We start from the raw sequence: 104,600 nt of genomic DNA, 5'->3' as shown, positions 1-104,600 counted from the left end.
AATTGAGTATAGATTGAAAATGATGTCAAATAAAAAGCTGTAGAGGTTTACTCAGGTAAGTTGTGCAATATTTGCAGAGTATTAGATTTAAGGAATTTGGCAGTTTGCTTGCTTTACCAGTGTACATAATTACACTTATCTTTAATTTATACTAATGAATAGATCAAACTAATGAAACGAGCAAAGATGTCCCCAAGCATCAGAATGTCTTATTCCACTCCACTTTTCTTCCAAAACAAATAGCTGGCATGTTATGTTCTGTTGACAGTTAACACTCACTCGAGTCGTTTGTATAAGCAGATGAAATGTGTCACCAAATCTGCGATTTGAGGTTTAGCGTTACACGTCGAAGTTTACATTAAATCTTAGATTTGACAAGCGTTGCTATAAAATATTATCTTATTTTGTTTCGTGAATGGAGAAATAGGCAATGAACTAAGCTTATGTAATACACATAATATGTTAAGAATTCTAATGGTGTTGTGCGTGTTTGGTGCTGTGAAATAAATTCAGTTCAGTTCCAGTTTGTTTACACTCACTGGCCGTTGCATTGTGGGAGACATGATTGACACGGGCGCCATTTTGCTCCCCGCGCTTCCATTGTGTGAGAGATAGTAAATATCTGACACTGCAACCACACGCTCGAGTCGCTGCGAGGAAACGCCGCTTAAATTACCCTCGGTGAGTCATATTCAGTGATATTTTCATACAAGGATGCTCGCTCCATGTTGCGTGTGAAATTTGTCAGTTTCATGTGTTACTGTGTGTTAGAAATATCGTTTAATTTCGACGTTTACGATGAAGTGGAAAAACAGTTTCCCCCGAGTACAAGTGAGGAAACGGTTCAGTCGCTTCTAAACGCTGATGGTGTTCTTTTCATCGGCGATTTTAATCCAGCTGCTTTACTTCAGCAGCCACTCCACGTGATTTAATTGGCACTTACACTTGTTTTTTACGTTTTAGTGATAGTCTTGGTTACAGTGAATCGCTGTAAAAGTCGTGCGTCCGGCTCGATGTGAATAGTGTTTTACGTTGCATATGCGGCCATAAACCCTGCGGTGAAGAGGCGAGCGGTAATTCAGTGTCCCCGCCTCCAACGACAGCAACATGACAGCTTATTGGTTCTTTTGCAGGTAAAAGCCGACTGTGATTGGTGGGATCCAAAAAAGCGTCACAGTGCATTGGCCAGTTCTCGGAATAAACAGTTGGTGCTGGATTAGTTTGTCATAAAAGAACGTTTAAAGAATGACGAATGGTAAAAATAACCACAATCTGAGAGCGGCTAAGTTTTGAAAAGTGACGGTTTTTAAAACATGGCGCCTTAATTATGACAAAGAAACATTTCCAGATACACACAAAAGAGCACACGGATGGGACCCTCACAGCATGACGTCACCGACATGAAAGAGTCTGTAATCCAAACGTTATTTCCGGGTGCATTAAACGTTGTCACATTAAACTATCATATTTGGTATCTCCTACTGAGATGGTTGTGTGTGGCGTCATACCAACTAGTGTTAAATTATGTATTCCTGTAGCACCACCTTGTCATCTAGACTAGCAAGTGTAGTTCAAAGTTGAGGGTTTGAGGTTGAGGTTTTATTGCCTGATTTCAAGTTTAATCAATTTTTGTTTTGTTTTTTCCCCAAACTTTATTAATGTTAATGTGGAGGTTTGCTCAAATAATTGATATTATTTCAACAAAATAACATTTGAGACAAATTCAGTATGAAGTCATATTTGTCACTGCACTGTGTATCTATATCAAATCTCATATTTAGTCTTAACATAAATGTTTGATACCTCTTCCAGGTTGATACTTTGTGGTTATGGCTCGTACCAAGCAAACCGCCCGTAAGTCCACAGGAGGAAAAGCTCCTCGTAAGCAGCTGGCCACCAAGGCTGCTCGCAAGAGCGCTCCCTCAACCGGTGGTGTCAAAAAGCCCCATCGTTACAGGTAACCTGTGCAATTAATTCTTCTTGATGACACGCACAATTCAGTTGGATGTTAGAAGGTTTTTGTAGGGCTTTGTGGGTTCTATTTTTTGTTTTTGTTTTAAGAGTTCAAGTGGGTATTTACAGAAAGCTTGGTATTGTTCTTCAGGCCTGGTACCGTGGCTCTGAGAGAGATTCGTCGGTACCAGAAGTCCACGGAGCTTCTGATCCGTAAGCTGCCTTTCCAGCGTCTGGTTAGAGAGATTGCGCAGGACTTCAAGACTGACTTGCGTTTTCAGAGTGCTGCCATTGGTGCACTGCAGGTGCGTTTGTGTGCGCCCCAGTATTATAATAGTTTTGGTTATGCCATTATTATTTTTTTTTTAATTAATTTTATTTGAATTCGTTTTATAGAGGGTTTGTTAGCTTTTGATTTTTCTGATCGTGCTTCGTTTTAGTATTTGTTTTAGTTTCATTGAATGCACATAAAAAGCTAAGTCACAAGTGTTGTGTAGTAAAATAAACTAGAAAAATTCCCGCGGAAATTTTGAATGGGCCTGCTAACTCTTGCAACTCTTTTCAAGGAGCTGAACAGTTTAAAATTTCAACCATTGAAATCGCTCAAGAAATGTAAAAGTTAACCATAATCAACAGTATGTTACTGCCCCTTTAAGAAACATGCACATTCACGCACACACATTTGATTTTAAGTAACATTTCAATGAGCTGAACAGTTTAAAATTTAAACCATTGAAATCGCTCAAGAAATGTGCAAGTTAACCATAATCAAGATCAAATAAAGTATCTTACTGTCCCTTTAAGAAACATGCACATTCACGCACACACATTTGATTTTAACCAACATTTCAATGAGCTGAACAGTTTAAAATTCAAACCATTGAAATCGCTCAAGAAATGTAAAAGCTAACCATAATCAACAGTATGTTACTGCCCCTTTAAGAAACATGCACATTCACGCACACACATTTGATTTTAAGTAACATTTCAATGAGCTGAACAGTTTAAAATTTAAACCATTGAAATCGGTCAAGAAATGTGGAAGTTCACCATAATCAACATCAACTAAAAGTATCTTCCTGCCCCTTTACAAAACATGCACATTCACGCATACACATTTGATTTTAAGTTGTTAGGAGACGTCACGCACCAACATTCCATTGATTTGTATAGGATTACGCTCACCTCAAACAAAAGCCTCTCGCGACTTAACGGTTGAAGATGCAGATTCCAGAAATGGCTCGTTAGAACGGCAAGGGTTTGGGGAACGCGAGCATGTTCTCAGTTTTTTAATCGGATGAAAAATGACCAAATGAGAGCAGGTTGAAAACTTATGATTGATCGAAAATGAAGAGGGAAAAACGGCGAAATATACATGGAGGAGATAGGCGCCAAAGTCCGACTTCTCCTCGCTTAAAGTGAAAATAAAGGTACTAAATGACACCTTAGCCAAATAAAACTTAGTTTTTCAGAAAGCAGAGGCTTGTGGCTACAAAATGTGCGAATTTGATGTCTAGTGAACAAAGATTGTGGCCATGGTGACGAGTTGAAGTGAAACTTTTGGAAATATATTTTTTGGTTCCCGTCACTGAAGCCTTAATTAGTCACACTCTAAATAGGCGACTTTCACCCCTTTGCTCACTGTCTTTGAACCCGCACAGGGGGGAGAGCTTTCATTCCTTAATTTTTTTTTTGACACAGAGCTAAAGATGACAAAAATTCCAACAAAATGAGCTAAAATTCATATCGGTCGGTCAACGTATGCGCGCGCAGCGTGTCTTGGAAAAAGGTGCTTGATTGGAGTTGATGTCTTTCGGATTCCCATTCATTCCTATGGAAGTTTTATTGGGAGTTTTTTGGGAATAGCGTCGCCATGGTAACTGGGAATTCTTATAAAAATAATAGCGCAGCGAGTCAGATCGAGCCGCATCGTTTGATACCTCATTTGTCCCGGTGCGATCTACGGTTCGGGCCGCATTTTTGCGGAAAAGTCGGAAGATAATATATGGAAGAAAAACTAGAAAAATTCCCGCGGAAATTTTGAATGGGCCTGCTAACTCTTTTCAATGAGCTGAACAGTTTAAAATTTCAACCATTGAAATCGGTCAAGAAATGTGGAAGTTAACCATAATCAAGATCAAATAAAGTATCTTACTGTCCCTTTAAGAAATATGCACATTCACGCACACACATTTGATTTTAACCAACATTTCAATGAGCTGAACAGTTTAAAATTTAAACCATTGAAATCGGTCAAGAAATGTGGAAGTTAACCATAATCAACAGTATGTTACTGCCCCTTTAAGAAACATGCACATTCACGCACACACATTTGATTTTAAGTAACATTTCAATGAGCTGAACAGTTTAAAATTCAAACCATTGAAATCGGTCAAGAAATGTGGAATCTACCATAATTAAGAGTATCTCACTGCCCCTTTACAAAACATGCACATTCACGCACACACATTTGATTTTAAGTAACATTTCAATGAGCTGAACAGTTTAAACTTTCAACCATTGAAATGGGTCAAGAAATGTGGAAGTTAACCATAATCACACATTTGATTTTAAGTAACATTTCAATGAGCTGAACAGTTTAAAATTCAAACCATTGAAATCGGTCAAGAAATGTGGAATCTACCATAATTAACAGTATCTCACTGCCCCTTTACAAAACATGCACATTCACGCACACACATTTGATTTTAAGTTGTGAGGAGACGTCACGCACCAACACTCCATTGATTTGTATAGGATTACGCTCACCTCAAACAAAAGCCTCTCGCGACTTAACGGTTGAAGATGCAGATTCCAGAAATGGCTCGTTAGAACGGCAAGGGTTTGGGGAACGCGAGCATGTTCTCAGTTTTTTAATCGGATGAAAAATGACCAAATGAGAGCAGGTTGAAAACTTATGATTGATCGAAAATGAAGAGGCAAAAACGGCGAAAATTACATTGAAAAGAGATCAAAAATGTGCGACTTCTCCTCGCTTAAAGTGAAAATAAAGGTACTAAATGACACCTTAGCCAAATAAAACTTAGTTCTTCAGAAAGCAGAGGCTTGTGGCTACAAAATGTGCGAATTTGATGTCTAGTGAGCAAAGATTGTGGCCATGGTGACGAGTTGAAGTGAAACTTTTGGAAATATATTTTTTGGTTCCCAGCACTCAGACCTTAATTGGGTATCAGAGTGGCGATTACACTCACTGTCTTTGAACCCGCACAGGGGGAAGAGCTTTCATTCCTTAATTTTTTTTTTGACACTGAGCTAAAGATGGGAAAAATTCCAACAAAATGAGCTAAAATTCATATCAATCGGTTAATGTATGCGCGCGCAGCGTCTCTTTGAAAAAGGTGCTTGATGTGTGATTTTGTCTTTCCTTTTCCCATTCATTCCTATGGGACTTTTATTTGGGAGTTTTTTGGGAATAGCGTCGCCATGGTAACTGGGAATTCTTATAAAAATAATAGCGCACCGAGTCAGATCGAGCCGCATCGTTTGATACCTCATTTGTCCCGGTGCGATCTACGGTACGGGCCGCATTTTAGCAGAAAAAACGCGGAAGATTAAAAAATAAGAAGAAAAAAAATAAACCCTTTTTCTAGGATAGTAATATGTGCCTGCTTGCTCCGCAAGCAGCAGCTTCGCTGCTGCTTGCTCCGCTTAGCAGGCCCATAACTAGAAAAATTCCCGCGGAAATTTTGAATGGGCCTGCTAACTCTTGCAACTCTTTTCAATGAGCTGAACAGTTTAAAATTTCAACCGTTGAAATCGCTCAAGAAATGTGGAAGTTATAATCAACTAAAAGTATTACTGCCCCTTTAAGAAACATGCACATTCACGCACACACATTTGATTTTAACTAACATTTCAATGAGCTGAACAGTTTAAAATTTCAACCATTGAAATCGCTCAAGAAATGTAAAAGTTAACCATAATCAAGATCAAATAAAGTATCTTACTGTCCCTTTAAGAAACATGCACATTCACGCACACACATTTGATTTCAACCAACATTTCAATGAGCTGAACAGTTTAAAATTTAAACCATTGAAATCGCTCAAGAAATGTAAAAGTTAACCATAATCAACAATATGTTACTGCCCCTTTAAGAAACATGCACATTCACGCACACACATTTGATTTTAAGTAACATTTCAATGAGCTGAACAGTTTAAACTTTCAACCATTGAAATCGCTCAAGAAATGTGGAAGTTAACCAAAATCAACAGTATGTTACTGCCCCTTTAAGAAACATGCACATTCACGCACACACATTTGATTTTAACTAACATTTCAATGAGCTGAACAGTTTAAAATTCAAACCATTGAAATCGGTCAAGAAATGTGGAATCTACCATAATTAACAGTATCTCACTGCCCCTTTACAAAACATGCACATTCACGCACACACATTTGATTTTAAGTTGTGAGGAGACGTCACGCACCAACACTCCATTGATTTGTATAGGATTACGCTCACCTCAAACAAAAGCCTCTCGCGACTTAACGGTTGAAGATGCAGATTCCAGAAATGGCTCGTTAGAACGGCAAGGGTTTGGGGAACGCGAGCATGTTCTCAGTTTTTTAATCGGATGAAAAATGACCAAATGAGAGCAGGTTGAAAACTTATGATTGATCGAAAATGAAGAGGCAAAAACGGCGAAAATTACATTGAAAAGAGATCAAAAATGTGCGACTTCTCCTCGCTTAAAGTGAAAATAAAGGTACTAAATGACACCTTAGCCAAATAAAACTTAGTTCTTCAGAAAGCAGAGGCTTGTGGCTACAAAATGTGCGAATTTGATGTCTAGTGAGCAAAGATTGTGGCCATGGTGACGAGTTGAAGTGAAACTTTTGGAAATATATTTTTTGGTTCCCAGCACTCAGACCTTAATTAGTCACGCTCTAACTGATGCAAGAAAGGCGACTTTCACCCCTTTGCTCACTGTCTTTGAACCCGCACAGGGGGGAGAGCTTTCATTCCTTAATTTTTTTTTTGACACTGAGCTAAAGATGACAAAAATTCCAACAAAATGAGCTAATTTTCATATAGGTCGGTCAACGTATGCGCGCGCAGCGTGTCTTTGAAAAAGGTGCTTGATTGGAGTTGATCTCTTTCGGATTCCCATTCATTCCTATGGGACTTTATTTGGGAGTTTTTTGGGAATAGCGTCGCCATGGTAACTGGGAATTCTTATAAAAATAATAGCGCAGCGAGTCAGAGCGAGCCGCATCGTTTGATACCTCATTTGTCCCGGTGCGATCTACGGTTCGGGCCGCATTTTTGCGGAAAAGTCGCTGGAAGAAAATAGGAAAACTAGAAAAATTCCCGCGGAAATTTTGAATGGGCCTGCTAACTCTTGCAACTCTTTTCAATGAGCTGAACAGTTTAAAATTTCAACCGTTGAAATCGCTCAAGAAATGTGGAAGTTATAATCAACTAAAAGTATTACTGCCCCTTTAAGAAACATGCACATTCACGCACACACATTTGATTTTAACAAACATTTCAATGAGCTGAACAGTTTAAAATTTCAACCATTGAAATCGCTCAAGAAATGTAAAAGTTAACCATAATCAAGATCAAATAAAGTATCTTACTGTCCCTTTAAGAAATATGCACATTCACGCACACACAATTTATTTTAACCAACATTTCAATGAGCTGAACAGTTTAAAATTTCAACCATTGAAATCGCTCAAGAAATGTAAAAGTTAACCATAATCAACAGTATGTTACTGCCCCTTTAAGAAACATGCACATTCACGCACACACATTTGATTTTAAGTAACATTTCAATGAGCTGAACAGTTTAAAATTCAAACCAGTGAAATCGGTCAAGAAATGTGGAATCTACCATAATTAACAGTATCTCACTGCCCCTTTACAAAACATGCACATTCACGCACACACATTTGATTTTAAGTTGTGAGGAGACGTCACGCACCAACACTCCATTGATTTGTATAGGATTACGCTCACCTCAAACAAAAGCCTCTCGCGACTTAACGGTTGAAGATGCAGATTCCAGACATGGCTCGTTAGAACGGCAAGGGTTTGGGGAACGCGAGCATGTTCTCAGTTTTTTAATCGGATGAAAAATGACCAAATGAGAGCAGGTTGAAAACTTATGATTGATCGAAAATGAAGAGGGAAAAACGGCGAAAATTACATTGAAAAGAGATCAAAATAGTGCGACTTCTCCTCGCTTAAAGTGAAAATAAAGGTACTAAATGACACCTTAGCCAAATAAAACTTAGTTCTTCAGAAAGCAGAGGCTTGTGGCTACAAAATGTGCGAATTTGATGTCTAGTGAGCAAAGATTGTGGCCATGGTGACGAGTTGAAGTGAAACTTTTGGAAATATATTTTTTGGTTCCCAGCACTCAGACCTTAATTAGTCACGCTCTAACTGATGCAAGAAAGGCGACTTTCACCCCTTTGCTCACTGTCTTTGAACCCGCACAGGGGGGAGAGCTTTCATTCCTTAATTTTTTTTTTGACACTGAGCTAAAGATGACAAAAATTCCAACAAAATGAGCTAAAATTCATATCGGTCGGTTAACGTATGCGCGCGCAGCGTGTCTTGGAAAAAGGTGCTTGATTTGATGTGATCATTTTCGGATTCCCATTCATTCCTATGGGACTTTTTGGGGGACATTTTGGGGAATTGTGTCGCCATGGTAACTGGGAATTCTGAGGAAAATAATAGCGCAGCGAGTCAAATCGAGCCGCATCGTTTGATACCTTATTTGTCGCGGTGCGATCTACGGTACGGCCCCTATTCTTGCGGAAAAGTCGCTGGAAGATAATATAAAAATAAAAAAAATAAACCCCTTTTCTAGGATAGTAATATGTGCCTGCTTGCTCCGCAAGCAGCAGCTTCGCTGCTGCTTGCTCCGCTTAGCAGGCCCATAACTAGAAAAATTCCCGCGGAAATTTTGAATGGGCCTGCTAACTCTTTTCAATGAGCTGAACAGTTTAAACTTTCAACCATTGAAATCGGTCAAGAAATGTGGAAGTTATAATCAACTAAAAGTATTACTGGCCCTTTAAGAAACATGCACATTCACGCACATACATTTGATTTTAACTAACATTTCAATGAGCTGAACAGTTTAAAATTTCAACCATTGAAATCGCTCAAGAAATGTAAAAGTTAACCATAATCAAGATCAAATAAAGTATCTTACTGTCCCTTTAAGAAATATGCACATTCACGCACACACATTAGATTTTAACTAACATTTCAATGAGCTGAACAGTTTAAAATTTAAACCGTTGAAATCGCTCAAGAAATGTGCAAGTTAACCATAATCAAGATCAAATAAAGTATCTTACTGCCCCTTTAAGAAACATGCACATTCACGCACACACATTTGATTTTAAGTAACATTTCAATGAGCTGAACAGTTTAAAATTCAAACCATTGAAATCGGTCAAGAAATGTGGAATCTACCATAATTAACAGTATCTCACTGCCCCTTTACAAAACATGCACATTCACGCACACACATTTGATTTTAAGTTGTGAGGAGACGTCACGCACCAACACTCCATTGATTTGTATAGGATTACGCTCACCTCAAACAAAAGCCTCTCGCGACTTAACGGTTGAAGATGCAGATTCCAGAAATGGCTTGTTAGAACGGCAAGGGTTTGGGGAACGCGAGCATGTTCTCAGTTTTTTAATCGGATGAAAAATGACCAAATGAGAGCAGGTTGAAAACTTATGATTGATCGAAAATGAAGAGGCAAAAACGGCGAAAATTACATTGAAAAGAGATCAAAATTGTGCGACTTCTCCTCGCTTAAAGTGAAAATAAAGGTACTAAATGACACCTTAGCCAAATAAAACTTAGTTTTTCAGAAAGCAGAGGCTTGTGGCTACAAAATGTGCGAATTTGATGTCTAGTGAGCAAAGATTGTGGCCATGGTGACGAGTTGAAGTGAAACTTGAAATCAATTTTTTTCTCTGTCTTCACTCTGTTTCTTAATTGGTCCGCTCTAGCTCATGCAATACACACACATGGGATAAAGGATATTTCACTCACTGTCTTTGAACCCGCACAGGGGGGAGAGCTTTCATTCCTTAAATTTTTTTTGGACACTGAGCTAAAGATGACAAAAATTCCAACAAAATGAGCTAATTTTCATATCGGTCGGTTAACGTATGCGCGCGCAGCGTGTCTTTGAAAAAGGGGCTTGATTGGAGTTGATCTCTTTCGGATTCCCATTCATTCCTATGGGACTTTATTTGGGAGTTTTTTGGGAATAGCGTCGCCATGGTAACTGGGAATTCTTATAAAAATAATAGCGCAGCGAGTCAGAGCGAGCCGCATCGTTTGATACCTCATTTGTCCCGGTGCGATCTACGGTTCGGGCCGCATTTTTGCGGAAAAGTCGCTGGAAGAAAATAGGAAAATAACTAGAAAAATTCCCGCGGAAATTTTGAATGGGCCTGCTAACTCTTTTCAATGAGCTGAACAGTTTAAAATTTAAACCATTGAAATCGGTCAAGAAATGTGCAAGTTAACCAAAATCAACAGTATGTTACTGCCCCTTTAAGAAACATGCACATTCACGCACACACATTTGATTTTAAGTAACATTTCAATGAGCTGAACAGTTTAAAATTCAAACCATTGAAATCGGTCAAGAAATGTAGAATCTACCATAATTAACAGTATCTCACTGCCCCTTTACAAAACATGCACATTCACGCACACACATTTGATTTTAAGTTGTGAGGAGACGTCACGCACCAACACTCCATTGATTTGTATAGGATTACGCTCACCTCAAACAAAAGCCTCTCGCGACTTAACGGTTGAAGATGCAGATTCCAGACATGGCTCGTTAGAACGGCAAGGGTTTGGGGAACGCGAGCATGTTCTCAGTTTTTTAATCGGATGAAAAATGACCAAATGAGAGCAGGTTGAAAACTTATGATTGATCGAAAATGAAGAGGCAAAAACGGCGAAAATTACATTGAAAAGAGATCAAAAATGTGCGACTTCTCCTCGCTTAAAGTGAAAATAAAGGTACTAAATGACACCGTAGCCAAATAAAACTTAGTTCTTCAGAAAGCAGAGGCTTGTGGCTACAAAATGTGCGAATTTGATGTCTAGTGAGCAAAGATTGTGGCCATGGTGACGAGTTGAAGTGAAACTTTTGGAAATAGATTTTTTGGTTCCCGTCACTGAAGCCTTAATTGGGTATCAGAGTGGCGATTACACTCACTGTCTTTGAACCCGCACAGGGGGAAGAGCTTTCATTCCTTAATTTTTTTTTTGACACTGAGTTAAAGATGACAAAAATTCCAACAAAATGAGCTAATTTTCATATCAATCGGTTAACGTATGCGCGCGCAGCGTCTCTTTGAAAAAGGTGCTTGATGTGTGATTTTGTCTTTCCTTTTCCCATTCATTCCTATGGGACTTTTATTTGGGAGTTTTTTGGGAATAGCGTCGCCATGGTAACTGGGAATTCTTATAAAAATAATAGCGCACCGAGTCAGATCGAGCCGCATCGTTTGATACCTCATTTGTCCCGGTGCGATCTACGGTACGGGCCGCATTTTAGCAGAAAAAAACGCGGAAGATTAAAAAATAAGAAAAAAAATAAACCCTTTTTCTAGGATAGTAATATGTGCCTGCTTGCTCCGCAAGCAGCAGCTTCGCTGCTGCTTGCTCCGCTTAGCAGGCCCATAATAAACCCTTTTTTCTAGGATAGTAATATGTGCCTGCTTGCTCCGCTTAGCAGGCCCATAATAAACCCCTTTTCTAGGATAGTAATATGTGCCTGCTTGCTCCGCTTAGCAGGCCCATAATAAACCCCTTTTCTAGGATAGTAATATGTGCCTGCTTGCTCCGCAAGCAGCAGCTTCGCTGCTGCTTGCTCCGCTTAGCAGGCCCATAATAAGAATAAAAAAAATAAACCCCTTTTCTAGGATAGTAATATGTGCCTGCTTGCTCCGCTTAGCAGGCCCATAATAATAAACCCTTTTTTCTAGGATAGTAATATGTGCCTGCTTGCTCCGCTTAGCAGGCCCATAATAAACCCCTTTTCTAGGATAGTAATATGTGCCTGCTTGCTCCGCTTAGCAGGCCCATAATAATAAAATTAAACCCTTTTCTAGGGTGGATAGTAATATGTGCCTGCTTGCTCCGCTTAGCAGGCCCATAACTACTGATTTCCAAACAGCTATTTGGCTTTTCTTCTGCACTGTAAAAAGAAAAAAGTAATATTTACTTGAAAAAAACTAACGTTTTTTTACTCAGATATTCTCAGTAACTTTTACAAGGAGTTTTGAGTACATTTTACAAGCTAATTTAAGGAAGAAAAAAAGCTACGTAAGCATTGAGGAATGAACCCATGACCTTTAGCATGGGTGACAGCCACTCTACCACCTGAGCCATGCAACTCCTTCTGTATGTTAGTATATTGCTCAAAACGCTCCTTGTAAAATTTACTTTGAATTTCTGAGTGAAAAAAATTGGGTTTTTTTTTTTCAAATAAATATTGCTCCCCATTTGTTAGTGTGTACAGCCAAACTGTAATACAGAAATAAATACATTTGAATTAAACCCTGAAAGCTCGTATAAAATCAACAAAGATGAAAACGAAGGATATTTTTGTTTTCTAAACATAAAATGGACTTTCAGTTTATTGGTGTTAGTTGTTTTTCTTCTTCTTCACATTTGGTAGAATTTTTTTATTTTATTTAGTATAATAACTGGTGTGCGCACGTTAATGTTTTTCAAAATGTGTCCCGTGATCTTTTCTCTGTGCGTGTGTTTGTAGGAGGCCAGTGAGGCATACCTGGTGGGACTATTTGAGGACACCAACCTGTGTGCCATCCACGCCAAGAGGGTCACCATCATGCCCAAGGACATCCAGCTGGCCCGCCGAATTCGCGGAGAGCGTGCTTAGAAAGCACCTTTGACCTGTGTTCTTTTTTTTTTCCTATACCTTTGGTCCCCCCCGGTAGATTTTTAAGAGGTAGAATCATGTTGATGTCTGGTCTCTGAGGTTACTTCGTCTTCACCAAATGTTTTCGAGTACCTTTTTTGTGCACGTGTTGCAGATTAGATGAACATTGGCACGCACTTTCGATAGACCATGCTGGCTTTGAGGGGGCATATGCAGACAGCAGTGCCACCTTTTGGGTTGCAGATGGGGTGAGCAGAGGGGCTAGTCTGCTTAAGGGGAGCTGCAACTTCCACAGCAGGGTGCTATTAAAACTAGTCCCGACACATCTGCCCTGTCTTACTTGACACCCACCTAGTCTATCGTTAGCCCCCTTTCATTGCGCACCAGCACCGTGATGCCTCGCGCTACCTTCTCAAAGCACATCTCTGCCTCTGGAATGTGTGCAGGCAGTCAGTTTGTGTGCATGTGTGAACTCTGATCTTTTCAACCATCGTCGACAAGCAAAAAATCGTATAATGATTATTGTGCATATGGTGTCTATTTTTGTTGTACTCATTACAAATTATCCCATCCTTTATCACTTCCAGACTCAAAGCATGAGAAAGCAAACATGGTGAAGGCTTTTCTTTCTTGGTTCTTTTTTTTTTTAACAATAATGTGATTTGAAGAAGTAACAAAATCAGAAAGAGCTTCTGTTCAACTTCTGAGTTGCATTTTTAAATGCAGCCACTAAGGGGCGGTGTTTTACCAGCAGCCTTGGCCGTTTGGTCAAACCTTTTTCCTTTGGTTTTTAGATTTTTTCTTTTCTTTTTTGAGACAACACAATTTGGCAGGACATACAATTGAAGTTCTCATTTCTCACTTCTCTGCAGTTCTGTCCTTTTCTCCAAATTTGTAATACACACTATAACCTCATTGCTTTCTTTTATATTTTTGGTAAATGCTCAAAGTTTTCAAATGTATGAATAAGCTGATCTTTGTATTTTCCAAATTTCTCATATTATGGTAGCATTAAATAGATGTTAAAAAAAAAAAAATTGGTGTGTTGCTCTTTTTTTTTTTTTTTTTTTCAAGGTGGCACTAAAATATGGTTTTCTAACCATCATACAAAAACGAGTGTTCTTGCTTTTATTTTTATTTGCTGTGTGTCGCTTGACACAACAACTGACGACATGGGTGTACACACAGTGGTTTTAAGCCACAGCAAGTAGTGATAGTACGGGGAATCCTCAGTAGGGCGGCTGTTCCATATAACAGTCACACTAGAATATATTTTTAAATCTTCAAAATATAAAATGCTGTCAAAGTTAAAGCGTTAACTCATCGAGTAATCACAATAATCATGTATTAATGCGGAATCACACAATTAGACAGCGGATGGTTACGTTAAAGGTAGCACAGGTTGTGTTGAGTAATAAATACATGCATTAACGTACGTAACATTTAATGTTTGCATATGACATTCGGAATATTTGTTCTAATCAAAATATTGGGATCTCTTGCTTCATTTTCTATTACCTGAATAGAAAAAAAATGAGAGCGTGCAGTGGATCAAAACATGTGAAAGACATCCTTATAACATTAAATGGCGGGAGAATTAACAAACAGATGCTTTTCAAATTTTGCGGGCCAAAAATGTTGACAAAAAGCCTATTAAATTAAGTGATTAATCAAAATTCCTAAGATATGATTAATTAAAATTTTAATCGTTTGACAACTAATAAATTTTTGTTTTTTGTTAATTTTTCCTTTCGGACAATCAGAGAGACAATTTACATCATTCACTTTTTACATACAATTATACCCGAAAAGAAAAAGGGCTGACAGGATGAAGCCGAAGCTTATTAATTCCCGTTCCCAGAATGTGTGCAATACTAAAGTGTATCATGATATATTTTGCGTTTGAACTAAGAAATTTTACATAACTTGATAAGGTTGATATAATGTAATGTGTTTCACGTACGTGATAAGATTTAGCGATTAAGTTAACACATAACATGATTGTATCTTAAATCAAAGTTCTTAGCAACCTAGCTATACTGCTCTTCAATTATACTAAAGAAAGAAAGAAAACATAATTACATCGACCTCTGCCAGTGACCTGAATCGGAAAGATTTGAATGCGGAAGCCACGTGGCTTTAACAACAGACATGGTCATGCCTCATTGGTTTTAGTGTTTTAATTGTTGAAATTCTGTTTCACATAAGCGCTTAGGAAAATGGATGGACGACAGAAATACCAGCAGGTGGCAGTGTAACCTCAAGTTAGATGCGAAAAAGGATACGAGTCGTGTGTTGGGGGGATAGTGTCAAATAAGAACTGAATGAAAATGAAGTAATGAAAATCTGATAATGCTTTTGAATTGTAATACAAGACAGTTATTTAAAAAAAAAAAAAAAAAAATCATGAAACAAGGCTGGACAAAAATAATTGGAAACCACATAGCTTAAATATATATATATTTTACAACAACCTTTTTAGACAGTTACTGCAATTCAATGATTTTTGTAACTTTCAATGAGACCTGCGCACCTCTAAAATATTTTGGCCCACTGTTGACAAATTAAGTAGCAAACTGCCCCAGTTGTCTAGGATTTAAAGGGTACTTTGTCCACATCGCATGTTTCAGCACATTCCACAAATGTACAGAATCAGAATGCTTTTATTGTCATCATACGCATACGCACGACGAAATTACACTTCAATAGGAATTAGATCAGGGCTTCAGAGAAGGTCACTTAAGAATAGGGCCATGTTTTGCTTTTAGCCATTCTTAGGTGTTTTTAGCTGTATTTTAGATCATTATCCTGTTGCAGGCATGTCACCCCCAACCTGGACAAGGCACTCCACTCTTTTCTGACCATCGTCTCGGATTTATTTTCATCCCAACCGCTGCTTACTTGGCTGTGAACCGCTCCAGTAAGTTTGAGATCGCGGCTTAATGAAGCCAACAGTACGACATCATCTTCAAAAAGAAGAGACGTGATACCGAGGCTTCCAAAATGGACTCCCTCAATGCCTTGGCTGTTCCTCGAAATCCTGTTCATGAAGGTTATGATCAGAATAAGGGAGGCACCATGGCTGAGAAACATGTGCTGTTTTAAGTCTTGTCAATTACTTTTCACTGCTGCCACCTGAAGGCAGTTAACTGCAATTGCCTTTGGTGGTACAAGTGGCTATTATTTGAAATAGTGATGCCACCTTCGATATTGAAGTTAAAATATTCTATGTAGTACTCTTTTGTGATATTTAAAAAACTGTAGACTGATTACTTGACTGGGAAAAAAGGTAATGCGTTGGTTCAGGTTATATTTAGATTATGATAAACTGATGGCTCACAGAGGGGCTCTTTTGTTTCTTACTTTCTGTGTTGCCTGTTTCTTGTATTTGTTATAAACTTTATTTCCGTGGCCATGTTCAGAGAGGTTGGCTATAGTCCCGTTGACAGAGAGTGGAAAAAAGTACTCACTCAAATAATTACTCAAGTAAAGGTAAGAGAGTACAGGTTGTGAAATGTACTTAATGAATGAAAGTAAAAACTATTTTCACTGGATGTGTGTCATATGCCAAGCATGGATGTGTGTTACGTTTTTCCGGTAGGGTTGAGGAAAGGTGGACCCAAATGCAGGGAATCAAGGCAACAAGGCAGGGGTGAAGTCCAAATATGTGTAAATTAAACAAAAACGAAGGGTGAACATTAACCTTGCTCTCGCAAGATGTATTCTCGCGGTATTTGTGAGTTCACAAACTCCCGAGAATCTATCTTGTACCGCTCCCATTGATTTCCACCGATACAAACCACTGGTGGTTCGGACCAATCACAAAGCGACATTGTATTTGGGGGCGGAATATGTTGTGACGAAAACAAGAAGCGCTGAAGCCGTGGGAAGAAACAAACCAAACATGGCGACACCGGTAGACGAATGCGTGGACGCTGCAATTAATTCTGTTCTCGCTGAATTAAGTCTCTTGTATCCGCATATCAACATTGCAAAACCGACAACATAAACTCAAGGCCATGATATCAGCTAGTTACAACAGTCGCATGTCGGTGACGACATTTTCATCCTTTGCCGTAATTGGTCAAAACAAAAGTTAGGTAGACGTGCACACGATTCTACTTCCTCCAATCAGCTCGAAGTGTTGTACAGCATGCCCCGCCTTTCCCGAGCAAATCAACGCGGAGCAGTCCCAAAATGATATTGTGGAGAACTCCCTCGAGTGAAGCACAAATCAATCTGGCTATTGCCAGATTGAACATGGCACTGGCAAGTTGACACAAAAACAACAAAGTCCATAATCTAAGTGATAAACTAATCAAGAGACGTGATGAGGTGGCAGCAGGACATGGGAAATGGGAAATGACAGTCGACCAGCACAAACTGAATGAAAACAAAAAACTGAGGCCCCGACCACACGAAAGCTTGTATCAATGTATCCGATGAAGTTTCTTATCGTTTGGGCAGTTCGACCACACGGCGCCGCCGTTTTGGAGCTTGAAACTGATCATTTTTGGAACCAGGCTCCAGAGTGGAAAGATTTCAAATCGTGCCCAGTACATTCCAATGTGGACAGCATATTTGGGCAAAGCAATGGTAGTTATTACAAAAAAGCAACCAGCAGGTGGCAGCAGAGTATACGAGATCAACCAGGCCATGTTGCAACAAGTCTTTTCCCCAGGTTTGTGAATAATGATGAAACTTAGCTATGTTCTAATGCTAATTGCTGCAAAACGGAAACAGATACAAATATACTTTTTTTCCTGATGAAAGAAGAGACTCCAATCTTTCGTTTGGTAGGTTCCATGTTTTTATAGCACAGAACACAATATTCAGTGGACCTTGCAAAATCAGTCAAAATCCAGTCAAACAGCTGGGAGTGAAGGGGGTTGCTTCAGTGAAAATGGCTGGGAGTGAATGAGTTAAAATAGTTGTCCAAGTCATTTTTTGTGCATTTTTTTTGTGTCTAAATCATCTCCTCATGATACAAATGACATTTTTTTGTGTTTCCTGAAAAATCTGAAAAAATGCCTTTTGATTTTTAAGAAGGCGTCGATACATGTAACTATATATGACCAATTCAACTGTAAGAGCAGTGACTTTGCAAGCCTTTTGTTGCGTCTCTCCTCACATTTAAGACCTTATTTCTCTTCCTCAACCAAATGACATCCATTATTGCTGGACTGGTTTTGTGTCCATTCAATAGTGTACAGTAGTTGCAGGGGCAAAGCAGACGGAGGTGAGGCCTGGCGAGCTGTTGCCCCATATTGTGACAGTTCAGAGGTGACAGTGTGCTACACCCCCACTTCTCCTAATACCACCTGCTAATCCATCTGCAGGATTACTGTCCATTGTAATCACTCATCCTCCGCACTGACACACCTCAGCTCACACTGCAACTCTTGACTCATTACACTCACACACACACACGCACACATATGTAAGTAAATAAAATATAGCTAGCACAGGGATGGGCAACTCAAATACTGGAGGGGGTAGAATTTGTCATCAGTACTACTGGGTGGCCACATAGGAACACACATTGTATAACTAGATTTATGACAACTTTAGATATGGACAAAATACGATCATATGTGCAAAATGCGTGCTCCTATTAATATATGTCAATTTTTATAATACATTTTTCAATGTTTAAAAGATCCACTATCCTAACCCAACAACGAAGGTTTGAATCAAACAACCACATAGTTTTGATTGAAGCCTACTCAGTTGGTGTATGGGCAGTACAAGACTCAGTATAAATGCAATTAAGCCATGCCTGCCATCTACTGGTGATTGGTAATATTACAACATAAAAACACTACATTTTTGCAGTTCAGCATCCATAGATTTGCATATTTTTCCCTTTATTTTTATTTCACAATTTTTCGAATTGTGGATTTCCCCCTGTTTTTCCAGGTTTCTTTTCCTTCCATTTGTCATGGAAAATGTCAATTGAATGTTCATCAGCAGTTTTTGAAGATTTTTTTGTTCTTTCTAGTCAAGGCGCGACTCATGAGTACAGCCGCCAGTTGCCCATCCTTAAGATAGCATAACATATTTAGGCTGTAGCTCAGTTCAAAATGTGAATAAGGTCTTGCACCAAACAATTATATTTCCTAACAAGTGTTACGATGAGTTACAGCATCATAACTTTATTGTCATAGTCACCTTATCTAAATGTGGTCAGATTAGCAAGAGAAATTTAAGATCTAACTACATCAGAAGTTTATATACAAACTTGTCATTAAATATTTGATTATTCTTTAACCAACCAATTATGCTGGCAAACATAATGATCTGTCATGGATGGCAATGTTTTCTGTTTATTAAAATATCTGAAGTATTGACATTTCTTCCATTTCCTGTCGCCCTGCCGTGGCCACATCAGGGTGCACTGTTGCCAGGTACAATTCTGCCGACGGCCTGCGACATTTCAAAGGAGGAAAGCTGTTTTCCATATCAAATTAAAGGAGAACAGAGAGCCTATCATTTTTACATATTACATATTTTTAAAATGTAAATTAGAAAACATATGAAATGAATAAAATAAAATAAAAAAGCACCGGATCAACAATCCTTTTCTCTCCGTTTCTTTCTCTCTCTCTTTTTTCTTCCCCTGATGCTCTTAATATTTTTGCAAATCTCTTATCCTTTTATTTATTATTGTTGTTTATTATTATTGATTTTATTATTGTCGTTATTATTATCACTACTATTATTATTATAAATATTATTATTATTAATATTGTGTTGTTGGTTATTCTTACTTCCATTATCATCATATTATTTTCTCTTTTTCTTTCTCCATCACTTTGTCTTCTGTATATGACATACATGTTTGATCTTGAAATCTGGTGTTTTACGTTAATGTTGTTGTGATCTGCTTTGTTATGATTACTGTTTGACTATCTTTCTTTCTTTCTATTCTGTTCTGTTTTGTTTTTTGTTCGTTTATTGTGGGGGTTTTTCTCTGTGTGTCTTCTTGTTGTTGCTGTTGTATATATATATATATATATTCACATTACATTACGATTCATGTGTGTTGTGCTACATACTGCACACAACAGAGTGTGAATTGAAATTCACCCTTATATATACTGTACATGTGTTTTGGAATGTGGACGTGAAAAGAACATACAAACTCCATACAGAAAAGCTGCATCTGAGATTCAAGTCCACAACCTCCAAACTGTGAGGCAGACGTAACTGCTAGGCTATGGCGCTGCCCTAAAATTCATTTATACTTAGCCTACTTTTATTTTTATTTATTTTTTTACATATTAGGCATAGATTTGGATTTAAGTTTTAAGTTTATGCATATAACCCTTAATCACAAACGAGTCTCAAAGGGTTGACAAATATTAACTTTTCATTGTGTCTGTCAACCAATCTGTGATTTGTGAAACTGATTGAAAATGTTGGGAATATTGTGACATGTTGCAATTATTCAAGCTTTATTAGGATTCACGCAGGTTGGTTGTAACCACGAGGGCTGAACAATGAAATGAAAATCAACATTGCAATGTCGTGAATGCAATTTTCAAAACGCAAAAGGCTTTTTGTTTACATCATTATAATCAGACTTATGACACTTGTTTGGTAGAACTTTTCAAAGTTGTCATAATGGAAGCTTGAAAGACTGCAAGTAAACGGTTTTTTTAAGTTAGCTGCAATAATTGATTTTAATTGATTAATTAATTAATTAATAAAAAAAATATGTTATTCAGGATTAATCTGACCTAATTTTAGCGTAAGATAAACTATAAAAAGAAAGCATTCTTATAAATGTGATATTTTTTACTTTATTACAGATCAATTTATTGTTTGTGTTTGTTCAAGAGCCAGCGTGTATGATTCAGTGCCATCTAGTAGTGAACTAATAGAATGCAACGATGTTGACGCACATGCACTACAGTGCCTGAGAGAGACCACACATCGTTAGCCTACCACCAATTACTAACAATTATTATTATTAGCGAGCAAGCAGCCTGGCGAGCAGGAGCTGGCGGGAGCGGCGAGCCAGGGTGGCTAGCAAGCAGAAATGGCAAATCCAGGTTCAGAAAGTAAAAACCCTGCCACAGTTTGGCTTTAGCTCCAGGTGCTAGCAAGCTAGCTAGCTCCCATGGTGCTTGTTTACCTGATAGCTAGCATGATAACGGAAACAATTCGCGGTAAGGGCTAAAGGGCTAAAGCCAAACTGGCAGGGTTTTTACTTTCTGGACCTGGATTTGCCACCTCTGCTAGCAAGAACCAGATGGAGCAGCTAACAAGATGACTATCCGGAGAAGCTAGCAAAAGCTAGCGAGAGCAAAGCAGAGGAAGGCGGGAGCTCGATTCTCGACCACCTGTAGGCCCCAGTTTTGTTCTTCTCCTTTGTGTATCCGTAGCAGAAAGATGGCAGCAAAACATGTCAGCCTCCTGCAAGGCATGGCTCAACTTATGTAATATAATTACCAATTACAAGACCGAAAATTATATATATATAAAAATAATAATAATAATAATCGCATACTAAATCACAAACGCAAAATTGAGGACAAAAATTGCAATGAGAAAATTGTTCTCAATTGAGCGCTTCTAACAACTCACTCCCACCTTGAGGTAATATTTTCATCTTTCCATCTCTCCTGTGGAAGGTTTGCAAACCGTTCGCCTACATGATATAATAAAAAAATATTCTAGTGCGCATTTGTTCATGTGGACTAGAAAGGGGGGTTGGGCAGCTGACCGGTATCAGTCTATGCTGAGCTGCTGGTGGCACCTGGCTTGCACAGAGGAGATTAACGGAGTGTGCGTGTGCCGAGTGAGTGATTGGAACTGACAGCGGCCTCTGTATTGCTGGCTGGCCTGCAGATTTAGCCGACCTGCTTTAGACACTCTAATCTGGATTAACTGCAGCAGTGTGTCAGTGGGGACGAGAAGCGGGATCCTACCCCATCTTATTTCTGCCCCTTCACCTGCTTCTTCCTCACCCCTCCTTTTGCCTATACCTGTTGCCCTTCCTTTCTTCATCTACACTCGTTACACTGGCTGTTTTTCGTACATTACCTTCCAGAGGTATAAATAAATAAGCAAGTAAAGCCCTTGTGTTGCTTTTAGTCCATCTTTAGGGGAGGGCGTAGTCCAACGAGGATTAGAGCAGATCAGTCTTCTTCCGCATTTGTCTGTTTGTAGTTGTAGCTGATAAATACGCTGTTCCACTTGTGCTTGGTGGTGGTCATATGTAGAAATTAAATTAGACATAAACACAGAATATTGATGATTAGAAGTTAGAATGTCAACAAAATCTACATAGCCTGATGAAGATGACAAACATAGGTGGCAAATTCAGGTCCAGAAAGTAAAAACCCTGCCACAGTTTGGCTTTAGCCATTGAGCTAGCTCCCTAACAGGTAAACAAGCACCATGGGAGCTAGCTAGGGAGCTAGCTAGCTAGCACCTGGAGCGAAAGCCAAACCGTGGCAGGGTTTTTACTTTCTGGACCTGAGTTTTTTACCACCTCTGATATTGACAAATTTCCATTTTAAAATCATGTTGCCATCATTCAGCATGATTATGATTAAAAGTAAAAAAATAAAAATAAAAAAAAAATAAAAAATTGAATCCACACAATACATTCACATGTCTCAAACAAATTATTGAGCCTGTTTCCCTTAGCAAAGCTTACAAAACTGCAACAATCCAATGTTTTTCATCTTCCATTCCTCTGTTGAGATCAAATTATCCATCTGCATGGTCCTCTCTTTCCTTTCTTCTTCTTCCATCTTGTCTTTCACAGCATTTTCTTGTCCCTCACTTAAAAGTCACTCACGGCAATAGTTCCTTTCAGCCCTTGTCCCGACTTCACCACTGAACGGATTGCTCTGTCTTTCCTCCCTTTATCTGGCGATCAGAGACCTTTCAGATAAAGCATATTATGATAAATCAAATGAGCTTTGTCGGTTTTGTGCAGCCGGGTGTTTGTGGATGTGAGTGACGGAGAGAGAGAACATGAACACAGCTGTTGGGTGTAAATAATAATCTGATGTATTTTATTGCACTATGGATCAAAATATACAGTATCATATTTTTCTGGGTTTTGCATATAGTGGCATCTAGGACTTTAAAAAATTCAGTATCGATACTTTACTGTAATCAACATATATAGTACATATGTATTAACACCAAACATAAACAAAAATACTGTATCTTAGTTCCCCCAAAATGTATGTATGCTTGACAGTGATTAAAGTACCTTACAACTTTCTTTTTTTAAACTCTGACAATTAAAAGATGTTTGTGAAAAGCTAAATCGAGACCTTGTTTGTTCTCTAAGTAAAATATAACAGACTGTTATATTTATTTTTTATCATTAGGCAGTGATAAAGTGGTAGTGGAAAAAGGATGTAGATATTTTGTGCAAATTACTATATTTGGTAACTTAAAACAAAATGGACATCACAAAGTAAGTCTGTAGATTCATGTGATTTGCCACAGCCAATAAGCAATGAAAGCTAATGATAATGTTTCATTATTCTATCATAAACCTTTCAATTATTTAAAAAATGTTACTGAAGTGAAAAATGTAAATGTCCCTGTGCAAATGTTCAAGGCTCTTTGATAGTGGCAGTTAAAATTGAACCCAAAATATTCACACCCTGACACATTTAGAGTTTTTTGTTTTTGTTTTTGTTTTTGTTTTTGTTTTTGTTTTTGTTTTTGTTTTTGTTTTTGTTTTTGTTTTTGTTTTTGTTTTTGTTTTTTTTGTTTTGTTTTTGAAGATCATCACAGAGCAGGTGCATTTATACTGAGACTAGATAACACACTGATGGACTTTATCATCAACGGCCATTTAGGTCAACATTGGATCATTCAGAAATTGTCAGGGAACTTATAGTCACTTGGCTGCACTGAGAGAAAGGGGGTGAGTAATTCACACAACATACTTTTCAGTTATTTGTTTAAAAAAAATAACTTCAACTTCACACTTGAGTACCACTCTGTGTTGATTCTTCACCATGGAAAAATCAATTATATATTTTTATGTTTGAAGCCTGAAATGTGGCAAAATATTTTCATGGGGCACTGTAGATAAAGATGACTATGCAGTAGATAAAGAAATATAATGTAGATAGAAATCTCTATACAGATCTAGATAGAAGAAAAATAATGTGTGACTTTAACTATTAAAGTTTAATTTAACTCAGTTTCAGATATTTTGTCCCACTCAAAAGTAAGAGTAACATTTCTCAGCTTTTTAGAGTTAATTAATTGAACTCAAAATCATCAATGAAATGTGTAAATCTATTTCTTATAGTTTTGTTCACATTTTTCAAAATGGTTGCACTTTACTCTAAGGTTAGTAAGTAAACACAAAAATATTTACAAAAAATATTTACAACTTGTTTTTTTCTGGTCACATCATGTGCTTGAAAAGTTGCCGTACAGGAAAAAATTCTCGTGTGCTATTAGATTATTATTAGATTACTATTATTACATCTGACACAATCTGTTAAAAAAAAGGCATTTCAGATTAAATTTTGCCACAGATAACCAAATGTGAGTGGTAAACAAAACCATTGTGTTTAGGCCAATTCACTTTTGTTAACTTGAACGTTACCAAGCAGTTGAAATGACATTGCAATTTTCGGACCTCCTTTGACCATTTCTGATGACACAATTTTTCCTGGACCAATATCTAGTTGACTAAAAGTTGTTGAAGATCTTCAAATGTATGCCATATGATTCTGCTGTTTTTCGCAAGCGTGTTAAACTACTAAAAACAATGACTCACGTCTCACAGATGACAATTGTGGGTGAAAATGAACGTGACATTGACAGTTGTTGTGCTGACACTGTAAACTGATGTTCAGGCGCAAAAAATCACATTTGCCAGGCAAGGTATATACAATATTCTAATTGGCTATTATTTTGCATTGTGAAGTGAAATGGTGCTCTTTAATTCAAATTGACAGCTGATTGCATGGTCAGAACACAGATAAAGACAAAAAAAAATTGGGGGGGGGGGGGGGGGGTGGGGGTCAGATATATAATTCTAATTTGGTTTTAATGTCATGACTATGAGGCATGCGTCGTTTCAGAGTTAAAAATGTTTCTATTATTACATGCAGAATTTAAATTGTGAGTTCTTTGTAACAGTTCACTGATTTTATAAGTGCAACACACTACAGTGTTTTAAATATTCTTATAGATTTAAAAAAATATATATATATATCATGCAGTTTTATCCTCGCTTTTGGACGGTCGGACAGACGGACAGACAGATAGATAGATGGATAGATACTTTTATTGTCATTGCATAAAATATACAACCGAAGTGCACGTAAACAACCCCCCCCCCCCCAATGGTTGAAATGGCTCTGAGTATAATTTTCAAGTCATCAAATTTGAGCATTTTTACACTAACCTACAATGATTTAAAAAAAAATAAAAAAAAAATAAAAAATAATAATAATAATAATAAAATGTACTGTTCAAAATAAAATAACTCATAATTTGAAGGCATTTTATAGGTTGTAAAGAAATGAAAACAGTAGCCATTTTAGGAGGTAATATTTCCTGAAATCAAATCAAAAACATCTCAAACGATCAAGGTACATTTTAACTTTGGACTATTTGATTGCAGCTTCTCACATCCATTTTACTTGAGAGTTTTTGCACAATTTCTGCTTGAATTTCTTGACAGAACTTTGCAATTCTCCTATTTCCTACGCTATATAAAGTGCTTAAAGGGGAAGACAAGTCCAAAATGTTCTTAACAATAATTTGGTCTATACACTCTAGCCCAGGGGTGCTCAAGTTCGGTCCTTTAGAGCCCCTATCCGACCTGTTACCATGTTTCCCTCCTGCAGCACAGCTGAATCTATAATGATCAGCTAATCAGATCAGCTGATCATGAATCAGGTGTGTTAGCGGAGAGAAACATGGAAAACAGGCTGGATAGGGGGTCTCGAGGACCGAACTTGAGCATCCCTGCTCGAGCGTATAAACAACTTTCGAACATCACATGACCAAACCCAGAAAACCGGTGTCAAGTCAATTTGCTTCCGCAAGTCGGCTGCATTTCATTCCATAACAGCGCACAGTGATGCAAACACCCCATTTCACCCAATTCTATCTGTGCAAAGTCTAAGAAAATACCAAAAGAAAGAAAACTGCACCATTGCGCAGTTACTGAACTTAGTTTGCGCTATAGACTTGTGCTGGGAATGAAAATAAGGCCCTTTCTTCATTTTGGGCCATTTCTTTCTTTTAAATTTTATGATAAGTGTATCCATCGGAAACTACATTTTCCATTGAGTTTGGGACACAAGCGTGCCTGTAACCTGTTGCGTCTGCGCGTGCGTGCGGGGGGCGTGGTTAGTCGAAACCAACTTGCGCCCTCTAATTAGCAGCCTGTGCGGGCGAACATAGTCAGTCCAGCATCCTCTGCTCTCACATCAAGGCAAACCCGAGGCAACTACACCTGTGCGACAACTCGAGGGAAAAAAAGAAGAAGAGTTCGGATGATGTTTCCTCCAAACTGAACGCTACAAAGTTAATTTTTTTCCCTCTAAAAAAGCGCAGGTTTGGAATCACGGCGATTCAGTGACTCGTGGCCTCAGCTGAGGTCCTCAGCTGTTGCGTTGCGTCCATCCTACACACAAACAAGAGCGTCGGGATTTAAGAGGCTGCAGTCAAGATGATGTCCTATATAAAACAACCTCATTACACCATGAACGGGTTAAATTTGCCCGGCCCGGGGATGGACGTGCTGCACACAACCGTCGCTTATCCGTGTAAGTAAAAAACAAACAAACATGTTTTTAGATCATTTTAATTGTGCTTATTAGCTTTTCATCAGCTGTGGAGGACGTAAATAACCACAAGCGCATATTTTAATAGTTTGATGCTGAAAGCTGCAAAGTGATAATAATTATTGACTTGGATTCATATACTTGTAATTTCATATTGTAGCCTATTTAGTGATTATATTTTGTTGTTAAACTAACAAAATAGTACTATTGTGCAGAACGTTTTTAATTTTTATTTTTATTTTTTTTTACATATGCCTAATTGGTCAAAAGTTATTATTATTATTATTATTGTTGTTGTTGTCCCTCCCGTTACTTGTTTCTGGAAGAAAAAAAAATTCACGGGGCGAAATGACCTGCTGCGTGTTATCCATAAAAAAAAAGTTTAAACAATTAAATAACGTAAAAAACAACAAAAAAAAAACATGTGTACCGTTTTAAAATTTTACGTGGGTCGCATAGAAGGTGAAATTGAAACTTGCCATTTGCTTGAGACAAACATTCAGGCTAATATTGAAAATGAAAAGCAGATTCGATATCGTGCGTCAAAACTGTAAATCAGATGAGGTTTAACGCGCTTCTATTTTTATTTCTATTTGCCCCTGCAGTCACTTTTCCCGGAGTATGCATTCAGTTAAATGTCGCTTGGCATGCGACTGAGACACTCATCGAGGCCAAAACCTTCTCACGTCTTCCTCACTTGACTCGTTCTGAAACAAATACTCTGAGGCGTTTGGCCGTGGCACCCCGGAGGACAAATAATTGGGGACATTGACTGCGCAAACTAAACTCGAACGAGTAAAGTTTTTTCTCCCTCTCAGGGGGAAACTGACACCATGAACTTGAATATTTCAGTATAATGAGCAAATAGTCGCGAAACGCTCCCCACAGCAAAGTCAAGATCACTGGAGGAGATTTCCAACTGTCTGCCTGTTTGTTGTCACGCCGATATGCTTAAGAAAAACAATGGAAGGGGAGTGTGTGTGGGGGGGGGGGGGGGGGGTGATAGCGAGCATGTCACGTGACCTTCAAGACGCACATCTGTGGCCTGACTAACACGTCTCGTTTTATACTTTCATCTGCAGCCACGCCCAGGAAGCAGCGAAGAGAGCGGACCACCTTCACTAGAACGCAACTGGACATCCTGGAGGCCCTGTTCTCTAAAACCCGCTACCCAGACATCTTCATGAGGGAGGAAGTGGCACTCAAGATCAATCTGCCTGAGTCACGTGTGCAGGTAGAGACGGAGGCCGGACATTAACACTTTTACCACTTAAATACATTGAATAATTCCGAATAGTCTGTACCAGTGACAGAATTCTAGTAATAACATTGTAATTGCAGGTTAATAAAAATGTAATTTTAAAGAGGGGTCATTGTTATAGGAGCGATCATAATAAAATTATTTAGATATTTAACACCTAAATACATTGAATAATTCCAAATAGTCTGTATGAGTGACAACATTTTTGTATTAACATTGTAGTTGAAGGTTAATAAAAATGTAATTTTAAAGAGGGGTCATTGTTATAGGAGCAATCCTAATTAAATTATTTATATATTTAACATTTAAATACATTGAATAATTTCAAATAGTCTGTACAGTGACAGAATTCTCGTAATAACTTTGTAATTACATGTTGATAAAAATATTTTAAAGGAGTCATTTTTATAGTAGTATCATAATTAAATGATTTATACATTTGTGTGGTTGACTCATTGTCCATATCTATGTGTGTCCTGGTTGGCAACCAGTCTCAGGTCTGAAAATGGAATGAAAGTGGAATTTTGAGGTGCTTAGGTTTTCCTATTTGTACTCTCATATGGTTTTTACATCTTACTGTTTAAGAACGGCAGTCTGTCATGGGTCATAGGGTCTCTAAGGATTGACATTTGATCAATGTCACATACAAAAATTATGAGACTTGCTTTGGATCACTTGCTCTTTTTTCTTCTTCTTTTTACATTTTTTATTTGTTTTTTTTGTCTTTGTTTTTTTTAATTTGTTTTTGTTTTTTTTCTAGTTTTTTGTTGTTTTGTTTTTGCTTTGTATCACTTCCCTAACACGTGGTGGATCAAAAAAGACTAATAGTGGATCAAGCAGGCCGGAAGGGCTTCCATGATGAACACTCTCCTTGTGTGTGTCCAGGTATGGTTCAAGAACCGGCGTGCCAAGTGCCGTCAACAGCAGCAGCAGAGCAGCGGCCAGTCCAAACCACGCCCTCCCAAGAAGAAGGCCTCCCCAGTGCAGGAGGCCAGCATCCCTGATCCCGTTCCAAACCCATCTGGCTCCTTCAGCCCCTCGTCGACCCAGTCAGGCCCCGGTCTGATCCAGAGCTCTGGCACAGGAAACGCTGCCGTGTCCATCTGGAGCCCGGCCATCTCACCCCTCCCTGACCCCCTGGCCTCCTCCACAGCCCCCTGCATGCAGAGGCCATCACCATACCCGATGAGCTATGGCCAGCCGTCGGCCTACACCCAAGGTTATGCCAGCACCACCTCTTACTTCACAGGCTTGGACTGCAGCGCCTACTTGTCCCCCATGCACTCGCAGCTATCGGGCACTGGGGGCGCTCTTAGCCCCATCACCGTGCCCTCCATGGGGGGCTCCCTAAGCCAGTCGCCCGCCTCGCTGTCCTCACAGGGCTACAGCACCGCCTCCTCCCTGGGCTTCACCTCGGTGGACTGCCTAGACTACAAGGACCAGCAGGCCTGGAAACTGGGATTCACTACAATGGACTGTCTGGACCATAAGGACCAAAACTCCTGGAAGTTCCAGGTCCTCTAAAATGCACCACAGCGTGGAGTCCAGTTTTCTGGTGTGAAGCGTGCAAAGTAAATTCTGTAGAGCAAATTTTACTCTAAACAAAATTTATTTGGTCCCACTCTAAACAGAGTAAAATCTACACTAAAAAAAGAGTAAAATATTCAGGGTGAATTTCCCTCCAATTATTTTTAGTGTGTGAGAGAATTTGCCTATCCCATGAAAAAATCCTATTAACTCATTCAAACCCCAAAACGTATAAATACATTTTTTCATGTTTTTTTAAATGCTAAAGCATACAGAAGGCTTTGATACAGCTTATGACAGGAAGAGGTCGCTTAAAGAAATGGTAGTTATTACAAAAAAGCGGCCAGCAGGTGGCAGCAGAGTATAAGAGATCAACCAGGGCCATGTTGCATCAAGCTCTTTTTGCCAGTGTTTTCAACAGGTTTGCCAATAATAATGAATCTTAGCTATATTCTAATGCTAATTGCTACCAAACGGAAACATATACAACTGTACTTTTTTCTTGATGAAAGAAGAGACTCAAATCTTTCTTTTGGTAGGTTCCATGTTTTTATAGCAATAGAACACAATATTCTAAAACAGCCGGGAGCGAAAGAGGTTGCTTCAGTAAAAATGGCTGGGAGAGAATGAGTCAATTTTGCAAGGAGAGATTTTGACTATATTTTACTAGTTTATTATTATTATTTGTTTTAATTACACACGGTTGAGGAACAAACTCATAACCTTCATCTTGGGAGACTGCAACTCTCCCCCTGAGCTATGCCACTCCTACTCATACACACAGTAACACTAAAAATACTTTGAGTACTTGAAATTTACTCTGAATATTTTACTCTCTTCCAAGTGTAAATTTTACTCTGTTTAGAGTGGGGCCAAATATACACTGTTTAGAGTAAAATTTACTCTACAGGATTTATGGTGTGCTGCTGATTTTTCTTTTGTATGTTTGACTTTACAGATTAGTGTTTTAGGGAACAGGCACGTGCATAAATATTTTTGGGGGAAGGTGCTCAAAAAAAAAGAAAAAAGGGCACTCATCGTCAAAATTACTCAAACAAATAAAAACAAAAAAACTGTTGTATATTTATGTATTTATTCGTATTAACTAGGGGTGACAAAATTAGTGCGTTAATTTTGAGTTAATTTAAAGTTCCTTTAACACCACTATTTATTTATTTTTACGCGCGATTAATGACCATCCCTTAATTGGAAAGCCTGTACTAGGGGAATTCCAGTTGCAACGCAGCAGACACGTCCGAACAAAGTTTAAAGTAATACATTTAATAATAATGCTTATTTTTGTGGAGAGTGCGGGTCAAGTTATATTTTACAATTTTAAAAATGTGCAGAATTTCACAAGCTACGTCATATTAAAGATTAGATAGCTCTTAATATGAAAAGAAAAATGCACTGAGCTGTCGCCAACGTCTTACAAATGCAATTATGCCATCTAGTGGTAGAATAATGACCTCAAGACAAATCAATATCTCATTAATTTTTTACAGTACATTTTAATAATTTTAACAAAATTTTATGAATTATTGTGAAATTACTGTATCAATGTCTAAAAGATGCAGCCATATTTCTATTAGTTTAACATTTTTTCCCCACTTTTATGTTAACAAGAGTATGGAAAATTAAGAAAAAATATTTTACTGTACATTTAGAACAGATCTAAAATTTGCGATTAATCGTATGCTAACTATTGAAGTCATGCGATTAATTAAGATTAAACATTTTATCGCCTGACACCCCTTAGTATTAACACAGTTAATAATAAAACCATTAACAAAGGAGGTGGAGTGGATATAAAAAGTCTACACACCCCTGTTCAACTGCCAAGTTTTTCTGATGTACAAAAATGACACCAACATGTCTTGACTGAGGGGGGAGGGATACGTTATGGGGCAAGGCGGGAGCATTTATTCACCGCAGATCTCAAAAAGGACTCAAAAAATGTCCTTATGACATCAAAGCACTTGTGGCAGCTGATGATAGAAATGCTTGTTATTGAAAATATTGATGAATGAATGGGAAAAAAGGACTGAAGGGTCTATCTGTGCACGTGCCTGGTAGGGAAGCTTTTCACCTGAATGCATTTGGACAGCAGATGTTGCCAGACTACAAACATATTTTTGAACCAACAGATCAAAAAGCCTTTATCAGTTTGTAGGAGGCCTGCACATGAAAACACACTATCTCCTTTAATAATGCGACTGACTGGGCTAGGTAAGGAGAGCTGCGGGTGTCTGGACTTTCAATGTATTTTGGATTTATTTCTTTCATTCTATGTAATTTGTTTGCATTCTATATATTCTTGAACGTTTGTGTTCTATTCTACAGTGTTTGCGTTTAGCGTCATTGTCCGAATTCGTTTGATGAATGACATTTAGGACTTGCTGTTTTTAGTTGTGAGTCATATTAAAGTGGTCTACTCTGTACACATTTGTGCACTGATAATCATTTTTCAGGATTCGACTATACGCTTTGAGATGAATTGTTCCAGTTAAGATAGAGGTCATAATGAACACGTCATGTTCCGGGTCAGGTCCAAAGCGTCATGTTCGTCATTTCCTTGGTCTGTCTTGGTTATTTTAGCTGATCTGGTTCTGGAAGTGTCCCAATCCTCTTAGCCTCCCTTCAGCAATGCCCTAAGTGAATTACTTGGGATTATTGCCCTATCCTCCTCCCTTTCTGTCTCTGTCACCTCGTCTCCTTCTTTTCCCAGCTCTTTTGCTTTTTCCCTTACCTCCTTCTGTTTCTTTCCGTTTGCTATCCTTTCTTGTGTTTGCATGCCTTCTATGAGTTTATTGAGTCTGTAAAACTAAATTGTATTTGACAGTGGCTCAAACACGAGCACATATGAATCTCAGAAGTCCCCCTTCTTTTGACCCTTGCCACACTCCTCCTCTGACAATTTGGTAATCCCAACATGACCTGATTACTACCACGCACACGTCCAATATATACAACAATATGTTTATGTCACAAACGCCATCCGTCCAATCCTTAAATATCTGGATATTTTGTTAAATTTGTTAAAAATTCGAAATCTTGATTGGTTTCTATTTTATTTTATTATATAGATGTGTAGAAGGGTTAATTTATTTGTTGATTTGAAAAACAAAACAAAACACTAAATGACGTGGATGGATCACGCCAAAGAAATGTTGGATGTAATCTTCGTATGAATAATAAAACCATATTCTATTTGTTGCTTTGTATGTTGTGTGACTATTTTTGAACATTTTCATGATAATTTGCAAGAAGAGAAATGGATGACTAGCTCTTCAAAGCATTTTTTTTTTGCACTCCACACTGACTTAATCCCACTCTGTGCACGATGTAATCTCTTCCGAACTCCCTCCCTCCCTGTGTGGTGTGATTGGTTAATCCCTGCATCTGTGCACCCTCATTGGTTAACCTCTCAGAGAGGGCACATTACATTTGTGCTGCCCCCCCCTCTCTACACACTGAGGGACAGACAGACATTTGTACTGTAATCCCGAGCAGGAGCAGATGTGATGGGGGAGGGACGCACAGTGCAGAGCAAAACGCTAAATTTCGGTGCACGTGCAAAATATATTGCAAAACAACAGGCAGGTATTCAACAATGAAAGACAACAACTACAATCTGACAAAATTAATAACGAAAATGTCATGAAAATTAACCAATGAAAATCAAATATTGCTTTTGAATTGTGAATTGTGGTCCAATATAATTATTATATAAAAAATAAAAAAACAGCCATGAAACACAGAGAAAACATAATGAAAATAATTTGAGCGTATGGGACATGTTCAACCAAGATGTTTCCTCCAATTAGCATCACAGATATCTTCAAATTGCAATCAGTCAGTCGGTCTATTTAAAGGTCGCCAAGAAGTCGCTGTGCTGTTTGCTGGCATGGTGTGTACCACACTAAACATGGACCAGAGGAAGCCAAGGAGCGAGTTATCTCAGAAGACTGGAAAGAAAATTATGGACAAGAATGTGACATGTGAAGGCTATGAGACCATCTCCAAGCATCTTGATGCTCCTGTGACTGTGATATTATATTATTCAGAAATGTGAGCTCAACGGGCAGAGATGGGAAGAAACAAAGTACAAATAATTTGGTACTGTACTTGAGAAGTTTTTTTCAGTATTTTGTACTTTCCCGTTACATTTTAACATGAGTGTATGTACTTTTTACTTGATACATTTTCAAAACAATGTCGTTACTTTTGTTCTACATGCATGAAAATGCTGAAAATAATAGACTTGGAAGAAAAAGTAGCGTCAATGTCTCCTGGCTCCGCCTATCATATGAAGCGTTATATCACACATTGCAAACTGCAGTCCTGTAGATTGTAGAGGTTACTTGAACTGCATCTGATTCCAATTAACAGGATCGTTATCAGGTCTATGCGGAGCTTGCTGATGAGCTGATCATGAATCAGCTGTTTTGAAGAAGGGAAATATTCAAGACCTGCAGGACACCGGCCCTCGAGGACCGGATCTTGTCATCCCTGCATTATACCTTACATCCCAGCTTGTGATTGACTCTACGTCAAGCTATGACATGATGTGCAATTGGCTGGAATAGGAGGACACATGATGTGGGATGCTGATTATCACATCTGACTTGGGAATGGCAGACTACAGCCTGGACTTGAGGACCAAATAGACACAGAAAACCAATTACGTTGACATTTACAATGTTACCAAGTGGGAATTGAACCCATGTTGCCTGCAACATAGTCAATCAAGTGAACATCGTCAGTGATTCAACTGGTTTGGATGTTATGACCAGAGGTGGCAAATCCAGGTCCAGAAAGTAAAAACCTTGCCACATTTTGGCTTTAGCCCCAGGTGCTAGCTAGCTAGCTCTCTAGCTAGCTCCAAGGGTGCTTGTTTACCTGCTAGGGAGCTAGCTAGCTAGCACCTGCGGCTAAAGCCAAACTGTGGCAGGGTTTTTACTTTCTGGACCTGGATTTGCCATCTCTGGTTATGACAAATTCTAGTCTGGTGTTCCAATGCATGAATGTTACTATAGGTATTGATACCATATTTAAAAAATCTGACAATGATACCTCTTACCTTGTGTGGAATTTTGTTTGGGTTTTTACTCTGACTTCCTCCCACATTCCAAAAACACTAATGTTGTCCATACACTCTAAAAAGAGAATGGAGTAGATGCCACGGACTTCCGGGTTTCACACGTCAGCGTCGTTTCCGGCCACTGATGGCAGCGTTCTAACACTCGCACCCCCACCCCCTGTGCCCCCCAACCGCGCACTCCCGCCCATTGGCGTCTCAACTCTCTGAAATGCTTCGGACAACTGAGACACACTACACACTCGCACTCGTCGACGGGAACGCGCAACTGAGGGGCACAAAGGCGGAAGCGCAAGGACTGGGTCGCGGCCCACACGTCGCAAACAAGAAACGGAAACTAAGCTGATGTGGAAAAACCAGGAAGTCAAAAGTGCCGTCTCCTCCGTGGCATTGTTAAACAACTTAATTGAATTGTTTCAAGTGGTAACACACGACTGAATAAATTAATCCAAAATTAATATATTAAGTTTAATGAACTCAAGTGATTAAACTTAATTACCTCATAAATAATTAAACTTAACAACCCAGTGTGTAGTCCTTAGCGCCATCTAGTGGTCAAATAATAGCATTAGAAGCACAACAGGACCGCGCACACTACGGTGGCTCAGCAAAATCACACTCCACATTCCTAGCACCAATTCTTATTTTGCGTGAGCAAACGAGCATCTTGGTGAGCGACATGACTTGGCAGCTGTGTGAAGCCCGTGCTAGCCGTTGAAGACACAGGGCGGCCATCTTGCTCCTTCCATCTCGCGAGCAAACTATTGTATAAACTATACGGTATACGTACAGAAAAGACATATACAGCTCGTAGGCAGTTAGTATAAGGCCGGGGGCGGGGTGGGGGGTTTGCGGCGGGGTGGTCACTATTTTTAACAAGTAAAATTTTTTATTAACAAGTAAATATTATGTGCTGCTTTGAAGACCCCTTTTTCTTTTTCTTTTATCGCTCAGTTCCTTAGACCCCAATATTAGATTTGGCAGAGGCATCTTTGGTTGAATTACAGTTATATTCTTTAATAAAAAAAATATACAGGTTTCTTCCTGTAAAAATCATTAAGCATATAATTTATACATGTATTTAAGGCAAGTTGTAAAATCTCTGAAGTCCTCTTGTTTATGTTTAACAAATTTAAAACATCATAAATCATGCTGTTTCTACTAAGTATTGTCTCAAATGTTCCCCAATTCCGATACTGTAAATATATAGGATTGTATGTCGAGAAACCTTTCTTGGAAGGAGCAATATGGCAGCCTCGCAACTTCAAAAGTCTTGGCCTATCGGCTATCCTGTCAAACATTCAGATCAGTGGAACTAGCGTCGTTCTTCCGTCCGTCAGCAATAAATGTCTGTGCGGAAACACGAAATATTGGTTCCGGCTCTTCCAGGTCGCACAAATATGCTTTTTAAAATTACTGTACAAAGTATTTTGATGTAAATATCAACTTTAACGGTGAAATCCGACTTAAGTCAAAATTTGGGTTACATCTCCACTATTCGCCAGCATAGGAACGGAACGGAACTCCGCCGTAACTTGAGGACTCCCTGTAAAAAAGTGTTCTATCATCACATCACTGCACATAAAAAAAATATATATATATATAGTACTGTCAGGCGATTACATTTTTTACAAATTAATTACATGATTAGTTGTTAATTAATATAATTCATCAATTTTAATCTCATATATGCAAAGGTCTCAAATAAATAATTTGAATTGTAAGACATTACGGAAAAAGATTTTTTACACAAGGTACAAATCATTGTTCTTGTTAACTCATTCACTACTATAGATGTCAAAAATTAATTTGAACTATTTCTATTAGTTTACATTTTTTTCCACTTTTGTTAACAAGAGTATGAAAACTAGATTTTTATTGTATATTTAGAACAGATATATAATCGTGAGTTAACTTTTTTAAATTGTTTATTGCCTGACGGCCCTCATTTTTTATATATTTTTTCTTTTTTTAATCTTTTTTTTTTAAAGGAAAGATTATTAAAAAATTTGAGGCATCAGGTGATCATTTTTTTAAATGGTAATTAATCGCATTACTTCACTAGTTAACTCACAAATAACACATTTTATATCTTCTAAATGTGCAATAACATTTTTTTCTAGGTTTTCATACCTTTGTTAACAAAAGTGGAAAAAATGTTAAACTAATAGAAATCGTTAAAATAATTTTTTGACATCTTAAGGCGTCAATGGCATTTAATGAGTTAATAGTCCCGTTTTTGTCCTTATAAATAAACTTGCCGTTCTAATGTCCACCAAGTAAGCTTGCCTCACTCTCCTGTGTCGCACTCGCTTCATGTCTGTTGTTATTGCAAAATACTGACATTTATCAATAAATTGTAATATTTAAAATAAAATGATTAAATACAGAGGATAAAGGGTTGAGGTTAAAATACCTGTAGCGGCTTAAATATCCATTCGCAGTAAAAATGTTTTGTTTTCATTTTATTATGATAGTAAGAGTACAGATGCTTAAATATAATGTTAGTCAAATACAAGTAGCTGAGTACTGTCCACTTTTGGTTATAGGTTTAGGTTATCTTGTAAAACATTCAATAGGGTTCTGTAGCTCTCTAGTAGTTTTCACATCTAAGCACGAAGCAGCAGTTTTTTTTTTTTTTTACAGGTACAAGCTATTGATCGTATGTTTACACTGGTAGGCTTCAAATCTTGAAAAACAAATCGTGACTTCAATGTGTTCAGTTTTCGTGACAACAACATGAGATGAGCTAGCTAGCTAGCACCGGATTACGAGCTATGTTCGTACAATAAATCTTACCTTCAGACTCCGACATTTGTCTCCAGTGTTTACAAAACACTACAGACACTTATTTTCATGCTTTATGGTTATGTACTCCGGTTATGTGTTTCTGGACTAAAGTCTTAGAAAAACTTTCCGCTGTCTTGGACTTTAGGATACCGTTCTCTCCAAACTTGTGTTTGCTAGGTGACTTAACAACAATTGACTTACCACATAAACAATTTCAATCTATACTTGTAGCCCTTACTATCGCAAAAAAAACAATTCTTGTTAACTGGAAAAATAAACAAACTTTGAATATCGACCAATGGTCTAACCTCCTCATAAATCATATTTTAATGGAAAAAATATCTGCCTCAAATAAAAACCAAATGTCAAAATTTAAAGAAGCATGGTCTACGTATATAGAATTTTTTAACCTAAACTTGGATTTTAATTCTGCCTGTTAGCGAGAGCCACAGCAGCGTTATAACTTGCATTGATGTTTCTGTATTAGGCAATTTGTAACTAATGGTTGTGTTTCTATAGTCAGGAACCCGGCTGCTGCCAGCGGGATCGAGCGGATTCACCTCCGATGGGCACCAGGGGTTGATATTCGGATTCACGGCATGCCAGTGGGTTAATTCTGTGGGTGCTGTCCCCCCTGGCGGGGAGTGGGCGGGTCTGCCCCTCTGTTGGCTGCTGGGTGGCGGCTGCGTCTTGGCCGTTCCCTGGGTCCCTTGGGGGGTGCTGCGTTGCGGGGCTTTCCCTGGTGTCGGGGGCGGCGCCGTTCCGGCGCGGTCCGTCGCTCTGGGCCCGGCGACGCGGTTCGGGGCCTGTGGGCCGCCGGGGTGCCCGGTGGTTCCCTCTCCCCTCCCCCTTCCTCCCCCTTGCTGCCTCTCCCTCCTCGCCTCTCCCCGCCCGTCCTCCGCCTCCCTGTCCCCTCTCCCTCGTCACCCTTCCTCCTCCTCTCCCCCTCTCCTTGCGTCCCTGCCGCTGCCCCCTGCCCTTCTTGTCGTCCCCTTCCCTCCTCCCTTCCCCCTCCCCGGTACGCCTTCCTTCCCCTCCCCTGGGCCGGGGGCTCCATCCATGGCCCGGGTCTCGGTGCTATGAAGGCCGGCGGGGGTGGCTGGGGTTTTGTGTCGTGCCCGCCCCGCTCCGGTGGGCGTCCTGACACCTCGGGCGGGACCCAGTATCCGGGGGGCGAGCCCTATTGCCCCGCCGGACGGGTCCCATATGCCCGCCGGGGTCCTGGTGGGGTGGGTGGGGGCTTGGTGGGCCGGTGCGCCTCCTGCCCCCGCCCGGTTGGGGAGGGCCCCGCTGGTCACTCCTCTTAACTCACTACACTAGGTTTGCACAATACACTTTTATAGACATATAGGGCACATAACACACTTTGGGGGGTGGGGTAGGGTGGAAACACCGTCTTCACCCTACAACTCCCCTCCAATTTTAATACACCACACAACTTGTGGGTGGGGGGGGGTCTTGTGGGGGTGCCATCGGTTGGGGGCCGCAGTATAGAGCAGTGCTGCGGTCCCCTGTCCGTGTCGCCACCCCCCCCCCCCCCCGCCCTATCTATTTTTTTTAATGCACCACATACACTCAGCAACATGCTTGGGTGGCGGGTGGATCGGAGCGTGGGAATATCATTTCCATCGGCTCCGGTTCACCTGCTCCTAATTTTAATGCACCACACACACACACTTGTATATACACTGGGTGGGGTCACATTCACGGTTTAGGGGTAGAGTTCGCCAGTCCGCGAGCTGGCGGACTCAGTAACAGGGGTTAATTTTCACAAAATTGGGGTTGGGGGCCGGTGGGGTGCCTGGTGGGCCTGCAGTGCCCCGTCCTGCTGCGTTGGGCCGGTGGCGCGGGCCGTGTCGGGGCGGGGGGCGCTCCTGCTCCTGGGTTTGCTCTCCGGCCGGTGGCCCTGGCGGGGCCCGGGGGTCGTCCTTTGGCGCTGCCGCGGCCTGGGGGGCCCTGAGGTGTTGCGCTTGCTCTGTTCCGGCGGGGGTCGACGGCTCCCCTCTTTGGTGGAGATTTTCATGCATGCCAGATCCACCACACCAGCATCTACCGAAACTCAGACACAATCTGTTTCCTCCTCAGGTTATTGAATCGGTGGAGGCTGGTGTCTGCGGATCTCACGCGGCTTCGTCTGTCCTTCCTTCCTTTTCTCGGTCTCTCCTTTGGTCTCTTGAGGCCTCCCTGATTTTATGTTTTTTGGATTTGTTGGGGTCTGGATGTTTCTTGGGCTGGGGAGGAGTTCTGGTGGGGGGTGTCTGGTCGGTGCTGGATTTCACCTTCCTTGGTTTTCTTCGGTCCCCTCGGGTCTCCTGGTGTTCGGTTTAGGTGAACGGTATGAGATTTTTTCTAATAGGTTTTCTGGTGAGCTAACAAATACACGCACGCACGCACGCACGCACGCACATACACATACTCACCCACACACACACACACAAAAATAAAATAAAAATGTATATATATATATATATATATATATTAAAAAAAAAAAAGAAAAAAAAAAAAAGAGCAATGATGATGACATTTCCGAATGAACAATACTGAGCTCTAAAAAGAAAAAAAAAGAAAAAAAAATCTTACCTTCATACTAAAACTTCTTTCTTTCTGCCCACTTGGAGTGCTCTGTGTTGGAAATCATTTCTTTGATTTCTGCGTGTTCAAATAAAATTCAAAGTTGAAGTCTTGTGGAGAAGTTTGCTAGCTTTATTTCAGAGTCTGAAAGACATCTCTAGAACCTGGTTTAAACAGCTCTGGTCCAAGAAAATGTAACCATCTCAAAGTACACGCATACATTTATACAAAAACAGTTCCCTCCCCCTTCATTGACAAAGAAGTACCTTTTGCCCCTCCAGACAGAGCAACCCATGTGGCACTTTCTGTCAAGACAAGAGTCTTCAAGTCTAGACACCCCCCTGTCATCTTGTTCTGTCAGCAGAGTGAAATACACTACTTGATAATCTTACTTCAGTTCCTATCTTAATCCACTCAAGATGTGGGTAAACAATTGGCCCCCGGTGCCTTCTCGCACAAGGGATTTTTGTGGACCGACCTGTGATTGCATTTTACAGACATCCCCTCATTTAGATTAAATCAGAAACCTTACTTCCCCAGGGAAGAGAACAAAGACTATAGATTAACTAACATATGGGGAACAGTTGTAACATATCTAACTAAAATCAAAAACACTTTGAAAAATATAAATTGAAACAGAAAAACAATGTTAATAATCTAACATCTGCATGTCAACCATCGTTTAAGCTGTTCCACACGGTGTTCGTATATTGAACCATGTTGAAATTTTCACGCCTGGGACGTCCTCTTCTTCTAAAATGACGCGTAAACTGGTGTGGCTACTCTGTTTGTTCGGAATTGCGGACTTGTGCATGGCCGTCATTTGAGTTCAACCCACGGTCGTTCGCTCAACCAATGAGGTTGAGCTTTAGCCCGCCCAAATCCTCCAGAGCCCGCCCTCTTCTTCTACGAGTACAAATCACCGCGCTCTACAAGTACGAATCAGTTTTGCACCTTTTGTAGCGGGATATATGGTGCAAAACTCACATGACTGGACAGCAGCAGAAAAAACACTTGTGACTCCTAGTGGCGACTTCTTTGACTACAAGTTGTCATTTCTACTGGTACAAATCACAACTTTTACAGATACAAATGTACACTTTTTGTACAGGTACAAACATTTTTTTGTACAGGTACAAATCATGACTTTTACAGGTACAAATTTGTTTTTACAGATTCAAATTTGTTTTACACATACACATTTTTTTTTTACAGGTACAAATTTTTTTCACAGATACTATTTTTTTTTGCAGGTACACATTTTTTTTACAGGTACAAATCACGACTTTTACAGATACAAATGTAGACTTTTTTCTACAGGTAAATTTTTTTTTTACAAGTTGGTTTTGCACCATATTTACCTCCATAGACGCTCCCTCATTATTCTCTAATGAATGCCGTGCTACTCGGGATAGTCTTGTTCTGGATGGTTGGTGGATAGACACCCGTCATAAAAAGGCTGCATACTCAGCAAAGGGTTGCTCGGACTGATGTATTTGGCAGTGAGTGAAACGATATACGTTATGTGTGATTATAGTGAAAGATAGTGACAAATGAGAGTTTTTGTTTCTTCTCCTGCCTTGCCACCAAGTGAATATGTTTGATCGGTCTAAACGAGAAATTGATTACGTGATACGATGATAATGTGTGGCCAAAATGACTTAGGGGTGCAAGATGTTCTTCTCTAAAGAGATTGCATCTGGCTCTAAAATCTGTGTAGTCGAGGATTATTTGACAGGAGCATATGGTTCTACATTCAGGTCGCTTTTAATTCAATTGGATGGTTTTCAGGTACAAATGTAAGCTCTGAGGCGTTTAAAAGCAAACACACAAACAGTGGATGTGCGGTTAGCCCCCCACCTCTCTTGCGTTACAGAGGAGCCACTGCCCTGCGCATGCCAAACTTTTAACGAGAGTAGTTAGTGCGTCACTAAAACATACAATGATGAATGAAGCAAATGTACTCATCATTACCTATATCGTATTTATCCTGTTCAATATTTATTTGGACTAGAAGTCATAAAAAAATTATTATTATATAAAATATATATGTGGTATAATATAACATATACAAATAATGTAATGTAATAATGTAAAATAAATAAAATATCCTCGGTTGAAATAAAGGTCTCCAACTGATCCTCCAACCTTCCTTTGTGTGAACACACTGTAAGTGCTACAATACAAATAAACAAAAATTGCCATTACAAAATTAAACGGTATGTTTTGTGTATCCTTTTACTTAAGTCGAAATTTGGGTTACATCACCATGATTTGCCAGCGTAGGAACGGAACTCCGTCGTAACTTGAGGACTCCCTGTAAAAAAGTGTTCCATCATCACATCACTGCACATTTTAAAAAAAATTGTATATAGTGCTGTCAGGCGATTAAAAAAAATCTAATTAATTACATGATTAGTAATTAATTAATGTAATTCATTGATTTTAATCTCATATATGCTAAAGGTCCCCAAATAAAGAATTTGAATTGTAAGACATTTAGGCCATATACTAGAGTAACCATATTCTCATTTCCATAAAAAGAGGACACTTGCCTTGAAATTGGGGTACGCAATTACACAGTGTACTTCACCTCCTATTAGTCACGCAATGCTAACCGGACATTTTCATGAATTTATAAAACCCACGGACGCCCCAACAGGATGTAAGAACATGGCGTGTCCTCCCAAAAGAGGACACATTTGTTCACCCTACCATATACTATAAATGAATTGCCTTAAATTATTACTTTTTATAGCCTTGACAATCTCTTGAGTATAATTTATATTGTAAATAAACATTTTAACCTTGCCTGTTGCCTTTATAAATACCTTAAAACAAAAATAAGCCATACAGAAATACAGATTCTTAGTCAATAGAACTGAATCTTGAGCAATAGTATTGCTAAATATTTACCAAGGACTGTTAGCACACTCCAGTGGACACAAACGGTAACGTTTTACTATGCAGTAAATCACCCAATGAACATGAAATATATAGCAACATTCGTTAAACAATGAAACATTTCTCCAATACGAACCTTGTGCCCTTCTCAGCCAGGTGCTAAAGAATCGTTCACTGAATTATTTGTAAACGTCAGTTTTCTCTGATTTCCTGTGGCACGCACACATCTTCTCTGCACTTGGAAGATGGCGCTACTAAGTACGTCGGTTACTTACATCAGTTCCTACCGGTTTATGAGACATTTTCCTGTATCCTTCAAAATAAAAGTATCAACTATAGTATAATAGCACAATAAAACAACGCAATTCTGCAATACCATCCATCCATCTATCATTTACTGCTTATCCGGGGTCAGGCCGTGGGGGCAGCAGCTTTAGCAGGGAAGCCCAGACTTCCCTCTCCCCAGCCACTTCAACCAGCTCCTCCGACGGGATCCCAAGGCGTTCCCAGGCCAGCTGAGAGACATAGTCTCTCCAGCGTGTCCTGGGTCGTCCCCGGGGCCTCCCACCGGTGGGACATGCCCGGAACACCTCTCCAGGGAGACCTCCAGGAGGCATCCGAACCAGATGCCCGAGCCACCTCAACTGGTTCCTCTCAACGCGGAGGAGTAGCGGCTCGACAATGAGTCCTTCCCGGATGACTGAGCTTCTCACCCTATCTCTAAGGGAAAGCCCGGACACCCTGCGGAGGAAACTAATTTGGGCCGCTTGTATCCGGGATCTTGTTCTTTCGGTCACGACCCACAGCTCTTGACCGTAGGTGAGGGTAGGAACATAGCTCGACCGTTTAATCGAGAGCTTTGTTTTTCGGCTCAGCTCCTTCTTTACCACAACGGGCCGATACAGAGTCCGCATCACTGCAGACGCTGCACCGTCCAACCTACCCTCACTCGTGAACAAGACCCCAAGATACTTGAACTCCTCCACTTGGGGCAGGATCTCTTCCCCGACCCGGAGAGGGCGCTCCACCCTTTTCCGACTGAGGATAATGGTCTCAGATTTGGAGGTGCTGATTTTCATCCCAACCGCTTCACACTCAGCTGCGAACCGCTCCAGCGAGAGTTGGAGATCACAGCTTGAAGAAGCCAACAGCAACACATAATCTGCAAAAAGCAGAGATGCAATGTTGATGCCACCAAACAGGACCCCCTCAATGCCTCGGCTGCGCCTAGAAATTCTGTCCATAAAAGTTATGAACAGAATTGGTGACAAAGGGCAACCTTGGCGGAGTCCAACCCTCACTGGAAACAAATTTGACTTACTACAGGCAATGCGGACCAAACTCTGACATCGGTCGTACAGAGAACGAACAGCCTGTATTAGGGGGCTCGGTACCCCGTACTCCTGAGGCACCCCCCACAGGACTCCTCGAGGGACACGGTCAAACGCCTTCTCCAAGTCCACAAAGCACATGTGGACTGGTTGGGCGAACTCCCATGCACCCTCGAGGATCCTGCCGAGGGTGTAGAGCCTCATAAAATCGGTTGAAAAATGAGCAGGTTATGACTTAATTTCGACGTCAATGAGACGTCTTTTTTTCATATAACTTTATTAAACAATTTCAAACAGAATACAAAAACTAATTGTGAACACTACACAAACACGTTATTAAAACAGGAAAAACAAACAAACAAAGAAAAAAAGCCAGGGAAATATTTAAATGAAAACATTAAAAAAAGAGCATAAAGCCAAAGTTCTCATCGCTTTCTTGTAATGTGACTGTCTTTAATGGAAAGGTTGTCCCTGGTAACATGGCCGCCACGTAGACACGTCGGTTAGCCGATCTGATACAGCGAAGAAGAAGAAGAAGAAGAAGAAGAAGAAGAAGAAGAAGAAGAAGAAGAAGAAGAAGAAGAAGAAGAAGAAGAAGAAGAAGAAGATTTAAAAAAAAATTATACACAAGGTATGTTGTTGTTTTTAAGAGCACTGTGGGACAGGAGTAGCTATTAAACTGGTGACGGTTACTACTGGGCAGCTTGTTGACGTCTTACATCATGTTCGGAGAGTTGTATCCTTTCGCAGAGGACAGTTTTAGTCGCTTCTCCTCTCAGAGTAACATTTATGGACTGTGTCAGGCCGGGGAACAGGAGCTGCTCGCGGCTACACTCAAAGGGAAGGTGGTCAGCTTCACATATCAGGAACTGCAGCAGAAAATAAGACCCGTGGCCAAAGAAGTTCAGTTCACCTACATACCAGGTAGACCCGAACGACTTAGTCCAATATGTGGAAAATATACATCAAAACCATTTCAACGAGATATATTTGTGTGTGTTTTTGGCAACTACATTAAATTAAATATCAATCTGTGGTTTACCTTGACATGAACTAATCAGGAGTGAACTTCCCTCCCAGCATTAATAAAATAAACCCTTTTAACAGTATTAGTACACCCCTTGACTTTTGTATATTACTTACTATGTGTGATTTATTTAAATAAATATTCTTCCTGTCTAATTAGTTGATGCAGAGATTGTATCAATCGATGCGTTCAACAAGTCTTCACCCAAAAGAGGCCTTGTGGTGGGCATCACATTCATAAAGGTAAATATAGCATAAGACACCATTATTTTTGCTTGAGTGGACAATTTAAATCAGTGTGATCTTCTAACAGGACTCTGGTGACAAAGCTACCCCCTTCCTGAATATCTACTGCGACTATGAGCCTGGCTCAGAGTTCAACCTAGAGTCAATTGCACGTGAGTCATCCTGTGCCCACTTAAACTCAATCTCCCTCTCAAATGAAATTATGCTTCATAAATTTATGTTAATCTGACTGTCTGGACAGAAAGTTGCCTAAATCTGGAGTTGCAATTCACGCCCTTCCAGCTGTACCACACTGAGTAAGTTACAAAATATTGTTTTGAAGATGAGTGTTTTCTCTCAAAAAAATGCTAATAAAATAATACTAGCAAAGCACTTTAGAGCCACATCTATTGTAATGAGTTACACTACTTATTACAGATATTTTTTTGCCATAACTAATATATTTGTTTATCCTCTTTATTAGAGTTCAGAGTGATGATGGAGGGAGAGAGACGGTGTTTCTGCTGAGTGGTCATGACCAGAGGATACACCTGTACAAGGAGGTCTGCGCGTGTGTGCGTGCGTGTGTTTTGGGCTCTTTCAATGATAGTGATCCCATATTTGGACAAGATGTTTGACGTAACGGGTTAGATAAGTGTATTAGCACAACTTATTTCTTCTTTGCTGATTTGTAACATTAATTTATCAATAAAATGTTCTATAAAGTATTGTTTGGTCCCATTATAATTTTTTAATGTACATTTGTCTTTCTTTTTGTTTTCAACAGAATGCTTCACTCCACCAGTTTGAAGAGCAGCCCGTGGAGAGACTCTTTCCAGAGCTACAGCAGTTGCCCAGCAAGTTAGTCTAACTTTTTTTGAGGGGCTTCTGTGTGTCCACACGTATGGTTTAGTTTTGCAACAATTATCAATAGAATATACTAAGTTTCATCATTATTCACAAACCTGTTGAAAACACTGAGGAAAAGAGCTTGTTGCAACATGGCTGATCTCTTATACTCTGCTGCCACCTGCTGGTCGGTTTTTTGTAATAACTACCATTGTTTTAAGCGACCTATTCACATTAGAGGCTGCATAAATGCCTTCTGTATGCTCTAGCATTAAAAAAAACCCCATATAAATATGTTTTTGGGACCATGGCAATATTTAAAATGGAACGTTTGTATACGTTTTTGGGAGCGAATGAGTTAAAATGTATCATGGCCACTGGCTAAACATCTTATGAGAACAAGGATGCAATTTGTTAAAGAATAGATGGTGGTTTTGGTTTCTTCCTTACAACAAAGTTCACATTTAGTTTTTTCTTGACTGTTGTGTCTCCTCCCTCCTCAAAGTGTGCTATGGATGGACATGTTGTGCATACCTGGTGGCCGAAGACTGTCTGCATTTGGCTGCCGGAACGGCTGTGTTGGACTGGCTCTGGTCAAACAGCATGGACCAGGTGAGGCAACACCAATAAATGAAATTTAGTCTCTGATTTGCCCTGGTTCAACTACTCACAATATTTGGATTGAGATATTTAGTGGAGTGGTTTCTATGTAAATCAGCTCTACTGTTTCCGAAAAGGGGCATAGAGAACGAGCCCTGCGATGGGAATTTGTGAGCTGTTGATACAAATCTATTGTAATGGTGAAGTTGCCTGAAAATGGCAGCCTCAACATCATACGGGACAATATACCCAGAATGAGCGATTTAAGTGTTTAGGATTGGTGGACCACACCAGACATTAGCATTGGCATCAGACATTTTTTCTAGTGATGCACCAAATATTTGGCCCCCTAAAATCTTTGGGCAAAAATGTGCATTTTCAGCCGAAATAAAATTCTAATTCAAGAATATGGCCGTAAGAGGATGTTGTGGTGACGCAAACAACAGGGATGTGATTTTTCCGCTAATTCGCGGAATTCCGCTTTTTTTATCTCCAAAAATAAAATGTTACAATTTTTAAAGTGGTAAAAAATCCGATTTCGTCTCAACAGCATTCCATTTTAGTGTTTCCGTAACTGAAATGAAACTGATCTTGCGATTGGCTGAAGTCTCCGTGTTGACCAATAAACGCGCTTGTTATAAAGGCATAGGCGTATGCCAGTGTTTGTTGACCAATAAACGCGCTTGTTATAAAGGCATAGGAGTATGCCATTGTTCATTTCTCAGACGTTTTTGCCGGGTGTTTAAAGAAAGATGTCCGTGATCGAACGCAAAGATGCTCTGCGAGTTAAGGAAATTGACAAGATCGTAAAAAACAAGTTTTGATGGGACTGGTTAGAGAAGGATATATCTACAAATGTTGGAAAGAAGACTGTGACGAATTTGTTCAGTGACTTTATTCGGAAGATCGATCGTGCCGGGAAAGCGACTATGGTGGGAGAGGTTTCAAAGCTCTTGAAAGTCACGCAAAGAGCAAAAAACACGTGAAAGAACTCCAGTCAAGAACAACAAATTATTCCATCGCTGGAAGTTTCGGTGCCCCAACGAAAACTCCAAAACTTTACGGTCTCCATCCCTTATTGACATCACAATCGGAAGCGGTAATAGAGAGACGTGATCCACCCCAACAACCTGTACCAGTTGTTGATAGAGTCGTGAATTTTGAGGTCGGTGGTAAACTTTTCAAATTAATCGAAATCAAATTTTCGAAAATATTATAACGTAATAAAAATGGCCATAAATATTTAACATGGTTAATCATTGACACAAACTCAAATGAATGCTGCATGTTTGCACTTTTCAGGTTTCAATATGTTGACTGTCTTGATGTATGCAGTTACAGAGATGATCTTAGTCAATCATGCATTCGACAAATGCATGATTGTGTTTTTACCAGAGCTTGCTGCATGAGGTATTTTATGTTTTTGTTATGCATTATGTATTAAATTAAGAATGATTGATTTATTGCATGGTAAATATATATGATGATATTCTCAGTGATAGTTTTTAAAAGCAAAGGCAGTCCAATGTTTTTGAATGTGACTGATTTTGAGTTGACTAAAACTGCAATTTTATATGGGATAGTTATACATTGAAAATTTATGCTGTTGTTTTGTCTATTTCTTTGTCATCTGAGTGCATTGAAAGTACTTAAAAACACGGAAAACCCATGAGCTCTGGACCTAGATGAGTGCCCGCGGGCCCCCAGACCCCCGGCTAAATTTTCAGATAATTTCACTTTGGTCAAATCACATCCCTGAAACAAAAACAAAAACCCAGCTGCAAGCGTCTGCTTAAATTAAACACCAAACACGGGAGTTGAGTGTCCGCCTTGCTGCTCGCTGGCGTTTAAGTACCGGCAGCTTCATTGTGCACACCGGAGAAGGAGAGGGTCGCTTGGTAAACTATGTCGAAAAAGAGAGCGCTGCAGAGTACTGCACTACAGGTGAACCATTCTTTCTCCCGCAGCGCCTTCCTTTTCTTTTCTTTTTTTTGATGAGATTTCCTCGAGCGCTTCCATTTTTTCACTTGCATTCTGGTGGCCGTGCTAAATACTTTAGCTAATGTTAGCACTATTGCTATCAACAGTTTTAAACAAGTAAACACTTACCACTGTCTCCGGGTGACTACAGAACTGTACAGGACACCGTGTGTGACTTTGCAGTCCGTTCCCAAAGCCGATTGCGAAGAAATGTATTTATTTTTAAACGTTGGTGAATATGTGAATGTGCCGATTTTAAGTGCACCGCGCCGTGTCCCGCTCCAAATAGCCTACAAATGCGTCATTCGCACCGCACACATCCGTGCTCGCCGGTGCGAAGTACTGTACATTGACTATAAACTGCAATGGGCTGTTTGCACAAATCCAATACTTCCTGAACTCGATACCACTCCTTCATTTTCTGTCTTTCATGATTGGACAAACTGGTGTTTGTGGCCAGGTGTGTCTGGCCATTGTCGTCGTGATTACTGAGGTCAGGCACACCTGGATTAATCAGTTTGTCCAATCATGAAAGATAGAAAATTAAGGAGTGGTACTGAGTTCAGGAAGTAGTGGATTTGAGCAAAGAGCCCATTGCACCGCCAGAAAATGCTCCGTTGCTCAACCCGCGTTTGGTGTGTAATGTACCATTCGCCAACATGTCTCTGATGTCTGTGGTGTGGACACATTTCAATTTATATTGTGCTTTGTTAAAATGGCCGTGCTAAATAGGCCTAAATATTTTATAATAATTCTATAATTATTTATAATAAATGCAATGATAACACAAAATGGGCATAATTTTTTTTTCGCCGTTTCGGTTTTCGGCCAAGCATTTCTCATTTTCAGTTTTTGGTTTCGTCCCAAAAGTTTCATTTCGGTGCATCCCTAATTTTTTCTTGTGTTTTTCTTACTGTCTAATTCTGAATGCCTGCAAATTCTCAAAAGGCAATTTACACGCTGTTGTGGGGATGCTCAGGGTACAACCAACGATTCTTCTCTTTGTGTTAGTTAAAGAGTACACATGTTTTTAGTAAATTGATACATTGTGTTTTGAACAGAGGTTCTGCAGAGCTGGCGTGTTGAGTTCGACAGTCCAATCTCTATTGTGCTGCTTTTCCCTCTCATCGGCCAAACAGAGTCGGAGCTGCCCAGTGGAGAAAAAAGTATCTAATTTAAACATTTGTCACAACCTTTGTGTCTTTAGTCCTTTCCATTTCAATGAGCAATCAAATAAAAAATACAAAAAGAAAAATTTAACATACTGAATTTAAATGTAATATTGAATTGGTCAGATTTACGCAACCGGTAGGTTTGGTAACGATCATTAATATAGACACTGTAATGTGTTAGCTTTTTAGCCACCACAATCAGTTGGAAACACAACTTGGATTTATCAAATGATCCTTCAGCCATATTATATCAAGGACGAACGTGTTATTGTATTTTGCGTCATTTATTACATTTGATACAAATGATAGGCTGTTAGCGTCCGTCCACTTGCATTGTTTTCAACTCACTGATGTAGTAAACTTGGGTAAATCACTACAACAATGTTATTTTCATTCTTCATTCAAACATTGTACAAAGATGTACGAGGAACTTTGTGACGTGAAGTATACAAGGTATAAATTCATGTGTCAATAATAAAACCATTCTTACTTGTTTGCAACTGCTGCACTGTATATGGTTAGAGTAGATATTTGAAGGAAAAACACTCCCAAAGTCGATGCTTAACTTCCGGTTAGCAGTTGACTGGGATCCTCCCTTCGCTATTAGCGCTAGACAAGCAATGTTTTTAAAACAAAGCATGTTTTGTATTTAAAAACACAGTGGATGTTATTCTTATTGTCGTGTGTTTAGTTTTACAGTTAACTGCTTAAAGGACGCTTGGAAGACAACGGAATAACCAGAATAACATACGCTACACACTTGCTAGTTGCTAATGCTACGCAAGCAAAATGGTGAATTTAGGATACTTTCACAGCATGGGAAATTTCTATTTTATTCCATTATAACATTAGAAGGGGAAAATAATCGGCCATTTGGCCCAATCGGCCGATTGTTTTGGCCGATAATTGAAGGGGACTCATCGGCCAATTTTTAGCGTTGCGTGCCATGCTTCAAAACAACGTCCTGCAACGTGGAGAAATGTTGCATTCACGGTATCAAACACTGTAGGAATTTATGAAATCTGGCAAACCAGGATGGCCACTGCATCTTTTTTTTTAAATTAACAAATTAATCAGGGAAATTAAAAGGGAAAGAACTAATGATACACAGATGTGTTCACTACCACTAAAACTGATACTAATATTGAAAAGTCTTTATTTCTTTTCAGGTTTCGGAGTGGAAGGCTACAATCTTTTAGTAACTAGCACAATAGAGATGGCAGTTGTCTACAGGTGATGATCTCATCTCATTTGTCATGTTTTGGTCATGAATGAAAAAGTACCACTGTACACCAGGGCCCCTCCCAAATGCATCATAGTTTTGTGTGTCCCAGAAATGTCCATGAGAGAGGCTTGTCCCAGTCGCTATGCCTCACTGACAGTGACCAGTGGGATGCGGTGCTTTGTGCTCTGGTTATCGACCTGGATTTTGATGGGCAGAAGGAGGTGCTGCTGGGAACATATGGACAGGTCAGAAAGTTAACACAAGTCTCCACATTTGTTTTTGTCAAAAAATGTACTGTAGTATTGTGTGATTGACTGGTGACCGGTCCAGAGTACTAGGATAAGCTTCAGCTCACCTTTGACCCAAATGAGGTCACACAGTGTAAAAAATGGATGTTTGAGAGAAGGTAGATGAATCTGTTTTCCATCCACCTGTGTAGGAACTTCTCTGTTATAAATTCCATCATGGGGCAGCAGGAGAAGAAGAACGCTTTGAGTTGTTGTGGCGACGAAGCTTCAAGAGTCCTTTGCTGTCAATCATCTACTTAGACTTGACGGGGGACGGTTTGAGAGAGCTGGCTGTCCTCACGCTGAAGGGACTGCATATCTTACAGGTACGTACGTGGCACAAACCACTCAAGAGATTTATGATTGTAATAAAAGCCACAGTGATGCCGGTGTTCGTTCTGTGTCGTCGAATTTCTCACCGACTCAGTGCAAAAGTGTATTGCTGCCCTAAATGGTTACCTGGAGAATAATATCCAATATGGTGCTTCTAAAGTTGAGGACAGTCCGTTCCAGAAAGTTGTGTAATCTCCAAATGGTGTCTATTCCTTAATAAAGAATGTAATGTTTTCTGTAAATTGTCAACATCATAACAATTTGAAACTGTACAGGCAATATTTTAAGTCACATTTTAATCTTAACTCACAATTTTAAAATACCATAATATTCACTAATTGAAATTGTTATATAAACACATGGTCTGGTCGCAGTAAATAGAATGTGTCTTAAATTTACTTGAACACATTCATCTTGTCAATGTTTATATCAGTGTAATATATTAAGTATATGGTTCAGTTTTTTTTAGTCATCAAACAACAGACCAAATGGCTAATTTTCTTACTTTGCCTTAAATGCGAGGGACATGCATTCACAAAATTGTTGACAACAATCTGTTGTAAAGGGTTGGGTGTGCTGGAGCTATGTGTACATTTAAAAAAAGAAGAGTGGTTGCCTTATTGTAAATTCATTGGAGACCTATAGTGCTATATTGCACTGAGCAACCAGGGCAGACACTGTATGGCAATTGGCAAATAGCAATAAGCTCCCCAGGCAATCGCAGCGCACATTTAGACAACAAATCCCATTCACACATATGGGCAATTTAAAGTCTTAGACCTAATGTGCATGTTTTTGGAATGTGGCAGGAAGCCAGCTCCAACAGACCAGTTAACAAGGCCACCTTACATTGAACACACTTTCCAAATATATTTCTTGGAGAACAGATGATGGTCACGTAACTCGGGATGGAACTGTGTGTTCTCTGTTTCATTGTAGCATAGTCTGACCAGCACTGCTGATCTGGTCCTGGAGCGTCTTGCCAGGAGGGTGGCAGCCCTGTCTATTGAATCCAAACTAAAGTCAACCGACGTTCAACATACCCATGAAAAGGATATACCCAAGGAGGACTTCACACGACATACGTCTTCAAATTAATAAACTGTGTTTTGGTGTTAAACCGTCACAATTTTACAAAAGCTGTATCAATATTTTTGCCATTATATTATATGCTTACAAATGTATATAATAATAATAATCTGACCCCCCAATTTTTTAAAATTCAAATATGACTTTTAATGTGCTTTGACCAGCTCACAGAAAATAGATTTTTAGTGAAGCAGCAAATTCTATTATATTGAAAAATATCTTGGTAAAGTTTGGAGAAGACTGCACAAGATTGTGTAAGTGCATGTGATGGCTAGCAAATGGACTCCAAGGTGCAATGTACAAGCTGTATATTTGTTCAATTGGATGTAAAAGCGTTGAGACCAGACATGTACTCTACCACTACATGTTTTATAGCCTTTTCATGGGCCTTCTAGTGATTGTTTTTGTTGTCAGAACAAGTCACAGTTTATTTGGCAAACGAAAAGTAATCACGAACCGCTCCACTAGGTGGTGTCAGTACGCTACAATGGTACCTTTACTTACGAGTTAATCGAGTTACTTGGCTTTTTTTTTTGCTTTGTATTGCATTACAAGCACAAACGTGACACGAGTGAGCACACACCACAGTCACTGTCCATTGAATTTAAGCATATAAAGTCGTGATACAAAAGCTGTTTAATTCTGTCCATTCATTTTAATTATGTTTTTACAGTCGTATGTTTTTAAAATTCTGTGCAGTCAGGTTTGCTTCTGGATTCCAATCTTGGTATGAGCCTTACTCTGTTTATCCATAGCCCCCCCCCCCCACACACACACACACACACTTCCTCCTACAAAAAAGTATTGTGACATCTTGCAAGAATGCCACCAGCAAACGTTATTTGGTATTTCACCCTTTTATTTATCTTGAGCAAGCTGCTACGTTTGGCCGAAGCCGTAACAGAAAACAAATCACGAGCGGCGAGCAAAAAACACACGCAACCAACCCGAACGTAACGTCCATAGCGAGACATGTGTTGCGTTTACTAACACTCGGACATAAGAGCGCTAAACAGAAATGGGCAACACCGGAACACATAACACACCTAATTCGTTACAGTATAAATATTGCTAGTCCAACCAGGTGGCTGGTTCTTAGGGTTGGGGAATCCAGGTTCAGAAAGCAGAAAGTACAAACTAGGCTTTATCCTCAAGTGCTTCTACTCAACAGGTGGAGACAAGCTCGTTACCTTTGACTTTAGATTGATAAATAATTTGTTTATAAAAAATAAAAATAAAAAAAGACACCCATAACTGACCAAAAATGGTATATTTAAAAAAACAAGCAAACAAATTTTGACGTATGAGGTTTCGGCCCGACAGCGAAATACACTAATAAGATGGGCCAACATTCTCACTCACCATTCTCCAAGACTGCTCCTTTTTGACTCAGTCCCAGTATTGGAAGCGCGTTGTGTAGCTCTCTGAGTACTCACGGACTGCAATGATTATCTTGTCTTGCATTGTTTCTCCATGCTACCTGCACATGACACAAGTTGTTGTTGCCTCTCTTTTAATGAAAGAAAACCCCTCAACTGATATTTATTGAACATGACTTTTCATATTTTGTTGCACAATCTTTCGAGACAATCACTGCAATTAAACGGTTTGTGTTACTGTCATAGAGACTTGCTTGTGCGCCTGTCAACAGGTATTTTGGCCCAAACTGCTTCAGTTGTCTTGGTTTTGAAGGGTGTGTTACCCAAATCATTTGGGTGTTTTTGGTTGTGTGTCAGGTCATTAACCTGTTGGAAGACCCATGACTTGCGACTGAGATCAAGCTTTCTGACACTAGGCAGCACATTTCTTTCCAGAATGCCTTGACAGTCTTCACATTCCATTGTATCTTGCACATATTCCCTGAAGTAATCCCTGTAATTGTTGTGTGTTTTTATTTTGAGTGTCTGAAAAACACAAAATATAATTCATTTAATGGTTCACATACCCGGCTGTCTCCACAGTGCGTGTGACTCTTCTTCGCTTTAGAATGCGAAGCTCCCCCACGTCCATGTACAAAAAAACAGTGAACGCTGCCTTCTGCTGGTCGGCGTTAGTAGTTACAATTAATAGAATACCAAATTGTTCTCCTTTTCCTCAAGTATTAAACAATAGCACAAGACGGCCGCCCTCTGAAACATTAACTTAAAGTTAATTATTATAAATTAACATAAATTACCTGTGGGAACAATATAATTCTAAATATAATTCTTAATTTTCATTCATTTTCTTGGTAAGCAAATCATAGAAAAGCGAGACCGGGATTTGCGGAAATGCGTATTGACAAGCCAGAAAGCTTCTGTACTTTGTTTTTATAGCTCAACACTGCAAATGGTGAGATGCCTATACAGTAGTATAACTGTTGTCTCTCAAATCAAAATATTTGGTTCATGCCTGAGGAAAATTGGTTTAAGCAATTGTAAATGGTAACTTAATAATCACTATTTAATTGTTATTAATAATAAAAAAAAGGTTTTAGTTTTTGGTGTCTTGCAAATACTTCTGCTGTGTCATTAGCCTAAATAAAATCCTTAAAAAGTGACACTAATTTTTTTGGGAGAGAATCTGCTATAACTTTAACAATACAAACAACATTACAATCTAGGTATACTGTACCTGCTTGTTTTATATTAAAATAAATACATAAATAAAACAACCACAGATGGAGTGAGTGAGTGAATAGAAACATTTACACACGGACAAAGTTGTGGGTACCACTCTTTTAATGAAAGAATAACTCACAGCTGGTTACAAAAATAACAAACAATAAATTCACCTTTATTGAAAATTAACCAATGAAAATCAAACCTTGCTTTTTAGTTGTGTTTTAACAGAATTATTAAAAAAAAAAAAAAACTCGTGAAGCAGGTCTGGCCAAAAATGATGGTACTTCTAGAAAAGGTTGAAAATCATTGACCACATAGACATGTTCAACCATGTGTCCTCTAATTAGCATCACAGGTTTCTTCAGTCTGTATATTTAAATGGTGATGAATAGTCACTGTGATGTTTGGTGTCATGAATGTGTACCGCATCAAAACATGGACCAGAGTAAACGAAGAGGACAGTTGTTTTAGGAGATTAGAAAGAAAATTAAAACCAAGTCGGTTAAAGGTAAAGGCTCCATCTCCAAGCAACTTGATGTTCCAACCTCCCTGGACGTGGCCACAGATATAATACCAAAAAAAGCAGAGGCCCCAGAATTGAACCCTGTGGAACACTATCTGTTCCGTTGCATGTGGATTCATCAGAGGTGGGCACGTCAATGAATTTTGAGCGTCTGTCATTTGGCAATCGTCAACAGTCGGGACACCCTTCCGTCAATGTCAATCCGTCAATATTTCAAGCTGAACCGTCAACCCGTCATTCGTCAATTGCTCAGCAAATGAGCGTCCATCAATGTACTGTCAATCATCATTCGTCAAGCCGTCAGGGATGTCCGTCATTGACGGATTGCCAAAATTATTGATGGACGGACAATTATATTGATGGATGAAGATAAACCCCTTCCGTCGATGCTTCATCAATTTTTCAGAGTTTCTCGTCAATCATCAATCGCCCCAAAAATGGCTGTCCATCATTGAAAAAATATTGTACTCTATAAAATAGAGGGCTCAGAACGTCATGTAGTATATATATGATACGTTTGGTATTATAGGGCTAATGTGAAACGTGGAGGAGGATTTGTTATGTTCTGGGAAAAGGTTGTGCGCCATCAATGCCCATCATTTTTGTCCAGAATCATGGCCAAAATTGTTGCTACCCTTTGCTGATGAAATAAAACCCAAAGTGGTCACATAAATAACTTCGATCTAACAAAAGTAATAATAAACAACAATTTTATGAATATTATTAGCCAATGCAAACGTTCAACAGAATTATTTAAAACAAAAAATAAAACATGAAACTGCACTTAGGGGACTTACAATTACATTAAATTGTACTCCAATATTTGTGTGGTGTGGTCGTGACTAATTTGGCCGGTCAGTGGCACTATGGCTCTTTCCTGAGCTCTCCAACTACATTTCCCTCTTACGCTCTCCAACAACAATAACAACAGCTGCACTTCTCACACTCGAGGACCTGGCAGAAAAATGGCCTAAAATTAAGATACAAATATTTTCTCCCAAGAGCTTAATTCCAAAGCGTCTCAGTAAACTGTCGCCGATTTTAAATTATTTGTTTATTGTATTTGTTTTGGGGATGGGAAGGGGGTGCGCACCAACAATGAGGAGTGAATGAGAAGTGCTATCGGAGAGCGCCTTTCACTCAATAGGATTTATATTTAGCTCAGGAAGGGACAGCAGTAAGTGAAGACCCCCCGAGTTCCGCGCTAACTACCAAAACTTGTTCATTTGGCGGTGCGCGTCATCATGTGCTGCTGGTAGTGAGTGTGTGTGTGCGCGCTCGTGTGTGTGTGTGAGTAAGGGACTAGCACAAAATTATCTCCAGCTCCGGGGGAGGGAAAGATGATGGCCGGTGGTGGCGAAGCAGCAATGGACCACAACGGGATATATTCAGCAGCTAACCTCCATAACCTGCAGCAGAGCCACATGGACGCGGACAACGCGGACTCCCGTAAGCGACCGTTGGAAACTCCGGCGGAGGAGGTTGGCTGTACCAAGCGCACCAACATCGGAGGTAAGATTAAGAAGGAGATGTTCACAAGCAGCTCCTTCCGTCGCGATTCTTCCGTCATATCCATCGACGCCAACGCGTTTGCAGTCACTTGTGGAACACGGCCGCTGCTTAGAAAACAACCCCGCGTATAGCTTGAATGCAGATTCGAGCCGTGTCTTCAAACCCCCGCCATGCTGCACCTGTGCACTTGGCGCTTTTGAGGAATGGGGGAGTGGGGGCAGTTTGGTTTGTGTGCGTGTGTGCGCGCGCGCGCGCGTGTGTGTCTTGCGGTTGTTACTTCAACACGCCTTGACACAGTGGCCTCTTTATGGCAGGTCGTTTTTGAATATCAATCCAGCCCCCCTCCTCGCCTCACACGTATGGGTCCATTCAGAGCAGACGTAATGTTATGCAAAGTCTTTAAAAAAAAAAGCGAAGGAGATGAAAGTTTGAAGCATTCCCTCCACCTAACCATCTGTTTTGCTGTTTAGTTGTGGTTTGCCGTGCGATACAAAGAATTCCTCAAGATCTTGCGCCGAGAAAAAAAATATTTTATTATTTTTTGCTTTATCTCCCTTGACAAATATGAATTATGTTAAGTATGAAATCATAAGTCACTAGAATAGGGTTGACAGTTATAGTAGCCTTGTGAGTCTGTTAAGTCTGACATCTGGCTAAAAGTTCACTGTAAACAGAGCATCCACTGCATATAATAATAATAATAATCAATTTTCTTAACCGCTTGTCCTCACAAGGATCGCGGGGGTGGGGGGTGGTTGGGGGGTGTAGCCTATCCCAGCTGGCTTCGGGCAGTACACCCTGAACGAGTTGCTAGCCAATCGCAGGGCACACAGAGACGAACAACCATCCACACTCACGATCACATCTATGGACAATTCGGAGTGTATAATTTACCTGCTACGCATGTCTTTGGAATGTGGGAAGAAACCGGAGTACCTGGAGAAAACCCACGCAAGCACGGGGACAGCATGCAAACTCCACCCAGGAAGGCCGAAGCCCGGACTCGATCTCACGTTCTCTGCACTGGGAGGCGGACGTGCTAATCAGTCATCCATCCAGTGCTGCCATAATAATATTAATAATAATAATAATCTTCCATCAGAAACATTGCTCATGCACAAAGATTATTGTCATTTCCAAATTGTTTACTTTCAAAAGTTATTTTAATAGAATGCTATTTGCCCTTTCAATGTTCTGAACTCCTATTTCCGTGCCAGTTGCTAAAGTGGAGGTCTGTGTGGATGTAGCTCAGCTTCCCACAGGTGATGATGTCATTATAGCCACGGAGGGCACTCCATTTTGTCTTAGTAAACAATTTTCATCAATCAATTGAAAGAATTCTTTACCAGCTGATTAATCCGTTATTTTCCCCATCACTAATGAAAAGCACAAAAGACAATTGAGGTCAGTTACCTCACTGTAAAAAAGAAAATAAAAAAACGACAGAATCTTATTTCAGTTGGCACTCATCACTAGCGATCTTCTTTCCAAACATAACACCATTTACCAAGTTAGATACTTTGTTATGTAATGTACCCTTTAACTTGAACATTGTCTATTTAACACGTTCTAAAATGTGCATGCAATTCACATGAATTGTGATTACCTTTCATGAATATTAGGGATGTTCAATACCACTTTTTTTTAGACCGAGTACTCAACTCTTGATTATTCACTAATACATGCTACCGATACCATTAGTACTTTTGATACATACAGTCCCCCCAAAACAAGATACATAATTTTAAGGAAAGACTTATCCATCCCAATATAGAATTTTTCCTTAAAAGTGCATGAGATGAATGGCAACTTTCTATTCTTCTAATTAGTAACTTCGAGTTCCTGATCGTAAAACGGCCACAAAAGAGCAACCAATATGCGAGTATTGACACCTTAAAATAAGGCCTGATGTTGCCCGATATCGATACCTGGTAATCAGTGTATCAGTCTATCTCTACATTATAGATAGATGAACTATCCTGACTGTTCATGAAGAACAATTTGGTTGCTTGACTTAGTTTTTTTTTTTTTTTTACTTCAACCATGCCCCCCAATGTTTTCGTCATGATTATATTTACAATAATCATAATATTGACCTTTTGCACATGACGTAACAGTCCTCATGGGAACGCCCCCTCAGGGACGCTGGACGGCAAAAGAACCACTTGCCTGTATTGTAACCATTGAATCTCGTACAGCGTAAAGTCTTTTATCTAATCGATTATCTTATAAAATGGTCATATCTTGCTGTGCGCTCGGTTGTACAGACAGACAAATGAGTAAACCAAATGTTGTTTTTCATCACATACCTACTAATGAATACAAATGACGTCGATGGATAGCAGCAAACAACAGAAAGGACTAACAGCCCACAAAGTATTCACGGATTTGCAGCCATCATTTTTTGCGAGGTTAGTAGATAAATGTTGTAATTAGTAGATAAATCTTCATACATTTTACTAATAAACGTACACTCTAAGAAAGATTGTAACAGAGGTGTCGAATTGCGTGTTTCAAATCACATTAACGAGCCAGATAGTTAGCGTCCACTCCAACTGCACGAACACAAAGCTTAATTTTAAAATGCAGCTTCTTCAAAACTATTAAGTGCATTTGACTGTTTAATAATGGGGGATTTCGTCTTTGTGCTTGGAGTTTTTCACTCTGGAGGCGTAGTCATATTCATGAAATTACTCCATAGCTTGCCACTACGATAGACATTTGTTCCATGCTAGTAAACATAGTAACATAACATCATCACAGCGTTTTAATATAGAACGTACTGTGTAAAAATCATTCAGTTAGCATGAAAAACAAGTTTTACCTTTGCATTACCAGGCATGAGGGCCATTTGATTCCTTTAGAAAGTCGTAAATGACTGCTTACTTTGATACTGACAGCCTGACACCCTTTCTGTGCTGATCACATTTTAACAAACCAGGCTAACTCAAATGTGCAGATTCGGTCAGGTCGGCAAAATCGCTACTGTGGTTCTCACGTCACCACGTCTCATATTGTCAACTTCATTTATAAAGCATCATCGCTGGATTAAAAATCAGTCATGCACAAAGACAGGTAGAACAAAATTAAATTAATAAATATATGTCAGTAAGTAAATAAAAGTATTAATAAATAACACAAGAAGTAGGTGAGTGAATAATAAAAATATGTTTTCACTATGAAGGGCTTGCTTCTTGAGTATTTTCATCACTCCATCCATACCTTCATTTTCTTGCTTATCTTGTTGACTGTCATGTGGAAGATGCATGAAACATTACAAATGATCCACTATTTGATGAAATCACTCCAATGTTAATTTGTGTTACTGCATAAACTCTCCCTTTACGTGGCATAAGGATAGGGTCGCAATACGACAGACTGCATGGTGGTTCTGAGCCGCCACTATAATCACCAACTTCTTGTCTGCATTTGATATTGATCATGTTCCTTGTAGCCAACTGATCATTAACATGACTGTCAGTTGTAACAAAGAAAAGAGAGCCCTTGCTCTTACAGCTGAGCCCCCCTGGTTGTGCTTTAGAATGAGGCTGAGCCCTCTTCTTTTATCAGCATTGCTCTCCTCTTCATTCATATCTCGTGACCAAAGTGTTGCTTAGCAAGTGTGTACAAATATACAAAAATGCTTCGTTTTGGGATTAGAAGTGATTATCTATTGTTGCTAATGGAGGGGTTGGCACAGGAATGTGAGATGTGCTTCTTTTTTCTTGTAATATTTGGGTGGGAAGGACACAGGTGCCCTTGCAGAGCGATGTGACGTGAGCGGACTGTGAATTTGCCAGGTGGCGGTGAAATAGAGAACGAGAGAGAGGGATAGGAAGGAAGACAGAGCAAAGTGAGAGATAGATGGAGTCTACGAGGGAGCTGTGTCTATATGACACTGGTCGAATATTCTGGAATTCTCCAAGACCAATATTAGGCCCTCGATTCACGGATGATGATGATGATGATGATGCAAGAGCACCTCCTTTTTTGGAATGTTCTATTAAATGACGCTTGAGCCGCTGTGTCCACACGCACATTGCAGTCTTTATGTGCGCTCTCTTAAGATACCGCTCGGTGTGGGATTTATAGGCGTAGTGATTGGCTTCATCACCCCCCTCCAACATTCTGCGGCACTGCCATTTGCAATGGTTGATGAGCCCCTCCGCCCTCTCAAACATGGCCGTCTAAGGGACTGGGGGTGGGGGAAAGGCGAGTGGGTGGCGTACGGCACGCTGTCTCCGATCACTCCTCCTCATCATCTATCTTATCAATACACGGCTTCAGTCGCCGTTGAAGGTCACGCCACACGCTTTCCCGTTCACGGCCGAAAGCGCTCCTACTCATTGCTTCACCTTGTCCGTTTCCACAAAAAAAGTGAGTGAAGGGACTGCCATACTTTATAGTGCTGCGTCAAAAGAGGCGGAGTATGGGAAGAAAATTTAATTTTTTGGGACGAGCTTTGGGGGGCGGGGACATGACGCGGCGGCAAGACGAGGCCAGCCATTGGCCGAGTGAAGTGTCATTCCGGCGCGCTGCCGCAGATGGACAGGCCACTCGATGAATATGGATGAGAGCAGTGAAAAGGGTGATGCGGCAGGGAAGACCCCCCCTCCTCCTTCACACCGATGCAGGCTCGAACAATGCGTGCCGTCTTTCACTGAAAACACTGAGAGTCTGCATTAGCATTTTCGCAGACAATTGAGGCTGTGGCCAGCTGCAGGCATGGCTCGGACGCTGCGGTGAAATCTTTTTTTGAAACAGACCCCGGTGAAAAAGGTTCACTGGCCGCATTCCTTAACACTACGCTCGCACCTATGCCGAGGCTAATGTTAAGAATCCCTTTAGAGATTGTACCCCGGCATTGATGGCGATCTGACACAGGACTTGAGAAGCAGCAGATCTCAGAATGGGTAAGCCGCTAAACTCTTTTTCTATGACTTGTTGAATTGATCCATCTTAAAGACGTGCAGTTCTGCTCACTTCACCGCCTAATTATGCCTCTTATGGGTCATTGTATTGAAATGTAGAAATGGTTGTGAGGAGGCGCGTGTACATCTCCCCCTGACCCACACCCCTTGGATGACTTAACTAAATATATTTGGCTCAGCATCTCCTCCCAGTATTGTACGACGGGGTTTGAACTAGCACCCCAATGGCTCGGCATCCCAACGTGCCCCACGGTTCGACTTCCCTGGCGGATTGCAGCAACAGATTGTCGTGTTTACTCTACCACATGATGCCATTGAAACCTGTTACTGTGATCTCAGACACTAGGTTGGAATTAATTATTGACTAATGACTGCAAACATGACTGCAAGGGTGACAGAGAGAACCATAATGGTTTCCTCGCTCCCTCCCGGGTTGACTTGATGCTAAGCCAAAGTTACGCAGTGGGTTTGGGCTTGTCTGTCAACAACAGGTCTTTTCAACGTTTGGATTCTGCAACCAGCGTCGTTCTATTCAAATTATTGGTGTGCTGACGTTAGATGTCAATTCTGTGTTAGTAATCGCAGGTTCAAATACTTGTCGATCATGCATGATCTTTCTTTTTTCACCAAGGTCATTTTATTGTTATTGGCTGTGCAGATTGCGACGTATGAGCAAATCGTGAAAACGAAAAGGCAATGGCCTTTGCGGAAAAATACACATATTGGTACCGCTTACATTTTCTCTCTGGCGTTGATCTTGGAAACAGTAAATCGAGAGTACCTGGTCAGTTGACAAGATTTTTCATTGTATAGGAAATTTGTTGTTGCCATAATTCTATTAACTGTCACATACTTGTCTCTCTATTTGCTTTCATTATGGGTGGTGCACTCTAAACAAATCTGTGTCTGAATGGAACACGAGGGGCATATTAATGTAAAGAGGAGAGTGGCTAACGTTTAGGCTGTGCACTTTCTTTACATTACAATCCCTGCCCATGTTCTCCACCTTACTAAAATGTGTTCAATAATGAGGCAACAGGTTGATTTTTGTTCATAGGGATCTACCTCCACCCATTTGGCTTTCTCCTGCCACAAATGATCCCCTCTTATGTCCGATTCCTTGGATGGAAATAAATAAAAGTGTATTAAGTCAAAAAATACAAGACAAAATATCATGTCCAGTGTTTCTTTACATCTCTGCCGACTCAAGTGGCGTCACCCTTGAGGCAGCTGAAAAAGATTGAACATGACGTCACTGCATTGGAATCGGGATGCAGGGGGATCATTTGTAACAAGGCTCCATAACAGGAGGACCCAAGCAATATCCAATGTTTTGTATGACATCACCAATATTACATTTTAATTCTTTGAGGACTCCCAGAAAATCGTTGCCATAGTATTGCAACAATCCGGCTTTATTTACATTCAAGGTCAATACCAATTTAGCATACGGGTACTCATTATAGTCAGGATTTTATTGGCAGCAAATGTGTTGTAGTCATTTACTTACTATTATAGGAGTACTTTACCATCTAAAAGGGAGAAATGCATTTGGCAGTCTTCAAACTAAGCCCCTTTCAAAATTGAAATAATCTAAACTAATTTGTGCACTTGGCTGCGATGCATTCCTCTCATGTCTGTTTATTTTGATAGATCAGTATGTTGCTGCATTCACAGATTGCGCTGAAAATGTCTGTATCCTTGCTTTACAAATAATGGGGAGTGACACTGGTATGGCTTTGCATTTGGACAGAGGCTGCTTAAAATCCATTGAAAACATCTTAAATTAGGCCTCTGCAATCCGGAAAGAAGGTCATCATTTCTCCTAAAAATATCTAGGACAGGAAACAGAACACATCACGAGACTGATTTAAATGTTAATAAACGAGGTACTGATGCTACAGAACGTACTGTATGACTGCCAATTGTTGTTTGACAGTGAATGTGTTGGTAAGGAGAAGAATAAGAGAAAAAAGAGACAAGACTGGCATATATCAGGGTATCAAACATAAGGCCCGTGGGCCAAAATCTGCCCCACTAGAGGGCCAACCCGGCGAACAGGATGGATTCAAAGGCAAAAAGAAATACTGTGGCGACCCTGTAGTTATGTTTTGTAGGGGCATGCCCAAAAAATAGATTCTCATATGAATTGCGATTCTCATTTTAGTACGATTCAGAATCAAGTTTAAATGTCCCCAAATCAATTTTATTTAAATTATTTTATACTGTCTTGCCCTTGTTTGAGTGTGCCTTTATTGTTGTACACGATTTGGCCACATAGGGGCAGTGTTGTTCTTACACTTACGTTAAGTAGCCACATTAGAGAGTAGAAGGAAAAAGTCGCGATCAAGTTATGCCAATAAAAGTAGGTTTTTTTGCAGCGTAGGAAGAGCACATGCTGGTGAGTAATGTTAAGATGCTTCTCTGTATACATTCCGGAAGCGTTTTGTATGAATAGCCATTCTTTTGAGTGATAAAAGTGCCGCAAGTAGCGCGCTAATTAGTATTAGCGGGTCAGACTGGAGTAGATCATGATGATTATTTGCACATCTATAAATTGAAGCAGAAATCATTGTAAGTCAAATAATTTTGGATCATCAATCGATCGAATCACAGACACAAAAATCGGAATTCAATCGAATCGTGAGACAAAGATTCCCACCCATAATGTTTTGTGTTAAAAGTTCCCAAATTTCCGACTATCTGTGAGGCTATGAATGAGTAGAGGCTCAGATAAGGCCAAGTGAGGTAATGAAGAGAGAGCCTTTGTGTGTGTGTGTTCCTGTTATTTTGGCGTGATCACAGCCGATAGTGGTCCATCTGTATTAAATAGATTGTTGATCAACGACCTCCTTGTCATCATTACAATGTCTAGTCAGATGTTACAGTCCAAGAAAGGTACTGCAGTTGGGCAGGCCGGTTTTAGCAGCATTCACATCATCTTGCAACACTCGTTTTGATCACAGGGAACATTTATTAATTAAATTTATAGTTTAAAAATGTAAAATGGAATATTTGGTTTAATGATTGAATACTTTTGTTCATGAAATGCCATATATATGTATGTACCGGTATATGTATTTTCCTTGCATGTCTATTATGGTGTTAAAGTTAATACCGACACCGTCTTCCATTTTTTTCAGATTTTTCAGGAAACACAAAAAAATCGAAGCATTTGCATCATGAGGAGATGATTTAGGGGGGGAAAAAACACACTTTTTTTTTTTGCAAAAAAATAACTTGGGCAATTATGGTGGTAAGATGGTGACGATAATTTTTTACAGCTGGTGATTAAAATAGATCTCACTTTAGCTTGTGTAGGTCAGGAGTCAATTGAAGTTTCCATAATTAATTATTAACATGTATGAAATGGAGGGAAAATAACTTGAATTAAAAAATTTTAATTAATTAAAAATTATTTATAATACTATATTTTTTCAGTTCCAAATTCTTGTAACTTTTAGTTTTGTTCTTTGACAGATAATCAATGTAATCCGTTATAATATACACAATTTACATTTATTTTTAAATAAATCTGAGCTCAGTCTTTATCTTTTGCAAAAGGATATCTCAGTAATTATGTAGATTTTCCTAATGTGCTTATTAGGAAAAACAACAACTTAATGGTATTACCAATTAGCCTATGATTTTACTGGTTTGGCCCTCTTGACATCAAATTAGGCCACACATGGCCTCTGAACTACTGACTTTGACACCTTTGGTGTAAATGATAATCTTGCATGGCAACTTTATGAGAGGTGACCCTTTTTTACATTCTGTGTCTCTCTCACAGAGGAGGGTGAATACTTCTTGAAGGTGCTGATTCCCAGCTATGCAGCCGGCTCTATTATTGGCAAGGGCGGCCAGACCATTGTACAACTACAGAAGGAGACGGGTGCCACCATTAAACTGTCGAAATCCAAAGATTTCTACCCAGGTAAGAGGTCATTCATAATTCCTGTTAAAATTTAAATCCATTACGAGCGCAGAGTAATTGCAAATATGTCAAGCATGGGGCAATACATTCAGGAGGTATAAAAAGTCTGCAAACCACTTTTCCAATTACAGGTTATTGTGATGTGAATAAAGAGACCATGCTAAGTCATTACAAACATTTGACCCAGTATTAATGTGATCTATAACCTGTTTACCTTCCATGGGTGGAAAAAAACTGAAGTCGCAAATTTAAAGTTATAAAGTTTATAAAAATTTGACCCCGTATTAATGTGACCTATAACCTGTTTAACTTACATGGGAAAAAACTGTTCTTTCATAGAGGGGAGGTTAAAAAAAAAAAGAGACTGGGATGTGTTTTCTACAACGGTGTATTAGGGCCACGAATAAATATATATATATATATATATATATATATATTTTTTTTTAGAGGGCGGGGGCAATATTCAGAGAAAAAAAACTTGCAAATATGCCACTTTATAAAGTGGCAAATTTGCGAGTTTTTAAAGTTTATAAAAATTTGACCTCATATTAATGTGACCTATAACCTGTTTAACTTACATGGGAAAAAAATTGTAATATTTAAAATAGAACGTATTTATACATTTTTTGGGAGCAAATTGGTTAATTAATCAACACGTTACACTGACAGCCCTGATTTTCACAAATGTGCATGCACACCCTCCTGTATTCAGAATCAGCCAATAAAACTCATTTTAAATGGGTGTGAGCTCAGCACACGCGTGCCAGCATTCAAATTGCCTCTGATTAAGCTCAAATAAAGTTCAGATGTTCTAGTAGGCTTTTCCTGTCATTTTTGTAGTCACATCTTACAAGCCATGCATGGTCCATTAAAATTGTTCAAAGTTATCAGTCGGGAAAAATGAACAAAAGACTTTCCGGGGCATAAAAGGTACCACGGAAAGTAGTGAAGACAGTCACCAGCAAATGGAAAAATGATGGATGGCACAACAGTGACATTACCAAAAACTGGACGTCCCTGAAAAATTGATGAAAAGGCACATGTATTTTGGTCTGATTAAAAAAAAAAAAAAAAAAAAACATGAACATTTTGGCAATAATTCCAAAACTGTGTAATTACTAACAGATTACTGTGCATACCTACAATGAAGCATGGCGGCGGTTGCATCATGCTTTGTTAAACGGAATAATGTACAGTTCTATCAAACATCTGTGGAGTGATCTGAAAAGGGTTGTGCACAGAAGCGCCCACCTTCTGACAGATTTGAAGCGTTTTTGCAAAGAAAGGGGCAAATATTGCCACATCTTAATATGCCACACTAATAGGCTGTAAAAAAAAAACTGGGCTGCTGTAATTAATATAAGCAAAAAGTGTTGCAACAAAGTGTGTTTATTTTTTATTTTTGCAGTTATACACGTTACAGGTCACTTTGATGCTGGTAAAATTTTTAAAGTGATTTATCTAGATCCCTTTTTTTGCATCCCAAAAAAACTTGACATTTGAACAAGGGTGTGTAAACTTTTTATATCCACTGTATTTTTATACAGCATGTTAAGTTATAGCTGCAATTTGAGTTTTTATTAAAATTCTTGCTTTAGGGTACCATTGTATTTGGTTCCCCTTTTTCCAGCATTCTTGATTCCTTAACATGAAATAGCTGAGGGATGTGGAGCATTCAGTGAATCACAGACTTTGCAACAGGTGAAGGATGCTCTATTTTCTTTCCATACACAAATGCCTGAGCCGCAGAGGAGTCTGTATTTGTCCTTCATGCCTCAGGGGATGCTTCAAACTGCTATAAAAGAAAAAAACTGTAACAGGTGCTGTATGCCTTGCTTATTAGGTCCAGATGTTTTTAGAATGGATGTAATCAAAAGTATATCATTCTTGTGTTGGCGTGTACTCCGCAGTGTCGATATTTAGAGCACAATTACTGCTTTTAAATTAAAAATAATTAATAATTAATAATTAATCATTAAATGTTGACTGATGTGAAAAGCCAGCACTTCCAATTTCCCACTCAAGCAAACAAGGGGCAGTAGGTCTATATTGGAAGGATCAAGATTAAAGGGTGCTTGGTTAAAATGTGGTGGTCTTCGGTTTACAACGATTATGACTAGGGGTGTCAGGCGATTAAATGTTTTAATCCTAATTAATCACATGACTTCAATAGTTAACTCTAAATTTACAATAAAATGTACAATATTTTTCCCCCCTAAGTTTTCATACTCTTGTTAACATAAAAGTGGAAAAAAATGTTAAATTAAGAGAAAAAAGGGCTGCATCCTTTAGTCATTGATACACTAATTTCATAATAATTCATAAAATTGAGTTAAAATTAATCGTGATTCTTATGAGAATCGATTTTTTGGCACAACCCCTATTAGTCTAAGACTATACCAATTTACGAACAAATTCATATGTTGCTGCCATAGGAATGGAACTCCATCGGAAAATGAGGACACGCTGTACCAGCTTTACTAAGCTACTTTGTATTGGTACTGCACTAAAGCGTGCTTTGACACAAGTACTGCTTGCTCTGGGCAACCATCTTATATCGTATAAATAAACAATACAAATCAGCAAAGTCAAAGCCCACGCTATGTTCACTCATGCTCATGGTTCTGAACAGTGCACAAACAAGTCATATACTGTAAAGATAATCATTCCTCCCGCCACAGACTAATGATAATTGCCACCATGAAGAATAGAAATAACCAGACCCAATTGAAATTCATCCATCCATTTTCTATACTGTTTATGCCGCTCAGGGTTGCAAGGAACTGGCACCTATCCATGCTGACTGCAAAAGGCAGACTCCACACTGGACTGATTGGCAGTTACAGGGCACATGCAATGCGGTGAAGTTACAGGAGCATGGCAGGGGTAATTGAGACCATGCAGTAACATAGAAGTAGCCCAGTGTTAGTGCAACCTTTAAGAGTGAGGGCCCTAATTTTGGTGCCCAGCGTTTTATTTTGCTTGATTAGCATAGATGGAATATGGCGTTTTGCGCTGTTGTGGGAGGAAACACAGCCGACTCTTGGACAATCAGGAGTCTGATTCGTTCGTAGTGCTTAACATTGTAGGAACAGAAATTGACTCGCTGGGGTCCGTGCATGAAATTCAATAGATGTAGTCCACCGCACATGTGATGTGAGCATTTGAGACCGCCTTGCACCCCTGAATGTGCAATACCTGCCTTATTTGAAGATATCGGGTACTCATGGAGGCAACCGACAACAACCACTGATAATCATCACCAGCGTCGAAAAAAATTAAAAGAACAATTCCCAAAAGAAAATAACATTCACAATTTCCTGTCATTGTGTTAAATTACATTTTATAGGGATGGGCGAGTACCAGTACAAGACAGATCAGGCCGGTACATGACTTTATTTCAATGTATAGGTACTCGCGATAGCGGTCGATACTAGTCCCCGCCCTTTTGTGGGTGTTTAACTATCAGGAACTAGAAATTAGAAGAATAGAAAATTGGTATTAATTTCAAGCAATTCTAAGGAAAAATGCTATATTGTGAATTTCTTTAACTTATTTACTCGCATCCATTTTCACTGAAGCAACCCCCTTCGCTCCCGGCTGTTTTACTGGATTTTAACTGATTCTGCAAGGGCCACAGAATATTGTGTTATATTGCTATAAAAACATACCAAAAGAAAGATTAGAGTCTCTTCTTTCATCACGAAAAAGTACATTTGTATCTGTTTCCGTTTTGCAACAATTAGCATTGGAATATAGCTAAGTTTCATCATTATTCACAAACCTGTTGAAAACAATGGCAAAAAGAGCTTGTTGCAACATGGCCCTGACTGATCTCTTATACTCTGCTGGCCATTTTTTGTAATAACTACCATTGCTTTAAGCCGCCTCTTCATGTCAGAAGCTGTATCAAAGCCTTCTGTATGCTGTAGCATAAAAAAAACATTAAAATAACACCCGTATAAATAAGTTTTTTAGAGTGCAGGACAAAGTATTAGATCTGTTATTTTTTTGAGGAAATTTTTATGTATCAAAATTACTAGTAGTTGTATCAGTACTTGGTATTGGTATCGTGATTACTCAAGAGTTGAGTACTCTTCCTGATATTGGTCTGGAAAAAAAGTAGTATTGACACACTCTTAATCCGAAAGGTTTATGGAAACCGAATGGCACTGTCGAGGTGCCCTTGAGCAAGACTTGACCCCTTAAGATTAGCATGAATTTGTCAGCCCCCTTTCCTACACATTTAAATGAGTTATTTGTCTGGCAGCAGGCAAAACAAAAATATGTTCTCCATTACCCCCAGGGAAGAAAATTTGTATAAAAAAAAGATGTAAAGCATGGCTCAATGTTGTGCTGTATTGTTTTCCATAAATTATTTTACAAAGCAATGTGGGGTCCTACGATAGCATTTATTATTTCTATATTCTATTGTTGCTCAACTATGTTCAAGGTAATTGATTACAAATGAATACCCATTTGTCTGCCTAAGTACAATTGAAGAGGTTGGTATGTATTCTTACTTCTCTGTTTGTATTGCCCATTTGGTCATAGGCCACCACCTGCTCTGCCCATTTGCTCTGCCATTTTCATAATTGTGATGAGTGACAAGATGAATTCGTGGAGAGGGAGCTGGCAAGGATTTGTTTAGGTGGTTGTCCAGGCCCACACAAGTAATATGAAACAACTGCTTCCGTGATGGATGTGCAAAATTGCAGAGTATTCAGTCCAGATTGACAAAACTAAAGTGCCTTAATTTCAGGGGTGGCAAATCCAGGTCCAGAAAGTAAAAACCCTGCCACAGATTGGCTTTAGCCATTGATGCTAGCTAGCTCCCTAGCAGGTAAACGAGCACAATGGGAGCTAGCTAGCTAGCAGAGGTGACAAATCCAGGTCCAGAAAGTAAAAACCCTGCCACAGTTTGGCTTTAGAGCTAGCTAGCACCTGGTTGACGTAGCATGCTAATACCATTACACACAGTTCACACCCTCATCTGTCTTCCTGCGGCAGTCTGAGCACACTCCAACACCAGCACAATCACTCACGGGAGAAATCAGGGTACAACAACCGGTGCAGCCATTTTCTCCTTATGCATGCATCTTTGCGATAGCTCAGTCTGACTACCACCAGCCTCACCTCACGCCTTCCATCCGAGGCTGTGAGAAACATGAAAGCGAGCGTTCTAAAAGGTCCTGATGGGGACTGTAAAATGAGGCCTTGGTGTGGATGGCTGAGATGAGTGAGTAGAGATAGTGAAGAGTGGGGATGATGCATGATTGTATGTGAGAGGGGACAGGCGGGCCATCCCAGAAATAGCCTGTTTCAATCTCTCTCAGTAGACATGACCCCTCTCCCAGCTGTACTCAAGCTACTCCAACACAAGCCAAGTTTCCTTTTCCCTTCTCCCCACCCTTTCTTTCTTTAAGATTTGGTTGCTAGTAGTTGGGAGAGCTCGGGCCAGATATGATGACCTCATACTAAAATTTGACAACACATTTATTTTTACAAGGAGTTTTCACATTTGGCTTGACAAACAAAACTTTGCCTGACTGAATTTCTTGAGCCCCCGTTTATGCAGTGCACTGTACTTTACATGCGCCCACTCATGTAGCGCAAGCGGCCCATACACACACCCACTCACACCCAGTGATTCACATTGCTGTGTTTAAGCAGGTGCAAAGAGGAGAGATGTGGGCATTCATGATTTGAATAGCAATTGAATAATAAATTGCCGTCTTTTTTATTTAATCTTCTTTTTTTCATGTTGCCAATAATATGTTAATGTTAGATTGTTTTGTCATTGGTCATATCTTGCTGTGCGGTAGCTTGTACTAATAGACAAGGATGGATATTAAGTAAAAGGGCTGGCAGCCCTCAAAGTATTTACGGATTTACACTGATCATTTTGTTCGGGGTTTGTACATCACTGCTCATTTGTTTTATTAGCAAACACACACTAACAAAGATTGTAATAGCAGTTTATGACTTACAAAACGTGTTTCAAATCACATTAACGAGCCAAATAATTGCACTATTAGTTCAATAGAGGGACGGAATGTGTAAAAAATAGTTTCATGTAAAACCCCCCCTGCTTAAAACGCTTAATGTAAAAAAGCTTAACATGGTTTAATGTTACAAAACTATGAGCAGTCGCCACCAACATTCACATACATATCTGGACTTACGTGCACTCCAAAAATATCAAAACAACCTCCACCAACATTCGCCAATCCAAATTCACGCGACTGATCGTAGTTTTCTAACATTAAGCCAAGTTCAGGCGATAGAAGGTAAGCTAAGGGTCTGTTTCCAAACGAACGATCTTAAACTTCTGTAATTATTGCGGTCTATGAGCCCCAACTAAATGTGCCACTTACCCACAGGCGTACTTTAGTCATACTAGTATATGTCATGGCTAGATGGGCAATAATAACTTGAAAACAGCCCGTAAGTCTCTAAGCCGCTCCGTGTCCCGTTCACTTCAATTCAACATTCATTCACTTCCGCCGTCCACACTGGTGAAGTCACGTGATCACGTGACGTAGGTGCAAAAGGTCTATAGCGATGTTGCCAAATTGGCTGTGCAACTGTGGCAAGCGTGGGAAATATTTAACTCGGCATTCCCCGTTTCACCTCATCATTAGCGACATGGCCAACGAGGAGCGCGCACCTTTGTTTTGGTTGTTTTAGATGACAGTTTTCAGCAGCTGTATCAGCCATATTTACTTATTTAATTTCAAACGTATCGGACACACTACATCAGAACGTCAACACATGGAAAGGTTAACCGTTTTAGCTTAACTTTTTTACCGCCAAAAACATTTAATGACATATACTAAAATCCAAATGAATGCCGCCAAAAACATTAATTGACGTTAACTACGTTTTCTCTCTCTCAATGGGCAGTGCAACGTCTTGTGCTGTGCTGATTTGTGAATGGGGTTTGTGAAATTCAAAAACACCCACTAACTATGACCAGCAGATGGCAGCATTGTATTTCTTTTCAATGGGTTCCCGTGTATCAAATTACATGAAAACATGGCGGAGCTTAGGAAATAGAACGTTTTCAAGGATGACGTGAATGATCAAAGCGTTTATCACATTAAATCTAATTAACAGTGTCACTAAACAAAAAATATTAGTGTCAAAGTCACTGTTGGGCAGAAAATGTATCTTTTCACAAAAAGCTTGTTTTCTCCTTTTTTCTATTTTCGCTTGATGCCACTCAAATGACCTATTTTCAAATTGTGATTACTAAAGAACGGAATAAGGTACAAACATACTTATTTGTCTAGTGAAATAATGGAATTTAATCTTTCATATGATATCTACCATGTTTATGTAGTCATAGCACACAATATTCTGTTTGCCTTGAAAGATGAGTGAAAATGCTCGAAATCGGCTGGCACTGTCGGGGTCGTTTTTTGGATAACGTTTGGCAGTAAAAGAGTTAAAATAACTTACCTAACCTCCAGGATCCCACGCTGTAGCCTGTTCAACGATAGAACAAAGGGTGTATATGCTGTCCTACCAGTGCTAGTATTGTTTACTTCCCACATTTGTGTATTTGTGTTGTTAAAATCGTAACACTTATTGTTTCTTATGGTAATGCCACCATGCTAAATCATTTGTATTCTCAATTATTTTTTTCCTTGGTTATTTAATTATATCTCTGGGTACTTGTTTATTATTGAGTCTTAAGGTTAAGTAGCAGAGTATCTTAACATTTTGAATGGGATACGGGGGTGGGATTAAATAAATGTTCTTCTTCCTACTCCCTTTCAGGTAGAATTGGACTTTATCTTTTGTTGTTGTTGTTGTTTTATTTCTCTCTCTCTCTCTCTCTCTCTCTCTCTCTCTCTCTCTCTCTCTCTCTCTCTCTTTTGTTGTTGTTTTTTTCTCCTTGTGGAACTTGACACTGACTGTGTGCTCTGTTATTGTCTGAAACAAAAATACAAATTTAATGAATGAAATGGAAATTCAAACTGAAAACTTATATCAAGAAATGTATCCCATTTCTCTAGAAATCAAAGTTCTTTGGTTGCTTAGAGGAAGGCTGGTCTTGAATAACAGATTTAAGGTGTTATTTAAACAAATGGTCTGGTCACAGAACACTTTTGACCCAAGCTTCTTGAAATTTAACGTTTTTGGCAGAATTAATATGACAACATAAATTTGTCTTGAATAAAGCATCGATGTCAACATATTCTAAAGCAACTAAACCAAAATAAATTTACTGATGGCCACGTTTTTGTTCTGAAATGCGTAATTTGTGTTTTGTTGTGATTTATAGACAGTCTCCATTTTTAGCACCACACATTAAACATATAACATATTCTGTAAATCAAACTGAGATTCAGCCAGTAAAATATCATCTGCATCCAATAATATGGCCACATTAATATCATCCAGACCTATGCCCATATAGCTTTGTTTATCTATAACGTTAATTCATTCAACAATAAAGCAAACGCTTTACATTTTGAAATAATTAACTGTCATACAAACATATAGCTCAGTAATCATTAATTAAGCATGGTAAATTTGATTATGGTGTGTTGAGTTTTATCCAATTAAAATGCCCCTTAATATCATACAATTATCAAGGCAGATGCCTGTGGAGCAAAACAATTGTGCTTCCTTTAACCTTATCTCTTTTGTCATCTTTATTTATGCCAGTCGTATATTTATCAGTTAACGCAGACAAGTTTGTGTGCTCGCAAAAGTAACCTGTCACAATTTCATACTGGAAACATATACCGTTAGCTATCTTAAAAGAACTAACTGCGATGTGTAATGTGTGTAAGATGATCCAACAGTATTTATGTAATGTATGCTATATATTTTTGTTTGTTTTTTAATAAGTCCCTAGAATGTTAACACTAAACCGAGGCACAGCCTAGGCATTTAGTGACCGTTAACACTATACTTCTTCTTATGTTATACTTTCAACTCACGATATTGTCGTCACTAAGCCTGCTGGAATTACAGCCTTGTTCAATGCATGCCAAGATATCCTCATTCTTGGTGTTAACAATTTTGTGATATATATTGTACTTGATTGAAATATAGTACATTGACTTTTCCTCATAACTAAAACCGTTGTTGGGCCATTTAATGTATTTTTTTTAACCAAATATTTGGATACCTAAGACCATATTGTTGTTAAACATGTGTATTGTAGAACTCTATTTTCATAGACAGTGCACATGCGTTTGGCATAAAAAACTGATGCATCGTGATGTTTGTGTGTAATTTATCATGTTTGGAAATTTGTGCCATGCTGGATTTTCTGGACCTTAGAGCAGGACATTGTATAGTTTGCTATAGCAAATATGGCACACGGGGAGAAATAAAATAATATTACATGCACTTAGTGGTGCAATGGATCACATAAGTCACAGTTCGGATCGGAGCACAGATTTGCGTCACGAATTGGATCGTTTTTCGGATCAGCAAAAAAAAAAAAGTACTTTGTCTTCATTTATTTTGTAAAAAAATCAATTAAAAATGCCTAATATAGCCGGCTAAAAAAAACACATCTTGTCTACAAATCTATATCGTCCTGTGTTTTTTCTTTTTTAAGACAAAAAAAGGTTGTGCTTTACCTTAACTAGTTTCAGCGACGACTGCCGCATTCCTCAGAAGCTGTCAAACCAACAGTTGTGACGTGTCTAATATAGCCGTTTAGCATTTAGGAACATAACTTTAAGTGCAATATGAGGCAGAAACATTCTTTCTTTTTTTTTTTACATGGTTCAGGTGTAAAATAACAAGGTATTAATGGCTTAAAGTTGTGTTCCTATAATCTAAACAGTTAAGTTTGACATTTTGAGTTGAAGGTTTTTTCTGTTTCAATGGGCAAAAGTTTTATAAAATAAATGAAGACAAAGTTGTATATACCTTTAAAAAAAAATATATATATATATATATATATATATATATATATATATATATATATATATATATATATATGAAAAGACCTCAGCGTGCAATTTGACGCACATTCCCTTTCTTTAAACATGGAGAGTGAGTTACAAAGTAGAATATTAAATATTTTTTTAAAGTAAAGCCAGGTAACAGCTGTCAAACTTACTTACCAGCCACACACTCAATGGTAATGCTAACAGCTAGCCGCTAGCCACTTACAACGGAGACTTCTGCCATATCATACGATGACGGTGTAACTAATTAGCGGTTTCTTAGCATCCTAAATTAGTGATTGAACACGAGTTCAGGATAGCGTTATGTGTTGATGTTGGTCGCAACTTTAATTTAACTCAATCAAAACTACGAACGTCTAATAGGGAAGTCAAGCTAGCCATCGCGCCACGACGTGGGTCAACTTCAAAGTAAAAGTGTACTAAGGCTATTTGCATTGTCGTCAATGTGATACTGTATTTGGTCAACTTTATTTTGAAGTTAGGCTTAGTATGTTACTTGGAGTATGTTTCAGCTTCCTTGACATGTCAGAATGGAATAGACTGTGACAAGAACGACTGTGAATGCGCACTTTGTCCCCCCCCCCCCCCCCACCACCACCACCACCACCACCACCACCAACCAATCCGCGGATAGGGTGTGATCCGAACCGTGGGGCCTGATCCGAACCGACCATGGAACAATGATGATCCGTTGCACCAACAAAATGCAGTTTAAAAACTAGGTGGAAACTAATCTTGATTTGTAAGATAAGATATTCTTATAAATCCACCTGCGTTTAAACCACTAGAGCGCCTCACCCAGACCACCCCCACCACCACATACATCACAGCAAATATTCACACATGCACAGAATGTGTCAATTCACTGTTGAAAGCATGATTGTCACTTAACAACAGAACGGTTTGCAAAATGTTTGATGACCACATCACTTTCTTTCTTCACATTTTGTAATTTCCCATATGAATGACGAATAATTAGGAATGATACGTGGCATAAAGCATTATGAAGACACCACATAGTAGATTTAAAGAAAAGGCGGTATTACATTTTTCTCAGTGAGAGCTCAAGCAACTAAGAAGAATTACAACTTTGTTCATCCAAAAATCAAGATTAAAGACATTGAAAGTCACTGGTATCTTTGACAAAGCTGAGGGAATGAAAAGTCTACTCCCAGGAACATTTCTGTACCCCTGCCAACAAAAGGAGATGTCTGCAACTCAAAAAATTAAGTAGATGTTTATTATGTCTATGGCACACAATTTTATTAATGTGTGGCATATATTTTTTAACCAAAGGAAATAACTGAAGAGGATTAATAGAACATTACACCCACCATTTATTTAACAACACAAACTGGATTTTGCATTCCTTTGAACTTGGCTATAAAACAGTGAATTATGCGTGTTACCATTTGGAAACTAATAATGAAGAATTTATGAGTTGACATAAAAGCACATATTAGGTTAAAAGCCTTGGCATGCTCCCTCTATCCGTTTAGCACTTTAAAAATGACCAGCAGGTGCAGCAACACCAACTGTGAGTGTCTGTGCTCCCAAACTCTTTAGGCATTTCATTTGCTGCCTGCTTGTTTGCTTCTCGGCATGCCTTGTGTTTGGATAAATGCATAAATTGGCTCCTTTGTCAAGGAGGATGTATAGGCAACGATGGATATTAAATCCAGCCAATACTCTATGTAAACATATGCAGCTAATCCCTTTAAAAAAGGAGATGAGACTCAGATTAAAATTACATTACATATACAACAAAATGAAACACCAACAACTCATCATCATGTAAACACGAACGAGGTCTTTAGAGACAAATGAGAGCAAATGAAAACAATGTTGAGAATTGTTTACATGGCGAACCTGTGTTCTTGGGTGAACTCATGCTAGTATTTACCTTATTTAATTTTTTTCTTATGTTGGCAATCAAGGAACATTTATCGTAATGTTCTGACCGTTTATACAACATACATGATGTCAGTGTGGGAAAAAAAAGCATGCTAAACTGAAGTACTGCACAGTGTATTCTTGAAACTTGCTGACAAAATTCAAAAAACACATGCCATTTTGCTAAATTGTAGTTCTGTTTTTTATTGTTGTTGTTTTATTGCTGCTGTTTAGCCAACAAACTTAAAAGGGACCAGCATATTGAACCTAGAACCTGCCACTTAACTCTTTGCTCCCAAAAACGTATGAACATGTTCTATTTTAAATAATGCCATGGTTCCAAAAATTTATTTATATATACGTTTTTAATGTTGCAATTAATGCAGCCTCTGACCTGAAGAGATCGCTTAAAGCAATGGTAGTTATTACAAAAAAGGTGGCAGCAGAGTATAAGAGATCAGCTAGGGCCATGTTGCAGCAAGCTCTTTTTGCCAGTGTTTTCAACAGGTTTGTGAATAATGATGAAACTTAGCTATATTCTAATGCTAATTGCTGCAAAACGGAAACAGATACAAACATACTTTTTTTTGTGATGAAAGAAGAGACTCTAATCTTTCTTTTGGTATGTTCCATGTTTTTATAGCAATAGAACGCAATATTCTGTGGGCCTTGCAAAATCAGTCAAAATTCAGTAAAACAGCCGGGAGCAAAGGAGGTTGCTAAAATGTCTGGGAGTGTATGAGTTAACAAGCCATTACAGTACTACTTTCGCAGCAAGGTAAATGCGCCTATAACTTTGTGGTTTGAGAGGCAACTGTCTTTATTCTGACATGGAATCTCCGGGTTTGAATCCAACTCACAAACATTCACGGTCATACTACTTTCTTGTAACACACCAGAATTGTTGTCATGTTACTTACTGTGTTGCCTTAAAATTGTTCAGGGTTTAAAGTAAGGTTTGGGGCTCTTTTGTCTGTGGCATAAATCTACATGGAGGCATGTTAAACCGGTTGTTGAAAATTCTGCAGACGTGCGCAAGCTGATGTATTTAAAAAAGGTCGAATTGCGCTGCTGTGGGCGTGAACACAGCCGACCTCATTCACCACCAATCAAGTGGCTCCTCGTATTCCCTTTAAATGTTACACACTCATATCACGCAAGGGAGACATCTCCATGCAAAAAAGGACGCAGTGATTTCTGCGTGAATGGAGCATTGTCATAGCTCTTCTCAGCCATTAGATTCTAAATTAGCTCTTGATAACTGTTGGCAACTTAGATATGTGGCCCGCTTTGCCTAAAGAGTCTGCTGATTTTTTTTCCAGGGAAGAGTTGGAATTAGCCATTTCATAAAATGGGTGGTTAGTTTTTAATAAATGGTGTGTTCCTTTAAGGCCACTAATTTCATTTCCCAGCAGCTAAATATAATTGTAGTCTAAGTGTATGAAGATAAGTGATTAGTAGACATCATTAGCAATTTTTTTGTTGTTGTTGCCAATTTCATAGTGAGCGTGTCTAGAGGAACCTGCAAACCTGGCCTCAGAATAACCAGGAATTCTCCACCTTTAATGTAATTTCACAAAAGATTTATATAAATGCACGTAGCAACCAATAAAAGTCAAAATTACACCATAATGTGACCTTTCAGCACAAAATTGAGCTGAAGTTGCTGCTGGCAACTGGAAAGCTCTTACAGGGCGGGATATAAAAACGTACATAATGCATACTCACAATTTCTATAAATCCTCAATCACTTGACGCACCTGTTTACATGCAAGTGGGGATGACAAATGTTTTGAGATGCTTGTTGAATGTCTCTCCTCAATATCATTTCATGCAATGTCTGCTAAGATTCATGCGCCATGTCATTGACACATTATTATTATTTATGTACTCAAATACATTTGAGATATAAAATATCAATAAACTTCCTTGTCACAGGCCACACCAAAGAGCAAATAACCCTTTTAATTGACACAAAATTCTATTTGTTGGGCTATTTGACCTCATCAAAAAAGGCCATCGGGCCTGTTTTGGAAAATAATTATTTAGCACGTATTAACATGAGTTTATACTGTATTGAGGACACCTGTATTTTCTTGAACAATGGGCTTTTCACTTTGTGTACATGAAGCAATATCGCAGTGACCTTGACTAATAAGCCTGCTGGGAACAGACTGCTTGCTTTCCTCTCTAGCTGGCACTCCCTTTCTCCTTCCCAAAAACTAGGCAGCATAAAGAATCTTCCCATGATTCTTACTGCGCACTCAGACTCACACAGATCATTTCTTCTTGTAGATTGCTCTGTAACTTGCGTATTTTTAAAGCTTCAAATATAACGAAACCCAAAAGACAAATTTATTCATCTTGCCTAACTACTAAAAATTCCACAACTGGCCTAAAGTAGCAACAATAAAACAAAACAAACTTTGGCAGATGATGCCTCAGGATAGGAAAGAATAATCTGAAAGGGATCTTCAAAATTGTTTTGGGGTTTAAGCCAAATCACTATTTGTGCCCTATTTCATTTAGTTGACGTGTCAAACCTCCCCAGGTTTTAACTGATTAAAATCTCAAATGATGTATTTACCTATTATTAAAATAGACTTTCCAGTGGTCTTTCAGCAGTTCCTGAAAGTTTAGGGTCGATATATTTTTCCTAAGATACTGGTTGCTATGATGCATGTGCCAAAACTTTAAACGCGCGTACAACAATGAAATTGCTGTAATTTCATCCATTTTTTAGGTTCTTCCATGCATTATAAAGTAAATAATTTTAAAGAAAATTAAGTATAAAATTATAATATATGAATATCTTATTTTGCATTTTTGATCCATGAAGACATTTTAGCCAGAGCCAGTCACATATGACCCCACCACTAATCATTCGTGTGTTCCTCAATTCTATACCTTCATGCCGGCCAGTGGGATGATTTAAAAACTATAATAATAGCTATAATAGTAATTATCTTAAATGTGTTAAATGAGGATAAGCGGTTGAAATAATTAATGAATCTGTCTGCCTGTGCCGCTATCCAAGTCACCAAAATCGTGTTAGACTACCTGTGCCGCTATTTAGACGTGGCCCAAGCAGTATCGATATCGATTTTCTGGCACCAAATTTTCATTTTGCTGGGCACGTCTTCAAGAACACATCCTTGCTATGCAATGTGATGTAAAAAAGAAAAAATGTAAACTAACATATTTGTAAACACATTTATAATACTGATAACATCATCATATAAGACAAACTTCCCTTTGTTTTATAAAAATAAATAAATAACATTTTAGATTAATTTATTGTCATGTAAACGCAAAACTCAACACAACACATGCAATGTACGTTACCCTCATTAAGTTCTGTTTGGGACGATATTTCCTGTATTTAGTAATACTGTTGGAATGACTTATATTCCCTCATGCTCTTCATCTCAACACATTCACACACACAAAAAAAACAAAAAAACAATAAACAGAGAGACGTGAGCTGATATCAATATATAGCTGAAAATGCATCACGATGTAAGTATTTCATATCACTCGATTTATACATTTCTTAACCTAATCAATTAAAAAAATAGGCTATTAAATGGATTAAATAGGTGAATGTGATGCTTTGCTAAGCGCTTTGAGCACTATGGTGTACACAGTGCTCTATATAAGCTCAGTCCATTTACCATTTCCCGTATGGATAAAATACATCACAACACAACTATCCAGAGGGAAAACTATCATTCAAAATATCTGGCAGTTGAAAAAAATAAGAAAAAAAACATTCAAGTGTATGTTGTCATCTCCAATGTTGTTCACATCCATGCTCCCCTAGCAGTGCTTACACATGATCTGTCTCACAGTTTTGCGGTTGGAGGTTCGCCGGACTCCAGCCTTCGCGTGCGGAGGTTGTATGTTCTCTCATACATGAGTTTTCTGCGGGTATTCCGACTTCCTCATACAGTAAAAGATGATGCATGTTACTAGTTTCATTGAAGACTCTAAATTGGCCTTAGGTGTAATGGTGAGTGTAAATTTGAAAATTAAGAAAATTAATATAATGATATCAAGTAACATTCCAAGCACTTTGTAACGGCATACTACCTGTGTTCCAAGGGATCATTATAGTAAACTACCTTATTAGACCACAAACTAATTGAGGGGTGGGGGTATTAGTGATTATAGTAAATTAATTAAAGTAACTTCAAAAAATCTGCTCCTGCTATTCTCACATGCTGGCAGTAAGGGAGAATGCCGGTTTAAGGTATTTTTGCTCTAGTTATACTTTTTAGACCCAAGGTGGATAGATCCCTGTGTCAGTGATGCTGCCCCAGAAATGTTCTAAAAGGGGAGATAGCAAACTAGCACTTTTCCCACATGTAACGGCTGCCTGACATATGAGATGAGACCCAGAGGTATTTGTTCTTCAGCAACACAGAACATTCTCCAGACAGGTCTGAATACACTGGTGGTATTCTTGATTGATTTAATTTCAGTGAAATGTAGTGCACATTTTCATATCTACATATATATATATATATATATATATATACACACACGCTCAACAAAAATATTAAACGAAACACTTTTGTTTTTGCTCCCATTCTTTATGAGATGAACTTAAAGATCTAAAACTTCTTCCACATACACAATATCACAATTTGTTTAAATCTGTGATAGTGAGCACTTCTCCTTTGCCAAGATATTAATGATTGATGCATGTGACTGTTTTTGTGATTAATGCGATTAGTGCTTTAACTTTGACAGCCATTATATACGATATATATATATATATATATATATATATATATATATATATATATATATATATATATATATATTGTGAGCGATCCATCCTCCCTCACTAAAAAGGTGTGTTGGAAGCACTTGCATAGAGGCGCACCCATGTGAGTGCAGGCCAGGTGCACCTCATTCCCATTGATTGGACTCACTGGACTGTCTCAAGTGGCAGCCAGGGGAGGGGATATGGGATACTCTTCTTTCCTTTGTGAAGCAATGTTTATTTGAGAATTGTTAACATGATTTGTAGGAACACAACTTTGACTGCATTTCTATTATGTATATATGTGTATATATATTTTCCCAGTTATGTAGACTGGCTGATGTATGTGGAGGGGACTCATTGCTGACAATAACTACGTTTACATGCAGGCAATATTCGGGTTATGGTCAGAATTTGGGTTTCTGGAACAATCGGAATAACACGTTTACATGTGCAAATTGACAGTTACCCCCCGTATACATGGGGTTTAGAATACCCCAATGGGGGTGAAAGACAGACACCATCATGGCAGAAATAGACGTCATTTCCGCTTCTAACTTTAAATGGTCAATAAAATACGTTATATTCATGTCACTCACCACGCTAAATAAAGTAGTCGGTGTCCTACTCGCTCCACAAGTGCCGTTCTTGTCACGCCAGAAGCATGGACTTACTTTGTTTGGATAAAGCGGAACCATGTGTGTGTCATCAAATGTTCCTTTTTTTTTAATGCTTTTTTTTTTTTTTTTTGTTCCTATACGGACGTGTATTGTTGCAAGCTGGAGATAAACATTTATTATATATATATATATATATATATATATATATATATATATATATATATATATATATATATATATATATATATATATATATATATATAAAAATTTGTAATTATTTTTTTTTTTTGGTGTAAATCTCTCCAATTAAGACAATTCGATACGCATCTCGATACATGGGGTGCAATCCAATACAAGGACGGTTTTATTTTAAAATGGAACGATTCGGTTCGATTCGGTATAGCGGTGCAGCGATTATTTAATTACTCAACAATTAGTCAATTGTCAAGTTAATGTACAATTATTTTGATACTCCATTAATCATTTGAATATTTTATTTTAAAATGATCTAAATTTCGTAATTTGCACAATTGCAACCATCTGCTTTTATTTTGGAAAACAGTGAGCAACATTTTTGCATATGTAATGTTCTGACATCTTAAGGACCAAATTAGTAACTACCAGTCTTTTAAAATGCTGTTTTATCATGCATCTGCCCAATAAAATACTACACTCCTAAGTTGTAACTACTAATGAATATTAATGAATCTAATCTTTTTCAACCTGCCATCTTAGTTAATTACAGTTATATACGTTATTTTCCATTATGTTGTGACAGTTCCTGTATATTATCCATACATGCAGTGAATAAGTTGATGTATACTTAATGCTTATCATGGTTCTTCATGTGCAAAAATAGCTGAACTTGATCACGATGATGTCACCTATCTTATTCCATTATCAGTAATGAGGGCTGGCACTTGGGGCTCCGGGTGGCGGAGTGGTTACCGTCACTTGCCTTTGGTGCAGGTTGGCGTGAGTTTGCTTCCCCGCCTGGGAGACCATATATGTGTGTGAGTGCACCCAAAAAAAAAAAAGAGGGCTGGCACTTTATTGCTGTGTTCCACTCAACACATGCTTATGTTTTTGCTTGTGTGTGACTCGTTCAATACCCTGGTTTTTAACTCACTGCGGCGTGATTGTCAGACAGATATCTATTTGCACATCATATGGGGGCGCTAATGTTTTTATCATGTCCTGAAAGCCGAGCGCAGGTTGACAGTCTTAGTACATGGCAACACTTTATCCAGCATTTCATTGTATATAAAATAAACATCTCTTCTATACTTTGTACATTAAACTTGCCTTAGCATGTTGTGAATCTGGTCCGCATGACCACGTCTCCACTCAACTTCTGTCCCAAACTTTATTTATTTATTTATTTATTTTTTGCACTCATTCACACAAACACGCACGCATACAAACATGGTCTCCCAGGCAGGGGAAGCGAACCCACATCAACCTGCATCGTAGGCAAGTGACGGTTCCACTACGCCACCTGGAGACTTCTGTCCCAAACTAAAAGCTGCGCGTAGCGCTATCTGACGTCACATAACTGACAAGTCTCGCAAGACTTTTTTTTCACCCACACACAAACAAACAGGTCTCCTGGGCAAAGTTTCGCGTAACTGAGAGTCAAGAGCTTGCTTGAATTATCATTCAGGACATTTAATTTGCATGGCATTGAATCGATCGCAACTGGACTGTTTTGGTTGTTTTATAAAAACGTTTTGAGCAGCTGTATCAGCAACATAAAACCGATTTATAATGTCTTGACCGAGCCATCGGCCGGTTCAAGCTAATTTTAGACCGATTCATTAGTCCGTGTGCCAGCGCACTCGCATCATTAAACTCAAAACCGGATTTCTGGTTCAAATCGGTTTTTGTTACACCTCTAATATATATATATATATATATATATATATATATATATATATATATATATATATATATATATATATATATATATATAAATATATATATTAGGGGTGTTAGAAAAATAGATTCGGCAATATATTGCGATATTACAGCGCGCAATTCTCGAATCAATTCGATATGCGGCCGAATCGATTTTTGAACATCAATTTTTTATGGGAATATTCAACAAAACATCTTACTTAGGGTTAGGATTCATACATTAAGCATGGAAGAATGTTATATTAATGGAACATTAAGCCTTAATATTTTATTTCAGTACTGTTCAAACATGAAACAGACTGCAACCTGTTTGCTAAGTGCAGTGGCTCAGTTATAAGCCTGAATTTTCAGATAAATAAATACATTTTCATACAAATCTTACAGTGTACATGTACAAGTTTACGATTAGTATTTTCCAAATTTGAGTTAAAAAAAATTGCAATAATCAATTTATAGATTCGTATCTGGATTAATCGGTATCGAATCGTGACACGAATCAAATTGCCAGGTACTAGGCAATTCACACCCCTAATAAATAATATAATATAATATAATATAATATAATATAATATAATATAATATAATATAATATAATATAATATAATATAATATGAGGGAGGAAACCGGAGTCCCCGGAGAAAACACACGCAGGCACGGGGAGAACATGCATGCTCTACCCAGGAAGGCCAAAGCCCAGACTCGTTCTCATGTCTCCAAAGATGGGCATGGGAGAGCGGAGGGAGTTTGTTCATCTTTTGTAACTCATATTCACTCACACGATAATGACGAAGGGCAATGAGGGGGTTAGAACCATGCTCAGTGACCTTTAGACTTAAGAGAAGCTGGGTTTGCGGCACCAATGACAGAACAAAAAGTTTTCATTTAAGGCTAAGATATGGACTTAAGAGCCAGTTATCCATAGAAACCTACCACAAAGATTGTTCATTTGAAATCTTCATTCAAAAGTATCTAATACAGGGGTGCTCAAGTTCGGTCTTTTCGAGCCCCTATCCAGCCTGTTTTCCATGTTTCCCTCCTGCAGCACAGCTGAATCTAATGATCAGCTAATCAGCAAGCTTTGCAGAAGCCTGATAACGATCCTGATCATGAATTAGGTGTGTTAGTGGAGAGAAATATGGAAAACAGGCTGGATAGGGGCTCTCGAGGACCGAACTTGAGCACCCCTGATCTAATAGATTATTTGAATCATTATGAAGCCAATTATTCACGCAAAAGACAAAACTGTTGAGAGTTTGATGCCAATTTTCTGATTCATTCCAATATAGCTGCTTTAGTAAGATCCCACTGACTTGAAATATGTCCACTCACAGACTTAAACTCCTAAGGGAGAGTTGAAAGTAGGCCATGTTCACACTCCTGATGTGTGTGTGTGAGTGGGGGGGCCTTGCAAAATCAGTCAAAATCCAGTAAAACAGTCGGGAGCAAAGGGGGTTGCTTCAGTGAAAATGAGTTAAGTTACGAATCCAACTGGAAATCGTTAGCCATGATGACATGATGACACGATTAGCGAGTCCAGCCCCTATACCAGGGGCGGCCAAACTCGGTACTCGAGGGCCGGAGTACTGCAGGTTTTGAATGTTTACCTTCTTCAACACACTGATCAGCTTGTCAGCAAGCTCCGCAGAAGCATGATAACGATCCTGTTGATTGGAATCAGCTGCGTTGGAGCAGGGAAACATTTAAAACCTGCAGGACTCCGGTCCCGGAGGACAGAGTTTGCCCACCACTGCCCTATACTATACTATATATTACGGGCGTCGGGAGGAATCCTTGTAACTCCAAAATCGTCACTTTTCAGGAGACCCCCAAAATGACACAATTGTTCAACATTGCATCCTCAAAAAAAGCAAGCTGTTTCAATAACTGACTTGGGAGGTTTTGGCCTGACGCCAGTGATATGCACAATGTTGCCAACTCTAGGACTGGAGTGGAATGACTTGTCAGGATCTTTCAGTGTTTCTTTGCTGTATCTTTTGAAACCTATGTATTTTATAAGTTAATAATCCAAGTATTCGTTAAAAATCGTGTTTTTGACTTTTACAAATTATTATTTATATTTTTCCTGCCATATCTTATGAACAAAAGTCATTTTTGTGCTACTACATCAAGTTTACAGACGTGGGTAAAAAATGACCCATTTATTCAAGTGCAATTTAAAAATAAACAAAGGCATTTTACAATAATATTTTTCTTCAAATACTTATTTTAGAGAGGCGGCACGGTGGATGACTGGTTAGCACGTCCGCCCGCCTCCCAGTGCAGAGGACGTGAGATCGAGTCCGGGCTTCAGCCTTCCTGGGTGGAGTTTGCATGTTCTCCTCGTGCCTGTGTGGGTTTTCTCCGGGTACTCCAGTTTCCTCCCACATTCCAAAGACATGCATGGCAGGTTAATTGAACACTAAAATTGTCCCTAGGTGTGATTGTGAGTGTGAATGGTTGTTTGTCTCTGTGTGCCCTGTGATTGGCTGGCAACCAATTCAGGGTGTACCCCGCCTACTGCCTGAAGCCTGCTGGGATGGCCTCCAGCACCCCTGCGACCCTAGTGAGGAATAAGCGGTTAAGAAAATGGATGGATGGATGTGATTTGGGCCAAACTATCATACATTTATTATACGAAACATGTTTATTTGTAATTTTGGCAAACATAGGCAGATAGATAACAATGAACTTGTGAATTTGACTAACGTAAAATAGAAGAGAACTGATCACATCAGCTGAGCACAAGTTGTAAATTCAGTTCTTACAATTTTTTCACAGGTATTACAATTGACCACTGTATGTTTGTGCTCCTTGCACACAATGTTCTTGCGCTGGTAACAGCAGCTACTGGCTTTTTGGTCTTAACCAGATGGACAGTTTGCACACCTCTTCCTCTTCGCCATGCCCTTGTCCTCTTATGGTTGGGTGGTGTTTTTGTTTTTCTATCCCGCATCTTCCCATTCCTTCTATGATATGCTTTTGGAGTGTGGGTATGCCCTCCATGCGGCTCTTCACATGTGGCATGACCAGCTCTTTGCCCAGCTCCTTGATGAACAGTCGGCATGCATTGGTAACACCAGCCATGTAACCAGGGTGCCATGCAGTGAAGCTGGTGTAAAAGCATTGAGGGTGGCAATATCCAGCATATTGTACCACAGCACCATGGGCCACCTCTGTGTTCTCCGCTTGCATGTGTAAGTGCCAATCATCTGATCTGTTGAGTCCACTCCTCCTCCTTTTGCTCTACTCTTGTACTGAATCACATCGGGTTTCTTCTTCCGGGTGTCATCCACTGCCTTGTCATCATGCATTGTGCTCAGATGGACAACAGCCTTTCCTTTCTTCTGCACATGGCTCACCATGGTCATATTAACACTGAATCCAAATTCTGAGCTATAAATCATCCATGATTTGGATGGCTTCATGATAGGTATGTCTGGCTTGTTTTGGTGAAGAGTCCCTACAATAGTCAGGTTCTTTTTGAGGAGGTTCTCAGCCAGAGGGACACTGGTGATGAAGTTGTCCTTTGTGATGTCGCGATCAATGAGAGAGTGAGCAACAAAATATTCAACATAGGAGTCAAAATATGATAAATTCTAACAGTGTGCTAGAACTTAGACATTTATTTCCATATTCTATATGCCCCTGTCTGTATGATTCCACCGCTCAATTTTAGGACGATGTTCTCCCCAAGGTGCCTCTGCACCTCCTCTCCTGGCTGTCTCCCTGTGTAGACAAATCCATCTATTGCATAGGACAGTGGTTCTCGACCGCGGTCCTCGAGTACCCCTATCCAGCCTGTTTTCCATGTCTCCCACGGCCAACACATGTGTTTCAAACAGCTAATCAGCAAGTTTTGCATGAAGCCTGATAACGATCTTCAGCTGTGTTGGCTGAGGGAGACATGGAAAACAAGCTGGATAGGGGTGCTTGAGGACCGTGTTTGAGAACCAGTGGCATAGGGGACCCTTGCCTCACACATCCAGAAGATTTTTATTCCATACTTTGCCGGCTTGCTGGGTATATTGTATACTGCAAGAACTTGCACCTGTCATGGAATGGCAACAGCTGCTCATCTTTTGGGGCTAAAGTCCCTGGGGATGAATCATCTTCTGCAATTGTCCAGGAAACAGTTCCACACGTCTGCTGCCATGTGGTCTGTTTCCAGACGTAACGCCCTGGTCCTCTTGTCGTCAAACCGTATGAAGCTGCGGATATCCTCATATCTCCTGAGCCCCATAGTGGCCTTGTACATTGGATTTTGCATATATTTAGATGTTTTGATTTGGAATATATGTGATAGTAAATGATAAAATACATTTATTTCAAATATTTAGCAAAGCAACACTGCGGCTTACATGAAATAACAGAAAATAGAAAATATTGGAAGGGTAGTAATGAAAATATAATTTTTATTCAATAAGTATAAAGATAAATAATAAAATAACAATGTTTAATGACCAAAAACAAGTGAATTGAGGAATGCCTGGAATACTGAATGATAACATTAAGTTATTGCAAAGATACAGATCATAAAAACTTGGTTGGGTCACTTTTAACCCATGTTGTGCATCAAAGGGTTCAAACTGTGCATTACAATGTGGGTGTAGAAAGAACTCCAGAGGTTGTTGAGCTTCTTAGAACTGCAAAGCAAGTAAGACTCAATGTTAGTCTGGTGAAAGAGTTACATCACTGAAGAGGAATCCTTCTCCCCCCTGTGGCTCACTAACCAAGCGTGGTTCTTTCTTTCAGCTGTTTCTCTGTTGATTGTATAAATGGGGGAAGGAAGGAATAGCTCAGTAATTGGGTTGCTTTGTAGAATGTCAAGGAACATAATTTTTCGTTGCCAAGAAGACTTCATATGAATGTAGATTTAGTCAAATCCAACAAATCCATTTGAAGCGTATTCAAGGATCTGATCAATTGTGTTTGTTCTCTTCTTATTCTGTCATTGCAGGAACAACAGAGCGTGTCTGTCTGATACAGGGTACTGTTGAAGCCCTCAATGGTGTCCACAACTTCATTGCTGAAAAAGTCAGAGAGATGCCCCAGAGTGCTCAGAAGCCAGAGCCAGTCAGCATACTGCAGCCGCAGACCACGGTCAACCCTGACCGTATCAAACAGGTACAATGAAGACTGTTTGTGTATGATAACAATGGTGAAGGCTCTTGAAAGTATCTCAAGTGAAAATATCTAATAGAAACTTGTGCTGATGACATAAGTGAAACCAGCAAATATTGATTGGTGGATGGGCCCATTCTGACCCAACTATAAGAAATTGATCTCAACGTGACTTTGCACTCCTAAGCATAAAAATAGTAGAGTTTGGATTCTAAACTGTATACGACGGCGTCTTAGGGCCCCGTATAAATATATGGTTTTTATGGTTGGGGCAATATTCAGAGAAAAATATAGTAAATTTGCGAGTTTATCAAGTGGCAAGTTTGCCACTTTATAAATGGACAAATTTGCGAGAAATTTGCGAATGCTTTACATGATATGGTTAAAGCCTTTTTTTTCTCGCAAATCTGCCACTTTATAAAGTCAAAAATTTGCCACTTTATAAACTCGCAAATTTGCCACTTTATAAACTCGCAAATTCATGATTTTTTTCTCGCAAAATTTGACATTTTATAGTCGCAAATTTCTGACTTTATAAGGTGGCAAATTTATGGGGTTTTTTCTCGCAAAATTTGCCACTTTATAAATTGCTAAATTAAAATAAATTTGCGAGAAAACCTGCAAATACTTAAAGCCATTACTATCTCCTTATGTGATAACCTGACCGAAACGTATTGGCACAATCATCCGAGTAGTACGCTACATGTATTTCTCGTAAGTTTCTGACTTTTTTTTCTTGCAAATCTGCTACTTTATAAAGTCAAAAATGTGCCACTTTCTAAACTCGCAAATTTGCCACTTTATAAATTCGAAAATTTACACGTTTTTTCTCACAAATTTGCCACTAAATAAAGTGGCAAATTTATGAGTTTTTTCTTGCAATTTATTTGCATTATTTTTATTTTTCTATTCTATTAATATTGCCCCCGCCCTCTAAAAAAGATATATTTATACGTGGTCCTAATACGCCGCCGTAACTATACTGGAGCCAGCCACTAGGGACCAATTGAGATATTTTTGTTTGGCTTTCAGGGGAGTTATCACGTCATCCATCATTGTACACACACTAGTTGTGTGTGGTCTCTATGTGGTAGGCACACTTCACTTCTAGGACACCTTGTTTATTCGTTACCACTGTTAGTCATTCCCTGGGCCATGACCCACAGGCTGGCAAGGTCAGGAAAAAGTGAGGGTATGTGGTTATTTTTACCTACAGTTTTTCATAGCAAGACCATGTGACAGCTGTAGCTTAAACCCCTAGGATTAACAAATTGCTGAGTAAAGCAGGCGCTGCCATAGCTCAGACTCAGTCAGAGCTGTCCCTCGTTCTGTTTAAGCTCTTAAATATGGAGGACCAAAACTGCTCAAATTAAAAATAAATAAATGACTAAAGTGAAAATAAAAACTGCTATAAAAAAAATGTAATTTAAAAATTTAATACAAAAATCTAAATGGAAATAAAAACAAAAAAAGATATATCCCTAAATAAATAAATAAAAGTAAAAATAAATACAAAACTAAAAAGCAAGATTTAAAAAAAAATTAAAATTAAAATAAATGTCGAAATAAATACAAAATCAAATATATAAATATAATTAAATATTGATCAATAAATAAAAATGCTCTGCTCTCACATTTATTTATTTCATGCTGCAGACGCTCTGTCAGGTCGAAATGTTATTCAAATGAGGGGGCGATCCTAAGCGTGTCTTGGGTTAGGCTTTGCTGGTCGCAAGTTGTGGTGACAGTGGACAAGATAGTCGTCCATTGCTGGAGCTCTCATACAAGCCGGCGAGACTTCTTTGTTCGCCGACCAGCTCACTCGACCATTGAAAGGCAGTTTGCAACGGCAGAGCCCAACCCAACGCTTAGGACCGCCCCCTTATTTAAATAACATTTCTGCAGAGTGTCTGCAGCATGAAATAAATAATAATGTGAGAACAGAGCGTTTTTTTGTGATTTATTGATATTTAATTATATTTATATATTTATTTTTGTATTTATTTCAACATTTATTTTTATTTTTATTTTTTTAATCTTGATTTTTATTTTTGTATTTATTTTTTTACTTTAATTTATTAATTTAGGATGTATATTTTTGTTGTTTTTATTTCCATTTATATTAATTTTTTGAATTATATTTTTCATATCTGTTTTTATTTTCACTTTTAGCCATTTATTTATTTAGTCAGTTATTTTTAATTTGGGCAGTTTTGGTCCGCCATAGTTAAAAGTAGTCTTGTTCATTTGCTGCTACTATATATAATTTATATTTTTTCTGCAGGCCAAACTGATTGTGCCCAACAGCACAGCTGGGCTGATTATTGGCAAGGGAGGAGCCACAGTGAAAGCGGTGATGGAGCAGTCAGGGGCTTGGGTGCAGCTCTCCCAGAAGCCGGAAGGCATCAACCTGCAGGAGCGAGTGGTAACAATCAGTGGTGAGCCTGAACAGAACCGTAAGGCAGTGGAAATCATAGTACAAAAAATCCAGGAGGACCCTCAGAGCAGCAGCTGCCTCAACATCAGTTATTCCAACATCTCCGGCCCAGTGGCTAACTCCAACCCCACCGGATCGCCCTACGCCAACACGGCCGAGGTGCTGCCTAACGCAGCTGCGGCAGCTGCCACTGCCTCCAGCCTTCTGGGCCAGGCTGGCTTGACAGGAATGGGTGCCTTCCCTGCTGCCATGTCTACCTTCTCTGGCAATGACCTCCTGGCCATCACATCAGCCCTCAACACGCTGGCCAGCTATGGCTACAATACCAACACCTTGGGCTTGGGCCTTAACCCCGCAGCAGCCTCTGGTGTCCTTGCTGCAGTAGCGGCGAGCGCTAACCCGGCGGCCGCGGCTGCAGCTAACCTCCTAGCCTCCTATGCTAGCGATGCCTCCGGCAGTGCTGGCCACCCAGTGACCGGGCTTGGTGGTTTCTCCCTTGGTTCTCTTGCAGCTGCGACAGGTGCTTCCAATGGTTACCTAAACGCTTCATCCCCACTGATGGCCTCCTCCCTATTAGCAACAGAGAAGCTTGCAGATGGAGCCAAGGACGTGGTTGAAATTGCTGTACCCGAAAATCTGGTTGGTGCAATTTTGGGAAAAGGAGGAAAAACGCTGGTAGAGTACCAGGAGCTAACAGGAGCCCGCATCCAGATCTCCAAAAAGGGAGAGTTCATTCCTGGTACTCGGAACCGTAAAGTCACCATAACAGGGTCGCCAGCAGCTACTCAAGCAGCGCAGTATCTCATCAGCCAGCGAATCACTTATGAGCAGGGCGTGCGTGCTACCAACCCGCAAAAAGTGGGTTAAAAGGAAAGAGAAGAAAGGAAGAAGAAAGGAAGAAGAAAGGAAGAAGGAAGGATGGAAGGAAGGATGGAAGGAAGGAAAGGATGAGGACAGAGCTAGAGGGGAATTCTACTTGAGGGTCACAATGACGAAGAAAGAGAAGCGTCCAAATATGTGTTTAATATTTCAGAATTAAATGAGAGGATCAAAAAGGAGGAGGAGGGGGAGACACTGAAGACAAGCGTGTGTGATATTTGAATGTGTTCTAGGACTGATGTGTCCTGATGTTTTTTAAAAGTTTGTGTCGAGTCCTTTCTGATGATGGTGATCCGAGTAAGCTGAACTGGTCCACTGCCAAGCTGCAGATTCAAGGGTGAGGCATATGGTTTCACCTTCTTCGAAAACCTCATTGATGATCTACTTTCTTTCCTTTTTTTTTTTTGTTGTTGTTTTTTTTATCTCTGTTCAATGGTTTTGATGTCAGTTGCAGACCTCAGCTCCCGGTGAGTTGAGTGCGTCCAGCGAGATTACAGCCAACTAATGGAGCTGTTTCACAAATCTTTCTCTTTGTATACAATGTAGAAGGCACTGTTATGGGGGAGCCGTTTTACAACCACCTGAGGCCACCTCAGTTTACGAGAAGCAAATAATTTACTTAATACCTATGTTGACATTTGTTGAAATATATTGTAATTGAAATTTCTAAATTTGGGTATATTATATTTTTATCCATTATTTATTAATATGATCAGATTCAATTAAAAAAAAATTAAACCTGTGAATGCAGGTTGATCTGAATGTAAAAAAAATATTTGCCTATTGATATTTTTTATTTACAGGTATCAAATGTTTTGCAGTGAAAGAAATGTAAAAGTCAAGCCCAGTCTGAACTTCACATGTGCAGTCTGCGAGTTTAGTTCAGGGCTCAATAATCCATGTGAGAGGATAGAGGAGACACACAGGAATGTATAAATATACTTAACATGAAAACGCATAGCTAACGCTCCCACAAATGCACAAACATTGAAATATATCCAGTCATGGCAACAAACACCCTGAAATAGGTTCTTGTTTTAATCCTTTATTGGTGCTACAGGATTCGAGATTCCCCATTATCACATCCAAATCTCCCACTCCCACTTGGCTGATTTATTGCCCAGCCATGCCGAGGTGGCAAATCCAGAGCCAGAAAGTGAAAACCCTGTCACAGTTTGGCTTTAGCAATTGGTGCTAGCTTGCTAGCTAGCTAGCTAGCTCCCTAGCTAGCACCTGGGGCAAAATCCAAACAGTGGCAGGGTTTTTACTTTCTGGACCTGGATTTGCCACCTCTGGTAGCTCAGAAGATGTGACCAATGCTGTAACATAATGAAAAGGGTCGACGTCAGCATTATATTGCAGAATTAAGGTCTCAAACCTATCCTTACTCCCTAAAAATTGGCTATGGCCAGAATATACCTAACAGCCTTACTGTCGTATGTGAATATCCCTATAATTGACATAAATATCAGACTTGTGCTGATGGAAAGGGAACAAAGCACTAAAAACAAACTGTATGAATCAATATCTGTGAACAAACGAACTATTGCCTTTACATCAAGGGTACCAAATATTCTTCAGAGGCATCCTCTAATGAAAGGGAAATAGAGTGACACTTGAAAAGAAGGCTTGGTCACAGTTTCCGTGTGAGCCATCCTTCTCTATTTACATCAAGACAAAAACATTTCTTTCAGTTCATCCAGGCAGCCTTTTATCAATCCCAAAACACGTGACTCATCACTAACTTTGGGCAGAGTATGTAATAATAAAACGCCACATAAATATTTTTGAATCACTGTCTTTCATGGATAATAGTTAATCTAATGCAGGGAGGCCAACTACTTAAGCACTCAGAGTACTTTGGCCTCTCCTCTGTGCTGCTATCCATTGTGTTCATCTTGAGTACTCTTGGTCTATGAAGACTGCACTGTGAGACATTAAGAACACAATGTGAGGCTTGTCTGTCACTTCTGGGATGTGTGTATATTTTCATGTGCAAATCGATGTTACACAGGCAAGGCCTGACTATCATAAACACATTTATCTTCCAACATCTCATGAAGTCCGTCAGCACAGGCACACTGCTCTTCAATTAGAGGATGTGTTCTGATCGGCAAATTTATACGTTTCTTCTTCTCCCAAATGATACCGTACACTCTAAAAACAGTTGGGTCAAAATTAACCCAATTATGGATAAAAAATGGAGCAATACACTTTATAGGTCAATTTGACCCAACTTTCTGGGTTGTTTTATACCAAATTACCCAATATTTTGACCCAAGTAAAGGATCTGACAAATATTTGAGTGTACACTCTAAAAACAGTTGGATCAAAAATAAATTTTAATATTTAAAATATTTTAGAATGTTCACTATAAAAACAGTTGGGTCAAAAATAACCCAACTATGGGTCAAAAATGGACCCATCCTCTACTTTGGTCAATTTGACCCAACTTTGAATCAAGAAATGGGCTTATAGTGTAAAACAACTCATAAATATTGGTCAGATCCTTTGCTTGGGTCAAAAAATTGGGTCATTTTGTATAAAACAACCCAACAAATTGGGTCAAATTGACCTATTAAGTGGATTGCTCCTTTTTTTTTTTTTTTTCATAATTGGGTTACTTTTGACCCAACTGTTTTTATTGTGCACCTATCCCCCTATCAACTAAAACATCTTCCAACAGTCCCTTTCGCTCAAAGCTCTATGACCAGCTGTCTGAAAACATTGTTGTGAGGGTTGTGCACACAGCTGAGTAGTATCCAAGAAAATCTTTTTGTGGAAATTTTAACCCCGAGTCTGTTGTCCCTCCACTTTTCTAGATAATTCAAAGCATTTCTGAAAGCAAAATGGATTGTCTGTGTGAATATTTTGTGCGGCTGTTGCTAGTGGGCCTCTCTTCCTGGACGACTACTGTATAAAGTCCTCCATTACCAATTTGGCTTCTCGTAAAATAATTGTTTAATAGAACATTGTACTGCCCAGTGTTTTAGCCTACAATAAAATACAAGCACAAAGCAAAGGGGGATTATCAATGCAACTGGACTGCTTGATTGCAGGGAGCTATTCTTCAAACCTCTGATCAAAACAGTGCCAAATATTATATCTCTCTGCACCTCATTAACTTTCCTCTTTCTCTCAACATCTTATTCCCCCTTGCATGTTGCCGTTTGTTGTCATTCTTAGGTCCCACCTAATAGCTCTGTGCTTTTTCCTCCTGTACAGTCCACTGTGCTCTCTTTCTCCCCCTCTTTCTCCTTTCTCCTGTCTTGTCTTCTCATGAGCGGTGGTTGGGTGTGCTGCTGGTGGGATTATGCACTAGGTCGAAAGGGTATGAAACTATTTTGCCAGGTTGCAGAGTTCACAAGGCTTAAAATGCACAGAAAACACCTGCCTCCAAAACTGTGACACCCACTACTAGACAGAGGTGGCAAATCCAGGTCCAGGAAGTAAAAACTCTGCCACAGTTTGGCTTTAGCCCCAGGTGCTAAGTAGCTAGCTCCTTAGCAGGTAAAGAAGCACCATGGGTGCTAGCTAGTGTTAAAGTAGACAATATTTGTATTCTACTCTTTGCGTGTTCAATTAACTGAATGGTGAGATTCTGGTGAAGAAGTCCCTTTGCAAAGGTATCATCATAACAGAAGCTTCTGGTCACACAAAATGAAGACACCCAAGCCGTGTTCGGTTCAGATTGTGTGTCCCTCCTTCTCCTGCACATCATTATTTATTGAAAAGTGGGTGAATACGAAAAGTCTCCTCACCCCTCCCATTCACAAAAAGGCAGAAGTTCCCAGGACTACAAATCAGATTAGACCTAAACAATAATAAATCAGCCTGTCCTTGGACTCGACCGACTGAGACTGGTACAGACTCTACTCCCTCTTTCCCAGGAAAAGAGAGACAGATAAGAATACAATAGACAATACTATTCATTGAGCTACACAGCTATAACTAAATCCAAAACGGCTAAAATATAAATTGAAACTGAAAAACAATGTTAATAATTCAACATTAGCTAGCAGGTAAACAAGCACCATTGGAGCTAGCTAGGGAGCTAGCAAGCTAGCAGGTAAAAAAGCACCTTGGGAGCTAGCTAGCTAGCACCTGGGGCTAAAGCCAAACTGTGGCAGTGTTTTTACTTTCTGGACCTGGATTTTCCACCTCTGCTACTAGACCAACCAGCAATTTTAACGCAAAGTGTCCAATTCAGTCTATAACAAGAACAAATAAGATTTTGGAAAAAAAATGGAAAAGGACTTTTTTTCCAGATGAAAGCAGATATTGGTTAAGCATTCATGAATATTCATATGTCGGCTGAACAACTGGAGCTCATGTCACAGCCTCTTTACAAAGCAAACAGAATGCATAAGTACGATGGGAACTTGTTTGTGACCTCAAGCTGAAACAATGGCATCCTTTATGCATATCCTCTTATCTGAAAATGACCAGAATTCATTTCTGTGGAATACAATGTCATGTCATATGATCTATATGTACTTTATTGTAGCTATTCTAGTTTGTAGTCTAAATGCAGTCCAGCGTTGTCAATACAATGTGAACTATGTTATACTTGTGTGGATGATGAGAGTGCCAATTACGCCTGATTAAGATTAGCTTTGCGATTTGTTTGTGCATTATGATGACTCATCAACCGGTGGTGTCCATATTTCTGTCACTGATTATTTAGTTTGACAGTAAGAAAATGTAAAGAATATTGGAAGCAATATAGTAGCATGTTGTCCTGTTTTTGTGTTTTATGTCTGTTGTATGAATCTTTGAAGTTACTACAATTTTGAATGAATAGGTTTACATGTACTTTTTGTAAGTTATGAAGATGCTGCTATTTGATAAGTATACTATACAAAATATTTTAGTTGAAAAGATGTCTGGTCAGTTGATTAGAAATATGCTCCTAAAGGTGGGAGCATACAGCGAGGTGTATAGAATACTACAGTATTGATAAGATAATAAAAGTAATAATAGACTCCATAGTACAACCTGTGCCAAACTAGACCTCTGCAGCTTTTGAAATTGTAGGTGTGCGATCAATTGTTAGATATCAATAACTTGTTTAGAAGTGCTGATCAAGTGCCAACCAAACATTGTCTTTTAAGTTAAGAAAAGATAATCAAAATCAAATACATTATGTAAGAAAACAAAGGACAATAAACTGTCTGTGCATTCTTTTATCCCATAGGTACATAGAACAAGAGTAAAAGATTGTGATTTGTATGGGTCCATGTTGTTTTACACTCCATGCATCCCTTGCGTGTTTGTTTGACCTGTGGCTTAAGTACTGCTGTTTTTTCACAATGTCTCTAATGGCCAGCATGGACTAAGCATAACATGTTATAAGCATTCATAACATAGCCATTAACAATCAAAAATGTGTTTGTGGAGTTAGGTGTTATCTTTTTGCACGTCTTCTAATGCATGGTATCAAAGAAAAATTTTGGAGGAAAAAAAGTGACAAAAATTTGCGAGGTGACTCGTACGTAACATTCAGAACACCGCATGCAGTCAAATGTAGAGCACTTAAGTTTACTCACCTCATGTTTATCAAGTTGTGTTTTAATGTTGTGAGTTGGAAAGGAGTTTATTATTGTCATGTTGGCCCAGAAAAACAGCACTGACACAGCACCCATATCTCAGATTAAAGTTGATATCTCCAGACATCAACAGAGAAGATGTTTTTCTTTTCTTCATATGTTCAAGAAGAAGTTTAAACAACAACAAAAAGGGAAACAAGCAAATGTGAAAATGTAATTGGCTCCTTGTTTAGTATTTTTCTTTTCTTATTATATCTGACACACTTAGATATTAGACATGCATTTATTTAACAAACAGGTTGAACCTCTTGCAGAGATGGCAAATCCAGGTCTAGAAAGTATCAACCTTGCCACAGTTTGGCTTTAGCCCCATTTGCTAGCTAGCTAGCTAGCTAGCAACCTAGCAGGTAAATAAGCATCATGGGTGCTAGCTCGCTAGCAGGTAAACAGGCACCGTGGGAGCTAGCTAGGGAACTAGCTAACTAGCACCTGAGGCTAAAGCAAAACTAGCAGGGTTTTTTACTTTCTGGACCTGGATTTGGCACCTCTGACCTCATGTAACCTGTCATGTTTTTGTTTTGTTTTTGTCACAGCTTGAAAGCCTGTTTCTAAGCTATGAATGTACCCATCACTTCTTTTTTTTTATCAGTCTATGATGTAAAAATCAGGGCAGGAATGTCACAAACATGTAGAGTTAATATATATGTCAGATTTCAGCTATAGTCAGGTAGGCCTCTCATGGCCATTGAACCAGATTATGTTTAACCCAATTTCCAATTCACTGTTAACATTATCTTGTTTGTTTGGTGTTGCATAATTGCACTTTACTGATAATTCGGTCTTAGTAGGTGTGAAATGAAGCAAACCGCGTTGATTAGCTATTTTTTTTCTTTTTATTATTTTGATGTAAATTGTATTTATTAATCCTGTTGGGTTGAGTGATGGAAAGGGCTGGAGTCTCAGACAAAATCGAGAAGTAGCACATGTTCCTTCTCTTTAAAGCATTGTCCTTCACATTCTCTTCAGCAGATGTTTGTGTCAATCACTGTGTGTTTTGTTTTTAACTAACATGTGAAAGACCACATGTTTGTCTTTTTATATCTGTTTTTGTTGACCGAGTCTTGGAAATTAGAAAATACACGTAATTCATCAAGCCAATTTTCTCTGGGGGCTGAAGGCACTAAGGGATGCATTTTGATATTACCGTCAAATCTGAGAGGCATAATCTAATCTATAGAGGACCAAAACTGCCAAAATTAAAAATAAATAAATGACTAAATAAATAAAAGTGAAAATAAAAACGGATTTAATTCCAAATTTAAATACAAAAAAATAAAAACTGCATATATATATATATATATATATATATATATATATATATATATATATATATATATATATATATATATATATATATATATATATATATATATATATGTATATATGTATATATATATATATATATATATATACACACATACACACACACATAAATAAATAGAAGAAAAAATAAAAATTAATAAAAAATAAGATTCCAAAAATAAATTTCAAAATAAATACAAAATAAATATATAAATAGAATTAAATATCAATCAATCAATAAAAACGCTCTGCTCTCACATTTATTTATTTCATGTTGACGCTCTGTCAGGTCGAAATGTTATTCAAATAAGGGGGCGGTCCTAAGCCTGTTTTGGGTTGGGCTCTATATATTTTGTTGTTTTTATTTCCATTTATATTTATTTTTTGTATTTAATTTTTGAATTATATTTTTTTAATCCGTTTTTATTTTTACTTTAATTTTTTTATTTAGTAATTTCTTTATTTTTAATGTTGGCAGTTTTGCTCCTCTATAATAATCAGCACCAGCAAAATGATGATTCTCTCTGCCACCTCAACATGACAAAAATAATAGAGGAAAACAATTAGATATAGAATGCTGAAGGCCTAGTTTGTTACCTGAATGATGTTAATGTCTCATTCTCTTAGGCTTCCAGCCCTCACTACTGTATTGCATTTACTGCTCCATATCTGAATGCCAAATGAATTACTGTATCATTCCGAAAGCATATTCACTCCACGTGTTCTGGACATTCGTTGGCCTCCATAGAGCCCTTTCACAAGAAGGCTCGGACTGCTAAACTCTACAGACTGGCTAAGGCTGCTCCTCTCACCCTTAAAACCTCATCTACCTGCGCCTCATTGTCAAACAGCCTACACAATACCACTGTTTGCGTTTCAGTTTGATGAGCACCTGATACTGTGTTCACCCTTTAAATGGCTTAAAGTATGTCTGACTACTTTCATCTGAGAAAAGAAGATTCTTGCCAATCAGTCGTGGCCATTTTTTCTTTTCTTTTTTTTTTGTCTTTGACCCTCCCATGAACTTAGTTGACTCCTTCATGCTCAAGAACTCATGTATATGTTGGATATGTTTCATCATGTTTACTGTCATGTTTCTTTCCTGGTTCTTTGATTCATGTGCAGGGTTGAACACTTGCTTGCAAAGTGTACACTGAAGGGAGCATGTCAGTACATTGCAACATGTTTATGACGTTGTAAAATTTTATTTTTGAAACTTCCGTGTACCTGTTTGTTATATCTCAAAGAAAAAAATGGACTGACAGCATACACGCTAATGGGGTATATGCCACTGAGGAGGCGGGACTTCCGACTTCCTGGTCCCGTTACTTGCGCTTCCGTCCTTGCATCTTGCGCGTTCCCGTCAATGGGTGCGAGTGTGTAGTGCGTCTGTCTCAGTTCTCCGAAGCATTTCAGAGAGCTGAGACGGCCATTGGCGGGAGCGCTCGTTTGGGGTGGCGGCTGGCGCAGGGGTGGGGTGGGGTGGAGACGAGTGTTGGTGTGTGACTTGCGGAAGTCGGAAGTCCGTGGCATCTACTCCATAATTCAACTGAAGCAAAGTGATGTATTTTGATTGGGAACACTTCTTTCGTTTGTCACAAGGGGAATGTGAGAAAGTCTAAAGTGTTAACAGCCAGAAGGGCTTTCAAGGCCAGAATTTACGTATCTTTTAAAATGAAAAGTGATTATATTCACAAACATAAGGACAATGCCTTACTTATAGTGCCATAGTGGAAAATGTGTGAAAGATTTTTATGGCTTTTTTTTTTTTGTCTGAATGAGTGCCACATAATTCTGTACTGAGCCAAAAGGCGGCAAGCCTACATAACTTAATGTTAGTTCAGTAGAACGGTTATTGGATCCATTCCTCTTGACAAACATCACCCTAATTTGAAGACATTAGAGCTCAGGCACCATTGTTATGCTGCCAGTCTGTTTTCGGCTTTTGTCAAAGAAACATCTCAGAAGCAGAATGTTTTCTAGATGCAACTGCTGAAGACAAAGACAGCTAAAAGGTGGGCGGGAAGATTATAAAAAGTGTCATTGTTTTACGTGTTTATTTGAACATTATTCATAAATAGATTTTACGGTAATGACTATTTAATGTAACTGTAGTACTGTGTTTGTAAAAGAAATTCAGTGAGTTGTGTTTTATGACTCGTGGACAACCAGTGAAGTCAGCATTTCAGTGTTAATAATGAATTGTTTTTTAAAGATTATTTTTGCGACGGCAACAGAGTCATTATAAATGTTCATTTTAACATCACTTGTCTTGTTTCTTTGTTTTCTCCACCTTGTCCTCTTGAGTCTGTCTGACATAGAACTGCAAACGACACATCTCATTAAATTGAAATGTTATTGATTTCTGGAGTATTGCATCAGAATTATGAGCTGTAAACAAGCCTAATTATTTAATAAATCAGTGCAGACTATTCAAACTGGATATAACAATTACAAGTCAATTAAATGTCAGTCTTCCGTGACTTTGACAATGCACTGTCATTCTCTCCATAAGGGTACAGTGGGGTGTCATCACAAGCACTGTTCCCTCTAATTTTTCATGTATCTGGGCATACACACAAGCTCCCTGAGCAAACTGAGGACTACTGTGAGCAACATCAGATATGCACGCTTTATTTTTAAATAAGTAATTTGGTCCACTTAAAAAAAAGACAAAAATCTGAAAAATGGGATGTGTAAATGTTATACAGTATGTGAGAGTCCTGCTTTGGCCATGGGAAGAGTCCTGCTTTGGCCTGGCTGAGGGTCCTGTTCTGGAAGATATGAGACATATACACCTTTCAGACATAACATTTTGCTCACATTAAAACATTCACATTTTGCACAATGACTTGTGCTGTAGCTTGTGATGCAGTGCAAATTCCTGTAACACTTTGTCTGTAAAATATCTAATTACACAGTTTTTCTTGGCATTTCTACTACCCATAAATGATCTAATAATAACAACATTTAATGATTAATATCCATAAAGACAAAATCTTAATAACCTTCACTAGAATATGCACAAATCTTGACTTAAATTTTACCTTATTTTTCACGTCTGTCCTTCTCACTTCTCCAATGGTTGTACACTTTGTCCAGGTTGATGACAGCATTGATGCATTCCTTTTGATTGCAAGTAAAATATTGTCAATGAGAACTTTAACTTGTTCAGGGTCCGATTTTGTTTTGTTTGACAGCTCGTTCCTTTTCTCTCGGCCTTTTGCGCTCTCCCGCAATAATGTACCAATCCCCTGTCCCATCTTGAGTCTTCGTACAGTTTCGACAGCTTTTAAATGACTTTTATACTGAACGTGACGCTTGAGATAGTCCAGCTTCCATTCAATCCACATTTTTCCCTCTGAAAACTCACTTGCTACTTTGGCATCGCTGCATGTTTTGCAGAGTAGACCTTTCTCACTTGAAAAAGAAAAAATCTCACCCAATTTCACCGCTTTTTCTTCAATTTGCACATACTCCGACAACCATTCCATCTTAAAAGAACTGCATTTCTTTTTTACTGTGGCTTGGTGAGTGGATGTGTCGCTGCCTGTTCGTTTCGCCATGATGCGGGGTTTGTATTAGCATCTATTAACCTGCTAGCTAACCTGCACGGCGCATATAGGCAGGGCCC

At 39.0% G+C, this 104,600-nt stretch overlaps 4 protein-coding genes and 1 long non-coding RNA gene across 6 annotated transcripts; 4 read left to right on the top strand and 1 right to left on the bottom strand.

Moving 5' to 3' along the window:
• Window positions 1–540: 540 nt before the first annotated feature.
• On the top strand, window positions 541–13,925 carry h3f3c (H3 histone, family 3C). The gene is made up of 4 exons (XM_086099002.1): window positions 541–681; window positions 1,813–1,957; window positions 2,105–2,258; window positions 12,769–13,925. Exons 2-4 carry the CDS (start codon window positions 1,830–1,832, stop codon window positions 12,895–12,897), a joined length of 411 nt encoding a protein of 136 aa, XP_085955128.1. The 5' UTR covers window positions 541–681; window positions 1,813–1,829; the 3' UTR covers window positions 12,898–13,925.
• Window positions 13,926–26,310: 12,385 nt separating this feature from the next.
• On the top strand, window positions 26,311–32,701 carry crx (cone-rod homeobox). Its single transcript, XM_086098885.1, has 3 exons — window positions 26,311–26,678; window positions 27,779–27,930; window positions 28,843–32,701. The coding sequence occupies exons 1-3, from the start codon at window positions 26,582–26,584 to the stop codon at window positions 29,479–29,481; spliced, it is 888 nt and encodes a 295-aa protein (XP_085955011.1). The 5' UTR covers window positions 26,311–26,581; the 3' UTR covers window positions 29,482–32,701.
• An 11,798-nt stretch (window positions 32,702–44,499) lies between these two features.
• LOC147160379 (uncharacterized) lies at window positions 44,500–54,948 on the bottom strand. Its single transcript, XR_015090397.1, has 4 exons — window positions 54,913–54,948; window positions 54,330–54,447; window positions 44,901–45,050; window positions 44,500–44,693 (listed from the first exon to the last, which is right to left on the bottom strand). It is a non-coding gene; the product is annotated as an uncharacterized LOC147160379 (long non-coding RNA).
• Window positions 44,792–53,602, top strand: kptn (kaptin (actin binding protein)). The gene is made up of 12 exons (XM_086057819.1): window positions 44,792–45,105; window positions 45,368–45,450; window positions 45,521–45,605; window positions 45,695–45,749; window positions 45,917–45,995; window positions 46,220–46,293; window positions 46,787–46,893; window positions 49,923–50,027; window positions 51,203–51,266; window positions 51,368–51,503; window positions 51,698–51,871; window positions 52,818–53,602. The coding sequence occupies exons 1-12, from the start codon at window positions 44,904–44,906 to the stop codon at window positions 52,974–52,976; spliced, it is 1,323 nt and encodes a 440-aa protein (XP_085913945.1). The 5' UTR covers window positions 44,792–44,903; the 3' UTR covers window positions 52,977–53,602.
• A 2,297-nt stretch (window positions 54,949–57,245) lies between the features above and the next one.
• Window positions 57,246–103,232, top strand: nova1 (NOVA alternative splicing regulator 1). 2 transcript variants are annotated; one of them, XM_086098449.1, is made up of 4 exons: window positions 57,246–57,605; window positions 66,330–66,473; window positions 90,576–90,742; window positions 93,024–103,232. In XM_086098449.1, exons 1-4 carry the CDS (start codon window positions 57,434–57,436, stop codon window positions 94,041–94,043), a joined length of 1,503 nt encoding a protein of 500 aa, XP_085954575.1. In that variant the 5' UTR covers window positions 57,246–57,433; the 3' UTR covers window positions 94,044–103,232. The 2 variants fall into 2 exon arrangements, with proteins under 2 accessions (XP_085954575.1, XP_085954576.1); XM_086098450.1 differs by lacking the exon at window positions 57,246–57,605 and adding an exon at window positions 62,163–62,518.
• The last annotated feature ends 1,368 nt before the right edge of the window (window positions 103,233–104,600 follow it).

The sequence above is a fragment of the Leptonotus elevatus genome, chromosome 16, assembly GCF_054856555.1.
Source record: "Leptonotus elevatus isolate MCC_2025b chromosome 16, RoL_Lele_1.0, whole genome shotgun sequence".
Lineage (NCBI taxonomy): Eukaryota > Metazoa > Chordata > Actinopteri > Syngnathiformes > Syngnathidae > Leptonotus > Leptonotus elevatus.
The sequence above is the reverse complement of the archived record's forward strand: the minus strand, read 5'-3'. Positions and strand labels throughout refer to the sequence as shown.

Excerpts from the sequence above, each read along its gene's own strand:
- h3f3c (XM_086099002.1), top strand. The coding sequence starts at position 1,830 with ATGGCTCGTACCAAGCAAACCGCCCGTAAGTCCACAGGAGGAAAAGCT. Across the intron at positions 1,958-2,104 it reads AAAAAGCCCCATCGTTACAG|GCCTGGTACCGTGGCTCTGA; the intron begins GTAACCTGTGCA and ends ATTGTTCTTCAG. Across the intron at positions 2,259-12,768 it reads CTGCCATTGGTGCACTGCAG|GAGGCCAGTGAGGCATACCT; the intron begins GTGCGTTTGTGT and ends GTGTGTTTGTAG.
- crx (XM_086098885.1), top strand. The coding sequence starts at position 26,582 with ATGATGTCCTATATAAAACAACCTCATTACACCATGAACGGGTTAAAT. Across the intron at positions 26,679-27,778 it reads CACAACCGTCGCTTATCCGT|CCACGCCCAGGAAGCAGCGA; the intron begins GTAAGTAAAAAA and ends TTTCATCTGCAG. Across the intron at positions 27,931-28,842 it reads TGCCTGAGTCACGTGTGCAG|GTATGGTTCAAGAACCGGCG; the intron begins GTAGAGACGGAG and ends GTGTGTGTCCAG.
- kptn (XM_086057819.1), top strand. The coding sequence starts at position 44,904 with ATGTTCGGAGAGTTGTATCCTTTCGCAGAGGACAGTTTTAGTCGCTTC. Across the intron at positions 50,028-51,202 it reads GCTGCCCAGTGGAGAAAAAA|GTTTCGGAGTGGAAGGCTAC; the intron begins GTATCTAATTTA and ends ATTTCTTTTCAG. Across the intron at positions 51,267-51,367 it reads GAGATGGCAGTTGTCTACAG|AAATGTCCATGAGAGAGGCT; the intron begins GTGATGATCTCA and ends TGTGTGTCCCAG.
- nova1 (XM_086098449.1), top strand. The coding sequence starts at position 57,434 with ATGATGGCCGGTGGTGGCGAAGCAGCAATGGACCACAACGGGATATAT. Across the intron at positions 66,474-90,575 it reads ATCCAAAGATTTCTACCCAG|GAACAACAGAGCGTGTCTGT; the intron begins GTAAGAGGTCAT and ends CTGTCATTGCAG. Across the intron at positions 90,743-93,023 it reads ACCCTGACCGTATCAAACAG|GCCAAACTGATTGTGCCCAA; the intron begins GTACAATGAAGA and ends TTTTTTCTGCAG.